Below are 116,965 nucleotides of genomic sequence, written 5' to 3' on the forward strand. Positions count from 1 at the left end.
CCATAAAATCATTCCCCTACCCCCTTTGCCATAAATTTCTAAATTAGTTCGACTAGACATTCCATTTCCACACCTGTGCAATCATTGGGACCAGATGCAAGACAAGGTAGTAAGTCAATGAGCCACATCAGGTAGCATGGGTTGCTGGGGAAAATTACACACAAAACAGTAAATGTGTAGGAATGATTTACCTTGACTGTTTTATCTCAGGAACTTTATTTTATCAAAGACACTTCAGCTGTTCGGCCTACTAACACAAGGAGCAGACGACCATTTCGAGCAACCTGTAAAGGGAGATAACTCTATCCGCTAGTTACCCAGCAGGCACATCAACGTTGTTTCAACGTTGAGAATAGGTTGATCCTCAACGTTGAAAATAGATTGAAAATAGGTTGTATATGAAAGTTTTTTTGACGTAGATATCCGACGTGGAATCAACGTTGAAGTTTGACCGATTATCAACGTTGAAAAAAGGTTGATCCTCAACGTTGAAAATAGATTGAAAATAGGTTGTATATGAAAGTTTTTTTGACGTAGATATCCGACGTGGAATCAACGTTGAAGTTTGACCGATTATCAACGTTGAGAATAGGTTGATCCTCAACGTTGAAAATAGATTGAAAATAGGTTGTATATGAAAGTTTTTTTGACGTAGATATCCGACGTGGAATCAATGTTGAAGTCTGACATATTATTGACGTTGAAAATGGGTTGTTCCGTGGTTGTGTCTGGGAGGTATTACGCTTTCCTGTAAATAGACTCGCATTTCATCTTTAAACTACAATAAAGTAGCACCAAACTCCTGCATCCAGCTAAAATACCCAAAAAGCTACCTGCAAGAAACAGTGTTCAAACAGAAAATTGCAGTAAAAAAATTTACCTGATAAAATACTTGGTTAAAATTCCACATTCAATATAATGTTCATTTAAGTTTTATGTCAGTTGGACGTATAATTCCAGTAAGAAGAAAAGAGTATTCCAAATTAAGAAAAACTATTTACTGTTGTATTGTTACCTTGAAAAGGTGAAAATTGTCCCGAGAAGACATTTTGTCTGAATTTCAGCTCTTAGACAGACCCTGAATAAACACAATGCAATTACTTTCACCATGAAAGGGATCCAAGATGACCAGGAACTATACCTGAAGACAGCACATAAAACAAGTCACTTTTCATGAAATCTTTATGAACACACACGCACACAGAAAACGTGGTTTAATGCATAATGTAAAACATCACACATGACATAGTCTGTAGGTGATCTCTGTTGTGCTAATAACACAATATCATCTGCATATATCATCAAAGTGACATTTACGCCACCAATTTCAATACCACAGTTCAGATTTTTCAACACAATTACAACTCCCAAAACACAATTATCAGCTCCTCTTCTTTCTGCCACTCCTGCCTGGCGGTCAGGTGGATACTTCAGAAACGTTCCTAACTCTTTCTTGAAATTTGCTTCGGATGCATTCCCATCTCATTCCCTTGAGATGGGACACATTCTGAAATTTTATATTTAAATACATGAATAAGTTATATGGAAGATATATTGTCTTAAATGATTCAAGTATTTGTTTAATCAATCACTTGAAAGGTTCATTTCACTGCTGTTACTTGGCATGTGAACATATGAACAGCATCAATACAAAATATGACGAAAAGTGTAAACAATTTATATTTTCAACCGAAGGAATGGAAGTTTTCTTAAACGTTTTCAAAGAAAATCCTCAATTGCAAGTTGATTATTTAATTAGACTATGAATTACTGGTAGGATGAATTAGACGATGCTTTACTGTCATATATTATTTGCTATGGTCATGATGAAAATGCTGCACTTGGTAATTAACTTACCAGAGATGATTGAATACAACCTTGTACTCTTAAAAGAAAACTTGCCGTTTTGCCCATCAACATTCATTCTTGACATCAAATTGTTTGACATCGTCCTGCAAAATAATGGAAGATTGTTGTTATTCTGTCAGATTTAGTTTTCTTTAGAGATTCTCGGAAATAATTATTTCAAATTAATAGGAGTTGAACTGATGTAGCAATTTTGCTACCAGGAGTCATAAATTGTACCAAAAGCCATTTTACATTAAATGATAAGAAAACAAAATGGGTGGTGGTTCACAGGTCAAAGAACAAGTCTATTCTGGGAGGTCTCCCAACACCATTTGTTCCCAAACACAAGGAAGTATGGATCATGGAGTTCTGAAAACAATAATGAGCTCTCATAAGTATACAATATATTCTCTATTATCTACTCTCTCTCTCTCTTTGTCATTTGTACACTCATAAAACTCAGATAAATAACTTTTTTATAATTCATAAATGTTTACACTTAATCTCTTATAGGAACGCTTAGAAAATCTCTCATATAATGAATTATGTGTGCGTATTATCTGCGACGTCATAACTATGCTTCTCTGAATCATGAACAATACAATAATGAGATTAAACTCTACATTGCCAGAAATAATCTATCATACCATGAATAATAAGACATTGAATAACAGCTCTTACAACTCCAATCTACACTCAAAAAGACTTAAATGTACTCGTAAACAAACATCGCTGGCTAACGCAAATTCTTGGAAACAGTGCATCGCTGACTCTCAATTCCAAGAAATGGAAGTCCTACTCTATTTGACCAAAGGGGTGACAGGTGGCCAAAACATATTGAAATGTAGGTCATACACTGAAAATATCTCTGATTTAAAACACTACAAATATACACCTTCTCTCTAATATACTCGATAGATGATCTTAACAAGGGAAAATGTACATAAAATGCTGATATCTAACAACACCTGTACTTTAAATAATGCACTCTTCCAAATCTCAGAATGTTTCACTGCACACATATTAGATTGCAAATAATGAAAAACCTACCCTTTGACAATAATAAAAAACATCATATTCAAATTCTACAGCTGACTAAATACCTGAAGAGTGTGTTTCCCAGCAATAAACATCTCTAATATCTATAAATGTATGACTTCTGTCCTCTCGCGTGCTATCTTACGAAAGCCTAATGCTGCCAAATATTTGTGCTACAAAAGTGGCAGCATTAGGCTTTCGTACTATCTTGCATCCAGCTGTTTACGGCGAAAAACAATATGGCGCCAAGCAAGGGAGTGCTCATTAAACTAAACATCTCCGGGAGAAATCATTGTCAATTTTTTCTCTTAAATGATCAACCTTAATATATAAATGAAAATAAAGACCAACTATTATCACCAAAAAAGACCAAACATTATCACAAATATTCAAAACAGGTGGTAATGAAAAGAGCATTATCATCTTTCTCTTAAACTTTGTGGCGGATATACTGGAAACAAGTGAAATGTTAAAAACGTGTTACCTTAGCCTTGCTCCTTTTATGTGATCCACAAAATTGCTGCCACCCAGTCTTCGGAGATGAGATTTCTGCAAATTCCATTAAAATAATCTTATTTCATAATTAAATGTTCCTTACATTAAAATTACTTCTTTTGTATGTAAGATTTTAACCTTTAAGAGACATGAATTATCATATCCCTTCCAAACAAGTGTAAGAATGAAAGTCTGTGGGTGCAGTTTTGTTAATTGTCCCATCAAAGAATCATTAGTGAAGTTACACTTTTTGTAAATAAATAAAAGTTCAAATAAATTATATACAATTTCATCCTTAACAAAGACTTTCACAAGACATTTTAAAGTGAAAATTTTGGTTGCATTTCCTTACGCCATTCTCCACAACCCCACCCCTCCCCCAATAATATACATATGTTGATAGGGTTCAGGGCGTGCTCAATGCATCAGTTACTGATAGATCTATTCAAACGAACAAATGTTCATAATAATGGGATGCAATATAAAATGTTGATTAATCCTATCCGATTTTGTATAGCTGCCCTTAGGGACCGTTCATAATGTATGGCTTTGGGGTGATGTTGATTTTTACGTACAATGTGAATTACAACCCCCCCCCAAAAAAAAATAAAAGTGTATGAGTCATGTACATTATCTATGACGCCCTCTCCCCTTCCCATAATTTCTAAACATAGTGCGCGTGTACAAAAATGCTGACCCCTTAGCTCCCCTGAACAAAATGGGTGACACCCCACCCCACCCTCCAACCCTTACAATCAACACCCCACCCGCAGCCATATATTTAATTATGAACGGTTCCTTATATTGATGTACTTCATTGATTATTTGAAAATGTATGTTTGCAAAATTCAAATCAGGTGATGGGTACGAAAGGAAATCTTATTCGATTATATAATAAAATGCCAAATATATGCATGCAAGTAGTCCAGCAAATATTAATGTTAGTGATTACAGATCATAGAATAACAAGTTCAAGCTGCTAAGAAGGGCTCAGTGAATTATACTCATTCTGAAGTAAGTATGCCCTGTATGTCTGGTGTTTGTTACAAACACCTGCCACATTTAGGAATCTGAAATTTTATATTTTATCATGTGAAAAGTTTTAAATGATCATAACTGGCAAATCATTAATGATAATGGCAGTAATATTAACGCATAATGGAGGCTAAAAATGTTTTAGAAAAGGAAGCCATTAATTGCTTGGAGGCCATGAACGTTTAGAGATGAGAACTTAAACTGGACCTTTTAACTCTGACAATGAACAGCATGGTATTGATTGTGATGGTAAGTCACTGAATATACACTACCATTATTTACAGATCACCACTTGTCATGAGTGTACATGAACCTGTATATCTTTATTGCATTTCAGAAGAAATATTCTCTGAAAAGTATGAGCAAGCAGCATACCAATCTCTTGAAAACTCTCACAAATAGCATAGAACAAATATCTTACAAATTTTAAATCCATAAAACAAACTTGAATTATTATACATGCATCCCCATCCAGAAAGAATTTAACGTCCTTGAATGATGACAAAATTCATTTTTTCGTTCTTATTTTAAAGAAATTATTTACTGTGTTGTCACATAAAACACTGTGCATTACACATATTAGTATAATTATTAAACTGTATAAAGGTTCCAGTTACATTCACATCATATAGTTTCTGGTTATATTTGTGTACATACACATACATTGTTAAAAAGGAATAATTAGCTATATTTCAAAATATCATTTGATATTGCAAGTTGAGGAGCAACCATTTCTGGGAATGAGTCAATGAATCATTATGAATAAAACTTGAATGAATGAAAAAAAACTGACACCTAATTAAATCCCGCAACCTCAGCCAGGAACATTAATTGGTCGCTCCCTTATTGTAAGTCGGAACCCCTAATCACCCCATCCCAAAGTAGAGTAATTACAGCAAAGTGTATGAAAATGAATCTTATTCCGTTTCAGTTTCACATTCCTACTTTTCTTGCGCTGCTATATTTAGCTATTGAGGCGGACATTGACTATGGAGCGATGCCTTTGGCACTTTTTGGCAAACAGTAGTTAAAATATAGGACACGTGTTGTGCAGCTGATTTTACTCTGAATGATTGTTTGTCGATTACACAGTGAAAGCAACACGCATAATTCTAGTTATCCCAGTTCTGGTCGTATCTTAGTTCTGGTCGCTACAGGTGACTGTTAACAGATGGATAACATACCAGGGAAAATACCGGAACAGAAGAATGAAGTACATTGTGTATCTCATTTTACCGTTTATCTACTTCACAGGTAGGTAAAATATACCGGTATTTGAGATGTTCAAACACGGTGACGTGCACGCCTTTAGTTCGGACAATGAATGGAAATGTGAAGAGAAAAACATTGTGAAAATGCAATAGTCTTATCAATGTTGTTTAAGGCAGTGGTGCATTTAGTTCCATGGAACAGATAATTTTAGAAGCGAAGTAAAGTTATTGACTATAGACTTGCACAGGTGCTACAGAGATTTTTACAGGAATTGCTATTTGCGAGTTCCAGTTTATTGGCGTCTTGCCAGTCCGTGTGTCGATAATGGAGGTGTGAGTGTATACAGTTCTACCAATCCATGATGGCAGTTCTACCTATTGATTCTTGTTTCGCGCTTGTGGCTCAGGCTATGCATTTTCATAATGGACTCACTTGTGAAAGGGAACGTTAGTGGAGTCGATCCGTGCAATTATACTCGAGCGTTATGGAGATAAAACCCCAACTAACCCAATGCTGGGAAAGTGTTACAGGCAATGTGTGTAAAGGTTTATCAGTTCTATAGTTCATATGAATAAACTTGTATTCCAGCCAAGGCCTACATCGAGTTTATACGCCGAGTGCATTTTCTTTGACGCACCTTTCCGCAAGAAATTTGAGCGGAACAGTTTTAGGCAAAAACAAGACGTTTCTACCCTCGTTTATGCCTAAATCCGTTGTGCCACTCTGCCTAGCGAAGTGCGTCAAAGAACTTGAATTCGCCGGCTAGACTTCGAGCACACCTTGGTATAGTGCAAAGTCGTCTAGTTATATGCTGGACTAATCAGTTCTAATGTTTCAAAACCATTTTTAGTCACGATATGACTGAAATACTGCCGATGTGACAATAAACTTTAACTCACTCACTGTTTTACGCAACGTTGCAGACGCCATCTATCAATCGTTAATTGCAAAATTAATTGTATCATGAAGAATAGCATGAATGTAACGTGAAGCATGTATGATATGTTCAGCTATAGGCGATATACTCTTTAAGGAAGGAGGGGAACTTCATCATTGAATTGGGAGATATATCGGAGTCAATCAATGTTGATATGATAACAATGAATGTTTTGAGAGTGCATCACCACTTGCACTTCCTTATGACAATATTTGTTTTTACAGTAATCGCTCTTGAAAGATGATTGGTGTATGACGTGAAATTGGCATGTGTACGGTTTTCATCTTCAAACATAAAGAAACCCCGGTCAGAATCAAACACTATCAACTGTGTGATGCAAGATGAGTGAGTGAGTGAGTTAAGATTTAAAGTCACATCGGCAATATTTCAGCCATATCGTGACTAGTTCGAATTTCATAATATACTCATGCCAATAATGGTTGTCACCCCCTTCAACATTTTTAATTGGAGAGGGACGGGGGTGTGGGGGTTGGGGTGGGGAGGGGGGGGTGACAACCATTATTGGCATGAGTATATATACATATAATATTTAAAACCCTGTCAACAAAGGGCAGTAAAATTACTAGGTTATCACAAATGAGGTAAAACTAGCTACCATATATCTTTAAAAGTAGGAAAATATATTTGAACAAGATGCAAGATGATGACCATTAATGGTCTACAGTGATTTATCGACCTCCTTGAAAACCGTCAAAATATAGAATGTCACCCCATTCATATGAATGGGGCTACTGTGTTGTGCACGTGTATCCCATGCGTCGTGTTTCGAGGTGGTGATACCGAGAAATGGTGGTGCGTTCATAAGATGTGTGTCTTTGAAAAGTGTGTTGACGCTTATACATCCTATACAAATTGAGTGAGTGAGTATAGGTTTAAGCCGCTTTTAGCAATATTTAAGCACTATCACGGCGGGGGACTTCACACATCGTACCCATAAGGGGAATCGACCCCGTCATCGGCGTGGTGAGCGAACGCTTTAACCACTTCCGCACCGCCCTTATCCAAATTGAATGTTCAGATTCCCAAACTTTATTTTAAGAGTATCTCTAACATAGTTGCTATGTTCAAACTTTGTTCCTAATTTAAATTTCTTGAAATGTTACTTTGGTTCATTGATCAATGTCGAACATTAATGAATGTGATCAATAGCACGGCCGAAATAATGACATAGAACATAATGGAGGTATTTATTTGCAGATTGTGTATGTAATTAAACTGTTGAGCCACTAGGAATTATGGATAAATATTTTCTGAGTCAGTGTCAGGAAGACTTCCCACAGAACATGTAAACTATTATCGTATCCTATCGAGGAGGACACTTGACCACAGCAACATTACGAAGTGATACAGGTAAATGTAAGCACTAAATCCCGATCAGTATTCTAGATATATCTAGATATCTGCTAAAAGCAAAAAGGACTTGAGCTTCGGGTGTACATCTCCACATAGATGGAGAGCTTGCTACTGGAATGGTTAGGTCACCCCTCTTGTCATGCAGTCGAGTAGAGGGTCTATTTGTCATTCTGAATCTATCTGTTTAGATCAAATATGAAATATGAAATCATTTCCATGTTAGGGTGGATAGATCGTTGGCAGAGAATTTGCTATTTGGCTGTCACTGAACGAGATCGGATCGCCGGTATACCTGCAGCTGAAGTAAAATATTTTTTATTTTTCCAGTCCGGGAAACAAATGGGTCTTATAATGAACCTTAAACTTATATCCACTGTACAAATTAGGAGGTAGTGTGATGTGATGGTGTCACGTTCGCTCGTTGCAAATGAATCAAAGACGAGATGCAAGCGTATGATATATCATAGAAAGTTTACATATATTTCATCGAGCATATTGAATAAAGTATCATTTCCCTTTTAATTATTATGCAACCTCTCCTTCCTCTAGATGTTCTGTGCATAAGCTGTGGTCAGAACATTGACGGCAAACGCAGCACCATCCTCTGTGAGTACGGCTGTTGTGGATCGATCAACAACCGAACATGCTGTGAAAATAAAGGGTACGTATGCAAGATACGTAATACGTGTCATACCTTGCAGGGGGCGATTTAGTGCTTTGATACTTGCACTGGTGCATCCCAATATTACAAAGTGCAACCTAGTTATTAGTCTAAGTTGCACCAGGTGCAAGTCAATTTTTGAGACATAAATGGATAAATCTAACATCATAAGCATAATTATGTCGGCACCTTTTCCTTCTAAACGTTGAATAGCCATGGCACTGATACATTGATATTTTAGGACACCCCTCGCCTATGAAAGCTCTTATAAACAGGGATCAGTTGTGTGGCTGTGTTACTATGGTTTCATGGGTACTATGTCACAGAAATATGTTAATATGCACTGAAACCTCTGAAGTTTTAACACACTACATCATTTTAAGTGATAGCTGACAGATTTATTGCACATGGCTGTGTGAAACGCTAAGCCTCCTGTCACCTTTAATTATTCAAACCTTGATTGAAAATAACCATGGATAGCAAAAGTAAACAACAGGCAAGTATTAAAACATTTTTCCTGAAGAAATCAAGTGAAATGGCTGACAAACGTGGTAAACAAAACTCGGACACTGAGAAACATGCCAATACGAACATGAGTGATTCCATTGACATTGCCAATGCGTGTGGCATTTCGAGGCTGGGTGATATAACTACAGATGATGAATGGAAACGTAAATTAAAGACAAATTAAGAAATTTAATGAAGAATGAAAAAAACCCATTGATTAGTTGCATTATGATGAGATTGAAAACATCTAAATAATTCAACAGCATATTTCTTTCATTATAGTATTCCAATAAAAGCAGTGCAATTGGAATTTGGCTGATGCAACTAGGTTTCTATCTTAGGTTGCACCTGATGCAAGTAGGTTAACATCTCTTAAATCGAGCCCTGCCTTGTGGGCCATGTCTGACCATATTCTTGTTCTTCTAATACGATTATACCACATGCATATGTAATCCAACCCATTGATCACAATTACACTGTTGTCAGTTTCAACGTTTCGATATTTTATGTAATTAGCGATTATGGTTTGTTTTATTGTATGGTTCCGTTGCCTTGTATGTTTCAGAGCTTTACCAGGTTCAACAATAGCTGGTATAACCATTGCTGTCGTTTGTGCAGTTGTAGCCATTATTGTCATAGCGTATGTTTGTGAAAGAAAATATTACGGCAAGAGAGGACGCTCTGGAAATCCCATCAACCCCTACACTCACGGAAGAACGCCGGGTAATTGTTCAATCAAACAATCAAGTTTATTTTAAAAAAAACACTCACTGTGGTATATGGATATACATATTTTTACAAATATGATGTGACTGTACACATTTACAATGTATTTTGAGAACAATAGTAATAATACTAGACAAGGGTAGATAAATTTTGATAGTTTACGGATATTTGACATGCGGCGGTGTGACAGTTGCCCAAGTAGCAAGTCAAGCTTATGAAAGTTGGGATTTACATAATAGAAACGTGGCATGTACAACTCTCGCTTTCTTTTTTAAATTATTGACATTCAAAGAGGTAATGAAATTCATCACCAATAACATGTAGTGTGTCACACAATTCACATAATCTGTTTTCAAAAGGGATATTTGACCATCGACCTATTTCCACAGGCAAATGATGATTACCGGTACGGAATTTAATGAGAAGTTTAATAGGACAGTTTTGATGAACGAAATAGGTATTCCTCTAAACCGAACATGGGTTTTATACAGCAATATAGGTAACCTTTATGCGAAGTTGACCGATTAGCCTGCCATTTGTTGAGCATGTATTGTTATAGTTGAAGTGGTTTATTGAAATATCAGTAGACGGGTGGCGTCAGTGATATAGGTCAATGGCCGCCTGCCACGTTAGCTGAACTTGGCAAGGCCCTACAAGAGGATTGAGATTGTCATGAATGACTGCTTGACAAATCCTTGCGGTTTTACACTCTACGAACCCACAAATGTCAACTTTTTAAATTCCTCAAATTACACTAATTGTCCTTCAACATCATTGACGGTCAGCCCGTCAAAATCCGGGTGAGAATTGGTCTTCAGTAACCCACGCTTGTCCTAAGAGGCGACTAAAGGGATCGGGTGATCAGGCTCGCTTGCTTGGTTGCAAAACGGCATCGTGTCCCAATTGCGTAATCGATGCTCATGCTGTTTATCACTGAATTGTCTGGTCCAAACTTGATTATTTACAGACCGCCGCCATATAGCTGGAATATTGCTGAGTGCGGCGTAAGTGTAAACTCACTCACTCACTCTTTGACGGTCATAACATCTAATCTCATTCTTCATTAACGACTGTAAAATGTTCGTACTGGAAACAACAATCTAAAGTTATTTCCAGGATTTCATTACTTGTTTTGGTTTATTTACAGTCACCTATGTAGCCTATACAGTTCATATGATAATGCACTGATAGGCGATACTACGAGTGCTTCTCGATATCACTGGTCTTAAGAGTCATGAATTAATAATTGCCTGTACAAGTACATTGCAATACTTTCCTTTTTACTATATGTCTATAAAGCTATTCATCAACGATGCTGACGTTATATTGATGTCATATTCAGGTGCATGAATGTTGATGCAATGAGAAAAAAATAGATTCTTTTATACCTGGCCATGTGTTGTATTTCCAGGGGTGAATGACCTACCACCTCCCAGGAATATTGGCATGTTCCACGTTCCTGCACACAGCACACGGAGATGAGAGCCTGCAATGTGGAGACAGTCTTTGATGCCTATCGAAGAATGACAACACGAACTTCGTGTTTAGTGAGACAGAAGAACATTGTTGTACTGTAATGTCTATTATTTCCCTGGCAAATGAGGAACCGAGTTCGAATCCCGCTATCATGAAATAGCAATTATAAGTGAGACCTCACTACTGTGAAGTATGTACGATAGTTGACCGTGGGTAGTGGCACCAGCATTGTATATGTTAGAATCGACGCGTTCGTCAATATATAGCGAGGAACCAGATATAGTCTGAAACTTCGCGTGAAGATGTTGAGGTAATTATCACGCAGTTAGCAGATAGTGTGATTCACCGTGTCTGTCAAATATACATGTTTTAGACTGTCTCGAACAGTATTCCAGTTACATTAGGACGTGCGGGATTGATGTGAACAAAGCCTGCAGTGGTGCGGATCTCATATGTTAACGTCTGTAATGCTTGCACGATGCTGACAAGCCTGGAAACATAACCAAGGCAAACAGGACTCGAATTTCTTCTAAGGGGCCTGACAATGCACAGCAGAATACGGGGCCTTAGTTGAGTTGCCCAAGTTCAGACTTCCTATAAATATATTCAGTGAACTTATCATAAGAGCGTACGCCAAATCACCGATGTCAGCCTGTGCCGTTGTACCTCAGAACTGTCACTGCGATTATATATAACATACGTATGTACTTTACTTTACGAAATAGCTTTATATTACTGCTGATGTCAGTTCAATGCACACAAATTGCCTTGTCAGCGGTTATACGACATGCATGTTTATATGTTTCAAATGAATAGAGGAAACATGTAGTCTAAGGTGCCAAGAGTTACCTCCCTTATATTACAGGCGTGCAAGAAGCACATATTAGATTCGCGCTGATTGATGCTTGGATGCAGCGTCATTTTAGGACAGTGTTGAATGTCTCAATCCTGCGTCATCCTTCTATCTTAGATCGGTCTTTCCACATCGCACTGATGTCAAGACCGAAACACATTTTTTGATTATATATTGAATAAACTTTATGGATAACAACTTCTTTATTTCATGAGTGCGACGTTTGGATACAGATTATTGTACCGTTGTCAAGCAGGAATGTAACGGTACAAGAATCTGTATCCAAACGTCGCACTCACGAAATAAAAGAAGTTGTTATCCATAAATGTTGTTCAATACAATGTACTTCCCAGCTTCTAAAATGACACTAAAGAAGACCGAAATGCTGCAAACAGCGGCTTTCATCCCCAATCACACTGCAAACTTAAGTTTGAAATACGTATCAGGAAGTTGGTGGGTTGGTGTGTTGTTAAACGCCGCACTCAGCAGTATTCCAGCCATGTGGCAGAGGTCTGTAAATACTCGAGTCTGGACCAGACAGTCCAGTGATCAACATCATGGGCATCAATCTACGCAATTTGGATACGATGACATGTGTCAACAAAGTAAGCGAGCCTGACCACCCGATCCCGTTAGTCGCATCTTACATGTAAGGTATTTAGTATATGGTGCATCATTCTGGACACAGAACTGCGGTGCACAACAGTACCTCAGTGTGTTTAAGTACGACATTTACTCAGGCAATGGGATCGTAGTTGATTAATGGGAAAAAAGTGTTCCGAGGGCCGAGTTTGGATCCCACATGGGTTTAATATGAGAAGCCATTTCTGGTTTCAACTGCTGTGATGTTTTACCAAATACGCAAATTCATGCAATACGGGCGACATCTTGTGAGTTGTCTTTCTTCTAGGTTTTCTTTGGTTCATCTCTAAAAACTCATATATAGTCTATTTTTTATATGTTATTATGTATGTTTTGATACTGACACAGCTTACTGTTTAATAGTGTTATGTTGTTGGTGGAAATAAAAAGATTTACATTTTGTTAAATTTTTGTGTAGTATATTTTTTTAACATCAAGGGTTAATGATGGTTCAGTCAAAATGCTTTGTGCAGAGTTACGTCCCTTATTCATATTGAACCCATGGGAGAGGGTTCTGATGCCCGTTTGACTTTGTATCATGTTTTTTCTATACCCATGCAAGTATTAATGAGAACAGTTTGGAAGTCTTGCTTCTTTATAACGTCATCGTCCATATCCCCACAAGATCCACTGAATATCAACCGATAAATCCATCGTAAAAAATGTTAAACACAAACTACTTGAATTCATTTAATGTCGACATTGCACATTCAAATCAGGGAACAACATCACTTTTGTCACTGGTTCTTCAATTTAAAAAGGCACCCGTGAAGAGACACCTCCTCGTGGTGGGTGCTGGGTAACGCCGAGAGCTCTTCGAACCCCCGTTGTGGACCCGGGGGTATATTTGGTCCACCAACCCGTTTGGCCGTGGGTTGCGCCCCTGTGTCGGTGGAGGACGGGAGTCTGGTGGTTGAGGGCACTGGAACCAGGACCCAGTGTTCCTGTTGCCCAACACACCACTTTAGACGGGTGGTTGAATGGGCCCGGTTCAATCAATCGGCTGGTCATGCTAAGCCCTGTACATGTACATATTGCTGCAAAATTTTAGACATTTTTCCAAATTTTTGTCAGTGGTCTTAGCTTCATGATGATATATTTATATTTTGATTGTACAACTCCAATTTAGTAATTTGCCTAGAGTCCTATGTGCAGAAGGCAGTGGCTCATGGGTCAATCCGGTGGAATAATTGCTTGTTGATTATCCTGCTTGAGTATATCATCCGGGTATCCTTGGTGCTGCAAGTCGGAGGCCCGCTTGTGATTAGCATTGTCCTTGTGATACTCCGTGGTGGGTGGGGAGCCCGGAAGATGAATCAAAATAAACTTACCATGGATTACCAACCCCCCACCAAAAACAAACGTCCACTCGATAATGATGATGAGCAGAGACCATCCAAACCTGCAGAAAATTGGCCACGTTTCCTGGTTCTCGACACTGTAGACGAGACACCACAACAGCTGAATCCTTTTGTGATTTCTAAGGGCATATATGGCATCGCAGGGGAAGTGAAGAACATAAAACGCTTGCGTTCGGGATCTTTATTGATCGAATGCATTAGGAAGCAACAAGCCACCAACCTGATGACTACAGAAACATTTGCTGGAATCCATGTTTCCGTTACTCCCCACAGAACACTGAACACCAGCAAAGGAATTATAAGAGATAGAGATCGTTTGTTGGCCGAAATGTCAGAACATGACATCGTATCCGAAATGAAAGATCAGGGAGTGACATATGTCAAGCGATTCACCACCCGCAAGAACAATGCCGTAATTCCGACTAACACGTACCTCTTTTCGTTCTCTTCACCAAATCCTCCAGAGTCTGTCAAGGTTGGTTACTGTAATATCACCGTTTACAAATCCCTTGCGATGTTTCAGATGCCAAAAATATGGTCACGGTGTCAATACTTGCACAAAGCCTATAACATGTGCTCACTGTAGCGAAACTTCACATGTAACTGAAAATTGTGATAGTACCTTTAAAAAATGCACAAATTGTTCAGGTAATCATTCATCCTTTTCTAAAGACTGCACAATCTGGAAAAAAACAAATGGAAATAAACAAGGTTAAATTTACTCACAACATTAGCTTTGCTGATGCTAAAAAAGCTTGTTGAATCAACAGTACCAAATGATTCATATGCATCAGTTGTCAGGACACCCTCCGAAAGCTTGTCAAAAGTAAATTCGCCAGTATCCAGTATTTCCATAGAGTGTCAAACAGACTTGACTTGGGTTACCAACGACAGCCCTCAACGTCTGACGCCTGAACAGTCTAGTCAGACTTCCGAGTCGACACAAACCAAAATTCAGGATGAAGCACAATTATTGTCTCAGCCCAGTCAGAACATTCGATCTGAAATAATTTCAAAGACAGTGGTAAAAAATACAGACAAACCTAGGACAGAAAGTGTGAAAAAACCCTCCAAGGGTTCTGAAAACCGTATAAAATTATCTAATAAATATGGTTCACTCGAGGTAATGGATGTGTCAGAAAGCATCCATCCCAGGGCACATAGCTCGTCGCCCTCGAAGAAAGTGAGGGGTAGGTCCCCTATCAATCCACCTAAAAGATAGGCCATTTTACTAATATCGTGCAGTGGAATTGTTGAGATCTGAGGACTAATTTTAATGAACTACAGCTATTAGTCCAGGATTTAACGCCATCAGCATTATGTCTACAAGAAACGCATCTGAAACAGACGGATAATTTTACTTTACGCCAGTTTACAGTCTATCATCATTATTCTACCCTGGGTGATAGGGCCTTTGGAGGATCTTCTATCCTTATACGGCAGGATGTTATTCACAGCCCTGTTACATTTAAAACTAATCTCCAAGCTGTTGAAGTGCGACTTACTCTGGGTGTAGCATTTACATTATGCTCTCTGTATATTCCGCCTTCATCGGCACTTCAGCAGACAGATCTACAGTCACTCTATGATCAACTCCCGAAGCCCTGTGTTATTATGGGTGACCTAAATGGTCACAACCCGCTCTGGGGTAGTAATAACACTACTACTAAAGGTAAAAAAAATACTGGAAGATTTTATCTCCAATAATGACCTATGTATATACAATGATGATTCAAGCACTTACCTGCATCCTGCAACCGGAACCTATTCTTCTCTAGATCTGTCTCTTGCAGACTCTAACCACCTAAATGAATTTGATTGGTCTGTCCATAGTGACCTCTGTGGAAGTGACCACTTCCCAACTATTCTTTCAGAAATAACTCCATCTGATTCTCCATCATATACAAGATGGAATTTTTCGAAGGCTAACTGGCCCTTATTTCAAACTATATGTAAATCGAAATTACGACCTGAATGCTTCAGCGACGTACCTGATCCCATTCAGATTTTTGCTGACTATTTAAAGGAAATAGCTGATGAGTGTATACCGAAATCCTCTACACGTACGGAAACCATGGTTTAATACAGACTGTAGGCAAGCCAGAAAAGCGAGGGAAAAGGCAGAACATTATTTCCGCCATCATCCAACTGTCCATAATTTAAATAAATTCAAAATACTCAATGCGAAGGCCCGTCGTACCTTCAAACAAAACAAACGACAGTCTTGGAGGAAAAATATGTCTCCAAAATTAATTCACGCACACCCATGTCTAAGGTGTGGAACATGATTCAGAGAATAAAAGGCAAAGGTTCAAAATCTGCTGTTCACCATCTTAAAGATGGTGATAACTTAATAACTGACAAATCTAAAATTGCAAATAAGCTTGGCGAAACTCTTGCCAAAAACTCTTCATCGACAAATTATGTCCCCGAGTTTCAGAGATATCAGAAACAACAGGAAAAGACAAACTTAATTTCGAATCAAATAACGGTGAAGATTATAATGAAGTGTTTTCATTACATGAGCTATATACTGCTCTGGAGCAAGCTCATGACACTATACATTATCAGCTCCTGAAACACTTGCCTGAACCTTGTCTGATGACACTTTTAGATATATTTGACCAAATATGGACGTCCGGAATTTTTCCTCCTTCGTGGCGTAATGCCATTGTAATCCCAATTCCAAAACCTGACCGGGATCATACGGATCCATCGAATTACAGGCCTATATCTCTAACCAGCTGTGTCTGTAAAACCATGGAACGTATGGTGAATAATAGATTAACTTGGTATCTTGAAACCAATAACCTTATAACAAATATCCAATGTGGTTTCAGGAAAAATCGTAGTACCATTGATCATTTGGTACGTTTAGAATCCTTTGTTAAAAATGCTATAGTAAATAAACAACATGCTGTATCAATTTTCTTTGATCTTGAGAAAGCTTATGATACGGCATGGAAATATGGCATTTTAAAGGATTTACATGATTTTGGTTTGAGGGGTCGTTTACCTCTTTTTATATCACAGTTTTTAAGAGGCAGGCAATTTCAAGTCCGAGTGGGTTCAACCTTGTCTGACCATTATAATCAGGATCAGGGTGTCCCTCAAGGCAGTATTTTGTCTGTCACGCTATTTAGTATCAAGATCAACAGTTTATCCAAGGTTTTAAACGATTCAATCGATGGATCACATTTTGTGGATGATTTTAATATTTCTTGTCGTGGTAAGAATATGCATACTATTGAACGGCAATTGCAGTTATGTTTAAATAAAATAAATAAATGGTGTCTTGAAAACGGATTTAAATTTTCTAAATCAAAAACTAATTGTATACACTTTTGTAGAAAATATAAGCCGCATAAGGACCCAGACCTATATTTAAATGGCACTCCGATCAAAGTTGTCAAGGAGGCCAAGTTCTTGGGTTTAATTTTCGATTCTCATTTAACCTTCTTGCCACATATCAAATCACTTAAAGCTAAATGTCTGAAGGCACTTGATTTGTTAAAGGTTGTTTCTAATTCAAAGTGGGGAAGGGATCAAATTACCCTCCTTCACTTATATCGATCATTGGTCCGCTCCAAACTTGATTATGGCTCCATCGTATATGGTGGAGCCTGCAAAAGCAACCTAAAACTACTTGATTCTGTCCACCACCAAGGCCTAAGACTTTGTCTTGGGTCTTTTAGAACCACTCCTATTGATAGTCTCTACGTCGAAGCAGACGAGCCTTCTCTTGCCCAACGACGTGTAAACTTATCTTTACAATATCTTACAAAATTATATTCTAACGAATCGAATCCTGCATTTCACTGTATCTTTAATCCTCTTTATGAGGATTTGTACAACCAGAAATCTTCTCTTGTTCCGCCACTGGGGCTCAGGAATGAAGCCATTCATTACTGCTGCCGGCATTGAGCTGGAGAATATAGCTCCTTCTCGTCTTCTTTCTTTTCCTCCTTGGCAATTGGTTAGGCCACAAGTTGACCTAACTTTGACAAAGTTTAAAAAATCAGAAACTAATGAATTACAATATAAACAAGAGTATAATCAATTAAAAAGTAAACATAATACATATAAATCCTTATTTACAGAAGGGTCCAAGGACGGTGGCGCAGTGGCATGTGCCACTGTCATTAGATACCGAACAATATCTTCTAGAATACCGGATAACAGCTCTATATTTACAGCAGAAGCAAACGCCATCTTAACAGCTCTTAAATATATTCAAAGACATCCTAACATAAACAATATATAATCTATTCTGACTCTCTTTCTTGCCTTCAGGCTATTAAAAATCTATCTTGCAACCATCCACTTTTAATTGAAATAATCGAATGATATAATGATCTTGCTACTGGCCAATGCGACATCGTCGTCTGTTGGTTACCCAGCCACGTTGGCATTTCTGGGAACACAATGGCCGATCTTGCTGCCAAGGCAGCACTACACAAATCTGTGACACCACTTCTTATCCCATACTCTGATTACAAAGCTAGCATTAGAACCTACATCCGTGATCTGATGCAGAAGAAGTGGAACACCCAAGTAGGTATAAATAAATTACGTGAAATAAGACCTTATATTGGGTACACCTACTTGGGTTGTCAATCCAGATTTGAAGAGGTCATTATGCGACGATGTCGCATTGGCCACACTAGATATACTCACGAATATTTACTGAAGGGCGAAGATCCTCCGTTTTGCATCCCTTGTGATGAAAGAATCACAGTCAAGCATGTCCTGCTTGACTGTGTTGAATATTCCATCACAAGGGATAAGAATTTCAATGTCAAAACATTGAAAGACCTTTTTTATAATGTTAATTATCATTTAATCATTGATTTTTTAAAAGAAATAGATTTGTTAAAGGAATTTTGATATATGTTTTGTAACTAGATAGGGTTTTATAATTGGTAGTTTAGATTATCAACTTCGATTGTTAGTGGCTGTACCCTCAAAGGGGGTTGAAGTATTGTAAAATTATTGTCCACCTGAGAGGGTACGTAAGTCCCAACACATTTAGAGTAAATTTAGGCTTGCCACGTTTTTAATCGTAGAATATGTGTGCTTTTAATTTATGGCTAGATTTCTCTTCTGTCGCCAATGGCTGAAGGGATGGTGAAAATCCAACTAGGGTCCATGCAGGTAGCAAAAGTAATGTAAGTCCCCATGGTTCCTAGTACGGTGATCTACCTTCAGTTGTTGGCGATCTATAGCCCGTTTTTATATTGTATTGTCTTCGTAAATAAAATAGTTTTACATGTTCATGCTAGTTTTAGACTCCATCTGTGATATTCTAGTTATTTTACAGCCCTTCGATGACTGATTATTTAGCAACTTCAATGTATTGTTTATGTAAAACATTTCTCGTCACTATATGGATGAAATATTGCCGAGGTGACGTTAAATTTTAACTCACTCACTCACTCACTCAAATTTGAAAATGTCCATCACATGTCTACCATACATGACGCTCTTATAAATCTATAACTTATAGGTTTTATTTCTTAAGTTAAAAAGCTCCGTATGAACACATTTGGTATGCATTTCACTGACACTGGCACTTCTGCCTTGACATTGGATTTAGGAGAGAAAACCTCCTGTCTATTTCCACCGTTTGACGTGACTACAATACTGTTTTATACAATCAGGGAGAATAGAAGACGCTGTAGATTATCCCTTATACAATCCGATGTTTAATTTAGTATTACTTTAACGCAAAAGATATTTCTCGCCGCTAATAGCTGCAAATAATTACTGGTCTTAATCAATATGCATTCGTTCACTCACTCACACAACCCGAAAGAAGAATGTAACTGCTGCATTGAATAAGCATTTTGTGATAACATATATACTTTGAGATGACTCACATCTTGTTGTCCAATACATTAACTATCGGCTGGGGAGTGTGAGCTGGGTTTGACACTAACGTTGGACATCACGACACAGCTTGATACTTAAGTTCTCAAGTGAGACCGGAAATATTTAATATAAGGGAAACACAATGAGCATGTATGTTCTTCAAACAGAATATATTCTTCATCTATGCAGATCTACTCGTTTCTCAACCACTGTCTGAACTGGACCTCTTCCTTGAAATACCATTATTCATATGAATCTCAGTACTCCATGACTGGTACCTGCACAGGCCCGAGTTCATATATAAAACAAGCCCTGGTTTGATTTTTGTTTTCATATTTAGTTATTATTTATTTGCAGAAATACAAATTTTATGTATTAGAGATACCATTATTCAGTATTTAACACACCACATTCATTTTCAGAGAGTATATTTGTTTTCTGCGCATTGTAATAAAATTAACGGATGCTGATAAGTGGAATGTCGTATTATACACACTTTTAGCGATTGTTAAAATCTACTTGAAGGGGACTGGTCGTCGTTATAATTAACTGTATTGTCAGTTTACTTCCTTGTAGAGTTGGAACACATGTATACTGTGTACACTAGACTCAGGCCCCATATGTTTGCCGCTGTTATGTCTGTGTCTCATGTTGTCACGCTTTGGCTTTGTATTTTGACTACGAGTGAATTCACCGCAGGATTACGACACTATGGGTAAGTACATCCCCATCTTACCATTTTGTATTTCAGGACGGCAGTATTCTTAAGTCATACTCTGTAAATCGTATTTGGAATGCAAGAACACACACTTGTACAAATATAGTGTATATCGTTGCACAATAAGCCAATGTGTTTAGTTTGTAAACCCGATTGACAGAAACCCGTTTAGCCATGTTTAGAATTTATACTTGAAGACGTTAGTGCATATCTTTGAACAGAAAGTCATATACATATATTTACTCATCGCAAAAAGAAACTTAAAAGGGGTGAAGTGTGAAATAGAAGTAATAATTTGTAACAAGGGCGATTACTCTAAAAGTTTTCGGTCAAGCATAGTGTAGGTGAGTAGAGTTATTTCCCTTTGCTTTCCTGCGGCACACATCCAGGCGTTTTTCAGCTGCTCGCTCACGGCGAGATAAAGTTGACAAAAAATCGTTTTTCATATAGGTAAGTAAATGTTTCACAAAACGTAATAAACGTTCTTAATGCAGTAAATGTTGCTTGGTATTAAATTAACTCTTCAAGTGTAAAATTGAGGCATTACGACATATTTTGAAGAAGAAATATTTGAGAAGTCCATGCATGAAACGTTGCTACTAGCACTGGCGCAATTGTAACACTGTGTTACGTTTGCCCCCATGTAATTTTCCTTTGTGTTATGATAATGAATCAAATGATGATGAAGGTTTTATGTTAGTTCTTTACTAATTTTATCATAGTAGAACATTTTCAGTTTTATGTTGATAGTTATGTTGATAGTTTTAAACCCTAAAGTTTTAATAACTTTGTAACGACATGATAGTGAACTTAAAATGACACTGAGGTGTAAAGCCAAAATGCCAATGTACTAGTTAGTACCAATTAACTTTGTGAACGGTCGACTAGTATCGAATTACAAGAAAAGACGTATACACTTACATATAGTGTTCTATTTATGTATTAAACAGCCATTTGTAAACAGAATTGAAATGTCAAGTTAGCGACGAAAATACACAAACAAAAAAGCACTTGTACACAAACACAAGCATATAAAACATTTTCATGCCTTCAACAAGGCAACAGATTTTAATGTAATTTCTTTTGAATTCCGTATCACTAAAAGCATGCAAGATGCACAAGCAGATTTCATCTTATTTTATTTCAGGATAAATAATATAGCTGAAGGACCCTTCTTTCAAGATTATAATATGCACTTCTCAAATCAACAGAATTGTTTTAATGCCGGTGTTAATTATGAATTATGTTAAAATGGTCAAAATTCTGTACATCATAAAGAAGGAAAGTGACCCAATATTTAACTTGTGAGCAAACCCTGCTCAATACCCATGCATGTATCATGTCTCTTCATATGGCCTCACTCTCACGGCACTTCGTTACCTCAACAAACATGTAATATATCTTAAAGTTTAGACAGGAAATTCAGTAAAACAATGTTCCAGTCATATGTGTATGAGTGTGTATTTAACATCTTGACTGTAATTTGATATGACTTACACGAACCGTAGCAAGTGAAAACATTCCCTGTATATATTGATATGAAAACGGCGGATCTCGGTGGTCTGGAACTACATAACCTAGTCAGATAAAAGCAATTTGAGCGTGTATTATTCTTAATCAGATTTCTTAAGGGTCAAAGCAGTCTAAGATACACACGAACAACGCCTTCTTGTAGTTGGTTCAAGGTATGTTTGCAGTCATGCTGTGGTTGTTTTAGCAACAGAAACTAGATGCATAACCTCTCGTGTTGTCCATGGTCATTGTATAGAACTGCAAATCTCGTTAATCGATTCACGAGTACAGTTTCTTTCATGCTGAAACCTCTGTGCTTCGTGTATACTTGAGCATGAATCCGAAAGCCATTAGTTGCAAGCGGCAATTTTTAAAAATTGAGCCTTTAGAGAAGTCCCTATATCGATCCCCCATTGTGTATACTACTACTGAGGTGCATGCAAAATTTGATGAAAATCGGTGGAATAGTTTCTGAAATATTGACTTTTGAGTGAGCATGGGGTCGCCTCGGGGGAAGTTGCTCCTCCGAGCGCTGTGGGTGTGTGTATATCTCTCTCGGCTCGGTGTACGGGTGGCTACATTAAGCAGAAGAATAGGCATGCAAGACCGATAAAAAATATCATGACGAGAAACATCACACGCTGGGTGTTGTGTAAGGGACTGTGTCATGAGGTACGATCATCAACTCCTCTCTGACGAATGCTCTCGGCGGTCCGTCTTTCAAGTATATAGTTGTACAAGTTCGGTTCGCTGTCTTTGATGTCGACCAGGTCTGCGTTGTACGTTTTCATGACCATATCGGATCGGTGGCGCGTTTTCTGCTGTCTCTCTCGTATTCTCCCGGCTGTGAGTATTGGTGTAAGAGCAGGCCTGCAGCTAAGGTGCGATTGAATCTCTCCACGATGGCTTGGCTATGGTGAGCTTCCGCTATACTTCGTCTCACTTGAACTTTGTGTTTGTCCAGCAGCTGTGACACGGCTCCCATGAACTCGCGTACGGGCTCGATTTGCAATACGGCATTCCATGTGAAGCGACTGCGTTTGTATATGCGTTCTAAGGCTTTGGCGACTTCGTTCGAATCTTTGGTCGTAACGGTTCGGCACGCTATGTATTTTTTTCAGCTTCATCCCCAATGACAGGTAGAGTTGCAGGTTGAGATAGTGTACGACGTGTTTGGACTTGTTCATCAAGTTCAGCACGAGCTTTTCCACCTTAGCCGGTTTGTTGTCTCCCAGCAAGTTTTGTTGATATTTGGACATCCACTCCGGGTTCACTGTCATTCGTTCGGGAGCCAGTGGATAGCTGTTGTGTAATTCGTGTAATTCCACCAGATATTCCAAGTCCACTTCGTATATGTATCCTAACTCGAAGTCTTCGGGGATATCCAGGATGGTATTCATGTTGATATCGGACGGGCAGACGACCCATTCGAATCCCTTGGTGGGGAGATATTGGCTCATGGCCCAGCTGTACAGGTTGTTGGCGTTGAGATAGAGGATGTGTTTGGTCGGTTTGCTCGAGTCGTAGCCTTTCACGTATTGGTTGTTGGCTTTCAGGTATTGTTTGGATGACATTGAAATTCTACCTTTCAAGCCTTTCTCCACGAACATGTGCATGTCGTAATCTGTTAACAATTCCAATTTAACTCTGGTCTTTTTCAACAAGGCGTCCCAAGAGAGACCCGGGGAGGAGATATACCATGCGGGATCCAGGCGGTACTGTTTCGAGCACGTTTTTCTGAATATCTCGAACACGTCGGCTAGTAGCAACACGTCCGTTTTCAAGTATAGGTCGTTGTAATCGCCCAAATTCTTGAAGCCCAGTTTGTCCCACACCTCAAGGGCGTGCACATAATCGTCCTGAGAGATATTGGATTCAGTCAAGTTGTTGTAAAATTAGTCGATTGGAGGTAATCGCGTCTCGTCGATGTATCGATTGGTGATGTCGAAGTCGTTCGGGTTGTTGGCATTCACCAGATTGTTTAGAGAAGACAGCAGGAACTGAACGCTATCGATGAATTTCAGACCGTCTAACAAAAACGACATGTATTTTTCCATGTTGTTGGGGATGCACATTATTTTACCATTGACCTTCGCGATCACCTGCATGATCAAGTGAGAATCTTAACCTGAAGATTGTGAAACATGACGGGGATTTTGATGGTTTTGGGGATTGATTTGGAGCTTCAAGTTGCAAGCTTTGTGGGCAAGTTGCAAGCGTTGTTACTGGTGATGTGACAACTCGTTGCAATCTTTGTGGTATTTACCGGTCATGTCGTGACAATGATCTTAAACGGTATCATCGTTTTTAAGACGTCCCCGGCACACGTGGCAATATATAGCTCGTTGATGAGCAAACTCTTCCCTTGACGTCATGTTCAAGGGAGCGGGGTCCAACAAAGCTTCCCTGATTTTTCTCTCTTCGAGTCGCATATCGTTTTCGCCCGTTGGGACCATGGGAGAGTTTGTTTGTCCCTCGCATCGAACGACCAGGTACCAGAACCATCAGGCTTTATGTTCCTGGATTTTGTGTGTGAAACTTTTTTCCGTGGATGGAGCGACACCGGTGTCGATGGTTTTGACAAGGGCTTCGAAGTCGGCGTAGATGACGTAAGGCAGGGGCATTTGATGTTTGTGGTTGACAAATTTTGGCGTGTTTTTCTCTCCGTCGGGCATGTCGATTTGGACGGCAGTCTCTTCCATGCCACGACAATCCTCCAGGTGTGATTCCAACAGGTCAGCTCGCGTGAAGCCGTGCCGACACCGTTCGCAGAAGTATTTCTTTTCCTTATGCTTCGATTGATCGTACAACAGTCTGCTAAGAGTTTTAATCACCGTGTAGTGATACTTGTCGTCTCACTGGATCATGAATAAATTAATTCTGCACACATCGTCGGACATGGAGCTGATTCAGTGCACGATGGTTTTATTTCTGCCTTCGTGGCCGAAGACGTTGACAGCAAAATTGTTTAGTTTTTCGAATCTGGTCCAGTAGGAAATGGGCATGAAGCGTTCTACGCCCGTGAAGTCAAACCCGGATGCCTCGATAGACAGATAGCTGGAACGCCTGCAAGGATTGCCTGGCGGTTTGTACCTGGCGGCTATTATAACCACCACCGTGCAGTAATTATCAATATTTTTGTCGTCGATGGTTTTAGGGTTAACGATGGCTTGTTTGTTTTTGTAGTACTTTGGCAAGTCCATGTATGCTCCGCCTTTGAACAGCATGTAGTTCACTACGTCCAGGTAGACCGTGTCCACGACCCAGCCCGAGCCCATGTGGGTGAAACGTTCCAGCGATTCTCGTATTTTTGCAAACGAGGTGTCGATGGACATGTCAATGGACTCTGGTTGTGTCGCTACTTCTTGCTTGTCTCTGAAGTAAGGCTGTACGTAAGGCTTGAATTTGCTAGAATTTTGTTGGAAGTTTTGCTAAGCAGACTTTATACGCCACAGGTTGGTTGGTTTTCAACAGGGGTTTGTTGTGTTTCGTTTCGGCGAGCTGTTTCTTCACTTGTTCTCGTTCTTGTTTGCTAGGGATTATGTCGTTTTCTCGCAAGCAGTCCTCAAACGAATCCCTGTCCTTGCAGTGAAACAGGGCAACCCATCGCATCTGTTCCCTCAAATCTTTCAGCACCGAGTTGAATTTCTGCGTCAAAACCCAAACGCTGTGTTTCGTGTGTCAGCCTGAGAAGGCCAGGTACGACAGCACGTCTCGTTTTTTAACCATCTCCTTGTTGGCGCTGCAGTCGTCCAAGACAAACAGCATCGATTCTCCTTTCAGTTTGCCGTAGTAAGTGCGCAACCAGTCCTGCAGGTGAGTTACAGGATCGATTTTGTGCACGTCTGGGTCCGTCATCACCCATGGTCTCTCCCTGTACGTATTGTTCACTTGTCGGGCAGAGCATGACAATGTGGTCGAACACGTCACAATAGTAGCCTTCCAGCATTTCCAGCACGAATGCCATCTTGTCGCACCCCGTCTGACCACACACGATAGCGCAGTGGGGATCGCGAGGTAAATCAATAAATCGCTTGCACGCATCTTCCATTGTCTATATTGACTTGCGCGTCCATGATTGAGTACAAATATAAATTTAACTTGCCAGGTGGATTTTGAGATTTTATGGTGATTTGGATGGTGATCCGCTCGCTGCCGTTGTCGATGCAACACCCGCTGCTGTCTAGTCTCTCGTCGCCCATGGATTGCATGTCCAGCCACAACACTTAATGTTCATCCATGTACATACTGAGCGTCACGTAGGTGAAACCCAGGTCTTTTGATGTTGTTGACTTCCGGCGAGTATCGCATGATGGCCGGTATTTTTTTTATCTCGTCCCACTGCTGGTAATCCCCACTGCTGGTAAGATCACATGCCTTGGCTGAACAGCTGGTTGGGTACGCCCTCGACGGTCAATTCGACTTTCGTGATCTCGGGATTCCAAGCGAATTTGCTGTCTCTTCAAAACGACCACTGGAACGATCAAGATGCCTTTCATCCATCGAGCTGGCACGTTCAGGTTGATGTTCCACAACGTGTCACTCTTGTCCTTGACGATCATCCTGTGCCGCAGCACGCAATCGTACAGGATGGACAGCTTTCCTGAGTACTGTTTGCGAATCTGCCGGGCCAGTTCCATGCTCGTGACCATGTTGAACTCCAACGAGATGTTGTCGACGACATCTCGGCCTCAGTGCCGTGCGACTTGTGGATAACTGTGGCGTAGTCATTGAACATGAGTTCGTATTCCAGCCGATCCTCCAGCGTGGCCTGGTAAAACGGCATGTGCCCCTTGAGCTGCTCAAAGTCGAGAGGTTTGCAAAACAGATTCCCATACGCCTCGCCGATGACTTTTTCTCCTGCCGTTATATTGCCGAGCTGGTCTGGCACGTAAACTCTTCCCACACGTAGGTTGTTCGCATGGCAGTTATCCCGACAAAGTCCTTGATACAACATGTCAGCGCGTTTGTTCGAGGTTATCCAGAGGTCCATGTAACAGTAAAACACGTCGCTGTAGCTGATGCTCAGCATCTCTTTCCCACTGATTTTGATGGCGGTTTTCTTGACGATGGCGTGACCCACGTTGCGCACGATCGTGCGTTTGTCGTTCGCGGACTCCAGCATGATGTGAAAAGCCAGTCGAGCCGTGCCGGGGACGATGACGTCGTTTGCGGCCAGGTTGGGGAACCGAACCTGCCTCGTTTGGTTTTGATCGATCGTGCTCGGATTGTTGGTGATGGTCACCGACTGACGCATGGCTTTGATACAAGCATCTCTCTCGATCTTTGGAAAGGATCTAGCTTTCGTCCGTAGGTCAACGCCATTTTTATATTCAAAGTATATTTCCATAATCTTTAATAGAGAACCATGGCTGACGATATTCCCATGGATGATTTGGGGGACAGCGATAGAACCCCTTTGCTCAATGACAATGATACATCAGCAGCCATGGACACCTCGTTCATGGGAGACACGAACTTTTAAAGCAGACCGTGGACGATTATTATGATACTCTAAAGGGTCGCGACTATCCGAAGTTCAAAATCGACAACGAAAGGATGCTGTGATTTAAAGCTCATCCGGAGGTCGATCTCATGAACAAACACACAAGAAAACCGCTCGCCCTGTCAATGCTAGCCAGTCGCCATGGTGGTAGTCAACTGATACGCAATGAACTAAACCTGCGCGATTACTATGGTTTTACGATCGATGTGCCGCTGATTGTTTGCCTGCACGTGCGGAGGCAGCTGTTGTTGTTGTGGTGCTCCTTCTTCTTCCATTGGCGATGCCACTATCCCCGTTTCGTACTTCAAGTTGGGCTTGAACCCAGATGTCAATAACGCGAGTGGCGATGGTGGCGATGACAATTTCGTTGTTGTAGCCCACCACTCTGTTCACCCTCAGTTGCACGTCGCTCGGAACTATGTACAGTGTCGCACCGAACATGTAGTGGAATTTCGAAAGGGCGTATTTCAGCCCGTTTTCATAGTGTTCGATGGCACTCGGAACGGTCTAGCAATGGCATCCTCGACATTAGCCACAAACTGTTTCTGCACGTCATAAGCCCTCCCTTCACAGCCACAATGTTGGAATGTGTTTGTGTCTGAGCGCCCAGCACGGCACACACGTACGTTTGAATCGAATCGTTCAATCTGACGACTCCGGCATGAGTAAACCCTTTTTAAGTCTCCAACATTTTCCAATCGTCCGCGGGTCTCTGTTCAAACCTCAAAACGTGGTAATCCTTGCTGTTGTCGAAAGCCATGTAATCATCGTTCCACTCGTTCGTCGTGATGTAATGATACGACTTGTTACCTCAATCTTTAACCAGCTGTTTGCTGGCTTTCGCGAGAGACATGTTGTGAATGATGGGAATGGCCAAACCGTGGTTCGGACCCAGCAAACGCCAATCGACCATCTTCAGATCGAGTTTGAATTCGTACGCACGTCGATCGTACGGATTGTTTATAGCATTCCAGGCCTTGTCCTGCGGAATCGGGGCGCTGATTTCTTTCAAAATACGTCTGATCTGATAGTACACTTGAAAATAGAACACAGACCGACTCAGCGGACCACGATGAATGTAGTTCAACATCACGCCACACCCGATGGTCGCGCACCACATGGCCAAATTGAATTGATTCTGTCAAAACTGCATCAGGTTGTGGAACCAAGCGTGTACCGTTGTGAAATTCGTGACCTAAAACCCGTAAATTTTAAACACGTCGATGAATCGAACCATGTAAACCATCCTTTGCATCGACCACAATACTCGGTTGTGTGAGATCGGTAGCACTTCTTTTATTATGGCTTTTAGAATAAGACAATCCCGGTTTGCACATATTTTTGAATTGTTATATAGTATACATATCTACTTTTTAAATATGTACTTGACGCTTCCGGGAATCACGAGTGGCGAGTCCGTTCAACTGCTGCATGCCATCGATAACACGTCCGGTCAGCTCAAAGTCGCGCTCAGCGATCTCACATTTTACCCACGATGGTCGAATATCAGTAAATCCATAGGTAACAACAGGATATTCATCGATGGAATTCGCCATGATTTGTCCGACGGTTATTACAGCATTTGCATGCTAAACAACGAAATTTTCAAACCCATCGAAGCCAGCCTCAAACTCAACGAGTTGAATGGCATGATAACGTTAAAGACCGGGGGAAAATCCATCAGGCTCGGTAAAAACATGGCGAGAACTCTCGGGTTGACCTCAAATGACATACGACCAGAAACCACTGTGACCGGCATGAAATTACCCGATCTCTTTCCGTATTGCGAACTGTGCATTCATCTCAATCAGCTAAGCATGGCTGACAACACTCAAGGCAAACTCTGCTGAGAGCCATGCCGGTGAAAACAGAAAAGTACAACGACGCAGAACATCGACGGCGTCGAATTGACGCTGCACATGCAAAACAATCGAGCCTCGGGTCCCAGACCTCGAGGGTCCTACCACTCCGACCTCGGGGACACGTGCGGATTCGACGAACCTGGAATCGAGGACAAACTGTATGCATTGCAACTGAACAACAGCGTTTACAAATGCGTTGAAGTGCCCACCGCCAAAGGCAGCTGCAGCATCAGCGGCCTAAACGATTTCGTCAACACTGAAAGAGTGGTCAGCAACGAGCTGTACGACCTCGTCCGCAATGAGGAGAAGGAATGGACGATATCCAGAGCCTTTGGCGGCAAGCTGTTCGACCTGAACGATGTCGAGACCACGGTCCTCACGCGAAACGCGCGATACCCTTTCGTATTCACCGAATATGACAAATGGATCTTTGTGCCCTGTCGAATAGACTGGATCATCAACATCATGCTCGGCTCTCCCCTCATTTTTACGGAAAACAAACACCACTACCTAACGAAAGTCGTGAACAAGGGAATGTTGCTCTTGGCTTACGTCCCGACGTCCCGACGTCCTGGTACAGCTTGATGCATAATATTTGTTCTGTGGCAGAAGAGGATACTTATAATGGAAACTTGTAAAATAATCAGAATTAGAAAATAAATACAAACAATTACAGTATAAAATCCTTCAATCAATTTTGCCTTGCAATTTATATCTGAACAAGTTAAATTTTAAAGATAGTAAACTGCGTGAACACTGTGGCAATATTTACTTGACTTCTTATGCGTGCATGAGGACATTTGCAGTTTAAATGTGTGAGACGAAGCAACAATGATATCTCTGATTATTACTTTCCTTTCAGTGTAAATGTAGTGGCGTATAGAACTTACTGGTCATCACAATACACAACATCGTGTGGTTTTCTTTTTGGGGCCGATGCGCAAGATACAGGTAAAACTTCATTTCTTAAAACCAATGGTCGTTATTTATAATGTTTCGTTCTGAGTATATAAATGATGCTATCTTCCTGATCTGACTTGTTCTCAGTGTAAATGGCTTTTGAAGGAATATTTAGTTATATTCTGACCACTTTTTCTGCCGGTCAGAGAGTCACAGTTGACCTCTATGACAAACGGAAATTTGCAGTGACCAAATCATAGTAGAGGCAGGTTGAGAATACTAAAGCATATTATTAACACTGATACGAAGTGTACATTCCTATGTCGACAATATCAAACGCATAGTAAGACAGCACGTTTTCTTCTACCAGGACTCGGTCAAACACACATTACAGATGCAAAACAGGGTACAGATCAGCGGATAACAAAGGTTGCCCACATCGTAAGTGAATTGAGCTACTTGGCTAGAGAAGCATCTGGTCTTACTACAATTGTTATCATTATGATCTGACGATGTCTATACCTTGTTAACATAAAGTTGGACAGGCCGTCTTAAGGCTGTTGATTGTCATACACAAACGTTTGTTGTAAATCCATTAATGTAATATACGCAAGTGGCATGCTTTTGTTTCTTCTAATCCCTTATTACCACTCAAGATACTTCAGATGTTTTGATTGTGCATTAATATCTTCACCACACATAATGCAACAATGAAACACCACTTATACATTGCAGCTGTATGTGACAATCAAATCCAGTCCGCTGCTTGCAACATCAACTACAGGTCATCTCACATCGTATACAGTAATGGCAGGACACAGTACAAGAGTGGGGGCAGATGTACTTCCCCTGGGATCTGTTCCAGCTGTAATGCAGGTTTTTACCCCATGAGAGAACGATGCAGAAGTACGTGTATATAGGTCCAGCGCATTCATTCATATCGGAGACACTTACGTGCAGCCATTCACCTTGCAGAGTTACTTCCCTTAAGCACGTTAAAATCTAAACATATCACTCGAATCCTGTTTCGTCACGATTTTGGTTCTAGTTCTATCAGCACCAAACACGTGGCTTTACCAAAGCAATAAGCGCTAGAGAACTACATAATTTGAAGTTTCAATCCCACATTAAGCTGGCATGCCTTTAACAGCGGCGCTCAGCCCAGCCCAGCTCACTCACTCATAAAATGCTCTTGTTATCAAAATAGTTTCTGGCACATCTTTGCTACAAGCTCAGAATATTCAGGTTGCTCATGATAATGCCCTTTCTTACCTGCACAATGTGCACCACTGTCAGTAAGTGTAACCTAGGTATACTGGGAATACTGCTAAAAGCAGCGTTGGTACCAACTCACAAAACAACTTCTCCGCCCATAATGGGTCTTGCGGTCACTGAAATATCTATGTTGCAAGCCAGAAATTTACGCTGTTCAACATAAGGTCATGTGTTACCCTTGCCAGTGTGCAGCGCCATCGGTAAGTGTGACCTGGAGACATGCACTAGCAGCAGCAACCAGGTGTGTCGTCGCTGTGATGGGGTCGTGCTGGACCAGACAGGACACAGGGCATATGTGGCGTCTTCGAGTCGACAATACACAACATCGTGTGGTTTTCTTTTTGGGGCCGATGCGCAAGATACAGGTAAAACTTCATTTCTTAAAACCAATGGTCGTTATTTATAATGTTTCGTTCTGAGTATATAAATGATGCTATCTTCCTGATCTGACTTGTTCTCAGTGTAAATGGCTTTTGAAGGAATATTTAGTTATATTCTGACCACTTTTTCTGCCGGTCAGAGAGTCACAGTTGACCTCTATGACAAACGGAAATTTGCAGTGACCAAATCATAGTAGAGGCAGGTTGAGAATACTAAAGCATATTATTAACACTGATGTGAAGTGTACATTCCTATGTCGACAATATCAAACGCATAGTAAGACAGCACGTTTTCTTCTACCAGGCGTCGGTCATACACACATTACAGATGCAAAACAGGGTACAGATCAACAGATAACATAGGCTGCCCACATCGTAAGTGAATTGAGCTACTTGGCTAGAGAAGCGTCTGGTCTTACTACAATTGTTATCATTATGATCTGACGATGTCTATACCTTGTTAACATAAAGTTGGACGAGCCATCTAAAGGCTGTTGATTGTCATACACAAACGTTTGTTGTAAATCCATTAATGTAATATACGCAAGTGGCATGCTTTTGTTTCTTCTAATCCCTTATTACCACTCAAGATACTTCAGATGTTTTGATTGTGCATTAATATCTTCACCACACATAATGCAACAATGAAACACCACTTACACATTGCAGCTGTATGTGACAATCAAATCCAGTCCGCTGCTTGCAACATCAACTACAGGTCATCTCACATCGTCTACAGTAACGGCAGGACACAGTACAAGAGTGGGGGCAGATGTACTTCCCCTGGGATCTGTTCCAGCTGTAATGCAGGTTTTTACCCCAGGAGAGAACGATGCAGAAGTACGTGTATATAGGTCCAGCGCATTCATTCATATCGGAGACACTTACGTGCAGCCATTCACCTTGCAGAGTTACTTCCCTTAAGCACGTTAAAACCTAAACATATCGCTCGAATCCTGTTTCGTCACGGTTCTAGTTCTATCAGCACCAAACACGTTGCTTTACCAAAGCGATAAACGCCAGAGAACTACATAATTTGAAGCTTCAATCCCACATTATGCTGGCATGCCTTTAACAGCGGCGTTCAGCCCAGCTCACTCACTCATAAAATGCTCTTGTGATCAAAATAGTTTCTGGCACATCTTTGCTACAAGCTCAGAATATTCAGGTTGCTCATGATAATGCCCTTTCTTACCTGCACAATGTGCACCACTGTCAGTAAGTGTAACCTAGGTATACTGGGAATACTGTTAAAAGCAGCGTTGGTACCAACTCACAAAACAACTTCTCCGCCCATAATGGGTCTTGCGGTCACTGAAATATCTATGTTGCAAGCCAGAAATTTACGCTGTTCAAGATAAGGTCATGTGTTACCCTTGCCAGTGTGCAGCGCCATCGGTAAGTGTGACCTGGAGACATGCACTAGCAGCAGCAACCAGGTGTGTCGTCGCTGTGATGGGGTCGTGCTGGACCAGGCAGGACACAGGGCATATGTGGCGTCTTCGAGTCGGAGATCATGCATACGTGAGATGAATACTGATGAATAACGAATCAACATTATGTCCACCAGTTGTTTATAGGCCCCTACTATTATTTTCGACTTTATCGAGCTTTGAATAAAAACACGTGCAAACTACAAGAATCCAGACTCTGAAAATGTTACATAATTATAAATGATCATAAATGTTACGAATCCTACAATACAAGAAGTTCTTCTATTCATTCAGTCTTTAACTACTAAAATTGGTTTTATTGTTGCATCTATCTGTATCATACCCTTCGACTCTATTAATTGGATCTGTCAAATAGAACAAAATCATTTCCAGTCAACTTAAGTCAGGAAGTGATCATCGGTCTTGCGTATATTGTTTCTTCGGACAACATATCATGCAGAAGTTAGAATATACCTTGCCGTCACCCCACCGAACAAAACAGATTTAGATATACTTACCCAACCATGCTGTAAAGATAGATCCCACATTTGTGTCTACAGAGGCGTGTTCATGGCGGAGTGACAGCACCCGGTGTTATCCCGGGACCTGCAGGAACGAGTACGCCAGTAGCTGTGCCTGCTCCAGCGGCTTCACAGGGAAACATTGTCAGACAAGTAAGTTGACGCTTCCTGGGATTACAAACAACACGCAAATAGCAAACAACAAACACTTCCTTTTCGTTTACAAAGTGAGTAGTAGATATAATGATAGTCCGAGACCAAGTCCAACAAAAGCCTCTGCAAAGCTTTATTTCACAAATAAAGCTTTTGTCAGGCCCTTAGATCTCGCCCCAGTATATCTACTACTTTTGAACCCCCAGTTAACTTCCCGGCCCCACGTGGCACTACTGTGCCGCTATGACGTGTTGACCTCGATGAAACAGTTTAATGTGAATCGCCTATGATCTCTTTGGTGTTCGTAATAAAGGCTTGCTGGGCTTTTCGTACCCCCTGTTCTATGTACTTTTTTTTCTCGTCTTCGCTGATAGCAGACTTACGAGACTTGGACCGGATTTCTTGTTTCATCTTACGGTACTTGTCGAGTTCAGAGAGTATTGAACGAAATTCCTCCTCTGAGATCTTACTGTCAGTGAGTGCCGTGGAAATACGCTCACTTACCGTGTTCAGCTTTGCTTCGGCCAGAACCCTGATCTCGTCGTGTTTCAACGCTTTACGGTGCAGTCTGCGGGATACAAACTTAAACACCAACCCTGCCACCCCTACAACCCCAGCTGTTATTTCAATGCCTAGCACTATAGGTGCGGCCACGATGGTGGCTAACAACCCAACACCTGCCGCCCCTAGTCCCATGCTGGTTGCCATAAGGGCAGTATCAGTCCCATCCACGATATTGAAAGCTCTATGGTACTTCTTATATAGTGCTTTCCGCGTGTCGCGGTCTTGTTCTAGTTGGCGTTTTACATCACATAACTGTCTCAAGCGGAATCCGTCTACGGTTTCCAGTGTCTTCGCTACTTCCTCTACGACTGGGTACAGCCCCATTCTGTGTGCATATAATATATCTTATGGGATATTTTTTAATTGGGCTTCAGTTAATAGCCGATCAATGTACTTGAGGCTTATAAGGCTTAGATTCTCGTATGTGGAGATACGGGAAGGATCAATAGGTAACTTCTGGTCTATATCAACATGTGAGCAGTTTACTAAGGGGGGTAGTAATCCCAGTGAGAGGTCCCCCAATCGTATAATGATACGGCAAGGTAGGGGGATTGGTATTAGGGGGTCATCCCAACGTATTGTCACCCCAGGTAAAAGTTGCAGGTTTGGGGATGGCCCCAGGTCTGAATCATCAAACTTACCCTTGTAAGCGACTTCTATGATGAATGTGGAGCCTGAGGCCATAGCCCTAAACCCTGCTATGGCATCGGGGCGATTGGCTATTAACTGCGACCACCTGGTTGAAACTAACATGTTGCCCTCCGAGTAATATGGTATTTTAGAAACTATCATCCTTTCACGAGTTGGAATGAAAGACGTGAGCAAGATACCGTTGTTCCTAATTTCGGAGACATAGCCATCTTTGTCTAATGAGATATATGGTGCGGTGAGGGTCACATTGATCAACCATTTGGGTTCTTTTAAGTCTACCAGGGACTGCCTTATGTACACACCGTTTTTAAAGAGTAGGACGTACGGGACGTTTCCCCCACCACACTGATCGAATCCCTCTATGCCTCCTAGGTCCCCGAGTGTGGGTTTGGGTAGATGGTCGGCTATTGCCTACCGCCTATACACGTTATCTTTTAGGTGTAGGACGTACAAGGCGTCTTCCTCGCCAGGCTGATCGAATCCCTCCATTCCTAGATCGTTAAGTGTGGCGTTGGGGTGATGATTGGACATTGATATATTACTATTACGAGATAGTTTCCAATTGTTTTTCTGATAATAGTTCAGGGGTGCACTTCACCCCCATGAAGTGTATGTTGTCGGGTAGGAAGATCTTGGCGAGTGATATCGTGTCTTCCACGGTCCCGATGACCCCCTGCAGACTGGTGTGGGAGTCGACACCCACCCGCACGTAAACAGTGCAAACCTGATACTGGTGCCGTTTCACCCACCCGAGTTTGACCCCCTTCACGATTTCGACTTCATTCCGTGATGGTTCCCCTAGGTAGACATTGATGACGAGCGTGGAGTTCGCTGGTAGGCTCGCCAGGACGTTGACCACGCCAGCGAATTCAGACACCAAATGCAATGCCCCGTCTTGCACTCCCGGTTTACTCGATAGCATGTGGGCTGCCATACTGCCGACTGGGCTGATGACTATGCTACGTCTTTGAGCCGGAACGTAAGCCACGAGCAGGGTTCCGTTGTTCACAACTTTGTTTAGGTAGTTGTCTTTGTTCTCCGTGAACACGTAGGGGGAGCCAAGCCTAATATTGAGAAACCAGTCGCCTTTAGCGGGTAACAACACCCACTTGTCATCGTCGGTGAAGACGAGCGTATTTGGTTTGTTTTGGGTCGTTCTCTCAACATCTTCTATGTCGAACAGTTTGCCCGCGAACGATGGGTATACCATCCATTTATCATAACCGGTGCGGACTAGGGTGTACCGAGTGTTGACGGTCGCTCCTGAGGTATCTACTATATCACCTAGGGTTCCACCGGAGGGGACTTCAACGGGTTTGTAAATGTTGTTTTTCAGTTGCAAGGCATACAATTTACCATCTACTCCGGGGTCGTCGAATCCGCGTGTGTCCCCGAGGTCGGAGATCCCCGCATTGATGCATTTTTTCAACCTCATTCCGGGACCTTGTGCGCTAGTCATTTTATGTGCAGCGTTATGCTGAGGTATTCTATATTCACAGGATTATGATTTATATCTAACACCGATATTACCAGCTCAGGGATGTTGCCCCGAGTTAACCTCTTATGCTGCCACGGTGAAAACGACTCGGTTCTGCCGTCGTTGTATTTCTCCGTTTTCACCAGTACGGCTCTCAGTATCGTGGAAGGGTGACCCCCTTGAATGTTGTCCGTTGTGCTCAGCTGGCCGAGATGAATGCACAGCTCTCGGTACGGTACTAGGTCGGGTAACTTCGTGCCTGTGACGGCAGTTGTTGGTTTTGTCTCGTCCGGCGGCATACCCAGTGTCCTCGCCAATGGTCGGCCGAGCCTCAAGGAGTTTCTTCCGTTGTTGATTAACACCACTGTGCCGTTTGAGTCGTTCATCTTGAGTTCGGCTCCCAGGGGCTTGAAGACCTCATCGCTTAGCGAGCACACGCTGTAGTAGCTGTCAGTTATCTGGTTGCGGGTGCCACTGACGAATAGCTTGTTGTTGTTGATGTTGATGTTAGTCCATCGCGGTAGGTAGGTGATATCGCAGAGTGTGACTTCGAGTTGACCCGACGTGTTATCGATCGCGTGTATCAGCTGAACGGACTCACCGCTCATTATTCCTGGAAGTGTTACGTACATGTTAGAAGTATATATACTCATTATATAATACTTTTAAAATGTACTCCCCGGGAGTGTTTTACCCTTAACTGGACATAGATTTACCACACATGAAGATTGTGGTCGACGCTGCTGGGATGTATTTCAGCGCTCAGTTTATAGATGTGTTCGACCAGTATAAGTTTTCGGTGACTAACGTCAAGGCAGTCCACGCATGTTTCAACAACCCGATGCAGTTCTGGCAGATTCAACTTAACTTCGCCGTGTGGTGCGCTTCAAGGGGGTGTGGTGTGACATTGACCGACACTCAGCGTGGACCGCTGAGTCAGTCTGTGTTCATGTTTCACGTGTACTACCAGGTCAGGCGTATCCTCAAAGAGATCAGCGCCCCGCTCCCACAGGACAAGGCGTGGGACGCAGTAAACAACCAGTACGATAGACGGGCCTACGAACGTATTTGCAACGAATTCGAACTAAACCCGAAGATGGATTGGCGTTTGCCGGGGCCGAACCGAGGGTTGGGTATTCCATATAATGGGGGGAGACCTGTGAAAGAAGTCAGTGATGATTTACTGAAACGAGATGTACTACGCCAGGACTTTGCTTTGTCGAGTAATGAATGGTGAGATGATCGTATGAACTTTAAAGGTGGTGTTGCTTTCACCGTCCAGAAAGTGGAGTAGTCAACCACGGACGGGTGGAAAATGTTCATGTTGGGCATGTCGAAAGGGTTCACTCGTGCCGGTGTCACCAGATTGAACGACTCGATTCGAACGTACGTGTGGGCGCTGTTGGGTGCGCAGACGCAAACGCGTTCCAACATCCTCGGTAAGGGGACTGCTTACATCGCTCAGAAACAGTTCGTTGTTAACGTTGAGGATGCTATCAATGCTCCAGTTGATCTCCCGAGTGCCATCAAACGCTACCAAGACGGGTTGGAATACGCCCGGTCGAAAGTCGACTACGTCTTCAACGTGGGACTGTACATGGCTCCGAGCGATATGCAACTGAGAGTAAAAAAAGTGGTGGGCTACAACAACGAAATAGTCATAGCCACGGCGGACCAAAAGTTGGGCGTCAACCCCAATGTGAACACCCCCCACGTCCCACCACCCACACATACTTGTGCGATGGGTATAGTTGTACCACCCCCGGAGCCCAGGGTTCAACCAACACCCCCACAACCCCAACGCCCACAATCCAATCAGCACGCGACCGTAAAACAGCTCTGGTGGTTGGTGGGGTAGTGGCCGGTTTGGGACTCATTTGGTTAAAAATTCCTTAGCCGCTACGTACACCAGACCCGCCACGGCGACGATGGCTGCCCACAGGTTTTGACCGAGCCACGTGGCAGTTTTAGCCAGAGCGCTCAGCAACCACGAGACGATGCTACCCAGGATGCCGGGCAGGGCTTCGGCGGCCTTACCAGCGAGTTTAGCCAGGGCCTCCCCGAGGGATTTCAGGTGTTTTTTTATCCAGTCACTTCGTGGTGTTGGTGTTGGTGTTGGTGTTGGTGTACCACTGCCGCCGGCAGGCGTCAATGACACCACCAGGGTTGATATGATGAAGCCCAATGCAGTCAGAATTCTCGCGATGGTGATGCCTTCTTCTTGGAAGAGGATTCGGATCCTGTCAGCTAGCGTCGTGTCCTCGTTTAGGACTCGATCGATGGTTTCCCGTACAAGACTGATCTGGGATCGGAGGGCTTCCCGGTTCGAGGAAGTGGATTCCAACCGAGTCCGTCTCTCGTCTTCCAAGTTTTTTATTCTCTCCGATACGACGTTTCATATCATCGTCCTCCGTTTCGGTGAGTTTTATTTTCTAGCGAACGATGTGCTCATCAATCTCGTTCAGTTTCCCCACGTTGTTCACGAGTTCTCGTTTCAAGGCTTCGTCTAGGCCTCACAGTTCTCGAACAGGGAATTCGAAAACAGGCAAGGGTTTGTCATGGTACGTGGCAAATAGTTTTTCGATGCTGTCTGCATCACCTTCACCGCTGAGTTCGGCCCTGATGTTTTGTAGATCTTGGACGACCTTCGGGGGAAGCTTAGACGGTGCGCCACCATAATCTATGAAGCCTAGTTCATCACGGATCAGTTTACTCCCACCAGGGCGACTGGTGAGTGTTGACAAAGCATACGGTCCTTTCCCGTCTTTTTTCATGATATCGACCCCCGGGTGAGCCTTCAATCACAGCGTGCCCTTCTTATCGATGGTAAACTTGGCATAGTCTCGTACCAACGGCTTGATGTTGTCTCTCTTTTCAACTGCGGCGTAATAATCGTCCACGGCCGGCTGTACAAGTTCAGCACTTAAGGGGTTGTTCGTGAATGTGGTGTCATCCTCCCCGAACGTCTGGGCACTATCATCCCACATATCATCCATCGGGATGTACTCATGACCGCCTTCAGCCATTATTTATATTAAACTTTTATATTTTATCTATATAACAATGTATGGCAGGAAACTAGATCCTTTCCGAAGATCAAAAGAGCCTCTAGGTGTCAGAGCCGTGCGCCAGTCGGTGACCATCACCAACAATCCCAGCAAGATAGACCAGAACCAAACGCTGCTGGTTAGATTCCCAAACCTGGGTGAGCATGACCTTATCGTACCAGGCACGGTTCGACTGACGTTCAACCTCACGTTGACCTCCGACAACGACAAACGCGAGCTAGTGCGTACGTAGGTCCGGCCATCATCAAGAAAACCACTATCAAGATCAGCGGTAACGAGATGTTGAGCATCGACGACAGCGACGTGTTTCACTGCTACGGGGACCTCTGGAAAAGCGAGGGAGAACGTGTCAATGACGTGTACCAGGGCATCAGCAAATCGACCCAGTTGCGCGTAGGGTACGGCTTCACGGCAGACCAGCTAGACAAGATCTCGGACGGTGACAAGGCCATCACCCAAGCGTATGGGAACAGGTTCTGCGTGCCGCTCGACTTCGAGTTGCTCACGGGACACGCGCCGTTTTACTAGGCCGCGCTGGGGGATAGGCTTGAATACGAGCTCACGTTTAACGACTACAGCAAAGTAGTGCGTACGCCGAACGGTGATGAGGCCAGTTACACCATAGACAACATCTCTCTGGAGTTCGACATGGTCACTAGCCCGGAGTTGGCCAGGCAGGTTTGAAACCAGTATTCGGGGAAGGTGGCCAAGAGTCGACGCTGTTCATACTGGACGACTGCAGCGCTAATCGTGAGATAACAAAAAAGAGAGACATGCTATCGTACCTGACCTTCTCCGGCCGTCACGCAAAGCACAGCATCTGGGTGCTAACGCAGAAGTTCAACTCAGTGTTGAAAGACCTCAGGGAGCAGACGCGATTGGTGGCCTTATTCCACCGCAAGGACAGGGATTCGTTCGAGGAGTGTTTGAGAGAGAACGATGTGATGAGCAAACTAGAACGGGAACGGGTAAAGAAACAGCTCGCTGAAACTTAACATGCTAAGCTCGTGCTCAAGTCCGACCTACCCGTGGCCTATAGGGTGTTTTAGCTTAGCAATGCTTAGCAAATGCTTAGCAAAGCTTAGCAATGCTTAGCAAATGCTTAGCGTTCAGCACTTATCAGTTATAGTTATAGTTATGGTTGTTTTTGAAGTGCTCGTCGTGTGCAACTTAACCTTCATTTCGCTGTGTTTCACGACCCGTGAAGATCCGGGGTAGAATAGGTCTTCAGCAACCCATGTGCTTGCCATAAAGAGGCGACTATCTTGTCGTAAGAGGCGACTAACGGGATCGGGTGGTCAGTTTCGCTGACTTGGTTGACACATGTCATCGGTTCCCAATTGCGCAGATCGATGCTCATGCTGTTGATCACTGGATTGTCTGGTCCAGACTCGATTATCTACAGACCGCCGCCATATAGCTGGAATATTGCTGAGTGCGGCGTAAAACTAAACTCACTCACTCACTCACTGTGTTTCACCTGCATCGGGTATTATATTATTAAAACTAAAACTTACTTATTACATTATAAGATGGAATGTGATGAATTGCTAGAACAACTGTTGGAGGGGGATAAGCGAGGGGACGATGATAAGCGAGGGGACGATGATAAGCGAGAGAGACTGGTAGCGTTGGCTGTTGGTGGCAAAGCCAAACATTACTTTGGGGACTACACTCCCAATAAAATTCACAAAATGTCAACCAAAGAAATCGATAAGCTGTACGCTAGATACGAGGCTAGACTCGGCGCCGAGATAACAAAGACTATAGGATCGTCTATGACCCAGATATACACTGGTCTTGCATCATACTTCCTTCCCATTCTCCAGGAACGTCGCCTTTACCTGTGGGAGGACCTCGAGAAAGACCCTTTTATTGAACATGCTTGAGCTCTATCAGCTGCATGCTGTACCACAAATACGGTATGTTTTTAGCACCGGTGACGGCGGCGATTATCACAGCAAAGCATTGCCAATTTAAGGAGGGGAAAAATAATAATAATAGTATACAAGATGGATGCTGCCCAAGGAATGAGTCCCCAAATGGAGGAGACCCCGACGTTGGGGGAACCCCAACTGGAGGTGACCCCTTCAGAGGAAACCCCACCCCAAACCCCCAGGGAGGTGAACCCTACAGTCACCAGGCAGAAGAACCCTAAGAGAGTCGCCGCCGGTAGAAAAAGGTGGTCTAACCAACATAAGAGTAACACATGGAGCAGGGCTCCACTCCTGTTGATTGCAGGCGCAACTGCTGCCATGGCTATCTCAAGGTTATATAATAAACAACCACCCAGGGAGGGTATCCCTCCCCAGGAACCCCTACAATTAGAGGTCAACCCACATATCATGTTATAAATATATATTTTATATCATATACATAATGTGTGAGGGGAAAACGTTCGTCAGCGATGCATACCACGCTACCGTGGTCGCCAGTCTAGCTGTAGGGTACGCTCGGTTGACCAAAATGGTGCTTAAACAACCGACTATCAAGCTAGATTTCAACCTGCAGGATATGGGTATGCTCATAATGAACCTGGGTATGGCGATGGCCACCAAGGACATCCTAGTAAAACAAGGGATCCTACCGGAAAATATTTTGAAGTAATTGTAACTATATATAGGATGGCTACGATCGCCATGATGGTTGGCGGGGCGTTAGTAAACGCCCTGGCATTTTCCGGGAGTAATTTCCTCTTCTCGAAACTACGGGACTCACACGCAGCTGAGATACAAGCTGAGCGTAAGTGCCATGACCTGGCCTTTGAGAAATTTCAAGCAGCGCAAGCCGAGTACGCGAAGAAACGTGTACAGAGCATCGATTACGCTAACGAACAACTCAGGCGTGAGAACCATGCCGTTAAATCATTCCATGATGTCGACGACGCAGCGAGAGAATACTACCTACTAACCGGTAAACAGCTAAAACCACTCCCTCCTAAGCCCACACTCGCTCAGTACTACACACCATCCCCGGGGCAAATGGACCGGGAATTGATCTTTATTGCACTGGGTCTAGCAGCGACTGTGTTGGTTGCGAAACAATTTGACTAAGTACTCATATAAGTATACCAAAGATGAGACCTGCCCCATACCGATGTCAGTACATACTTATGGGGAAGACCGAGGCCTGTGGTAGGAGCTGCAGGACTGAGGGGTACTGTTGTTTTCATATAAAGAGTATCAACTACACGTGTTCTGTGTGTGGTGTCGGGGTGAAAGGTCACTACTGCCTATGCAAAGCTCACGGAGCAAACGTAGTCAGACATCATCTTATCTACGAGAAGAAAAAAGACTACAGAAAAGAACGTAGGCGCCTCCTCAGCATAGCAGTGTAGTGGTCCAATTAGAGACTGTGCACACCTAGGTATAACAATGTTCGTGGAAGTTGAGCCCAGGGAAAGCCGTTGCCTGAGAAGCTGGCAGATGGATGTGGGGAAAAGTATAGATATCAGTGTCCTCAAACCCATGATTGTTAGCGAACTATATAAGAGGTGCTAATTTTACAATCATGGTGAAAGTAGGGTTTGATGTACCGTGGGCTGGGCACACTTGGAATTACTTTGATGGTGGACGAGTAGATGTGCATGGAGAGATAGATATAGTTGTTGACGACTCGTTGCAAATAATACAAAACACCCTACTATGCTGCGCATGTTCCGGTTGGGTCGAGGGTATAATCGATAAGGTCTATCTAGATATTTACTAAGGATTTTATAGCGCCTCTATTTTTTATCAAGGTTGGAAGAGTTACCTCCCTTGCCGGTGGCCGTATTAGAGATTGATATACTTAGGTGTGTACACAATGTCTACTACTCGGGAGCTCAAGCAGATAGCGAGACAGCGAGGTGTAATTGGTTACTCTCGAATGGTCAAACCACAGTTGTTGAGATTACTTAACATACAACCCCCTCCCACAGTAAAGCAACTAAAACTCACCGATATCAAACCTCTAATCGCTGATAAAGTCAATGAGGAACTAAACGATTTGGGAAGTATAAAGTTTCAAATCACAGTGAAAATGTCACTCGATAAACAGCAGGGCGTGGGGGGAACCCCCACTGGGGTCATTGAGTACGTTCAGCCATACGTCCGAGGTAAACAAGAAGTCGTGACTCATACCGAGACTATAGACAAGTCAATAGATACCAGTTTTCAGCAGATACGAGAATACCTAGAACACTACACACACATGGGGTCCTGGTGGGTAGTGGATAAAATCGATAATGTCTATCTAGACATAGCTAACTACATGCCATTCAGAGGCGGGTCGTACCTAGACTTGCCCCCTACTACAAAGCAAAACAGGCTATGGTCAACGTCAAGAATAGAGAAGACAATTGCCTGAGGGTAGCTATCAGGTCAGCCTTGTTTCTAGTTTCCAGCTCATTCAGACAGGCTTTCTAGCTATCCCCAAGACGACGGGCTCAACTGGGATGGTATAGATGAACCCACCCCCATATCCCAGATAACTGGGGGAAACCCCAACTGTTGGGGAGGGGGGCAACCCCCAACGCGTTGTCAATATATTCATGATCCAGCGAGGTGATAAGTATCACTACACGTGGATAAAACACCTCAGCAGGCTGTTGCACGACCAGTTGAAACACGTTGGGAAAAAACACCTTTTGTGTACGATGTCTGCACGGTTTCAGTAGACCCGACCTGCTGGAATCACACCGGGGGGATTGCCAAGGTGTGGGGCAGACTGCCATACGAGTCGACATGCCCAAGGAAGGTGACACTATCCTAACATTTGCCAACAACAAGAACCAGATGTCCGTGCCTTATGTCATCTACGCCGACTTCGAAGCCTTGGTCAAACCCGTTGAGGCTGGGGGTACCCCCAACACACAAAAAACACAGGAGCACGAGGCCTGTGTGTTTGGATATGTGGTCGTCCGATGTGATTGGGAAATGAAAGCTCCCGTGGTGTACAGGGGTCCCGACGCGGCTGAAAAGTTTCTAAAGTGTTTGCAGGAGGAAGAGAAAAGTATTAGGAATGCACTATACACAGTCGCCCCCATGCGTATGACTCAAGCCGATCGGCTAGCTCACGCCTGCAGCACTCACTGCCGTGTGTGTGATAGCCCACTGAACGGTGATCTGGTGAGAGATCACTGCCACGTCACCGGTAAGTATAGAGGCGCCGCTCACTGCGTGTGTAACCTCAAGCTTAGAATCACCCCTAAGACAATGAACATCACCGTGGTCTTCCACAACTTGAGAGGGGTCGACTCTCACTTGATCATGCAGGCCATCGTGAAAGTCGACGGCAACCTGACGTGCATCCCCAACAACATGGAGAGATACATCTCCTTCAGCTTGAATGGCCTGAGGTTCATTGACTAGGTTCAGATCCTCCTGTCGTCACTCGACAGTCTGGTCAAGGCCAACGATACCTTCCCCATCACTGATCGATATACCAACGCCGAGACTCGACCCTGCTGATGAGGACAGGCAGGAGTTCATGGGTTCGTGTCACACCTGCTAGACAAACACGATACCAAGGTCAGGCGTGGCGCTGCTGGAGCCCATCGCAGCCAAGCCATAGTTGAGAGATTCAATAGGACTTTGGCCAAGCGCTTATTCGGGCATCAGTATGCGAGAGAGATGGCCAACCCGGGGAAACGATCGACTGAATGGGTAGCGCGGTTACCTCAGGTGGTGTCGGCCATCAACCACGAAATCACCCGTCTCACCGGCAAGAAACCAGCCGATGCTATCAAACTAAAATCAATAGTGGCAGAGTCGGCTGCACCATTGCGTGGGAAGGAGAAACAGATACCTGATAGGGTCCCCGTGAGGTACCTCTACCAGCCGGGGGAACACGAAGGGGATAGTCGTAAGCGAGACACAGATCCGATATGGTCAGTCAAAACTTACAACATAGATAAAGTGGACATCAAAGCCGACGAGCCGAACTTGTACTACTTGAGAGATGGGCCAGGGAGAGGGTTCGTTAGAGAGGAATTATTGATCATACCGTACGGTACAATGTTACCTCCTGTCAACACGTCATAGTGGTACAGTAGTGCCACGTGGGGCCAGGAAGTTAACTGGGGGTTCAAAAGTAGTAGATATACGGGGGCGAGATCTAAGGGCCTGACAAAAGCTTTATTTGTGAAATAAAGCTTTGCAGAGGCTTTTGTTGGACTTGGTCTCGGACTATCATTATATCTACTACTAAGTGTGAATATCAGTTGCTGCCAGAGGCGCAAAACATGCTTACCCTTTTTCCCGAAGACCTCGTGTCATTGTTAATTTTTCGGTGATTCATTCATTTATTGTATACTTTTCAGCGCTATTTTGCTTCATGATTCTTTGAATCTGTTTCCATGGATGATCGCCACTGCTCTTTCACTGGCGTTGATGTTTCATATTTAAGTATTTCATAGGACTGTACATCTACCCTTAACAAAATGGACGCCGTATGAGTATAAACCTATGACCTGGAAATATCAACGAAATTGTAAATCTTTTGCACTGTCGTTTATCGTATTTGTTCACATATTTGTACATTACATGTATGCCACAGTAACAACGAAGCCCACAATAAACTCCAACCTCCTTCGACTGACCGCCAGCAATGGTGACACGACAGAGGCACCTCCCAACATCAACAGTGGTCCATCTCAGTCCACCAACTGGTCAAACATCAACTCTCCATCCAGACTGTACTACAAGTTTACGGCAGAATACAAAATGGTACCTCCATCCAGACATGCCTTCATTGAAAACTTCCGTGTGGGAATTGTCAGTGGTACAGCTACATTCAAACTAAAGAGAGGTATGTGAAGTATCAGAATGCACAATATAACATTTTGCTGCATACGTCTAAAGGTGAAACGGATTTTCTAACGAGTTGGGTATAATACTGTTAATTGCATCTAGTTTTACAGCGGTATATACTATCCGTTGGTACAATGTGTATACGGCATGTAAATAAAAGTTGACAGTTCCGACTATATTATGATTATGTGTACTTTCAAACAGTGATGATACCAGGCGTTGGAGAGAAGGTGAACATGTCCCGAATCACCTACCTGATGAACTCGTGCTTCTTGTTTCATCCTCCCTCTGAAAAGCATTATTCACTCACCTGACTGTGTTGTTGTACCTAGGTGCAGGTGTTGTCTCCACTAAGGTCTATAACTGTGGAGGAGCCAGCCGAAGCAGCCCGGACACAGACCTGTACACCTGTGAAGGAAACTCATCAGGGACGTCTGTACTACCTCTACCCTTCCATCACAGAGATGTGTAAGTACTGGACAGATGAATCTGTTTGACAGATGTGTTCTGTAAATGGCGAACCTGGAGTGTACAGCTTGGACTGTGTCAGGCAGGATGGACGTTTAGATAGTGTTCCTTTTCACCCTGACATTTCAGTACACCTAGCTATTTCATCACAATGTAGTTTTCGTTTTCATGCTATTTTGTGTGTGTAAATATTTCTACTAAACTGCATTCTGACCACGGACAACCACAGGTTATCTACGATACAGACACCGTTGTATATTTTGTATAGTTACTTTTATCTTAAAGCTTGGAATCTGAATGCCATAATATAAAAGAAATAAAAAAAAAAATGTGAATTCAGACGATACTGTCGATACGGTACTGAAGTGGCTACTTTTGTGTACATTTCAAATTAGTTAAAGGTCGGTTGCAACGTAAAACACAACTTTGCAGATTCTGATACCTTTCGGTATGGACTTACAGTAACAAATAAAAAAAATGCAAATTCAACTGAGAAAGTTGAAAAATAACGCGATGAACAAAACCCCCGTGAAATCGGAGTTAAAACGATTCACTAAAGTAACCCCAGTTTGGTGTGAAAAGTGGTTTCAACAGCTCTGCTGTGCTGCGCTGGGAAGCGCTCATAGCGCATGCGCAGTGAATAGGTTCGCGCAGCTTGGAAGCGGGATGTCCGGATTATAAGGTCGTGAGCAGGAGTAGTCTAATAATCTTGGTTGTTTACACAATCAGCAAATAGTTACATAAAAGAACCTTGTTAAGGATCTAGATCTACTAAGCTATGTGTCAACCAGTGAGGCGTTCGACATTTCAAGACAGACAATCTTCGCTGGCGGTGAGTACTTGGAGTAGGCTTTGATGTGAGCTATTTTTGTAATGTTTTGTTGATATTTCACAGGCGCGAGCTTTTTATATGTTATGACAGTAGATTACCGATTTAGAATCATTTTCTTATATTCAGGGTACTGAGTTCAATACAAGTTTGTAGAATACAATACAATGTTACAAATGGTATTTTTTTCTATTGTTGAACCCATGATAGATGTACATTGATAGACTTTTAACAGTTTGTAGATTTGTTGCTTTCAACAATAACCTTAATTTATATTCACAGTGATTGATGCGGTAAAATGGGGGGATATATAACATTCTTAAATTGTGAAAATACGGACAGACTAATATCAAATGATACCCATCTTCTATCACCCCTAAACCACATAACATACACACCTATAACATCTGCATTTGCTGTGCTATACAATGAAGTTTTTGGCTGATAGATGTTAACATCGAGGCATGTCCAGAGTTAAAAGTACAATGATCTTTTAACCTTAGAGTTACGAGGATTTAATAAAAAACATTTGTGAAGCTAATACAATCAAGTTTAAAAGCATATCCGAATTCACATGTTTCAAGCATATTTCTCACATTTGTTATCCAATTTATATTACCATTTCTATCATACATACACATCATATTGTAACATGTTTTGGGATAATGTGACTGCGGCATGTTTACTAACCTTATCCAATATCTTAAAATTTGCTTATATGCTTCAATATATATAGGGTAACGTCCACATTCTCCATAAGCAATGCAATTAGAAGTACTGACCTTACCACCTAAAAATCTTTTACATGCATAAAGTAGTAGTACAATGGGGTTCTGCATCACATGCGGCTTAGAGGCTTATTTATGGGACTTAAGCCTCCTAGCCCCCCTTAAAAACGGCGAGGTGTAGCGCGAGGCATCCTCCGATGTGCCTCCAGCCTAGACCGAGCTTAGCAACGGAGTTTGGATTGGATTTAAATGTAGCCGTAATATTCGGCAACGACTTTATGGAGTGGGTCTGCCATGAATTCCTCGAAGTGGATTTAGGAGTACGAGACATCGTATTCTCGGGTCTCGAAGCTATAATCGATTAACGTATCCATGCGGTGTTGTAACCGTTCGGTGCCCATGAGACCTAAACTATCGTACAGGCTGGTGAATTTCCCTCGAATTATGACTCAACGCAGGGCGGCATAAATATCGAAGTCATGGACGTCCACCCCGATGCGTCTGAACAACTGTTTCTTGATCAATCTCCACATGTATGAGAAACATAAGACGAATCTTTAATAAGGGGGCAATACCGTGTCATGAGGGACGATTTGTAATTCCTCTCGGACGAATCCCCCACCCGGTCCATCTTGCAAGTAGTACAAATTCGGTTCGTCGTCTTTGATGTCCACTTGGTCGATGTGGTACGTTTTCATGGACCATACGGGGTCTGTGGCGCGACGTTTGTCCCCTCCTTCGAGTTCACCGGGCTGGTACAGATACCTCACAACGACCCGGTCCGGTAGTTTTTTCTCTTGGCCGTGACGTGATGGCGCAACCAATTCGGTCGTCACGGATTTCATTTGAATGGCTTTGACAGGTCTTTTATCGAGGAGTCGAGTGACTTTGTTGTTGATCGCCGACATCCAGTCTCGGTTCACCGTCAATCGTCACCGTGGAGCGCTGCCAAGTCGATATCGAATAGCTTGTTCGGTTGAATGCGGACTGGCGATCAGTTTCCTGAGTTTTTCTTCCTCGTGAGATCGCACGAGTTTGACCGTCACCCTTTTTCTCAAGTTTTCCATGGTTTTGCTGAACACCGATTGTACATCAGTTTGTAGAGATTTTTCTTGAAGTCGCTGGTGGCCTGTTTTCGCAGCTCGGTGTTCAACCGAATGTAAGGTTCCATCCAGGGACTTTGATCGAATTGCAGCACCCGATGTATTTTGGTCAGCTTCATGCCCAGCGACAGGTACATTTGCAGATTCCGATAGTGCACCACGTACTTGGTCTTGTGCATCAAGTTTGGAACGAGTTTTTTCACGTTGGCCAGCATATTTTTCCCGAGCAACGTTAGTTGATAGTCCGACATCCAGTCTCGGTTCACCGTCAATCGTTCGGGAGCCAGCAGATAGCTGTTGTGAGCAGCGTCCAATGCCGCGGGATACTCCAGATCCACTTCGAGGATGTAGCTTTGTTCGAATCTAGCGCAATGCTCGTGATATCGATCTCATCGTCCAACCACTCGAACGCACCCGTAGCTGTAGACTGGCTCATGGCCCAGCCGTGCAGGTTGTTGGCGTCGAGATACAGGAGGTGATTGGTGGGCTTTTTCGAGTCGTAGCCTTCAACGTATGGGTTGTTGGCTTTCGTGCACTTGAGACCATGGAAATCCCACCACGCATGCCTTTCTCGATGAACAGGTGCATGTCATAATCGGTGAGCAATTCCAGTTTGCCTCTGGTTTTCTTCAAGAGCGCATCCCAAGAGAGACCGGGGCTGGTGTAGTACCAGGAAGGGTCGAGTTGATACTGTTTCAAACACGTCGTTCTGAACGTCTCCAACACGTCGGCCAGCAGCAGCACATCCGTTTTCAAGTACAGGTCGTGGCAGTCGCCCAGATTCTCGCAACCCAGTTTGTTCCACACAATCTGAGCGTGGTCGTAATCATCCTGGGAGATATGGGGTTCGGTCAAGTTGCTGTAAAATCGGTCGATAGGAGTTAGTTGGGTCTCGTCGAACTTGGGCCAATCGTCCATGTACTCCTTCGGGTACACGCCCTTTTTGAGCAGCAGAGGTCGAGTCGCCTCATTGGTGTATTGATGGGTGATGGCGAAGTTATCGTTGGCCTTGACCAAACTATCGAGTGATGACAGGAGCAACTGAGCGCTATCGATAAATCTCAGACCGTTGAGCGAGATCGAAATGTATTTCTCCATGTTGTTGGGGATGCACTTGATATCGCCATGGATGTTCGAGGTGGCCTGCATGATCAAGTGAGCATTGTACCCTCTCAAATTGTGGAAGACCACGGTGATGTTGATTTTGTGGGGATCGATTCTAAGTTTTAAGTTGCACGATGTTGTGAGCGGCGCCGGTCGGTGATGTGACAATGATCTCTCACGACATCCCTGTTCAGGGGTTGGTCACACACGTGGCAACACTTAGCATGCTTGTGAGCGAGTTCATCCTCCAGCATCATATACATGGAGCAGGATCCGACAACGCTTCCCTGATGTTTTTCTCTTCGCGTTGTAAGTACGTGAGAAACGTTTCGGCCGCGTTGGGACCTCGGTGGATCACGGGATTCTCTGTTTCACCATCTCATCGAACAACCACGTACCCAAACCCGCAGGCTTGGTGTTCTTGTTTGTTGTACGAAACACTTCTTTCCGGCGATGGCGCTTCGAAGTCGACGTAAATGACGTAAGGCACGGGCATTTGATGTTTGTGGTTGATGAATTTTAAGATGTTTTCATGTTCTTGAGGCATGTCGATTCAGATCGCCGTCTCTCCCACGCCTCGGCAATCCTCCCGGTGCGCTTTCAGCAGGTCGGCTCGCATGAAGCCATGCAGACATCGTTCGCAGAAATGTTTCTTTTCTCTGTGCGTTGATTGATCGTACAACAGTCAATATGTGTATAGTGATACTTACCCTCTTTTTCAGTCATAAATAAATTGATTCTGTGCACATCATCGGGCATGGAGCATGGTCGTATTGCCTTCGTGGCCAAATACGTTGATGGCTAAATGGTTTAGTTTTTCAAATCGGGTCCAGTAGGAAATGGGTGTGGGTTTAACTAAGCCATCCCAGTTAACCCCATCTTCTTCGGGGTAGCTCGAAGGTCTGTTCTTATTAATAGCTACTGGAAATAAGCCAGCTCTCACCGAATATACTGCACAAGCATCGTCTTTATTTTTAATGTTATTAATGGCTTTTTTATTTCTGTAGTAAGGTGGCAAGTCTAGGTACGATCCGCATTTGAACCGTACGTAGTTCGCTACGTCCAACTAGATGGTGTTGACACTTCCCACCACCCACCCGGAGCCCCTATGCGTCCATCGTTCCAGCGATTCTTGTATTTTTTGTAGCGAGGTATCGAGGGTCGAAGGGATCGAGTCAGATTGAAGTACGACTTCCTGCTTGCCTCTGAAATAAGGCTCGATGGACTCGGTACTGCCATCCGTCTGCTGTTTGTTGAGCGACATGTGGATGGTCAACTGGTATTTGATACGTTTAAATCATCCAACTCTTCTTCGACTTTGTCAACGATCAGGGGTTTGACGCTGTTGACGTCGATGTTAGACTGGACGATCATTTTCCAGCCTCTCAGATACTTACCCACGGCATGGTCTGTTGGCACGAATCTCAACTCGACCGGCTCGGTGTCTTCCAACAAGGTGAGCAGTTGGGCTTTCCTCATGCGAGAATAGCCCTTCAATCCCAGTTCTTTAGCTTGGAGTTTGAGGTAGGGGGTTTGACATATTTCATGTCGAGCAAGGTGAGCAGTTGGGGTTTCCTCATGTGAGAATAACCCACCAATCCACGACTTTTAGCTAGAGCTTTGAGTTCGCTGTCGGTAGTTATGATTGCTATATCCACATGCAAGTCAAATGTCTAATAGGTTTGCTATATCCACATGCAAAGTCAAATGTCTAAAAGGTTGACGTTTTCAAAGGGAGATAACTCCATCAGCCTTCTCTCTTTGAACTGAAGCGCTCATTAAATATTTTTTAATTTTTTTTTCTTTTCTTTTTTTATATTTTTATTCTGAGGAGTCGGTTACGTTCGTTGAGATAATCTTTCTTTTTATCATAAATCAGTTGGTTTCGGACCACGTCTGCTCCGTGGGCTTTGCAACGACGATAATGACATTTCACACCAATCCCGCACATTTGTAGTTCTTCTTCGCACGTGTAGTTCTCGAAACCCTTCCGGGTGAACATCATGTGTATGCCACAGTACCCCTCGGTCCTGCATTTCTTGTCGCAAGTCTCGGCTTTTCCCAGAAGCACGTATTGACAACGATCCGGAGAGGGTCTCATCTTCAATCACTTGGTGGGGGATCTTCTCCTCTTCCACCACTGGTGTCGTTTCGGTGTTTGCTTCGTCATCTTGTATATCATTAATCAGGCATTTATGTTTAAATTGGCAGTGTTTTGTCGTAATGATCGCTGCGGTGATGGGAGCTAAGAAACGCCATATCGGTGATACAACTTGCAACTGAGGGTGTTCAAGGTGTGACCGATAAATGGATCTTTGTCGAGATCTTCGCACAAATAAGGTCGAAGTGCAGGTGGAATGGGCAGCAGCAGCGAAGCGATCGTGGTGTAACATTGCATTAGAGTCGACCCAATGGTTTTTCGTCATTTCGGGCTTGGTATCTCGCGTACAGTTTATCGATGTCTCCCTCATTTTATAAATTTTATCGGTGGTCATGTTTTCGCCCAAGTATTGTTTCCCCTTCCCACCCACGACGAGGGCCACGAGTCTTTCACGCTTATCACCGACCCAGGAGGACACATCTTTCCTTCTCCTCCTCGGATATCATTTGTTCAAGTATGTGGACCAACTCCATCTTATAATACATCAATTGGGTTTTAAATCTAATATAATGAAATACGGCATAGCCTAAACAGAACGAGATGAATGTCAGGTAAAACAACATGGCAACATCATCATGGTTTTAATCTATAGGGGCGTACATTTAATTTGCTAAGCTATTTGCTAAGTGTTACTAAGCAATGCTAGGCTATTTGCTAAGTGTTGCTAAGCAGTGCTAAGGTATTTTGATAAGCATTGCTAAGCAGGTTGCTGATATTTTGCTAAGCAGGTTGCTTGATTTTGCTAAGCTAGCACACCGCATGAGCCACGGGTTGGTCTGTTTTCAGCACGAGTTTTGGTGTGTTTCGTTTGGGCTAACAAGGTTCTCACGCGTTCTCGCTCGGGTTTGGTGGGAATGACGTCGTTTTGTCTCAAACATTCCTCGAACGAATCCCTATCCTTGCAGTGAAACAGGGCGACCAATCACATCTGTTCCCTCAGGTCTTTCAGGACCGAGTTGAATTTTTGCGTGAGGACCCAAATGCTGTGGTTCATGTGGCGTCCCGAAAACGCTAAATACGATAACATGTCTCTCTTTTTGGTGATCTCCTTGTTGGCGCTGGAATCGTCTAGGATAAACAGCTCACAACCAGTCCTGTAAACGTACTCCCGGGTCGATTTTATGCACCTCCGCGTCATTCATCACCCACGCTCTCTCTGCGTACGTTTTATTGACGCGTATCGTAGGGCAAAGAATCACAATATGATCGAAAACATTCCGATAGTAGCCTTCCAGCAGATCCAAGATGAACACGGTCTTCCTGCATCCCGCACACGATGGCACAATGCGGATTGGGAGGCAAATCAATAGATGGCTTGCACGAATCTTCCATTTTGTATATTAAGCTGCGCATCCATGATCACATACAAATAAAGGTTTAATTTACCGCCGGTTTGAGCCTTCTTGGCGATTTGGATGATGATCCCCTCACTGCCATGCAGTTGATGGTCGTCCGGGATCGCATGTCCAGCCACAGCACGTACTTGGTCGTTAGGTACTCTCCTAGCGTAACGTAGGCGAGACAGAGGTCCCTGACGATCTGGCGGGCGCTTGATCGCCGGTAACTATGGATCTCGTCCCACTGATGGTACGCGCGCATGCCTTGGCTGAAGAGCTGGTTGGGCACGCCCTTGACTGTCACCTCTACTTTTAGTGATCTCGGGGTTCCAATACTTTTTGTTGACCCTTCGAAACGGCTGAAATTCTTCCACCGGCAGGATCAAAATGCCCTTCATCGATTGCGCTGGTACGTTCAGATTGATGTTCTACTTATGTCGCTGTTGTTCGCGACGATCTTCCGGTGGCGCAGCTCGCGATCATACAGGATGCCTAACGTGCCCGAATACTGGCTGCAAATATGTCGAGCCAACACCTTGTCGAACTCCAGCGAAATATTGTCGATGGTGTTGCGACCCTCATAACCGTTCTCCATCTCGATCACATGGCTATAATCATAAAGCGCGAGTTCGTACTCCAGCCTGTCACCCAGCGTGGCTTGATAAAATGGCATATGACATTCCAGCAACTCGAAGTCGAGCGGGATGCAAAATCGGTTCCCGAACGCCTCGGAAATAGCCTTGTGTTTTTTCGCCATCGCGGTGAGTTGGGCTTGGTCAAAAGTATACCCCATGCACAACCGAGTCGACGGACACTCAGCTGGACAAATCACCTGGTACTTCATGTTTTCCCATTCGCTCGCGGTTCTCCAGAGGTCCGTGTAGCTAAAGAAGACGTCACTGTTGTCTATGCTCAAAATTTCGTTTCCGCTGATTTCGATTGTCGTTTTCTTCACGATAGCTTGACCCAGGTTCCCCACGACTTCTCGCTTATCGTCGGATTCCAAACTGATCTGGAATGACAGGCGAGCCGTCCCCGGAACGATGACGTTGTCCGCACCCAGGTTGGGAAAGCGCACCAACAGCGTTTGGTTTTTTGACGATGGCTCTCGGATTGTTAGTGATCGTCACCGACTGATTCATGGCTTTGACCCCCAGGGGTTCTCTCAATCTTCGGAAAGGGTATAGTTTATGCCCGTATTGCGACGACGTCATTTATATTGAATGTATCTTTTCATATCTTCAATAGAAACATGGCCGAAGGTGGTTATGGTGATATTGAAATGGACGATTTTGGGGACGATGGAACCCTGTTGCTCAATGATGTTGATGATGATTACGCAGACACGTCGTTAACGAGTGACCTCTTGAGCGACGAACTCTTAAAACAGACCGTCAACAATTATTACAATACTTTAAAACGAGATAAAAATTCTGTTGAACCACCGTATCGAGCCGATTCCAAGTTTTTAATCAATAGGAAGGGTACGCTGCGATTGAGAGCAAATGCAAAAAATCGATCGGATGAACACCCGCACGAGAAAACCGCTCGCTCTATCGACTCTGGCTGGAAAGCACGGCGTCCAATTCGTTCACAACGAATTAAACCTGCGAGATTACGGCGGCACACGACCCAAACAACTTTCATCCAAGGTCGTCCAAGATTTGGAAAACGTGAGGACTGGACTCAACAATATCACCGCCGGAGACGATCAAAGAAACGTCGGACGACATCGAAAATATATTGCGCACGTACGTGGACGAACCGTTGCCCGGGTTTGAATTTCCCCTCAGGGAACTGCGAGGGCTAGACAAGGCCTTGCAAACCATTCGTGGATCGCTCGTGGACAACATGGCCAAACTGAAAGAACACTACGATCATATCGCTTATGAGACAACCAAACTCAAACAAGCGGATGATATGGACGGCGACATCATCCGACGTCGGATCGAGGGAATGCTACGTCACTTGCGCGACGAACGATCGACCACGATAAGAAGAGGCATCATACAACCGAGACAGGCTTCAATCCCAGATCAGTCACGTGCGAGAAACCATCGACTGAGTGTTGAACGTGGACACCACGTTGGCCGACAGGATCCGAACGTTGTCCCGGGAACAAGGGATCACCATCGCCAGCGTTCTGACGGCTTTGGGCTTCATCGTTCGACCCTGGTCTTCCCGCTGACAGGTGGCAGTGGAGGCGGCGGAGGTATGACGTTAAGCGACGTAAGAGACTGGATTAAAAAAACATTTGAAATCGCTCGGGGAAGCCTTGGGGAGGCTGGCGGGCAGGGCTATCCAGCCGTCAATGTCATTGACGGCGTGGACACATCTCTCGTGGCAGCTGGCATGGGATTGGGTATAGCAGGTGTCGGCTTATTATCCACCATCGTGGCCGCACCCATCGTCCTATGGATGGAAATAGCCGCTCAAGTATCTGGGTTGGTGGGAGTAACCCTGAAATTCATTTCGCGTCGTCTGCACCAGAAGGCCTTAAAACACGATGAGATCAGGGTTCTGGCCGAAGCCAAGCTAAACACGATCGACGATCACATTTCCACCACGATCACCGATAGCAAAATCTCCGAGGAAGAGTTTTGTTTGGTGATGTCGGAAATCGCGAAATACCACCGCATGAAGGAAGCGATTCGAACCAAGACTCGGAAAACCGCTGGCATCTGGGAAGACGAGAAAAAAACCTCATAGAACAGGGTCGACAACAAATCATTCAAACCTTCCTGACCCAGAACAAAGATATCATAAAAGATTCACGTTAAACTGCTTTGTAGATGTGAACATAACCTAAAAAATGTCCTGATTGACTAATGTGTTGCTTACCCCTTCAATTCCTGTCCGCAGTTTTTATACGTACAAACAATAGTAGCGGGCTCACCTAAAGACTGCGTTTGAACTTTGCGATACACACATTTGCGCTGATGTGCTATTTCAACCAGCCGTTTGGGGGTGATATGATGCATCGCTAAATGGTGACGAATAAGTACATCATCATTGTTTAAAAGCAGTTTGCATTTCAACGTGATGAGCCATTGTAATTCGTCATCAGTAGACCCTACTTGATCTAAAATGGACTGCGTTTTGGTGGGGTCAAACCATTCACGCAATAGCCTTTCAACGGGAATCAATGGGATATTCCACAAGATGATATTCCTCTATCATCACTCATATTTAATAGGGGCGCCACATCAAACGATGCCTCGCGCTACACCCTCGCCATTTGTAAGGGGGTTGGGAGGCTTAAGTCCCATAAATAAGCCTTTAAGCCGCATGTGATGCAGAACCCCCATTGTACTACTACTCATAAACATGAACCCTTTCCAAAACATTAAAATGTGTAAAATGCCAAACCTATGCTATGCACCTAAATATTTACAACTCTTGGCTACTTCTAAATAATTGTCATTTATTGTCCATTTCTCAAACTTGGATCATTTTCCGCCATTCTTAAAAACACTATCTTAGTCTTATCTCTATTTATATTTAACTTAAACTTGACACAATAATCTTCTAAAACAGTAATTTGAGGCTGTATGCCTTTAACAGTGCTAGAAAACATGATCATATCATCGGCAAACAATAGGAGGAATAATATAACAATGTCAGGATGTAGTTGTATACCATCAATACAATGCTGATGAACAGCGGTGGCTAGTTCATTTATAAATAATGAAAACAAGAATGGGCGCAGAATACACCCTTGGCGAACACCAATATTACAATCAAAAGATGCTGACAAAACCCCTTACTTCTAATACATCCTTTAACATTGTTATATATGCTTAGTAACATGTTCCTCATTTTATTACTCAAACCATGTGCTATTAAAAACATCGATAATGTATTTCTTTTAACAGAATCAAAGGCTTTAGAAATATAAATAAAAAGGACATAAAACTTTGAACCTTTACAAGAAAGATATCGCTGTATGAAACTGTTTAGAATACATACATTGTGAATGGTTGAATAGCCTTCTCTAAAACCTGCCTGAGCTTCATTAATCTCATTTGTAGCATTAGACCAAAATATTAATCTTCTGTTAATGACATACAGAAAAAAATGACAAAACACTCTAAGTAAAGTAATTCCTCGATAATGCTCTGGATTATTAGGATCTCCACTCTTATACCAAGGAATAATTATACCAACTTCCTACCCTTTGGGAAAATAAGCTTTTTCAAACATTACATTAAATAAAACATAGATATGGCATACGAATATCCTTAGCACATTTAAAGAAATCTGGAATAAGATTGTCTATTCCTGCAGATTTATCCGGTTTCAAATGCTGTATACCTTCTAGTATCTCTGTTTCCGTAATATGTGCATCTAAATATCATTGTTAAGATAAGACTAATGTGTTAAGTACTTGCTTATCACGAATATTAGATAAGTATATCTCCCCTAAAGTCTAGTTCTGATGTCATTCGTACTTGTTCTGTTGTCATATATTCCTTGTTGAACAGTCCCTTGAAGCGGGATACAAATTTTACTCTAGCCAACAGAGTTGCCGTTTTTTCCCATGCCATGATATGGGATATACTCCAAGAACTTGTCATTAGACATACTCTGCAGAATCAGGTTTTCAATGAGTAATGTTTCAGTAGTACATATTCGTCCGAACTCTTCTTAACCTATCCGGAAGCCATACCAACATGGCTATTTAAAGCAAGCATGGATTCTCTCATCAGTCCATTATCCAATTGAGGGATGCCACGGTTCCCAAAGTTTTCGAACAGACAGTCGTCACTCCTGTCATTAAAAAGGGCAATTTAAATCCGGGTGAGTTGAATAAACTACCGGCCAGTATCTAATCTTTCTCTCATTTTAAAATGTTTGGAGAAAATTGTTTGACCAAGGCTTGGAAGAACACCTACTCAATAACAACCTGCTTGAACCCTTCCAGAGTGCTTACAAATCAAAACACAGCACAGAGACTGCACATATTCATGTCCATAACAACGTCATGAGGGCAATGGACAAGCAGAATGTCACCCTGCTGGTCCTTCCTGATTTATCGTCAGCCTTCGACACCCTAGACCACACCCTACTGTTTTCACACTTGGAGGAATGACTCAGTGTTACAGGAAAGGCTCTTCCTTGGATCAAATCCTATCTGTCTGCCAGAACAGGTAGTCAAGACTGGTGAGGTTACCTCACTACCGACAGCAGTTAACGTTGGTGTTCCGCAGGGTTCAGTTCTGGGCTTTTGCTTTTCAGCATATATATCCTTCTAACAGGTGATATAATCATGAAACACAGTTTGATGTTTGATTTCTATGCTGACAACAATCAGATCTACATATCGATAAAGACATCTGAACCCATCTACTGGAATCAGTCAAATTGAAGCTTGTGTTAGCAAGGTTAGATCATGGATGATTGTGAATTTTCTCAAATTAAATGACATTAAAACGGAATTTCTACTACTTGGTTCTTGGTACTTTTGAAAGTGCCTGCAGGTCTGTTGCTTAACATTGGATACAGCAATGTTGGAACCACTCCATATGCAAGAAATCTTGGAGTCATATATAAATCCAGCATGTCCCTTAAAAAAGTCTAGAACTTAGGCGATATTTGCTTCTTCCACATTCACAACATTAGTAAAATCCGCCATCGTCTTGACCATGAAACGACAAAACTTCTTATGCAGACTCTCATCACATCACGACTGGATTATTGTAACTCGCTTTTCTTCCACATTACTTTATCCCTGATCACAAAGTTACAGCGAGTCCAGAATGCAACAGCAAGGGTTGCAACGCGCCCGCCGCAAACTGAGCATACAGCACCTATCCTGAATGCCCTCCAATGGCTGCCCGTGAATTTCATAATTCAGTACAAGACATTTCTTCTAGCCCAAAACTGTGTCTATAATCAATCATCGTGTCACTATCTCAGAAGCCTTGACAGAATATACCAACCAGTCCGTTGTGTCGACCATCTTCGCCTATCAGTCCTATTCATGAAATCATCAACGGGTGATGGAGCTTTCTCTGCCTCAGCTCCTCTACTGTGGAACGATCCACCTTCTGTCTCTTACAAACCTCATTTAAGACTTTTTTCAAGACAAACCTCTTCAAGCAAGCCTCTGACTAGCTATTCTGAATGACTTTTTCTTATATCTCCTGCACAAATTACCACTGAGCAACCTGTATGGATGGAGGAAGTTAGGCACTATAGAAATATGCAGTCAAATCCCTATTGTATTTGTCATTTTTTTATAGAGCGTAATCGGTTCAAAACCCGCGAGGGGTGGGGGGAAGGTTGACATTTTGGGTACCTGGTCCTATCTTTAAAAAATATTCAAAGTATGAATTTGAAATGTTAGAACATTGGCAATTATCTTAACATCAATATGGTCCAAAAGCATTAATTTATCTTCATGTATAAAAAAAGTTACAAAGACTTTTATGACATGTTCGAATATGGGAACAATGGCATGAAAAAGGTTACATCAATCGAAATTACACAGACATGGAACGGTTTGGTAGTTGAGATCATAGTGCAGGCTTCAAATATATCACGAGGCAGCACTTAAACTTGCATTGTTTAAATATTGTTCCTCCACAGTATTGTGGTTTCCTACAAGGCGACCAACGGTGGATATGTTAAAGTCCGCAACAAAGAGACAAAGAACCTTGCGACCTTCTACTACAGTGGTGCATCACAGACCCGTACCTTTACTATGACCATTGACCTGGTGCCTCCCTATCACTGTACGGGTAGTTCTACCTGTGTTGGCAGCATGTTGACAGCTCCAAATGCTATCACAACAGTAGGTATTTGGCAATGTTACTTTTTATGCGAACACATATAATCGTACAGTGCATCTGTGAGGTGAGGTGAGGTGAAATTGGATTTAGCGTCGTGCTTGAGAATATTTCGCTCATATGACGACGTGCTTGCGTGTGTGTGTATGTGTATGTGCGGCTGCTTGTACTAGCCGAGACAGAAGCTGGTTTTATAGTGCTAGCATGTTGAGATACCACGCCGCAGTGAAGCATGAATAACCCACTCAGACACATTATACTGACTCCGAGCCGACAAGTCCTTGTTGCACCGATTAATGCCGAGCGCCAGGCAGGGACCAACAAGTACCATATTTTAACGTCTTTTGGTATGACGCGGTCGGGGATCGAACCCGCTACCTTCCGGTCTCCGGGGGGACGCTCTAACCACTACACCACAGAGGCGGTCACAGTGCATCTGTAAAAGCATAATCCATCATTGTTGCAGTCCACATTGAACCTCCGTTGGAGTGGCTGGTCAGATACTGATGCAGGTATCAACCACTTTGTGAGGGAAGTGTATGAACTTCACGCTGTTGGGGATGTACTCAGAGATAAACGTCGGATAGCCAGGATGTTTTTAGCAAGCTACAAGGTGAATAAGGTTTTTTTTACTTGTCATATTCGTTATTGTAAATAGGATGAAAGAATAGAAAAAGGAAACTTGATTTGGAGTATAGTAGAATATCATACGTGAGTGACTAATCTCGCAATTTCGTTAGTGTGAACATTTCACATCATTGACTTCTGACCCCACAGTATACCGCAGTATGATTTATCCTTGTCAGAACAGAACTGTTCTACGTCCTATTTCAGACCAGCGACAAGTTCAGAGTCTTCAAATCAGGGGTGTATTCTATAGTATTATCTGCCTACGACAAGGCTGGTAATTACAGAAGTGCTCGACGAATCATGGTGTATGATGGTACTTCAACTGTAACAGCTCAGGCTAATAAAAAACTACGTGTGATGACAGCAGCGTCAGCATCAGCGTGGCAAACGACCTCATCTGCAGTGACAGTAGACTGGACCAACAGATACATCAACACAGTCCACCACAACAACAAGTGGCTCCTGGGCGTGGCTTCTCATGGCAACATCAGTTCGGACTATGATGATAACGAGGGAAGCAGAGGTATAGGTGAAGTCAGAAATGTTCAAGGTATGTGGCATACAAGAAAACAATACATGTCAGCTGATATGTTCTGATGTAAAACAGAATCCTGCTGTGGCATAGACGTAAATAAGTGCAGCATTTCACTTCATAAAATGTGATACTTAATAAGTACCATATAAGATATTGTGATGTGGGATTGTTTCTAGGAATCACACGTTTCCGAACATCTTACAAAGTCGACCACCAAGGAGGGTCGTCCATCACCAGTCCACCAGATGATAACCTGTTCACCAGTCAAGGTCTGAATCAGTCACAGACCATAACACCCTCACTAGTGGACGGGGACACTGTACGCTTCTGGATACGAGCTTATGACATCGTGTTGAAAATGAAAGAAGAGAATGCAACAGTTCACATCGACACATCACCTCCAGTCATAGAGAACCTGTGGCTCTCTAGAAGCAGCTGTCTCAACATCAGTACACGTCTTGTAGAGGAACTTCATGATGTAATGTGAGAATGTATATAGTATTTTAGCCAATTCACAATTCGGTTTTTCATCTTCCTCTTTAAAAGTTGCAGCAAGATAAGACACACGAGTTTATGTTGAAGCTTTTGACATTGTGCAAAGTGAAACTTGTCAGAAATACAATGAGGTGCAATAAATTCATGTTCATGATCATTCCACTTTACCAATAATATCTGTATCTGATTTTAGAGTGGAGTTTGATGTGTACGATGAACACAGTGGAGTGGAAGAGATGGAATGGAGAATAGTAGAAAAAGAGGAAGACAAGGACATAGTGTTAGCTATCCATGACATCTCGATTCAAAGCCAACGTGTATGTCACTGTTTTTAGCTCGTGTCCAGAAGTTAATAGTAATATCAGTAACGAAAAGAATGTACCCTGCATATTAATATTAGTACTCTTATCCTTCTTATTTTGAACAACTGAACCTAAATAGGAAGTAATTACTATAATAACATCGTTTCATGCTGTAGAATTTTATGAATAATTCCAGACTCTAGATGACTGCAAGACCATGCATGATGCAAGGGATGGTAACTGTTATTGTACTCCAGCTGGCACATGTTATCATTCCAACTACCAAGTGAAACCAGCCCTGGCAGACATAAGGGACGTCAAGCTGTCTGAAGGAAAGGCTTACTGGTTTCAAGTCACAGCTACAAATTATGCTAAACTCCAAACTGAACAGGAAGTAAAGGTATAAATGATTAAATTCTTAAATGAACTCACCTCTCATGGAATTGTTTGCATATAACATCCCCCATGTGACAATGTTAAACTGACAATTATTAACCGACGCCCTTACTGGAGTATTGCCCGTGAGTTTGAGAGAGAAAGAGAAATGACATACATGGACTACATTATGGCACATTCACAAAGATAAACCAAAATTAATTATTAGGTAATAAATTAACTTCACTTGAAAGGTCATATTAGGTTTGAAACATGTTACTCTCGATTGCCTTTTCTGTGTAAATCATATGATTGCGTAATAACTGATGCAAGCATAATTGATTCAATTTGTCAAACACTTGGTATATTATGGCAATGGGACCTTATTTGTGTTTTCCATGTTGGGTTTCTTCGTCTTTGTAAAATTTAAAATTAATGTGATTTGCCCGTTGGCCATGCTCTAAAGATCTCTAAGAATGCATTCTGGGCTCTGTAAACATATCCTTAAATAGAAATGAACGACTGGTGAAACTGAAGGTTCACTGTTTAGATCCAAATGGATGCTAACCCCCTTCATCCAGGCGTTGTCCACGATGGTCAGCCTGGACAACCGGAAGTGGACTACCAGGACAATCTACAGCTCCACGCCCACTGGGAAGGATTCTTTGACAGAGAGAGTGCAATTGTCTTTTACCAGTACACTTTCGGACCAAGATGTTTACAGGGACACGTGTTTGACCTCAACAAAACCCAAAACGTTAGTCCTTTATTGTTCGATTGTAAACAGTGCAGCTCTGTTAATAACGTTAACATAGACATACTTCTTAGAAGCTTCGGAAAACCAAGTTTATTGTCATGACAGCATTTAAGTTTGTTTTCACATGTCATTTGTGAGCGTCTATGGCGAATAGTGCTGTCATATTCTCATCGCTCAAGGAAGTCAGCGAGACTGACCACCTGATCAAACAAGCATTAGCTGCTGCAGACTAATTGCTTCATTCCGACAACCTTAATGATTTGTAACATAGACATACAAAAACTTTCTTGGAAAATGTGAGAAGATTTCGTCCCTCAGAATATATACTCAGCAGCCCCCAAAAAGTCAGTACGAATTCAAAGTAAGATAGGCACTGTAATCAAACCATTAAAGAAATTGACATAATAAGCAGATCAAAAATGTTTTTTGTGTACAGTATCTTGACTCATCAATGAATACCTCAGCACAATTTCAAGACATTGCGTGAACGTTTGCAGTCCATTCAGACTCTTGACTTCATTATCTAGTGTGACCACCACGGTCGCCAATAACTGCAGCACAGCGCCTATGCATGGAGTGCACCAATCGATTGATGAAATCCATTGGCACCTGGAACCACACTCTGAGAAAAGCCTGGCGCAATAAATCGGCTGTGTTCAGCCTTGGTATGACATTATTCAGTCTGCTCTGAATTTCATCCCAAAGATGTTCGATTGGGTTTAAATCAGGACTAAGGGCTGACCACTGCATAATGTTGACACCGTTCTGCTGTAGGGAGTCCCGTGTAGCTCTGACAGTATGGGCCCGGGCGTTATCAGGCTGGTGACGTGCGAAATGTGGCATGACGTAGGGTCTGAGAGCTTTGTCGATTTAGCGCACCACTATGATGCCGCCTCCTCTCCCTGGACCAAGGTTCTGGAGCAACACAGAAAAGACTTTCTGGTTCAGGCCTACTCCATCCCATGCCATAATGCTTGCACCTCCCCATGAGTCTCATTCCTCAACAAATTGGTCTGAGTAAGGCTGGCCACGTCGTCGCCATATTCTTGTTCTGCCATCTGCAGTTGATACGCAGTACCGACTCTCATCTGTGAACAGAACGGTTCTCCATTGTCTGTATCGCCAGTTTTGGTGTTGTAGGGCAATCTGAAGATGTTCACACTGATGACGAGGGTTGAGGGTAGGTCCAGAGTAAGGTCTACGGCAATGGATGTTCCCGCTATTAAGACGTTGGCGTACTGTATCAGTACTGATTGTTTTTCCGTGTGTTACCACTGTCGATTGTCCACAACATGGCAATCTTGTTGTCTTGTGGTAACCCTTGGTCTGCCAGTACGGGGGCGATCATTTGTGCTGTTGGTGGCCCGGAAACGTTGCTGCAGCCTGTAGATGGTCCGAACGTTCACCTGGAAGTGATTGGCAACGGCTTGTGCAGTGTGGCCAGCTTCAAGTCTTCCTAGCGCCTGGTTCCTCTGAGCTGCTGACGTTGTAATGTGAATGTTTCAACCAGGTTTGGGGGTGCATTTTATAGGGATGGTCCTTGTGAACAACACGTGCAGCATGAGTTATATAAAAACCATGGAGAACACCGTACCATCTCCAAGATCAGGTTGCGTTTTTTGAGACCATTTCCGGGTTCAATTCTGAGTTTGGGAAGGAATGTCTTTGCTCAGGTAAAGTTGGAGATGTTGTCAAAAATATTCAATCAAACGATTAAATGAGTTTACAGTTATCCGTTTCTGCGAAGGAATATTCCAAACTGAAGTTTCATTTGCTGCTTAGTATATGTCCTTTGGTATGACGTGTCATGCTAAAACACAGGTTTGCTTTTATATATCCACTATGAGGGTACATAAAGGTGTATTTACTATGGAGTTACTCTTCTGATGGCAGATGGAATCAACACGCACTACGGAAGCCACATGGACAGCACCGTCTTGTGGAAAGTTTTACATAACTGTGGTCGCCTATAATGGAGCTCAGCAGAGAAGCGATGCTGTTTGTTCAGATGGAGTGGAGACGTGCAAGCCCTCCCCTGTCTTCAGTAAATCCCCAGATCTTATTTTACAGTTTTTGTCGCCATTATGTCTTATATAACTAATTTAAATAAGAGAAGCAAAGGGTACGCTTGCCCCTGGCAGCCATGCTGGTTTGGTTTATAATCAGGTCAGGCCCCTTGTCCCATTTAGGCGATATTAATGACTTGAAGATTTCATTGTAAATTACGTGATGTACAATAGGACATACTGGTGGTTAGGTAGCCCAGAGAAAATGTGTCAAATGCTATAATAAAACATTTCAATAGAAGACCAAGGGACATATTCAGTAAGATGCACATTCAAAACCCATATTTAGAAAGATGCACATTCAAAACCTGTGTAGATATGAATAAGATATTTCGTGTTAGAGTTTTTAAAATCTACAATTTACATATAACATCACTGGTGAAATTGCTTAAACCAAGACAGATTCGTATCAGTTTTATTCATTATATTAGACGATCGTTAATAGACAAAATCAGCTTTCTAATAGTTATTTACATATTTTACAAACAAGTGCTAAGACGGCTTTGATGAAAGTTTTCATTTTAATTGTTTGGAAGTGTCTTTATCAAAGATTTTACGATCACTTTAATATCCTGATTGAAGTACATAACTGCAACCTTGAATCAAAACGTGTTGTAGCCAGATGGCATCTTCACTCACAAAGTGGAGCATATTTAATACTAAATGGTATGAATATGAGTGCAGCATTTAGATAGATCCTATCCTGGCCAGACGATGGTTTCAATGCTTGATAACTTGAGGCATACATCAACCTTCCACCATCTCTGTTTCACTTGTTAATTGTCCCATTGAATTGTGTTTGTTATATAGTAATAGTTCTGATAGTTTCCTTATAGCTTTACGATAGTTTTTGTTTTAAAAAAAAGGCAGTTAGTGAAATTGTTCCATATTCAGATACCTGTTCCTGGCGAAGTGACAGCACCAGATGTTATCCAGGAACCTGCAAGGGAGAGTATGCCAGTAACTGTTCCTGCTCAAGTGGCTTTACTGGACAACACTGCCAGACAAGTAAGTCTTATCCTGACGGAAGCATGAATAGATGTGCTCGCATTGCGTAGGACCGTTTTTTCATTACCAACGTGGTCAACGTATGGGTAGTTGCATATTAATCTCCTACGTCACACGAGTGTCGTATCGCGTTGACCTGTGTCGTAACGACTTGACCTGAAATCCTAACGATTTGATTGGATAACCGATGACCTCTCAAGTACGTCACATTCTGACGTAACTATTTTTTCATTCTTAACAAACACGTGCATTCATTCATTCTACAACTTAAATGCATTGTGGGAAAGTAAACATTGCGAACGTTGCCGTGTCGCTGTTTAATTGTGAGTCGAACTGAGACATTATATCTGTCGAAAAACATAAACGCAATGTTTCCACCAGTGATGTTAGCCGAATGAAGCAACTGGAAACCAAGAAACGAGGTGCAACGGAGTAGTTTACTGTATAGTAGGAGGCTGTACGAGGCGACGACAACTGACATGCATCGTGACGTCGGTTACCATGGCAGTGACGTCATTAGTGTGACGTCATGCAAATATTGTACTACAGTACAAAACTCTTCCGCAACCTCTTTATGAAACCGGTTTCAGTTTGAAACCAAAAACATAACAAAAATACGCTATTGTGTAAATTTAAATGCATGTAAGGCGTGGGTAATAAATAAAATACCACACTCGGTCTCATTACATACGAATTATACGAAACTCGTGACCTTCCTATGTTATCTGACCTCGCTTTCGCTCGGTCAGATACCATAGGAAGGACACTCGTTCGTATAATTTGTATGTCATGACAAATTGTACGAGTTCAACATTGCGATATCCGCCTTTTCATGCCATTATAAAGAACATTTGGAGTCTGTGCCCTATAGTATCTTTTACTTTCCAGTAACAACGGAACCCACAATAAACTCCACACTCTTTCGCTTGACCACCAGCAATGGGGACACAGCCATGGAACCTTCCATCATCAACAGTGGCCAATTTCAGTCCACCACCTGGTCAAACGTCACGTCTCCATCCAGAATGTACTACAAGTTTACGGCAAAATACAAAATGGTACCTCCATCCAGACATGCATTCATTGAAGACTTCCGTATTGGAATTGTCGGCGGCTCTGCATCATTCAAACTGGAGAGACGTACGTCATCACATACATCTCAGAATATCCTTCACATACACATTACATAGTATTTGTATTTAGAATAATAATGCATTTACATTTGCACGTTGACTTATTGTATCCTTTTTCATACAGGATGGTGTGTTGTTTCAACCATGATAACCATCTGTGGAGGAGCCAGTCGAAGCAGCCCGGAGACAGACCTGTACACCTGTGAAGGAAACATATCAAGGACATCTTTACTTCTTCTACCCTTCCAACATAAAGATGTGTGAGTAGAGAACTAATTATAAACCAGAAAATAGCGGAGAGAAGCATATTTTTTGGTTGCATTGCACTGATAAGGGGTGAAGAATATGTTTAAATCAATCGAATTTACACAGACATGGAACGGTTTGGTAGTTGAGATCATAGTGCACGCTTCAAATATATCACGAGGCAGCATACTTAAATTTGCATTGTTTAAATGTTGTTCCTCCACAGTATTGTGGTTTCCTACAAGGCGACCAACGGTGGATATGTTAAAGTCCGCAACAAAGAGACAAAGAACCTTGCGACCTTCTACTACAGTGGTGCATCACAGACCCGTACCTTTACTATGACCATTGACCTGGTGCCTCCCTATCACTGTACGGGTAGTTCTACCTGTGTTGGCAGCATGTTGACAGCTCCAAATGCTATCACAACAGTAGGTATTTGACAGTGTTACTTTTTATGCGAACACATACACTCTCTTAAAGATCACATATACTCTAGGGGGTTACAAATACATAAATTACTAATTGGCATCGTTATAAATGAAACCCCATCATTAAAACTACTCATTTGGATCATTAATTAACTTAAATCGACCTTTTTGACAACAGTGCACAATTATCACCCGCGAACGAAATTTCAACCAAACAGAGGGGCGCGTGTCCGTGACGTCATGTGAGGAATAGATATGAGGGCCGATGCAGAATTCATGTACATTTCAGGGGGTAAAGTATCCTGTTTACAGGTTTGTATAAACCTGAAATCGTGACAACTGTTGTGAAAAATGAAAGCTATATGTTCTCACAATCTACTGTCATTTAATTTTGTCTCCTGCTTTGCCTAGTTTCCGAGTTATAACTCTGTCAAAATCGCCTGGCGTCGCTAGTCCTTATTTGTTTGCTGGTGATAGTGAAAACGATGATCAGCCTCGCTCATCACGGTTACGGTTAATTTCGTCAACTTAAACAGTGCGACATTAAGAAGGGTGGATGCCCATCAGATGCAGTTATTTGAAAATATCCCCGGTTGTTCTTGTCTGACTGAAATAAAGTATCAAAGTAGTTAGGGCTTTTTCAGGTTTTCTAATGCCTGGATAGTATAATGACTGATCCAAATTGATCCCATTTCTGTGGGTTATTTTATCTCGATATTTAATTATGTCATGTAAAAATATACCGTCTATTACGTATGATACTAAAGATTTACATTTGATTTATTTGAATCCGTAAACTAAACAACCCTACTTTGCCATTGCGAGAAGAATCTGAAAATTAGGTACATACAGTTTTAGCACACAGCAAATGTTTATATGTATTTCTTATGCAACAATGAAGTTCTGTTCTTATTTTCAAAACAGTGTCGGCCCATAAGTTTTCACATGTAATTAAAATTGCATGCAATACAACAATTAATACTCCCTTGTTGTAACCCGTGTTAGGTGGTATAAACCTACACATGTTATTTGTCATCATTCACTTGATGGTCAGTTAATGAATTTATAACAGGTAATATTAGTTGTAACACCACTTAGATTACCCGACAAAGGTTCCCATTTGACATTTCTTGTGTCTGGAGTAAATAGTCAACATTATAAACCTCGATCAAAGGCTTAACCGACCACATGCTGATTGATTAATTACTTTTATCTTGCACAGCGGATTTGTCAAAAGGTAGTGTTTATGTATGTTTATTTACTAATCTATACTGAATACGCTCTGTCGTGTCTGTCTGTGTAAAAACAACGTCCTTCTTTCTTTAACCGCCAATACATTGATTGATTGCTCATTATTGGCTAACTAAATTGCTTGTTTTAGTTGCCAGGTGAGCTATCTTGGGTGACCAATGAGACTATACACCAATGTGAAATACCTGAAACGATATATCACTTTTTCGTATATTAAACTGTTAAAAGACACATCACTTGGAACAGCTGCAGATGAATGGCATATCACTCGTTTTTGTGGATATTGATGGATACATTCCTCGAACAAGGTACTAGCCTGAGATTGTTCCTATACCTTTAATCTGTTTTAATTTGAATATTTGCATTTTGTTTTTAATTCATTAGTCGTAGCATTGAACAGAATCATTGTTTTTGCGGTGAAGTGTAATGAGACAGACAACATACACTAGGGCGTGTGTGCGTATTATGATTCACTTTGGCTAACTATAAAATGTCTAGATATTACAGTCCTGTTATAAATTCTCTATATGTATCAGCAGATCGCCTGCTTTTTATTACGTTTCAAAATGCATACAAGTATGATAATAAACTAATTAGTATTATAAGACCAAATATAAAGACGTACATTGACTAGTATCTACATACTGTTGAGTGGACGTTAAGCATATGAATGTAGCAAGAAATTTATCGCGCAGAATTGTCACTTCGACACCCACCTCGCTTCCGTGGAAGAAATCGTTATGTTACAAGTTGTGTCATGCAAATCCTTTTGGTCATGATTCAAATACATATTTAACTACGAGGAGAAAGTAGTTTTGATTTTCTAACTTGATGAAAACAAACCATAATTTCATTAATTCTAACAGACTTTAGCCGTGACTTCAATTAATTGGCGAACATCCGCCAGTCTGAGGATAAATGCTATTCAGGTTTGTTTTCACCGAGTTTCAAAATCGAAGCTACTTTCTACTGGTAGTAAAATATATATTTGATTGATGGCCAATAGGATTTTGCATGACATAGCTTATAACATAACAATTTCTCTCGTGGAAGCGAGGTGGATGTCAATATAATACTACTTACAATATTATTGTCACTTCGACAACAACCTCGCTTCCGAGGAAGAAATCGTTATGTTACAAGTTGTGTCATGGAAAATCGTTTTGGTCATCAATCATATACATATTTTACTACAACTAGTAAGTAGTTTTGATTCTTTAACTTCCGTGAAGCAATCTGAACACAAATAAGATATCGTTCCAAGCTTCCACAACGCTCGCTTCGCACTCACAAACATAACCCATTTAGCACGAACTGCGGGTCCTGTGGAAATCTATGCATGATGACACGATTGCCCGACCCCTAGGAGCAATTGACGACAACGCAACGATTAGGCATGTCTTCGTTGATGCCGAGAAATCGTCAAAATGACGAGCTTGCTACACACTTTATATACAATTAACTAAAAAGCCTTCCTCACATGACGTCACTGGAGTGCTCTGGCAACAGAATTACGTAACCTGTCTGAGGTTTCGTTGGCGGGCGCGAATGAAGCAGGCGACTCTTTTGCAACTTTTAATCGCACGGTATTAATTAACCACAAGTTTTGTAAGAATGATTGTGGTGTTCCGCATAAGACTAACTTCAAATCTTTCATATGGAATGGTTAAAAGAGTACAGAAAAAAACAAAGTTTATTACTTCTTTAAACCGTACAGTGCATCTGTAAAAGTACAATCCATCATTGTTGCAGTCCACATTGAACCTCCGTTGGAGTGGCTGGTCAGATACTGATGCAGGTATCGACCACTTTGTGAGGGAAGTGTATGAACTTCACGCTGTTGGGGATGTACTCAGAGATAAACGTCGGATAGCCAGGAAGCTTTTAGCAAGCTACAAGGTGAATAAGTCCTTTCTTACTTGTCATATTCGTTATTCTAAATGGGATGAAAGAATCGAAAAAGGAAACTTGATGTGGAGTATAGTAACATATCATGCGTCGTGTAATTTAAATAAGAACATTTCACATCATTGACTTCTGACCCCAAAGTATACCGCAGTATGATTGATCCTTGTCAGAACAGAACACCTTAATTAATTTGGGACGCCGAAGTATTGTTTGAGAGTATGTTTCAGTTTTTTTCTCTCTGACATCTTATTTCAGACCAGCGACAAGTTCAGAGTCTTCAAATCAGGGGTGTATTCTGTAGTATTATCTGCCTACGACAAGGCTGGTAATTACAGAAGTGCTCGACGAATCATGGTGTATGATGGTACTTCAACTGTAACAGCTCAGGCTAATAAAAAACTACGTGTGATGACAGCAGCGTCAGCATCAGCGTGGCAAACGACTTCATCTGCAGTGACAGTAGACTGGACCAACAGATACATCAACACAGTCCATTACAACAACAAGTGGCTCCTGGGCGTGGCTTCTCATGGCAACATCAGTTCGGACTATGATGATAACGAGGGAAGCAGAGGTATAGGTGAAGTCAGAAATGTTCAAGGTATGTGGCATACAAGAAAACAATACATGTCAGCTGATACGTTCTGATGTAAAAGAGATTCCTGCTGTGGCATAGACGTAAATAAGTGCAGCATTTCACTTCATAAAATGTGATACTTAATAAGTACCATATAAGATATTGTGATGTGGGATTGTTTCTAGGAATCACACGTTTCCGAACATCTTACAAAGTCGACCACCAAGGAGGGTCGTCCATCACCAGTCCACCAGCTGATAACCTGTTCACCAGTCAAGGTCTGAATCAGTCACAGACCATAACACCCTCACTAGTGGACGGGGACACTGTGCGCTTCTGGATACGAGCTTATGACATCGTGTTGGAAATGAAAGAAGAGAATGCAACAGTTCACATCGACACATCACCTCCAGTCATAGAGAACCTGTGGCTCTCTAGAAGCAGCTGTCTCAACATCAGTACACGTCTTGTAGAGGAACTTCATGACGTAATGTGAGAATGTATATAGTATTTTAGCCATTTCACAATTCGGTTTTCATCTTCCTCTTTAAAAGTTGCAGCAAGATAAGACACACGAGTTTATGCTGAAGCTTTTGACATTGTGCAAAGTGAAACTTGTCAGAAATACAATGAGGTGCAATAAATTCATGTTCATGATCATTCCACTTTACCAATAATATCTGTATCTGATTTTAGAGTGGAGTTTGATGTGTACGATGAACACAGTGGAGTGGAAGAGATGGAATGGAGAATAGTAGAAAAAGAGGAAGACAAGGACACAGTGTTAGCTATCCATGACATCTCGATTCAAAGCCAACGTGTATGTCACTGTTTTTAGCTCGTGTCCAGAAGTTAATAGTAATATCAGTAACGAAAAGAATTTACCCTGCATATTAATATTAGTACTCTTATCCTTCTTATTTTGAACAACTGAACCTAAATAGGAAGTAATTACTATAATAACATCGTTTCATGCTGTAGAATTTCATGAATAATTCCAGACTCTGGATGACTGCAAGACCATGCATGATGCAAGGGATGGTAACTGTTATTGTACTCCAGCTGGCACATGTTATCATTCCAACTACCAAGTGAAACCAGCCCTGGCAGACATAAGGGACGTCAAGCTGTCTGAAGGAAAGGCTTACTGGTTTCAAGTCACAGCTACAAATTATGCTAAACTCCAAACTGAACAGGAAGTAAAGGTATAAATGATTAAATTCTTAAATGAACTCACCTCTCATGGAATTGCTTGCATATGACATCCCCCATGTGATAATGTTAAACTGACGATTATTAACTGACACCCTTACTGGAGTATTGCCCATGATTTTGAGAGAGAAAGAGAAATGACATACGTGGACTACATTATGGCACATTCACAAAGATAAACCAAAATTAATTATTAGGTAATAAATTAACCCCACTTGAAAGGTCACATTAAGTTGAAACATGTTACTCTCGATTGCCTTTTCTGTGTAAATCATATGATTGCATAATAACTGATGCAAGCTTAATTGATACAATTAGTCAAACACTTGGTATATTTCTTTGTGGAATTTGAAATTAATGTGATTTGCCCGTTGACCATGCTCTAAAGATCTCTAAGAACGCATTCTGGGCTCTGTAAACATATCCTTAAATGGAAATGATAGACTGGTGAAACTGAACATTCACTGTTTAGATCCAAATGGATGCTAATCCCCTTCATCCAGGCGTTGTCCACGATGGTCAGCCTGGACAACCGGAAGTGGACTACCAGGACAATCTACAGCTCCACGCCCACTGGGAAGGATTCTTTGACAGAGAGAGTGCAATTGTCTTTTACCAGTACACTTTCGGACCAAGATGTTTACAGGGACACGTGTTTGACCTCAACAAAACTCAAAACGTTAGTCTTTTATTGTTCGATTGTAAACAGTGCAGCTCTGTTAAAAACGTTAACATAGACATACTTCTTAGCAGTTTCGGAAAACCAAGTTTATTGTCATGACAGCATTTAAGTTTGTTTTCACATGTCATTTGTGAACGTCTATGGCGAATAGTGCTGTCATATTCTCATCGATCAAGAGACTGACCACCTGATCAGACAAGCATTAGCTGCTGAAGACTAATTGCTTGATTCCGACAACCTTAATGATTTGTAACATAGACATACAAAAACTTTCTTGGAAAATGTGAGAAGATTTCGTCCCTCAGAATATATACTCAGCAGCAAAATAAAGGTCAGTACGAATTCAAAATTAGATACGCACTGTAATCAAACCATTACAGAAATTGACATAATAAGCAGATCAAAAATGTTTGTGTACAGTATCTTGACACATCGATGAATAACTCAGCACAATTACAAAACATTACGTGAACGTTTGCAGTCCATTCAGACTCTTGATTTCAGTATCTAGTGTGACCACCACGGTCGCCAATAACTGCAGCACAGCGCCTATGCATGGAGTGCACCAATCGATTGATGAAATCCATTGGCACCTGGAACCACACTCTGAGAAAAGCCTGGCGAATAAATCAGCTGTGTTCAGCCTTGGTATGACATTATTCAGTCTGCTCTGAATTTCATCCCAAAGATGTTCGATTGGGTTTAAATCAGGACTAAGGGCTGGCCACTGCATAATGTTGACACCGTTCTGCTGTAGGGAGTCCCGTGTAGCTCTGACAGTATGGGCCCGGGCGTTATCAGGCTGGAAAATGTTGTTCTGGTGACGTGCGAAATGTGGCATGACGTGAGGTCTGAGATCCTGGTCGATGTAGCACACCACTGTGATGCCGCCTCCTCTCCCTGGACCAAGGTTCTGGAGCACCACAGGACAGACTTTCTGGATCAGGCCTACTCCACCCCACACCATAATGCTTGCACCTCCCCATGAGTCTCTTTCCATAACACATTGGTCTGAGTAAGGCTGGCCACGTCGTCGCCATATTCTTGTTCTGCCATCTGCAGTTGATACGCAGTACCGACTCTCATCTGTGAACAGAACAGTTCTCCATTGCCTGTATCGCCAGTTTTGCTGTTGTAGGGCAATCTGAAGATGTTCACGCCGATGACGAGGGTTGAGGGTAGGTCCAGGGTAAGGTCTACGGCAATGGAGGTTCTCGCCGTAAGACGTCGGCGTATTGTATCAGTACTGATTGTTCTTCCGTGTGTTACCACTGTCTGGCGTGCAGTTTCGGATGCCTGCAAGAAGCGATTTTGTATATGCTGTCGCACAACATGGCCGTCTTGTCGTCTTGTGGTAAGCCTTGGTCTGCCAGTACGGGGGCGATCATTTGTGCTGTTGGTGGCCCGGAAACGTTGCTGCAGCCTGTAGATGGTCCGAACGTTCACCTGGAAGTGATTGGCAACGGCTTGTGCAGTGTGGCCAGCTTCAAGTCTTCCTAGCGCCTGGTTCCCCTGAGCTGTCGTGAGTCGCAGCATCCTGATGACGTTGTAATGTGAATGCTTCAACCAGGTTTGGGGGTGCATTTTATAGGGATGGTCCTTGTGAACAACACGTGCAGCATGAGTTGTATAAAAAACCATGGAGAACACCGTACCATCTCCAAGATCAGGTTGCGTTTTTGAGACCATTTCCGGGGTTCAATTCTGAGTTTGGGAAGGAATGTCTTTGCTCAGGTAAAGTTGGAGATGTTGTCAAAAATATTCAATCAAACCATTAAATGAGTTTACAGTTATCCGTTTCTGCGAAGGAAAATTCCAAACTGAAGTTTCATTTGCTGCTTAGTCTATACCATTTGGTATGACGTGTCATGCTAAAACACAGGTTTGCTTTTATATATCCACTATGAGGGTACATAAAGGTGTATTTACTATGGAGTTACTCTTCTGATGGCAGATGGAATCAACACGCACTACGGAAGCAACATGGACAGCACCGTCTTGTGGAAAGTTTTACATAACTGTGGTCGCCTATAATGGAGCTCAACAGAGAAGCGATGCCGTTTGTTCAGATGGAGTGGAGACGTGCAAGCCCTCCCCTGTCTTCAGTAAATCCCCAGATCTGATTTTACAGTTTTTGTCGCCATTATGTCTTATATAACTAATTTTAAATAAGAGAAGCAAGGGGGTATGCTTGATGCTGGCAGCCATGCTGGTTCGGTTTATTATCAGGTCAGACCCCTTGTCCCATTTAGGCGATATTAATGACTTGAAGATTTCATTGTAAATTACGTGATGTACAATAGGACCTAGTGTTGGTTGGGTAGCCCAGAGAAAATGTGTCAAATGCTATAATAAAACATTTCAATAGAAGACCAAGGGACATATTTAGTAAGATGCACATTCAAAACCCATATTTAGAAAGATGCACATTCAAAACCTGTGTAGATATGAATAAGATATTTCGTGTTTGGTTTTTAAAATCTACAATTTACATATAACATCACTGGCGAAATTGCTTAAACCAGAATCAAATCTTATCAATATTATTCATTATATTAGTCGATCGTTAATAGACAAAATCAGCTTTCTAAAAGTTATTTACATATTTTACACACAAGTGCTCAGACGGCTTTGATGAAATGAAAGTTTTCATTTTGATTGTTTAGAATTGTCTTTATTAAAGATTTTACAATCACTTTAATATCCTGATTGAAGTACATAACTGCAACCTTGAATCAAAACGTGTTGTAGCCAGATGGCATCTTCACTCACAAAGTGGAGCATATTTAATACTAAATGGTATGAATATGAGTGCAGCATTTAGTTAGATCCTATCCTGGCCAGACGATGGTTTCATTGCTTGATAACTTGAGGTATACATCAACCTTCCACCATCTCTGTTTCACTTGTTACTTGTCCCATTGAATTGTGTTTGTTATATAGTAATGGTTCTGATAGTTTCCTTATAGCTTTACGATATTTTTGTTTTAAAAAAAAGGCAGTTAGTGAAATTGTTCCATATTCAGATACCTGTTCCTGGCGAAGTGACAGCACCAGATGTTATCCAGGAACCTGCAAGGGAGAGTATGCCAGTAACTGTTCCTGCTCAAGTGGCTTTACTGGACAACACTGCCAGACAAGTAAGTCTTATCCTGACGGAAGCATGAATAGATGTGCTCGCATTGCGTAGGACCGTTTTGTATGTCATGACAAATTGTACGAGTTCAACATTGCGATATCCGCCTTTTCATGCCATTATAAAGAACATTTGGAGTCTGTGCCCTATAGTATCTTTTACTTTCCAGTAACAACGGAACCCACAATAAACTCCACACTCTTTCGCTTGACCACCAGCAATGGGGACACAGCCATGGAACCTTCCATCATCAACAGTGGCCAATTTCAGTCCACCACCTGGTCAAACGTCACGTCTCCATCCAGAATGTACTACAAGTTTACGGCAAAATACAAAATGGTACCTCCATCAAGGCATGCATTCATTGAAGACTTCCGTATTGGAATTGTCGGCGGCTCTGCATCATTCAAACTGGAGAGACGTACGTCATCACATACATCTCAGAATATCCTTCACATACACATTACATAGTAGTTTTCGTTAGCATAATAATGCATTTACATTTGCACGTTGACTTATTGTATCCTTTTTCATACAGGATGGTGTGTTGTTTCAACCATGATAACCATCTGTGGAGGAGCCAGTCGAAGCAGCCCGGAGACAGACCTGTACACCTGTGAAGGAAACATATCAAGGACATCTTTACTTCCTCTACCCTTCCAACATAAAGACGTGTGAGTAGAGAACTTATTATAAACCAGAAATAGCGGAGAGAAGCATATTTTGGTTATACTGCGCTTTGTAAAATGTTAAGGGTGATTGATGAGGGGTGAAGAATATGTTTAAATCAATCGAAATTACACAGACATGGAACGGTTTGGTAGTTGAGATCATAGTGAACGCTTCAAATATATCACGAGGCAGCATACTTAAATTTGCATCGTATAAATATTATTCCTTCACAGTATTGTGGTTTCCTACAAGGCGACCAACGGTGGATATGTTAAAGTCCGCAACAAAGAGACAAAGAACCTTGCGACCTTCTACTACAGTGGTGCATCACAGACCCGTACCTTTACTATGACCATTGACCTGGTGCCTCCCTATCACTGTACGGGTAGTTCTACCTGTGTTGGCAGCATGTTGACATCTCCAAATGCTATCACGACAGTAGGTATTTGACAGTGTTACTTTTTTATGCGAACACATACACTCTCTTAAACCGTACAGTGCATCTGTAAAAGTACAATCCATCATTGTTGCAGTCCACATTGAACCTCCGTTGGAGTGGCTGGTCAGATACTGATGCAGGTATCGACCACTTTGTGAGGGAAGTGTATGAACTTCACGCTGTTGGGGATGTACTCAGAGATAAACGTCGGATAGCCAGGAAGCTTTTAGCAAGCTACAAGGTGAATAAGTCCTTTCTTACTTGTCATATTCGTTATTCTAAATGGGATGAAAGAATAGAAAAAGGAAACTTGATGTGGAGTATAGTAACATATCATGCGTCAGTGACCAATCTCGCCATTTCGTTAACGTGTAATTTAAATAAGAACATTTCACACCATTGACTTCTGACCCAAAGTATACCGCAGTATGATTGATCCTTGTCAGAACAGAACACCTTAATTAATTTGGGACGCCGAAGTATTGTTTGAGAGTATGTTTCAGTTTTTTTCTGTCTGACGTCTTATTTCAGACCAGCGACAAGTTCAGAGTCTTCAAATCAGGGGTGTATTCTGTAGTATTATCTGCCTACGACAAGGCTGGTAATTACAGAAGTGCTCGACGAATCATGGTGTATGATGGTACTTCAACTGTAACAGCTCAGGCTAATAAAAAACTACGTGTGATGACAGCAGCGTCAGCATCAGCGTGGCAAACGACTTCATCTGCAGTGACAGTAGACTGGACCAACAGATACATCAACACAGTCCATTACAACAACAAGTGGCTCCTGGGCGTGGCTTCTCATGGCAACATCAGTTCGGACTATGATGATAACGAGGGAAGCAGAGGTATAGGTGAAGTCAGAAATGTTCAAGGTATGTGGCATACAAGAAAACAATACATGTCAGCTGATATGTTCTGATGTAAAAGAGATTCTGCTGTGGCATAGACGTAAATTAGTGCAGCATTTCACTTCATAAAATGTGATACTTAATAAGTACCATATAAGATATTGTGATGTGGGATTGTTTCTAGGAATCACACGTTTCCGAACATCTTACAAAGTCGACCACCAAGGAGGGTCGTCCATCACCAGTCCACCAGCTGATAACCTGTTCACCAGTCAAGGTCTGAATCAGTCACAGACCATAACACCCTCACTAGTGGACGGGGACACTGTGCGCTTCTGGATACGAGCTTATGACATCGTGTTGGAAATGAAAGAAGAGAATGCAACAGTTCACATCGACACATCACCTCCAGTCATAGAGAACCTGTGGCTCTCTAGAAGCAGCTGTCTCAACATCAGTACACGTCTTGTAGAGGAACTTCATGACGTAATGTGAGAATGTGTATAGTATTATAGCCATTTCACAATTCGGTTTTTCATCTTCCTCTTTAAAAGTTGCAGCAAGATAAGACACACGAGTTTATGCTGAAGCTTTTGACATTGTGCAAAGTGAAACTTGTCAGAAATACAATGAGGTGAAATAAATTCATGTTCATGATCATTCCACTTTATCAATAATATCTGTATCTGATTTTAGAGTGGAGTTTGATGTGTACGATGAACACAGTGGAGTGGAAGAGATGGAATGGAGAATAGTAGAAAAAGAGGAAGACAAGGACACAGTGTTAGCTATCCATGACATCTCGATTCAAAGCCAACGTGTATGTCACTGTTTTTAGCTCGTGTCCAGAAGTTAATAGTAATATCAGTAACGAAAAAAATTACCCTGCATATTATATTAGTACTCTTATCCTTCTTATTTTGAACAACTGAATCTAAATAGGAAGTAATTACTATAATAACATCGTTTCATGCTGTAGAATTTCATGAATAATTCCAGACTCTGGATGACTGCAAGACCATGCATGATGCAAGGGATGGTAACTGTTATTGTACTCCAGCTGGCACATGTTATCATTCCAACTACCAAGTGAAACCAGCCCTGGCAGACATAAGGGACGTCAAGTTGGCTGAAGGAAAGGCTTACTGGTTTCAAGTCACAGCTACAAATTATGCTAAACTCCAAACTGAACAGGAAATAAAGGTATAAATGATTAAATTCTTAAATGAACTCACCTCTCATGGAATTGCTTGCATATAACATCCCCATGTGACAATGTTAAACTGACGATTATTAACTGACACCCTTACTGGAGTATTGCCCATGAGTTTGAGAGAGAGAAGAGAAATGACATACATGGACTACATTATGGCACATTCACAAAGATAAACCAAAATTAATTATTAGGTAATAAATTAACCCCACTTGAAAGGTCACACTAGGTTTGAAACATGTTACTCTCGATTGCCTTTTCTGTGTAACTCATATGATTGCATAATAACTGATGCAAGCATAATTGATACAATTTGTCAAACACTTGGTATATTATGGCAATGGGACCTTATTTGTGTTTTCCATGTTGGGTTTCATCGTCTTTGTAAAATTTGAAATTAATGTGATTTGCCCGTTGGCCATGCTCTAAAGATCTCTAGGAACGCATTCTGGGCTCTGTAAACATATCCTTAAATGGAAATGATAGACTGGTGAAACTGAACATTCACTGTTTAGATCCAAATGGATGCTAACCCCCTTCATCCAGGCGCTGTCCACGATGGTCAGCCTGGACAACCGGAAGTGGACTACCAGGACAATCTACAGCTCCACGCCCACTGGGAAGGATTCTTTGACAGAGAGAGTGCAATTGTCTTTTACCAGTACACTTTCGGACCAAGATGTTTACAGGGACACGTGTTTGACCTCAACAAAACCCAAAACGTTAGTCCTTTATTGTTCGATTGTAAACAGTGCAGCTCTGTTAATAACGTTAACATAGACATACTTCTTAGCAGTTTCGGAAAACCAAGTTTATTGTCATGACAGCATTTAAGTTTGTTTTCACATGTCATTTGTGAGCGTCTATGGTGAATATTACTGTCATATTCTCATCGATCAAGGAAGTCAGCGAGACTGACCACCTGATCAGACAAGCATTAGCTGCTGCAGACTAATTGCTTCATTCCGACAACCTTAATGATTTGTAACATAGACATACAAAAACTTTCTTGGAAAATGTGAGAAGATTTCGTCCCTCAGAATATATACTCAGCAGCAAAAAAAAAAGTCAGTACGAATTCAAAGTAAGATAGGCACTGTAATCAAACCATTAAAGAAATTGACATAATAAGCAGATCAAAAATGATTTTTGTGTACAGTATCTTGACTCATCAATGAATACCTCAGCACAATTTCAAGACATTACGTGAACGTTTGCAGTCCATTCAGACTCTTGACTTCATTATCTAGTGTGACCACCACGGTCGCCAATAACTGCAGCACAGCGCCTATGCATGGAGTGCACCAATCGATTGATGAAATCCATTGGCACCTGGAACCACACTCTGAGAAAAGCCTGGCACAATAAATCGGCTGTGTTCAGCCTTGGTATGACATTATTCAGTCTGCTCTGAATTTCATCCCAAAGATGTTCGATTGGGTTTAAATCAGGACTAAGGGCTGGCCACTGCATAATGTTGACACCGTTCTGCTGTAGGAAGTCCCGTGTAGCTCTGACAGTATGGGCCCGGGCGTTATCAGGCTTGAAAATGTTGTTCTGGTGACGTGCGAAATGTGGCATGACGTAGGGTCTGAGAGCTTGGTCGATGTAGCACACCACTGTGATGCCGCCTCCTCTCCCTGGACCAAGGTTCTGGAGCACCACAGGACAGACTTTCTGGTTCAGGCCTACTCCATCCCATGCCATAATGCTTGCACCTCCCCATGAGTCTCATTCCTCAACAAATTGGTCTGAGTAAGGCTGGCCACGTCGTCGCCATATTCTTGTTCTGCCATCTGCAGTTGATACGCAGTACCGACTCTCATCTGTGAACAGAACAGTTCTCCATTGTCTGTATCGCCAGTTTTGCTGTTGTAGGGCAATCTGAAGATGTTCACGCCGATGACGAGGGTTGAGGATAGGTCTACGGTAAGGTCTACGGCAATGGATGTTCCCGCTGTTAAGACGTCGGCGTACTGTATCAGTACTGATTGTTCTTCCGTGTGTTACCACTGTCTGGCGTGCAGTTTCGGATGCCTGCAAAAAGCGATTTTGTATATGCTGTCGCACAACATGGCGGTCTTGTCGTCTTGTGGTAAGCCTTGGTCTGCCAGTACGGGGGCGATCATTTGTGCTATTGGTGGCCCGGAAACGTTGCTGCAGCCTGTAGATGGTCCGAACGTTCACCTGGAAGTGATTGGCAACGGCTTGTGCAGTGTGGCCAGCTTCAAGTCTTCCTAGCGCCTGGTTCCTCTGAGCTGCTGACGTTGTAATGGGAATGTTTCAACCAGGTTTGGGGGTGCATTTTATAGGGATGGTCCTTGTGAACAACACGTGCAGCATGAGTTGTATAAAAAACCATGGAGAACACCGTACCATCCCCAAGATCAGGTTGCGTTTTTGAGACCATTTCCGGGGTTCAATTCTGAGTTTGGGAAGGTATGTCTTTGCTCAGGTAAAGTTGGAGATGTTGTCAAAAATATTCAATCAAACCATTAAATGAGTTTACAGTTATCCGTTTCTGCAAAGGAATATTCCAAACTGACGTTTCATTTGCTGCTTAGTATATGTCCTTTGGTATGACGTGTCATGCTAAAACACAGGTTTGCTTTTATATATCCACTATGAGGGTACATAAAGGTGTATTTACTATGGAGTTACTCTTCTGATGGCAGATGGAATCAACACGCACTACGGAAGCCACATGGACAGCACCGTCTTGTGGAAAGTTTTACATAACTGTGGTCGCCTATAATGGAGCTCAGCAGAGAAGCGATGCCGTTTGTTCAGATGGAGTGGAGACGTGCAAGCCCTCCCCTGTCTTCAGTAAATCCCCAGATCTGATTTTACAGTTTTTGTCGCCATTATGTCTTATATAACTAATTTTAAATAAGAGAAGCAATGGGGGTATGCTTGATCCTGGCAGCCATGCTGGTTCGGTTTATAATCAGGTCAGACCCCTTGTCCCATTTAGGCGATATTAATGACTTGAAGATTTCATTGTAAATTACGTGATGTACAATAGGACCTAGTGGTGGTTGGGTAGCCCAGAGAAAAAGTGTCAAATGCTATAATAAAACATTTCAATAGAAGACCAAAGGACATATTTATTAAGATGCACATTCAAAACCCATATTTAGAAAGATGCACATCCAAAACCTTTGTAGATATGAATAAGATATTTCGTGTTTGGGTTTTAAAATCCACAATTTACATATAACATCACTGGTGAAATTGCTTAAACCAGAATCAAATCTTATCAATATTATTCATTATATTAGTCGATCGTTAATAGACAAAATCAGCTTTCTAAAAGTTATTTACATATTTTACACACAAGTGCTCAGACGGCTTTGATGAAATGAAAGTTTTCATTTTGATTGTTTGGAAGTGTCTTTATTAAAGATTTTACAATCACTTTAATATCCTGATTGAAGTACATAACTGCAACTTTGAATCAAAACGTGTTGTAGCCAGATAGCATCTTCACTCACAAAGTGGAGCATATTTAATACCTAATGGTATGAATATGAGTGCAGCATTTAGTTGGATCCTATCCTGGCCAGACGATGGTTTCATTGCTTGATAACTTGAGGTATACATCAACCTTCCACCATCTCTGTTTTACTTGTTACTTGTCCCATTGAATTGTGTTTGTTATATAGTAATAGTTCTGATAGTTTCCTTATAGCTTTACGATATTTTTGTTTTGAAAAAAAGGCAGTTAGTGAAATTGTTCCATATTCAGATACCTGTTCCTGGCGAAGTGACAGCACCAGATGTTATCCAGGAACCTGCAAGGGAGAGTATGCCAGTAACTGTTCCTGCTCAAGTGGCTTTACTGGACAACACTGCCAGACAAGTAAGTCTTATCCTGACGGAAGCATGAATAGATGTGCTCGCATTGCGTAGGACCGTTTTGTATGTCATGACAAATTGTACGAGTTCAACATTGCGATATCCGCCTTTTCATGCCATTATAAAGAACATTTGGAGTCTGTGCCCTATAGTATCTTTTACTTTCCAGTAACAACGGAACCCACAATAAACTCCACACTCTTTCGCTTGACCACCAGCAATGGGGACACAGCCATGGAACCTTCCATCATCAACAGTGGCCAATTTCAGTCCACCACCTGGTCAAACGTCACGTCTCCATCCAGAATGTACTACAAGTTTACGGCAAAATACAAAATGGTACCTCCATCCAGACATGCATTCATTGAAGACTTCCGTATTGGAATTGTCGGCGGCTCTGCATCATTCAAACTGGAGAGACGTACGTCATCACATACATCTCAGAATATCCTTCACATACACATTACATAGTATTTGTATTTAGAATAATAATGCATTTACATTTGCACGTTGACTTATTGTATCCTTTTTCATACAGGATGGTGTGTTGTTTCAACCATGATAACCATCTGTGGAGGAGCCAGTCGAAGCAGCCCGGAGACAGACCTGTACACCTGTGAAGGAAACATATCAAGGACATCTTTACTTCCTCTACCCTTCCAACATAAAGATGTGTGAGTAGAGAACTAATTATAAACCAGAAAATAGCGGAGAGAAGCATATTTTTTTGGTTGCATTGCACTGATAAGGGGTGAAGAATATGTTTAAATCAATCGAATTTACACAGACATGGAGCGGTTTGGTAGTTGAGATCATAGTGCACGCTTCAAATATATCACGAGGCAGCATACTTAAATTTGCATTGTTTAAATGTTGTTCCTCCACAGTATTGTGGTTTCCTACAAGGCGACCAACGGTGGATATGTTAAAGTCCGCAACAAAGAGACAAAGAACCTTGCGACCTTCTACTACAGTGGTGCATCACAGACCCGTACCTTTACTATGACCATTGACCTGGTGCCTCCCTATCACTGTACGGGTAGTTCTACCTGTGTTGGCAGCATGTTGACAGCTCCAAATGCTATCACAACAGTAGGTATTTGACAGTGTTACTTTTTATGCGAACACATACACTCTCTTAAAGATCACATATACTCTAGGGGGTTACAAATACATAAATTACTAATTGGCATCGTTATAAATGAAACCCCATCATTAAACTACTCATTTGGATCATTAATTAATTAAATCGACCTTTTTGACAACAGTGCACAATTATCACCCGCGAACGAAATTTCAACCAAACAGAGGGGCGCGTGTCCGTGACGTCATGTGAGGAATAGATATGAGGGCCGATGCAGAATTCATGTACATTTCAGGGGGTAAAGTATCCTGTTTACAGGTTTGTATAAACCTGAAATCGTGACAACTGTTGTGAAAAATGAAAGCTATATGTTCTCACAATCTACTGTCATTTAATTTTGTCTCCTGCTTTGCCTAGTTTCCGAGTTATAACTTGTTTTCATAGACGACTCTGTCAAAATCGCCTGGCGTCGCTAGTCCTTATTTGTTCGAGCCAGACGCTGGTGATAGTGAAAACGATGATCAGCCTCGCTCATCACGGTTACGGTTAATTTCGTCAACTTAAACAGTGCGACATTAAGAAGGGTGGATGCCCATCAGATGCAGTTATTTGAAAATATCCCCGGTTGTTCTTGTCTGACTGAAATAAAGTATCAAAGCAGTGTGGGCTTTTTCAGGTTTTCTAATGCCTGGATAGTATAATGACTGATCCAAATTGATCCCATTTCTGTGGGTTATTTTACCTCGATATTTAATTATGTCATGTAAAAATATACCGTCTATTACGTATGATACTAAAGATTTACATTTGATTTATTTGAATCCGTAAACTAAACAACCCTACTTTGCCATTGCGAGAAGAATCTGAAAATTAGGTACATACAGTTTTAGCACACAGCAAATGCTTATATGTATTTCTTATGCAACAATGAAGTTCTGTTCTTATTTTCAAAACAGTGTCGGCCCATAAGTTTTCACATGTAATTAAAATTGCATGCAATACAACAATTAATACTCCCTTGTTGTAACCCGTGTTAGGTGGTATAAACCTACACATGTTATTTGTCATCATTCACTTGATGGTCAGTTAATGAATTTATAACAGGTAATATTAGTTGTAACACCACTTAGATTACCCGACAAAGGTTCCCATTTGACATTTCTTGTGTCTGGAGTAAATAGTCAACATTATAAACCTCGATCAAAGGCTTAACCGACCACATGCTGATTGATTAATTACTTTTATCTTGCACAGCGGATTTGTCAAAAGGTAGTGTTTATGTATGTTTATTTACTAATCTATACTGAATACGCTCTGTCGTGTCTGTCTGTGTAAAAACAACGTCCTTCTTTCTTTAACCGCCAATACATTGATTGATTGCTCATTATTTTTTTTATTTTTTTTAATTTTTTATTTGCTGTTGAATACATGAACTCAAAAACTGTACAACAGTATGAGATATCTTGGTACACAAGCTGTGATGGGTTCGAGATACCCATGATCACCTCAATGAACACACACTGAGCAAAGAAGGACCTTAAAAGATAGTTGCATGGTAACAATGGTAGCATGATATATATATATATATATATATATATATACAGTATGACGTCATTACATATATATTGTGACGTCATAATAGGGACAACATTCTAGAGCGACAAGGTCACAGCTTGCAATGGTTTAACATTGGTTTGTACTTGTCTATGAAGTAGTGTTCTTTTAAAATTCGTTTTACTTTGTCCGAATTTTGAACTTGATAAAAAGGAAATATTGTAAATTTAACATCGTTTCCTTTCGCACAGACATCTAGATGTTCACTCAGTGGGATACATCGGGTTTCAGGACACTTTATTTGTTGTTTGTGGACACGAACCCGGGCTCTTAAATTTTCTGATTGACCAATATACTGTTCATTACAGCCTGTGCATGTTATGACATATATTATGTTTTTGCAAGAGCAGTAAATAAATTTGGCTTTTGTTAGTATCTTTTTAAGATTCTGATTTTGTCTTTTGCTATTTATTATTTTTCTAGATTTCAGCATTGATTTCAGTTTTTCATCTTGTTCTAAGATGCACATATTTGTTTTTATGTTCTGGAACACATTTGGGTTCAACGGATTATAAGTAGATACAAAAGCAATTACTTTTTCCTCATTGGTTTGTTTCATCGTTCCTGTCAAAAGATCGTCTCTATTAAGCTGTAAAGCTTTATATATTCCGTCTTCAACAAGAGAATTTGGATATTCCTGTAATAGTAAAACGTCCTAAGTTCATTCAGTCTTTGATTGCGGGTGTCTTGGTTTGAAACTATTGTACATATTCTTCGTGCCAGGTTATATGGAAGACTTCTTTTGGTGTGGCTCGGATGGCAAGATTTGAAGTTTAAATATTGTTTCGTATCTGTAGGTTTGTAGAAGATATCTGTGTCCATTTCCGCCACGATTTGATGACCATTATGTCTAAGAAAGCTGTTTTAGTTTGATCTGTCTCCATAGTGAAAGTGAAGATTTTCGTCCATGCTATTTAATAGTTCGTAAAATGTATTTAGTTTCTCCTCAGAAAATGGCCAAATTATGAAGCAGTCGTCTAGAAATCTTTTCCAATTTTCCATGAAATAATGGGCAACATCCTCTCCAAGAATTTGACTGATTTTATGCTTGAACTTTTCCTCCAGATATCCTAAGACAAGCGTCGCATAAGTCGGCGCCATTTTGGTTCCCATGGCTGTTCCTTTAATCTGTTTATAGTACTTATCGTCAAAAAAGAAAATATTGTTTTTTAAGATGAATTCAACGCTTTCCAAAATGAATGACTTTGAAATTCGCTCAGGAATGTGTTCTTCACAACGGTTTAACCAATAATCCAACGCTTTAATTCCTAGGCTGTGCGGGATATTTGAATACAAATTTTTTACATCAAAAGTTACAAGTTTGCTTGTTTCATTAACGTTTTGTGGTAAAGAGGAAAGGAAATGCATGGTGTCACGAGTAAAACTTTTAACATTTGATGAGATTGGTTTCAATAAAATATCAATGAAATTACTTAGTCTATGTGTAGCACACGCTGGGCCTGCAATTATAGGTCGGAGTTTCAAATCTCCCGGGTGTTCCATCTCAACATAGCTGCTTTTAGGATTTTACATTGTCTTATGTTCTCCTTACTTTTATGAATTTTGGGGTAAGCCATAGAAATTGCCTCGATTTGCAGTCAAAATGTGTAATATAATTTAATTCCTTTGATGTCAGCTCTTCTGAGTACTGACTGGTTAGGTTCTTTAATTTCCGAAGTACACTGTCTGACTCTTTTCACTGCACGGGGCATAAGTACCTTTGTCCAGGAGTAAGTCCATTGCCATGTGTTTGTAGTTCGTTGAATCCATTATCACTGCTGCTCCGCCTTTGTCAGCTTCTTTTATTATGATGTTCGGATCATTGGCCAAAGAGTTTAAAGAATCTCTCTGTTGGATAATTGTTTATTTGATCCACAAAATTATCCAAATGTTTGTTTTGTCCCTTTTTGGCGCCCCAAAAACTTTTATTTCTAACTAGGGATTCCTCCCCATTTTCACACTCGAAAAACATAATATATGTCATAACATGCACAGGCTGTAATGAACAGTATATTGGTCAATCAGAAAATTTAAGAGCCCGGGTTCGTGTCCACAAACAACAAATAAAGTGTCCTGAAACCCGATGTATCCCACTGAGTGAACATCTAGATGTCTGTGCGAAAGGAAACGATGTTAAATTTACAATATTTCCTTTTTATCAAGTTCAAAATTCGGACAAAGTAAAACGAATTTTAAAAGAACACTACTTCATAGACAAGTACAAACCAATGTTAAACCATTGCAAGCTGTGACCTTGTCGCTCTAGAATGTTGTCCCTATTATGACGTCACAATATATATGTAATGACGTCATACTGTAACCGCTACAATCTCCCTGAAGAGTAAAGAACGAAACATGTTGGAGAAAAGGGCATTCTGTTTTTATTTATCTATGCAATATTTATGACTGAACACCAGTACTACTTTGGACATTTTGTGCGTATATATATATATATATATATTTTTATATATATATTTATTTATTTTAATGAATAGGTATGAAAAATAAATAAAAATAAAATAAAAAAAATAAATAAATAAGTAAATAAATAAAGGTAGAAAAAAACCAAAAAGAAACACATATGTAATGAATAACTAAATAAAAGATTGCCTAGCTTAATAATAATACTTCATTCATTCACACATTCACACCACAACATACATACCCAATTATTGAATAGATATTTCTTCATTAATTAAGTTTCGTAAATGGCCCATTTCCTTTCAAAGTCATTAAGCATAGCTTTTTTACAATGTCTATCTTTTTCTATCAAATAATAGTATCTTAATTCTTTCTTAAAATGGGATAGGGTTGGTGATTTCTTTTGCAGCTTGCATCTATATATATGATACTTGGCAAGTAGCAAAATGAGATGAAAAATATCATCAGTTTGAAAAGTGGATGAACAACCAAAAAGGATCAGATCAACTTGGAAATTAATAATACCTGTGTGCGAGCAGTTTTGTTCAATCCACTGAGAAAGCATTTGCCAAAAATGTTTACTTATTCTACAGTTCCAGAATAGGTGAAGTATAGTTTCAGGCCCACTCCCACAGAATGTGCACAGATTATTATCAACAATATTCATTTTAATCAAGTATGTATTTACTGGAAATATTCTATGAAGCAACCTATATTGCATCCATCTTAATTTGGGATCGGGACTTGTCTTAAAGGGTTTTATAAAGATATGGCTCCAATTAATATTAATCAAGGTTTCATCTTCCCATTTTTCGTTGATCTTCAATTTTTCTTCACCTTCAGTGATTTTAAAATAATAGCTCTTTGATCCTTTTTTACACGAAAAAAGATTATTCATATTAATGTTTATAAGGTTATCTAACATCACATTTGAGGGTTTTTTTAATCCCTGTAGCTTTGAGGTACTTATTAACTGCTTTTAGAATTCCATGAAATTCAGTAAAATTTATATTGTAGAATTTATGACAAAACTGTACAAGCGTCATAAAGTTACCTCCATCATTCAGTAGACAATGAATATTAATAATGTCATGTTCTTGAAATGCTTTTCTGTAGAAAGATTTGCCATCTATAATTATGTTTCTGTTATACAAAAGGGGTTCCCTAAGAAAATCTTCATAGGTATTTGGTTTATTTTTATAGCTATAATTGGCAAACGCATTCAGAGTATCTTTCCAGAAAATATTCTGTATAGATTTTGAAAGCTTGTGTGGAAAGTCGCTACCAAACAGTGTAAGGTTTAAATATTGTGGAAGTGTTTCTATCAGTAGGTGTTTCCACTTTCTATCATAGTTTTGTTGTTGTAGTTTTCTAATCCATGTTACTTTCAGGGCATCGACATAGGCATATATGTCGATCATGCCAAGCCCACCGTCAGCAATTGGTCTACAAACTACTGTTCGTTTAATTTTGTCAGGTTTGTTATCCCAGAGAAAACTAAATAACATACTATTTAACTTTTTAAAGAAAACACTAGGTGGATTGGGCAGAGTAAGGAAAAGGAAATTTAATTTGGAAATGAGCAGTGACTTGATAATAGCAATTTTACCTAGAGGGGTTATAGTTCTCTTCATCCATCGTTTAATAATCTCTTCAATTTCATATAGCTTACTTTCATAATTTAGCTTAATCATCTTGTTAATATCAGATTGCTCATTATTGGCTAACTAAATTGCTTGTTTTAGTTGCCAGGTGAGCTATCTTGGGTGACCAATGAGACTATACACCAATGTGAAATACCTGAAACGATATATCACTTTTTCGTATATTAAACTGTTAAAAGACACATCACTTGGAACAGCTGCAGATGAATGGCATATCACTCGTTTTTGTGGATATTGATGGATACATTCCTCGAACAAGGTACTAGCCTGAGATTGTTCCTATACCTTTAATCTGTTTTAATTTGAATATTTGCATTTTGTTTTTAATTCATTAGTCGTAGCATTGAACAGAATCATTGTTTTTGCGGTGAAGTGTAATGAGACAGACAACATACACTAGGGCGTGTGTGCGTATTATGATTCACTTTGGCTAACTATAAAATGTCTAGATATTACAGTCCTGTTATAAATTCACTATATGTATCAGCAGATCGCCTGCTGCTTTTTATTACGTTTCAAAATGCATACAAGTATGATAATAAACTAATTAGTATTATAAGACCAAATATAAAGACGTACATTGACTAGTATCTACATACTGTTGAGTGGACGTTAAGCATATGAATGTAGCAAGAAATTTATCGCGCAGAATTGTCACTTCGACACCCACCTCGCTTCCGTGGAAGAAATCGTTATGTTACAAGTTGTGTTATGCCAATCCTTTTGGTCATGATTCAAATACACATTTAACTACGAGGAGAAAGTAGTTTTGATTTTCTAACTCGATGAAAACAAACCATAATTTCATTAATTCTAACAGACTTTAACCGTGACTTCAATTAATTGGCGAACATCCGCCAGTCTGAGGATACATGCTATTCAGGTTTGTTTTCACCGAGTTTCAAAATCGAAGCTACTTTTTACTGGTAGTAAAATATGTATTTGATTGATGGCCAATAGGATTTTGCATGACATAGCTTATAACATAACAATTTCTCTCGTGGAAGCGAGGTGGATGTCAATATAATACTACTTACAATATTATTGTCACTTCGACAACAACCTCGCTTCCGAGGAAGAAATCGTTATGTTACAAGTTGTGGCATGGAAAATCGTTTTGGTCATCAATCATATACATATTTTACTACAACTAGTAAGTAGTTTTGATTCTTTAACTTCCGTGAAGCAATCTGAACACAAATAAGATATCGTTCCAAGCTTCCACAACGCTCGCTTCGCACTCACAAACATAACCCATTTAGCACGAACTGCGGGTCCTGTGGAAATCTATGCATGATGACACGATTGCCCGACCCCTAGGAGCAATTGACGACAACGCAACGATTAGGCATGTCTTCGTTGATGCCGAGAAATCGTCAAAATGACGAGCTTGCTACACACTTTATATACAATTAACTAAAAAGCCTTCCTCACATGACGTCACTGGAGTGCTCTGGCAACAGAATTACGTAACCTGTCTGAGGTTTCGTTGGCGGGCGCGAATGAAGCAGGCGATTCTTTGCAACTTTTAATCGCACCGTATTAATTAACCACAAGTTTTGTAAGAATGATTGGGGTGTTCCGCATAAGACTAACCACAAATCTTTCATATGGAATGGTTAAAAGAGTACAGAAAAAAACAAAGTTTATTACTTCTTTAAACCGTACAGTGCATCTGTAAAAGTACAATCCATCATTGTTGCAGTCCACATTGAACCTCCGTTGGAGTGGCTGGTCAGATACTGATGCAGGTATCGACCACTTTGTGAGGGAAGTGTATGAACTTCACGCTGTTGGGGATGTACTCAGAGATAAACGTCGGATAGCCAGGAAGCTTTTAGCAAGCTACAAGGTGAATAAGTCCTTTCTTACTTGTCATATTCGTTATTCTAAATGGGATGAAAGAATAGAAAAAGGAAACTTGATGTGGAGTATAGTAACATATCATGCGTCGTGTAATTTAAATAAGAACATTTCACACCATTGACTTCTGACCCCAAAGTATACCGCAGTATGATTGATCCTTGTCAGAACAGAACACCTTAATTAATTTGGGACGCCGAAGTATTGTTTGAGAGTATGTTTCAGTTTTTTTCTCTCTGACATCTTATTTCAGACCAGCGACAAGTTCAGAGTCTTCAAATCAGGGGTGTATTCTGTAGTATTATCTGCCTACGACAAGGCTGGTAATTACAGAAGTGCTCGACGAATCATGGTGTATGATGGTACTTCAACTGTAACAGCTCAGGCTAATAAAAAACTACGTGTGAGTACAGCAGCGTCAGCATCAGCGTGGCAAACGACCTCATCTGCAGTGACAGTAGACTGGACCAACAGATACATCAACACAGTCCACCACAACAACAAGTGGCTCCTGGGCGTGGCTTCTCATGGCAACATCAGTTCGGACTATGATGATAACGAGGGAAGCAGAGGTATAGGTGAAGTCAGAAATGTTCAAGGTATGTGGCATACAAGAAAACAATACATGTCAGCTGATACGTTCTGATGTAAAAGAGATTCTGCTGTGGCATAGACGTAAATAAGTGCAGCATTTCACTTCATTAAAATGTGATACTTAATAAGTACCATATAAGATATTGTGATGTGGGATTGTTTCTAGGAATCACACGTTTCCGAACATCTTACAAAGTCGACCACCAAGGAGGGTCGTCCATCACCAGTCCACCAGCTGATAACCTGTTCACCAGTCAAGGTCTGAATCAGTCACAGACCATAACACCCTCACTAGTGGACGGGGACACTGTGCGCTTCTGGATACGAGCTTACGACATCGTGTTGGAAATGAAAGAAGAGAATGCAACAGTTCACATCGACACATCACCTCCAGTCATAGAGAACCTGTGGCTCTCTAGAAGCAGCTGTCTCAACATCAGTACACGTCTTGTAGAGGAACTTCATGACGTAATGTGAGAATGTATATAGTATTTTAGCCATTTCACAATTCGGTTTTCATCTTCCTCTTTAAAAGTTGCAGCAAGATAAGACACACGAGTTTATGCTGAAGCTTTTGACATTGTGCAAAGTGAAACTTGTCAGAAATACAATGAGGTGCAATAAATTCATGTTCATGATCATTCCACTTTATCAATAATATCTGTATCTGATTTTAGAGTGGAGTTTGATGTGTACGATGAACACAGTGGAGTGGAAGAGATGGAATGGAGAATAGTAGAAAAAGAGGAAGACAAGGACACAGTGTTAGCTATCCATGACATCTCGATTCAAAGCCAACGTGTATGTCACTGTTTTTAGCTCGTGTCCAGAAGTTAATAGTAATATCAGTAACGAAAAGAATTTACCCTGCATATTAATATTAGTACTCTTATCCTTCTTATTTTGAACAACTGAACCTAAATAGGAAGTAATTACTATAATAACATCGTTTCATGCTGTAGAATTTCATGAATAATTCCAGACTCTGGATGACTGCAAGACCATGCATGATGCAAGGGATGGTAACTGTTATTGTACTCCAGCTGGCACATGTTATCATTCCAACTACCAAGTGAAACCAGCCCTGGCAGACATAAGGGACGTCAAGCTGTCTGAAGGAAAGGCTTACTGGTTTCAAGTCACAGCTACAAATTATGCTAAACTCCAAACTGAACAGGAAGTAAAGGTATAAATGATTAAATTCTTAAATGAACTCACCTCTCATGGAATTGCTTGCATATGACATACCCCATGTGATAATGTTAAACTGACGATTATTAACTGACACCCTTACTGGAGTATTGCCCATGATTTTGAGAGAGAAAGAGAAATGACATACGTGGACTACATTATGGCACATTCACAAAGATAAACCAAAATTAATTATTAGGTAATAAATTAACCTCACTTGAACGGTCACATTAAGTTGAAACATGTTACTCTCGATTGCCTTTTCTGTGTAAATCATATGATTGCATAATAACTGATGCAAGCTTAATTGATACAATTAGTCAAACACTTGGTATATTTCTTTGTGGAATTTGAAATTAATGTGATTTGCCCGTTGACCATGCTCTAAAGATCTCTAAGAACGCATTCTGGGCTCTGTAAACATATCCTTAAATGGAAATGATAGACTGGTGAAACTGAACATTCACTGTTTAGATCCAAATGGATGCTAATCCCTTCATCCAGGCGTTGTCCACGATGGTCAGCCTGGACAACCGGAAGTGGACTACCAGGACAATCTACAGCTCCACGCCCACTGGGAAGGATTCTTTGACAGAGAGAGTGCAATTGTCTTTTACCAGTACACTTTCGGACCAAGATGTTTACAGGGACACGTGTTTGACCTCAACAAAACTCAAAACGTTAGTCTTTTATTGTTCGATTGTAAACAGTGCAGCTCTGTTAAAAACGTTAACATAGACATACTTCTTAGCAGTTTCGGAAAAACAAATTTATTGTCATGACAGCATTTAAGTTTTGTTTTCACATGTCATTTGTGAGCGTCTATGGCGAATAGTGCTGTCATATTCTCATCGATCAAGAGACTGACCACCTGATCAGACAAGCATTAGCTGCTGAAGACTAATTGCTTGATTCCGACAACCTTAATGATTTGTAACTTAGACATACAAAAACTTTCTGGAAAATGTGAGAAGATTTCGTCCCTCAGAATATATACTCAGCAGCAAAATAAAGGTCAGTACGAATTCAAAATTAGATACGCACTGTAATCAAACCATTACAGAAATTGACATAATAAGCAGATCAAAAATGTTTGTGTACAGTATCTTGACACATCGATGAATAACTCAGCACAATTTCAAAACATTACGTGAACGTTTGCAGTCCATTCAGACTCTTGATTTCAGTATCTAGTGTGACCACCACGGTCGCCAATAACTGCAGCACAGCGCCTATGCATGGAGTGCACCAATCGATTGATGAAATCCATTGGCACCTGGAACCACACTCTGAGAAAAGCCTGGCGAATAAATCAGCTGTGTTCAGCCTTGGTATGACATTATTCAGTCTGCTCTGAATTTCATCCCAAAGATGTTCGATTGGGTTTAAATCAGGACTAAGGGCTGGCGACTGCATAATGTTGACACCGTTCTGCTGTAGGAAGTCCCGTGTAGCTCTGACAGTAAGTGCCCAGGCGTTATCAGGCTGGAAAATGTTGTTCCGGTGATGTGCAAAATGTGGCATGACGTGGGGTCTGAGATCCTGGTCGATGTAGCACACCGCTGTGATGCCGCCTCCTCTCCCTGGACCAAGGTTCTGGAGCACCACAGGACAGACTCCCTGGTTCAGGCCTACTCCACCCCATGCCATAATGCTTGCACCTCCCCATGAGTCTCATTCCTCAACAAATTGGTCTGAGTAAGGCTGGCCACGTCGTCGCCATATTCTTGTTCTGCCATCTGCAGTTGATACGCAGTACCGACTCTCATCTGTGAACAGAACAGTTCTCCATTGCCTGTATCGCCAGTTTTGCTGTTGTAGGGCAATCTGAAGATGTTCACGCCGATGACGAGGGTTGAGGATAGGTCTACGGTAAGGTCTATGGCAATGGAGGTTTCCGCTGTTAAGACGTCGACTTAATGTATCAGTACTGATTGTTCTTCCGTGGGTTACCACTGTCTTTTATGTAGTTTCGGATGCCTGCAAGAAGGGATTTTGTATATGCTGTCGCACAACATGGCGGTCTTGTCGTCTTGTGGTCACCCTTGGTCTGCCAGTACGGGGGCGATCATTTGTGCTGTTGGTGGCCCGGAAACGTTGCTGCAGCCTGTAGATGGTCCGAACGTTCACCTGGAAGTGATTGGCAACGGCTTGTGCAGTGTGGCCAGCTTCAAGTCTTCCTAGCGCCTGGTTCCTCTGAGCTGTCTTGATTCACAGCATCCTGCTGACGTTGTAATTAGAATGTTTCAACCAGGTTTGGGAGTGCATTGTATAGCGCTGGTCCTTGTGAACAACACGTGCAGCATGAGTTGCATGAAAAACATGGAGAACACCATACCATCTCCATGATCAGGTTGCGTTTTTGAGACCATTTCCGGGGTTGAATTCAGAGATTGGGAAGGAATGTCTTTGCTCAGGTAAAGTTGGAGATGTCAAAAATATACAATCAAAACATTATATGAGTTTACAGTTATCCGTTTCTGCGAAGGAAAATTCCAAACTGACGTTTCTTTTGCTGCTTAGTATATGTCCTTTGGTATGACGTGTCATGCTAAAACACAGGTTTGCTTTTGTATATCCACTATGAGGGTACATAAAGGTGTATTTACTATGGAGTTACTCTTCTGATGGCAGATGGAATCAACACGCACTACGGAAGCCACATGGACAGCACCGTCTTGTGGAAAGTTTTACATAACTGTGGTCGCCTATAATGGAGCTCAACAGAGAAGCGATGCCGTTTGTTCAGATGGAGTGGAGACGTGCAAGCCCTCCCCTGTCTTCAGTAAATCCCCAGATCTGATTTTACAGTTTTTGTCGCCATTATGTATACTATAACTAATTTTAAATAAGAGAAGCAAGGGGGTACCTTTGATATTGGCAGCCATGCTGGTTCGGTTTATCATGAGGTCAGGCCCCTTGTCCCATTTAGGCGATATTAATGACTTGAAGGTTTCATTGTAAATTACGTGATGTACAATAGGACCTAGTGTTGGTTGGGTAGCCCAGAGAAAATGTGTCAAATGCTATAATAAAACATTTCAATAGAAGACCAAGGGACATATTTAGAAAGATGCACATTCAAAACCTGTGTAGATATGAATAAGATATTTCGTGTTTGGGTTTTAAAATCTACAATTTACATATAACATCACTGGTGAAATTGCTTAAACCAGAATCAAATCTTATCAATATTATTCATTATATTAGTCGATCGTTGATAAAACAATCAGCTTTCTAAAAGTTATTTACATATTTTACACACAAGTGCTCAGACGGCTTTGATGAAATGAAAGTTTTCATTTTGATTGTTTGGAAGTGTCTTTATTAAAGATTTTACAATCACTTTAATATCCTGATTGAAGTACATAACTGCAACTTTGAGTCAAAACGTGTTGTAGCCAGATGGCATCTTCACTCACAAAGTGGAGTATATTTAATACCAAATGGTATGAATATGAGTGCAGCATTTAGTTGGATCCTATCCTGGCCAGACGATGGTTTCATTGCTTGATAACTTGAGGTATACATCAACCTTCCACCATCTCTGTTTTACTTGTTACTTGTCCCATTGAATTGTGTTTGTTATATAGTAATGGTTCTGATAGTTTCCTTATAGCTTTACGATATTTTTGTTTTAAAAAAGGCAGTTAGTGAAATTGTTCCATATTCAGATACCTGTTCCTGGCGAAGTGACAGCACCAGATGTTATCCAGGAACCTGCAAGGAGAGTATGCCGGTAACTGTTCCTGCTCAAGTGGCTTTACTGGACAACACTGCCAGACAAGTAAGTCTTATCCTGACGGAAGCATGAATAGATGTGCTCGCATTGCGTAGGACCGTTTTGTATGTCATGACAAATTGTACGAGTTCAACATTGCGATATCCGCCTTTTCATGCCATTATAAAGAACATTTGGAGTCTGTGCCCTATAGTATCTTTTACTTTCCAGTAACAACGGAACCCACAATAAACTCCACACTCTTTCGCTTGACCACCAGCAATGGGGACACAGCCATGGAACCTTCCATCATCAACAGTGGCCAATTTCAGTCCACCACCTGGTCAAACGTCACGTCTCCATCCAGAATGTACTACAAGTTTACGGCAAAATACAATATGGTACCTCCATCAAGGCATGCATTCATTGAAGACTTCCGTATTGGAATTGTCGGCGGCTCTGCATCATTCAAACTGGAGAGACGTACGTCATCACATACATCTCAGAATATCCTTCACATACACATTACATAGTAGTTTTAGTTAGCATAATAATGCATTTACACTCACTCGTTGACTTATTGTATCCTTTTTCATACAGGATGGTGTGTTGTTTCAACCATGATAACCTTCTGTGGAGGAGCCAGTCGAAGCAGCCCGGAGACAGACCTGTACACCTGTGAAGGAAACATATCAAGGACATCTTTACTTCCTCTACCCTTCCAACATAAAGATGTGTGAGTAGAGAACTAATTATAAACCAGAAAATAGCGGAGAGAAGCATATTTTGGTTGTACTGGGCTTTGTAAAATGTTAAGGGTGATTGATGAGGGGTGAAGAATATGTTTAAATCAATCGAAATTACACAGACATGGAACGGTTTGGTAGTTGAGATCATAGTGAACGCTTCAAATATATCACGAGGCAGCATACTTAAATTTGCATCGTTTAAATATTGTTCCTTCACAGTATTGTGGTTTCCTACAAGGCGACCAACGGTGGATATGTTAAAGTCCGCAACAAAGAGACAAAGAACCTTGCGACCTTCTACTACAGTGGTGCATCACAGACCCGTACCTTTACTATGACCATTGACCTGGTGCCTCCCTATCACTGTACGGGTAGTTCTACCTGTGTTGGCAGCATGTTGACAGCTCCAAATGCTATCACAGCAGTAAGTATCTGACAATGTTACTTTTAATGCCAACACATACACTCTCTTAAACCGTACGATACATCTGTAAAAGTACACACCATCATTCTTGCAGTCCACAGTGAACCTCCGCTGGAGTGGCTGGTCAGATGATGATGCAGGTGTCGACCATTTTGTGAGGGAAATGTATGAACTTCACGCTGCTGGGGATGTACTAAGAAATAAACGTCGGATAGACAAGAAGTCGTTTACAAGCTCCAAGGTGAATCAATGTTATCCTACCAGTCATATTGGTTATTTTAAATGAGATGAAAGAATTCTGAAAGTCTCCTTAATGTTGAGTGTAGTAGCGTATCATAAGTAACTAATCTCGTAATTTCTTACAAATGTTCATTCTATATAAGGACACTTTACATCACTGACTTAGGCATAGTGTGACCTATTTGTGTGATGATGACCGTTGGTTCCAGTCCCAAAGTATACTGTAGTATAGTTGATGTAAAATTGATTGATTCTAATTATCAGAACAGAATCTTGGTCGTAGAAGTATTGTGTGAGCGTTTTCGTTTGTATGACGTAATATTTCAGACCAGCGACGACTTCCGAATCTTCAAATCAGGGGTGTATTCTGTAGTATTATCTGCCTATGACAAGGCTGGTAATTACAGAAGTGCTCGACGAATCATGGTGTATGATGGTACTTCAACTGTAACAGCTCAGGCCAATAAAAATCTACGTGTGATGACAGCAGCGTCAGCAACAGCGTCAGCAGCAGCGTGGCGAACGACCTCATCTGCAGTGACAGTAGACTGGACCAACAGATACATCAACACAGTCCATGACAACAACAAGTGGCTCCTGGGCGTGGCTTCTCATGGCAACATCAGTTCGGACTATGATGATAACGAGGGAAGCAGAGGTATAGGTGAAGTCAGAAATGTTCAAGGTATGTGTCGTACAAGAATTCAGGACATGTCAGCTGATATGTTCTAATGGTAAAGAGGATCATGCTGTGGCATAGACGTAAATAAGTGCAGCATTTCACTTCATAACATTTGATACTTAGTAACTACCATATAAGATATTGTGATGTGGGATTGTTTCTAGGAATCACACGTTTCCGAACATCTTACAAACTCGACCACCAAGGAGGGTCGTCCATCACCAGTCCACCAGCTGATAACTTGTTCACCAGTCAAGGTCTGAATCAGTCACAGACCATAACACCCTCACTAGTGGACGGGGACACTGTACGCTTCTGGGTACGAGCATATGACATTAGACGAGAATTCCTTGAAGAACACGTGACAGTCCACATTGACACATCACCTCCAATCATGAAGAACCTTTGGCTCACCAGAAACGGCAGTCTGAACATCAGTATATATTGGGTGGAGGAACTTCAGGATGTAATGTGAGAATGTATATTGTAGTTTTGTCATTTCCTTATTTCGTATCTTCTTCTTCAGAAGTTGCAACAAGATATGACACATTAGTTTATGCTGAAGGTTTTGATACTGTTTAACGTGAAATATATCAGATGAGGTGAAATAAATTTCTAGTTATGAGCGTTCCTTCGTACAACTTTATCAAACATATCTGTATCTAATTTTAGAATGGAGTTTGGTGTGTACGATGAACACAGTGGATTGGAAACGTTGGAATGGAGAATCGTCGAAAAACGGCACGATGAGGACATAGTATTAACTTTCCATGACATCTCTATTCAAGGCCAACGTGTATGTCACTGTTTTTAGTTCGTGTCCAGACGTTTATTGTACAATCAGATTTACCCTGCATATTAATATTAGTACTGTTATCGTTCTTATTTTGGCCAACTGAACCTAAATAGCATGTAATTACTATAATAACATTGTATCATATTGTATTTGATGAATAATTCCAGACTCTGGATGACTGCAAGACCAGGCATGATGCAAGGGATGGTAACTGTTATTGTACTCCAGCTGGCACATGTTATCATTCCAACTACCAAGTGAAACCAGCGCTAGCAGACATAAGGGACGTCAAGTTGGCTGAAGGAAAGGCTTACTGGTTTCAGGTCACAGCTACAAATCATGCTAAACTCCAAACTGAACAGGAAGTAAAGGTATAAATGACTAAATTCTTAAATGAACTCACCTTTCATGGAATTGCTTGCATATAACATCCCCCACGTGACAATGTTAAACTGATGATTATTAACTGCACCCTTACTGTATTGCCTAACTTACCCAAAAGAAGAACGGACTCGTGATTTGAAGGGGAAAATAGAAATTACATGGACTGCATTGAGGTACGAGGGGCGATCAAAAAGTATGTAGAATCACCAAGAAAACGATACAAATGCAGTTATTTTTATGTTTGATTTCCCTACATATTATCTGTAAAATTCAAGCAATTTGGTTTTGCTGTGTTCCGGTCTCAGGATCCCCATTTTGTTTGACCTTTTCTCTTGGTACCATAAAAAAACCCGCAAAATCTACAATAAACTAATGCATCAAGGCATACCCTTATCCAAGAGGTACCAAAGAACAAATCGTTTATCATTTTCTGCAATTTTGTTAGAAATATTATACCCCAATGTGTTGTGATTATCAATATCTGGTTAACCATATTACCAACACATGTGAAATTTTGGATATGGTTTTGCTAACGATTCCTTCAAAATAAAATGGAAGCTTTTCAAACATTGGACATCGAGAATATAGTTAGCTACATACTTTTTTATCGACCTTCGTACATTCACAAAGATAACGCAAACTGAAGGATGTATTAATATTAAGTAGTTAAGTAAGCTGACTTGGACAGTGGCATTAGGTTTGAAACATTTCACTAAAGTATATAATTGCATAATAACTGATGCAAATATAAATTGATACAGTTTGTCTGTAGTATGGCAGTGGGACGTTATTTGTGTATTTCAGACTGGCTTCCTTCGTTTTTTTAAATTTGAAATTGATGTAATTTGACCTTTTGATCATGCTCTAAAGTTCTCTAAGAACCTATTTCGTGTTCTGTAGAGATAACGTGCTATTGAAATGATAGGCTGATCAAACTGAACATTTACTCTTTAGTTCCAAATGGATGCTAGCCCCCATCATGCAGGCGTTGTCCACGATGGTCAGTCTGGACAACCAGAAGTGGACTACCAGGACAGTCTACAGCTCCACGCCCACTGGGAAGGATTCTTTGACAGAGAGAGTGCAGTCAACTTGTATCAGTACACTTTCGGTCCCAGATGTTTACAGGGACACTTGTTTGACCTAAACAAACCCAAAGCCGTTAGTCCTTCATTGTTTGATTGTAAACAATCGTGTTAGTAACGTTAAACATAAAATTCATTGTCATTATAGCATTTATTTTATTTTCATACGTCAGCTGCCAGGGTCCATTACTGTCGTGTTCGATCAGGCAAGTCCGCGAGTATGAGTACTGGCTGCTGAAGATCAGTTGTTTGATTATGACAATGACAACCGTTTTAATAGCATAAATAATTGCAGAAAACTTTTTGCTTATACACAGGTTTGCTTTTCCACTCTAAGTGTACATAAGAGCATTACTATGGTGTATATCTTCTCATGACAGATGGAGTCAACACGCACTACTGAAGCTACATGGACAGCACCGTCCTGTGGAAAGTTTTACATAACTGTGGTCGCCTATAATGGAGCTCAGCAGAGAGGCGATGCTGTTTGTTCAGATGGAGTGGAGACGTGCAAACACTCTCCTGTCTCCGGTAAATCAGAGCTTTTGCTTTTTACAGTTCTTGTCGACATCATGTCTGTCATTATTATTCTTAAATAGATGTAGTAAAGAGGTTTCGCTTGGTCCTGGCAATGAGGTCGCTTTTGGTTCATCATTAGTTCAGGGCCCTTGTCCCCTTTTAACTGAGCCCAAATAAACGACGGCCAAGTCGAACCTAAGCCTTTCAGAGAACGTGTACACTCCCTAACACTGCAGCCTTCTTCCAAGGTGTGTTGTAAACAGCTTTTAATCAAGGTGAACAAGGCTTAAATAGCTGAAATTTTGTGAAACTGAGAATGACCATCCACACATTTCGATTGTTCAAGGCATCATTATCGAAGTAGAATATGCTTACAATGCACTATTTTAAAAGTAGGGAACATTCCAGTAGGGTAAGATTCGGAATACAGCAGGAATATTTAGAATGTCGTTAGAATACGCTCAGAATACCTAGAATTCATTTCGACTGCCGTGCGAGTCCGGCTCGATTGCTGCGTGTATAACACTCGAATTTCAGTTGGAAAGTACCTCGAATGCTTAGAATGCATTCAGAAACCTCTTTGAATGACCCCTGACTATGGATCGAATGTTAAAGAATTCAAACAGAATGCAGCTCGAATAGAATGTAACACGAATGTCCGGAATGTGTTAGCAATGCTGCTGGAACGTTACGCGGTGAGGTACCTGTTGAACCTAGATTATTCATCAGTCTCTGTCCAACTCTCATAGAGTATGGACCTCTTGGACCATGTTGCATTGCTCCAGATTGTTATCCTCCAGCAAGATTTGATAGAAATAAAACGAAGAGGAGGCCAGGAGAAGAAACAGGAATGAATCAAGGTTTTACTTTGGACCAAGGTTTAATTTGGACTTCTTTGTCGCAATGTAGAAAAGAGTGTTTTGAGGTTGTCTCAGTAATAGTGTGGGGTGGGTTTACAGTGACTGGCAGAATACATGCCATTCGCTCGGGAGTACTACCGTGACAACTTCCTGGAGGTCGCACATGGCCTTCTGTGTTTCAGGATAACAACTTAAGAGCACACACTATTTTTGGTTTTACTTAGTACTTCCAACAGAACGTAACCACCTTACCAAGGTCAGAACTCAGACCAGTAGGTGTGGTTGGTAAGTTAGTTGGTTTGTTGTTTAACGCCCATTCAGCAATACTCCAGCAATATGGCGGTGGTCTGTAAATAATCAAGTCCAGTGATTAACATATCACGAGCATCGATCTACGCAACTGGGATTCGATGACCTGTGCCAACCAAGTCAGTGAGCCGGACCACCCGATCCCGATAGTCGCCTCATCCGACAAACATGGGTTACTGAAGACCAATTCAAGCCCGGATTTTCTCGATTCACTCAGTCCAGACGACCATGTCTGGGATAACCATCACCGTTAGCAGCCGCCGACAACTCTCAAAGAACCTGACGATGTCGTGCAAGAAGAATGGAACGGAATGAACCAGGTTGAAATTAGATGTTTCACTGGGAGTATGTCTCGTCAAAGCTTGAGAAAGGCGGTGATTCTCGGGTTATTAAGAAGTTTGACATTTCACTGTAGATGACGCGGTGTACAAAGGGCACTTAGGCCGATCATCTATCAAAATCTATGTCATCTGACATTATCTATCTCATTGAAGATATGAAATATCAATAGTTATATATATCCCCTATTGTGTTGATAGTATGTGGCAGATGAACCAAATTTAATCTGATGAACCAAATTCAGTTTAACTCAACTTTCAGGTCTGCATTCATTAAAAGTTCATAAGTATCACCCGTATCCAAAATAATATTCAACACTCGATTTTCAACACTTAAAAGTGTTTCCTTCATAATGCATTGTGCTAAGGTATTAATGACTTTATGTAGTCAAAGTTATCAAGAGAAGGGAAACTTCATGGGAATGACAAAATGACATGTTGGAATTAAGCCTGAGGTGCCTTTAACAAGCTACAATATGCAGGTAACGTCAATGGTGAAAAGGTTTAAACCAGGTGGGCACCTTTTCTTAAATTATTTAATTATATTGCTTGATTGTTATTGTTCTAGATGTGATCTACATATGTTATACAGGCGTTTTTGGCTTTCTTGTTGATGGAAGCGTACGATCACTTCAACGTACTGATTGAAGTACATAACAACAACTTTGAATCAAAATGTGTTGTAGCCAGATAACCTCTCCACTCATACACTCATGTTTTTAATACCTAGCGGCACATTATGTTATTGGCATTGATAATCCCACCTCAGGCAAGGTGGCTCCTGTGAAACTCATATTCACTTTCCTGCTCGTCAAAATACGACCCCATTCTTCCATCAGAAAGTATTTGCACTGGTCATAATGCATGTAAGGAACTTTGTGGAAATTCTGACTCCAAGAATTGTAATGTGAATATGATGCCATAATAAACATGAAATACCAAGTTATGGGATTTTAACTTTCGTTTCTTCCTTCAGGTATCCTATTGGTCGGAAGAAACCTGGTACTGCTGGTGTCGGCTACTGCGTGCTCTGTGGTTGCAGTTGTAGGCATAGTCGTTGGAGTTGTTGTCTGCAGGAGGAAACGAAGGTTCTGTGTTCTGTTTAAATGCCTCCAATAAAACGTTAGTGTTATCCATCAGGTGCGATTAACTGGATATCATGATCAGACACAAGATGCAAATCATTACGATGTCACTTCGTGGGGTCATCTTTTAGCTCCATACATCTTTTCAGTGTATGTCTGTTCAATACAATGACTAACCCCCCAATATGTTTAGATAGGATATTTGTAATTCTGTGACAAACATGGCTACGAATCATTAGTCAACATATTTAATTCGGTAGTACCAAGTTTCTACAGTGAGGTTTTGAGTAAACTTACGGCTGAAACATCTCCCATCTTACTGGGGCATAATATGCCTGTGTTCGTGAGAGTCGTTTAATGTACATGTATTGATATTTTTATTATTTACAGAGGTAACCCGGAGACTTCTGATCAAGCTGTGTACAACAGCACAGGGTCATCTAAAAATGATAAACCTAAGAAGACAAAACCCAGAGGCAAAACGAGTAAACCTGAAGCGAAGGCGCATCACACGCTTGATGTAACTTCTCGCGAAACTGGCCCTGAGGGACTATACTGTTCTATACAGACTCCTGGGTTGGACGAAACAAACCTGTAGGAACCCGTTGAATGTAAACAGTGGCGAACTAGCCACTATTATCTCCAACAGTACATCAGATGCCTGATATGAAAAAATCTGAATGCTACATGAACTGACACACGTACACACGTGACCAATCCAAACCAAGAGATCAAGTATAACCGCCTTTGGTGTTTATATCCTGCCTGTCTGAACACAAATATAACGAGGATTTACTTGTGCAGCTTTTGCGCTTCTATATCGCAATACGATGAAGTGAGTTTACGGGGAAATTCTCATTTGTGAGTTGTTCAAACATAAGTACCAGGTACGTCCCGAGGCCATGATTCAAATTGTGCAACATCTTTGACATGCGAAGGTCGTCCTGTCAACAACAAAATGGCTTTGTTGATTTTGGGGCTGTCTACTAGAGGTCATTAATATGTTTGTTTGTTGTTAAATGCCGTAAGCAATATTTTAGCTATATCGCGGCGGTCTTTAATTAATCGAGTGTGGACAAGACAATCCAGTGATCAAAAGCGTACCCGTGGGCTTTAATCTACGCAGTTTTGATACGATGTCATGTGTCAACCAAATTGGCAAGCCCGACCTCCCGACCCCGACAGTCGCCTCTTACGACAAGCATGTGCGGCTCAATTCTCAGCCAGATGTTCACGGGTCTCATTAACATTTACGTTTATGTGATACTAAGATATGATATGGCATATTTGTACTTTATGAATAGTCACATGATTTAATAGCATTGCGAAAGCGAGGTAAATTGTTTTTGTACTTCTTTTACATAACATGCAATTCACAGCTCTGAACATTCTTCAGTTGCTAAAATCTCTACTTTAATATACAGTCAACTATAATGGGACACGATATTTACCCTCTCACAGCTCTTTTCTGACAGTGTCATATTTCTATTTTGTCATATTGTCACCTTATCTCTTATCTGGCCTCTCTCCCGTCAGTTCCATTTCTTTATTTGTTTTGCTTCTTTGGGAAAATTAAAACTGTTCTGAACTTTATTTGCATTCTGAATATTAAGTTTTAAGCCTAGCCATGAAGAATGTATAAGCAGAGAACAGAGGTCTCATCCTTGGTCTAATTATCATCATGAAGAAGCTGACATATAATGATCTAAAGCTTCTCTCAATATCGGCGCTAGTTTGGAATTAAATTCAAATGATGCATCATCCGAGTTTGACAAACCAAGTAATATTAGCAGGTTGAATACCAGATTGGAATCCACTATTCTACCATCGAGTATAGGTTATATTTCTTATTGCTTAACTCCGCAACAATATTCTATGCATGACAGCAGTCTGTAAATAACTGAGTCTAGACCAGACAATCCAGTGATTGACATCTTGAGTTTCGATCTAAGCAAAAGCAATACGCTAAGATGCATCAACGGACAAGCACATGTTACTGAAGACAAGTTTCGGGACTCGTTTCGGGACGGTTGGCTCGACCTTGCCCGTCGCTTGCAATAAGACACCCGGGCTATGCGTTAAGCTAATGTTTGTTTAAGTAATGAAATAACTAACACAGTTATGTAGTAATTTTGTTACATATGTTATATTTGGGATTACACTTTCTTAGAAAAGTACAAATCGTAGCATTTTTTTGAGTTGAGTCCATCCGAGATTCGAACCCAATCCTCAGAGCCAGGCACCTAATCGCCAGCACACAAAAACAGCTGCCTAACGCGCTCAGCCACAGCGACTCCCACAAAAATGAAAGTCGGACAACTGGTTGTCAAGACTGCGGGCTAGTAATTCTGTTGTAAATCTAAATCTTTACCAATGATATCCCGAGACAGAATGTTGCCAAAATCTTCAGACAATCGTTGGTGTTCCGTGGACAACTGTAAATACTTATTCTGTGTGATATATAATAGTTGAGAATTTAATTCAGTCTTATTGAAATTCAATAGGAAATCTATACAGTAACAGAAAACCATTACTCAATGGATATGTATCCACAGCAGTCTCAGGGCAAGTTTGAAACATTTGAACATCCTACTATACATAGGCTAGTCAATCTACGTTAAAAAAGGCCTATCACCAAACTAATTGCAACAGAAATTGTTTATGTATTTTTGTCACTATCGGGGTGTCCTTTATGTCAAAAAATCGGACGCCGGGAAAATTCGGGAAAGGTCGAGATATCAGTCAAACAACGATTTGCACGTCGCAAACCTAGGAACACAACGACAAGGGTGACATTTGATGTTTTGTTTGCACATAATGCAGATTGGAAAAGTTCAATCGATGTTTGACAATTAGTAAACCTTGATGAAAAATAACATAAAATAACGCTTTTTTGGGACAATTTCTCAAAGCAACATTCACTTTGTTTCAGATCTTTTCCACATAGTCAGCAAACATAGCTTGTCACAAAGAAATATTGTCTGTGCTACATCTATGGGATTACAATACATTCAAAATATGTAATGTATGTTTTCAAACAAATGAGAGGTGAGTAACAGACATCACTGCCTCGTATCTAGCACTAAGTCATGAGAAATTGTGATTGAAACTTTAACATATACACTACTCATACAACTGAACACGTCAAGATCTCCTTCCCAATCGGGCTGTGAAGCAGTATGGAAATTATATCATAGATGTTTTTGTTCATTAGGATGCTTCCTAATGCTTGTAATTGTTTTGGAACTGTTAGTTGAATTTGTGGATACTAATACTGATCATTACTTAACTTACATACACACGAAATGAAGAGTTGAATTAATGCAAGTCATATTGGATGGGTCCATGTCTGGCAAAAAATGTATGGACGACTTTCCTGGATAGAACCCTTTCATAGAGTTGTGCATAAACGCCGACCAAATTGGGCTTGTACATCTCAAAGGCCAAGTAACTGCTGAAAGTAAGTCCATTTTCCAGGTTTTATCTTGGATTTCCATTTCCTGCAGAGTGTCAAAGACCAAGGAACCAGGAACCCCTACATAATCAACAATATTGATTTTAGCAATGTCAGCTATGCCTGTGGAATTTTTCCTAAGAACAGTTCTCTTGCTGATGTACCCTGGCGTAGTTGCTGAATATGATCCCCATGCCATGAAAGGTTCCATGGCCATCAATAGTGCCAATGTTGTGGTCAACGTTGTCAGCTACGAACTGAAGACATGTGCCATTTGGAACATTGTCAGCACTCTCTTGCATGGCTGCAGCGTTAAGCTCAAATTTCTGAACCTCTTAGTAAGATGCGGAAAAGCCTAGGTTGTTGAGGATATCAAGAAAAAACCTTGACCCGAAATGATGGTGTAGCTGGACACCAAGGGCAAGTTGAAGAGGCGCCATCAAGATGCGTGGGCGTGCTGCCTGCACAATAGCTTGACCTATTGCAGCAATTTTGTTATCAGCATCTGTGATATTGAACAGTTCACTCAGAAATAACTTCAGCGATGCTGGTAGATAGTCCAAATTTGTCTGTGTTGATGAGATATCCACTGGCATTGGATTGTTTCTTTTCTACAGGCAATGGTCGTATTTTCGCTTGGATGAGTTTGGCTGCCATTCTAACAATAGACAGTTTTTCTTGCTCTGGATTCTTTCTTGGTCTTTCATAAAACTCTTGGAGAAGGGTTGCCACTGATCTGGTGAAAGTGAGAACTCTGCTTTTGCCGTTCACTGCTTTTGACTGTAACATTTGCTCCAAAGTGATATAGAACCTTGCTTGTCATGTCAATTGGACTAAAAGCGTCTTCTCGACATAGAGTCACCATCCTTTTTACCAGATCCGAGATGGATACCTATTCCACGTCGTCATCATCAAATTAGAACACATTTAGAACTTTTTGGGCTCCCTGAATCAGTTCCTTTCTTTTTCTTTGGACGGCCAGGTTTTGATTTTCCATGGCATGCTGTGTCAATCTCATTTGGCATTTGTCTTCTTGTGCGAAAATTAACACTGCATTTTTGATGGTACACAGCATCAGCTGCGGGTAAGTCTGCCAATACAGTCTCAAGTCTGTTCATAACATGTTTGGACCAGTCATCATTTCTTCTTACACAGACAGTAACTACTGATTTTTCAAAATCTGTTGTACGAACTGGATACACATCATGTCCTCGTTTCCTCTAATAACGTTTGCAAATTTTCCACAAAACAAACAGTTTTCATTAAAATTGAAGCCATAAGCATGTGACTGTAAAGATGGCGTGTTTTCAGGAGAAGATAATTTGTCAGCCGTGGGAGCCCTGCCAATTAACACGTATCAGAGAGGTACACAGAGTCCGCTGTCTAGACTACCAGTTATCCGACTTCCATTTTTGTGGAAGCCGCGGTGGCTGAGAGGTCTAGACGTCTGACTTTGTGTGCTGACGATTAGGTCCCTGACTCTGAGGTTGTGGGTTCGAATCCCGGATGGGACTTAACCCAAAAGTACTAGAATCTGTACTTTACTAAGAAAGAGTAATCCCAAATATAACATATGTTACATTTGACCACTCACTCTAAAATGGCATTGTGTATTTCAAATCAGAAACAGTGAAACATACAACACTTTGTTTGGTAATTAATCTGAGCGATTTTCCTTGTAAATGGACTATTAGTTTCTGGAATATTTGACTGTATGGTGGCTCAATATTTAACTCTGATTCTGTACACATAATAAATAGTATATTCCAGAATTGTGGTACCAATGTACAAGTGGTGTTACGGACATGTGGCCCTCTTTTCAGCTCTTCCAATGATGTGTGAGGACAGGAAGAAGCGGCATAAGACATAGGATTTACATACATACAAGAACCAGGAACAACGTTTATACTTAAGACCATCGTTAGTTGGCAGTTCAGGTATTCAGTACTAAATATAATGGTGCTGTTGTGCAGAAACTACTCTGAATAGATATAACACATCTTTTATCAGGTTTAAAAACTATGTGAAAGTGGTTGAATATTTAATGTTTGCTGAAAAGGAGAGACAATATTGTCGAATGTCAAATGGGATTAATGTTTTACATCCCCGGACTATTTTCAACAGCAGGCCAAGAATCACGTCTAACACAGTGGAGTTAAAATTTATCAAAAATGCCTTTCTTCAAACTAATTCTACCCCTTTTCCCTCCTCGCCTTTATTCCTTATGTTGTTGTTTTTCCTGTGAAGACATACACATAAAACATGACCTGAACTGATTACCCGTTAGTTAGATCAACCACGTCGCTGGCGTGAACATAAGCCAACGTTAACGATACATGTAGTCGACAATCGCCACATACGAGGGGCGTCCCATAGGTAGTCGGCCTAACTATATTCTCGATTCCCAACTTTATTTTGACGGAATCATTAGCAAAGCCATTCCAAGCTTTCACAGATGTGGGTTATGTGGTCATCACAAAATATGTTCAGCATAGTATTGGATGACTTCCCGTCATGATCAACAGTCAAAGATTTGGATTGCCTGATTTATATTTAGTTGGGGGCTACTTTTTAAGGACACTCCCATTTTAATCTTCCAAAAACTTTGTTTCCAGATATTCAAGCAGGCACTGTTTACAATATATTGAGTGCTGACACTTGTGTGACCATTCAGTATTTAGTTTGAACCCTTGGCATCATGTATGAATAAGTAAAAATATTGGAATAAATAATGTCCTTATGATTACGTCCTCGAAAGGGGTTGGGTAGTGTCTCTACAATACGCTCTTTCAGCAAACGTCATGATGGGACTCACTTGACCAAGCGAAAGTAGTTTCAAATTCCATTTTTATGCACTTAGATAAGTAAGGTTGATTCTAAAGGGCTACTGCCTATCTCAAACACACACAATATTTCTTGCATCTGTTGTTTCAGGAAGTTTGTGATGCATTTATTGCAGATTTGTTTATGTTTTTGTTTATTATTTTATTCATTTAATTATTTTTTTTTTATTTATTTTTAATTTTATTTATTTATCATTTTATCTTCTTCTTTTTTTTTTTTGGGGAGGAGAGGAAAAAGCAAGATAAAGAGTCAGAAAAAATGGTGATGGTGATGCTGGAACATGGCAAAAGCAATTTGCTTGAGATTGACGCATAACATGTAGAAAATTAAAACATAAAAACAGTTGCATTTGTATAATTTTCAAGGTGAGGCCGACTACTTTTGGGCCGACCCTCGTGTTATCGACTATATATGTCTCTATGCAGAAGTTTCATAGGCTACATATATGATAGATGTTTAGATGACTCAGAATATTGTTGAACCAGACACATTAGTAAGATCATATCCGTTATCCCTTCATTTACCCTCGGTTTACGGTAATCAGATCCAATTGATACTTCAACAAGAATGGATGTAGTTTTAAATCTGAGGAAATACAGATTTTAATGAAGACTTTATTCTTCTTGAACACTCAGAAACCAATATTTTTCTTCATCTTATAAATAGCATAGTATGGAATGTAAAACAGATACACTAGTAATAATCTGGTGATAAACAAATATATCCATATGTCACTTCTTGAACATTTTTATTAAACTATTCCATGTATGACGTGTTTTTTATTACCTTATACAAGTACATGCGGCAATTCTATCAACAATTAACTACTGGTCATGATACCAAGTGTTCGCTAAAACGTACCCGTCACAAATATCTGCAAAGTCTAACATGAAGTCACTAGTTCCCCTAAACACATTACCATACAGGTTAAACTGGGGAAATTGTATCAGACATCACTTTTGTTATTGATGCTTCAAAATGTCCATAACGTGTCTACCATAAAACAGTGAAAAAACCTCTGACGTGATTGTTACTACCCTGGTCAATCAACTTTTGAGCAAAAGTAGCGTGACGCACTTTTAAATCTTTAATGGTTTTATTAAACTCTTGAGTTAAAAAGCTTTGGATGAACACATTTGGTAAGCATTTCTCTAGACACTGGTACTTCGAAATTCTGCCTGGACACTGTCGCTGGGTTTTAGGAGTAAATTTTCCACCATTTGACGTGACTACAGTGCTGTTTCATGCAATCCGGGTTTAATATAGTATTACTTTAACACAAAAGACATTTCTCGCCGCTATTAGCTCCCAAATTACTGACGTTAAGCAATATGCATTCATTCACTCACAAAACCCAGAAGATTTAACTGCTGATTCTTGGCCTGCTGTTGAAAATAGTCCGGGGATGTAAAACATTAATCCCATTTGACATTCGACAATATTGTCTCTCCTTTTCAGCGAACATTAAATATTCAACCACTTTCACATAGTTTTTAAACCTGATAAATCATGAGTTAAATATTGAGCCACCATACACCATTATATTTATTACAGAAACCTGACTAGTAACCATTTACAAGTATAAACGTTGCTCAGATTAATTATGCATGTAAACTAAAATGTTGTATGTCCTCACACTCATTTCTGATTTGAAATACAGGCCACATGTCCGTAACACCACTTGTTTGGTACCACAAGTGGAATATACAATTATGTACAGAATCAGAGTTAAATATTGAGCCATTACAGTCAAGTATTCCAGAAACTGATAGTCCATTTAGGAAAATCGCTCAGATTAATTACCAAACAAAGTGTTGTATGTTTCACTGTTTCTGATTTGGGCCATTTTAGAGTGGTGGTCAAAAATGTAACATCCGTTATTGGGATTACTCCACACCCTCAGTAGTCTTTGGGTTGGAATCCCATCCAGTATTCGAACCCACAACCTCAGAGTCAGGGACCTAATCGCCAGCACACAAAGTCAGACGCCTAGACCGCTCAGCCACCGCGGCTTCCACAAAAATGGAAGTCGGGTAACTGGTAGTCTAGACAGCGGACTCTGTGTACCTCTCTGATACGTGTTAATTGGCAGGGCTCCCACGGCTGACAAATTATCTTCTCCTGAAAACACGCCATCTTTACAGTCACATGCTTATGGCTTTAATTTTAATGAAAACTGTTTGTTTTGTGGAAAATTTGCAAACGTTATTAGAGGAAACGAGGACATGATGTGTATCCAGTTCGTACAACAGATTTTGAAAAATCAGTAGTTACTGTCTGTGTAAGAAGAAATGATGACTGGTCCAAACATGTTATGAACAGACTTGAGACTGTATTGGCAGACTTACCCGCAGCTGATGCTGTGTACCATCAAACATGCAGTGTTAATTTTCGCACAAGAAGACAAATGCCAAATGAGATTGACACAGCATGCCATGGGAAATCAACACCTGGCCGTCCAAAGAAAAAGAAAGGAACTGATTCAGGGAGCCCAAAAAGTTCTAAATGTGAACATGCCTTCTTACTAGTAATGAAACAACTTGATAATGACGACGTGGACTAGGTATCCATCTCGGATCTGGTAAAAAGGATAGAGACTGTGTGTCGAGAAGACGCTTTTAGTCCAGTTCACATGAAAAATAAGGTTCTTTATCACTTTGGAGCAAATGTTACAGTCAAAAGCAGTGAACGGCAAAAGCAGTGTTCTCACTTTCACCAGATCAGTGGCAACCCTTCTCCAAGAGTTTTATGAAAGACCAAGACAGAATCCAGAGCAAAAAAAAACTGTCTATTGTTAGAATGGCAGCCAAACTCATCAAAGCGAAAATACGATCATTGCCTGTAGAAAAATGTCATCGGTTCCCAATAGCGCAGATCGGTGCTCATGCTCTAGATCACTGGATTGTCTGCTCCATCTTCGATTATTTACAGACCGCCGCCATATAGCTGGAACATTGCTGAGTACGTCGTAAAACTAAACTCATTCACGTCTTTTAATTCCCCTCATGATGGTTGTATGAGCAGAGAAGAGAGATCTCATCCTTGGTCTAATTAGGGGAAAGCGCACGTGAAATCTCCTGATCCCAAATCATCATCACGAAGACGCTGACATATATATTGTACTGAATCAACTTCAAAAGCAGAAATGATGCATCATGCGAGTAACATCATCAGGTTGAATGCCAGATTGGAATCCACAATCGTAGGTTTCTGTCATCGAGTATATGTTATATTTCTTATTGTTTAACTCCGCAACAATATTCTATGTGTGACATCAGTCTGTAATTAACTTAGTCCAGACCAAACAATCAAGTGATGGACATACTGACTTTCGATCTAACCAACAGGAATACGCTGACATGCATCAACCGACAAGCACAAATTGCTAAAGACAAGTTTCGGGACTCGTTTCGGGACGGTTGGCCCGACCGTGCCCGTCGCTTGCGATACTACGATAAAAAACCCGATAAGACCCCGGGTTATGCGTAAAGCCAATAATATAACTTTAACACAAAAGGCACTTCTCGCCGCTATTGGCTGCCAAATTACTGACGTTATGCAATGTGCATTCATTCACTCACACAACCCGGAAGATTTAACTGCTGAAGCTAATAAACATATATGATGACATATATATATATATTGTGGTGACTCACATCTCGATGTCCCTCACATTAACTATCTGTCGGGGTGTATGAGCTGGATTTGACAATGACGTTGGACGTCACGACATAACTTGATACTTAAATTAGGAAAAATCTCAAGTGAGGCCGGAAATATTTAATACAAAAGAAAAACAATGAGCAAGGAATGGTCCATAAAGAAATATATTGTCAATGCTTCAGCTGTGCAGATCTACCCGTTTGTCAACCACTGTCAACTTCTTCCTTGCCATAC

At 41.2% G+C, this 116,965-nt stretch overlaps 2 protein-coding genes and 1 long non-coding RNA gene across 3 annotated transcripts; all 3 read left to right on the forward strand.

The window, feature by feature from the left end:
- Positions 1-5,295: 5,295 nt before the first annotated feature.
- LOC124288760 lies at positions 5,296-12,421 on the forward strand. Its single transcript, XM_046725292.1, has 4 exons — positions 5,296-5,670; positions 8,489-8,600; positions 9,673-9,830; positions 11,245-12,421. Exons 1-4 carry the CDS (start codon positions 5,625-5,627, stop codon positions 11,313-11,315), a joined length of 387 nt encoding a protein of 128 aa, XP_046581248.1. The 5' UTR covers positions 5,296-5,624; the 3' UTR covers positions 11,316-12,421.
- Positions 12,422-32,507: 20,086 nt separating this feature from the next.
- LOC124288740 lies at positions 32,508-108,363 on the forward strand. Its single transcript, XM_046725269.1, has 39 exons — positions 32,508-32,564; positions 32,859-33,029; positions 33,573-33,713; positions 34,183-34,296; positions 46,594-46,845; positions 47,180-47,315; positions 61,169-61,373; positions 61,835-61,981; positions 62,203-62,548; positions 62,710-63,016; positions 63,222-63,345; positions 63,527-63,730; positions 64,256-64,462; positions 66,356-66,506; positions 67,423-67,536; positions 68,425-68,676; positions 68,794-68,929; positions 69,142-69,346; positions 72,350-72,496; positions 72,761-73,106; positions 73,268-73,574; positions 73,779-73,902; positions 74,084-74,287; positions 74,767-74,973; positions 83,965-84,115; positions 85,038-85,151; positions 85,317-85,568; positions 85,686-85,821; positions 86,035-86,239; positions 93,636-93,782; positions 94,047-94,392; positions 94,554-94,794; positions 101,830-101,865; positions 102,067-102,190; positions 102,358-102,561; positions 103,529-103,735; positions 104,040-104,190; positions 106,662-106,773; positions 107,161-108,363. Coding segments are annotated over exons 2-39 (7,011 nt in total). The 5' UTR covers positions 32,508-32,564; positions 32,859-33,028; the 3' UTR covers positions 107,369-108,363.
- On the forward strand, positions 96,078-99,309 carry LOC124288765. The gene is made up of 3 exons (XR_006901511.1): positions 96,078-96,258; positions 98,213-98,363; positions 99,253-99,309. It is a non-coding gene; the product is annotated as an uncharacterized LOC124288765 (long non-coding RNA).
- Positions 108,364-116,965: the final 8,602 nt, after the last annotated feature.

The sequence above is a fragment of the Haliotis rubra genome, unplaced genomic scaffold (assembly GCF_003918875.1).
Source record: "Haliotis rubra isolate DU_JTF1 unplaced genomic scaffold, ASM391887v1 Scf423, whole genome shotgun sequence".
Classification (NCBI taxonomy): Eukaryota; Metazoa; Mollusca; class Gastropoda; order Lepetellida; family Haliotidae; genus Haliotis; species Haliotis rubra.

Bases quoted from the DNA above. Each gene is read 5' to 3' on its own strand.
- LOC124288760 (XM_046725292.1), top strand. From the start codon at position 5,625: ATGAAGTACATTGTGTATCTCATTTTACCGTTTATCTACTTCACAG. The intron at 5,671-8,488 runs GTAGGTAAAATA...TCCTTCCTCTAG, and splicing joins ACCGTTTATCTACTTCACAG to ATGTTCTGTGCATAAGCTGT. The intron at 8,601-9,672 runs GTACGTATGCAA...TGTATGTTTCAG, and splicing joins ACATGCTGTGAAAATAAAGG to AGCTTTACCAGGTTCAACAA.
- LOC124288740 (XM_046725269.1), top strand. The intron at 85,569-85,685 runs GTACGTCATCAC...TTTTTCATACAG, and splicing joins ATCATTCAAACTGGAGAGAC to GATGGTGTGTTGTTTCAACC. The intron at 86,240-93,635 runs GTAGGTATTTGA...TCATTGTTGCAG, and splicing joins CTCCAAATGCTATCACAACA to TCCACATTGAACCTCCGTTG.